We start from the raw sequence: 139458 nt of genomic DNA on the forward strand, positions 1-139458 counted from the left end.
GTACGCTGACCAAACTGACTTTCTTTACGCACTGGAAGAGACAAAGCTTTTTTAGCCCATCAATGCAGCGCACATGTTGACTGTAGGCCAAGCCCACCCGCTTACCTCTAACTTCTGGATTTTTAACGGCCCGAAGCTTTCGGCCTCCTCGTAATCCACGACGTCTCTCTCTTGGACATCCGTCATCTTGGCACTCAGTTCGGTGTCACGGGAACGCGGCCCGCACGAGGCAAAACACGACGAAATCTGAGCGCCGGTAGCTGGAACAAAAACACAGAAAACAGTGTACTACGCCAGCACAACTTGTTTCTAACACACGAGTCGATCACACGCGAATGCGGGCTCCTAGTTAACGATTCGCTTTGCATAATTCGACCAAAGTTGGCGACAAAAGATTACGAAATCGTTCCAGGTAAGGAAACAAAACAAAACCAAACATACGTTCATATGGTAAAGACCGAACGCTATCGATTGAACACTCGGACAAACTTTCGCTTCAGCCGTCTGGTATCAGCTGCTACTTTCCATGTTATTCCGCACTTTGCGCACAGCTTCGACTGTTACGAAAAGGAGGGACTTACCGCCTACCGCTGTTTTATACGTAGAACAGATTCAAGAAGATATCAACGCTCTGCTTGAGAAGGATCTACACATTGCGGCTAATACACGCGGAAAACAAGTCAGAACGCGAGCGCGAAGATCCCGCCATTCACAGATTAGTGCGGCAAACAGAGCGAAAAAAAAATAACAAAAAGTACAGCGTCGCCGCGAGGGTCGCTACCAGATGTATGAATATTATGTTGACTACCTATACCCGAAAAAAAAATTGTTGTTAAAAGTAATGGTATAAAGCAAGAAAAAGAGGCCAGCAGACAAATTTGTTGTTTTCAGTGGTACTTAACTGCCCAGTTGCGGCAAAACCGGGATTATTGAGAGGGGCGCTACTTTCCTATATGATCATAGTTTATGAAAACACAATTAGGGTCACGTCGACTATTTTTATCGGCATGTGGTCGCACGTCTCGGAAGGCAAGAATCTGGAACAAATCGGCTAGAAGCGGCAGCAGCGCCCAGCTAAAGTTGTCCATGCTCTAGCGACAACAGCATAAATGATTGGAAATGTAGCCATAGAATAAAGAACATGTAGCTCCCACTGCGGTGACTCCCATACATCGCGCATGTTGTGGAGCCATAGAGTTTCTCACTATAACACCTAGAGGGTAATCTGGCGCCACCGTCTATGGGAGTTTCTTAAGGGGGCACCGTGCCGTCATGGGAATGACGGTATATGTGTCTGCGAGGCTCGTGTTGGCTGGTGTTGTAAGAGGCTTCGTCTAAAACGTGGATATGGCTATGCAAATAACGCGTTCTCAAAGAAAAATCTTCATAAAATGTTTCCATTCACGCATATTACATCTTTACTCACCCACGATGCATGACCAAGCGAAGAAAAGCAAGAACAGACGACCAACTGTTTCAAAGCGAGCGCGAACCTTGTCGTCTGTCCTCCAACTTTAGCGGCCCGCTGATACTTTTTACGTAACATGTAGTCGTACACACAATAACAAGTTCTAATAGTTAAACAAAACATGTTTACGCGTAATAATAAAGCTAAAACAGCTTTTTACCTGCTGTTTTAGCAGAAAATGAATCATTGCGACAGACGGAACGGTACTTGCCAAGCGCGTCTTCAAGGTGTCCTGTATCTACGAGAACGATGCCAATCCGAATCCACAATATACCGGCATTCCCATGCATGGATGGATGGATGGATGTTATGAGCGTCCCCTTTGGAACGGGGCGGTGGCTTGCGCCACCAAGCTCTTGCTACTATGCTGCTTAATATCCTACCTAGGTTAACCAATGAAAAAACAAAAAACCCCACTATGAACTACCACGTCCAAATTTTCTGATACCCTATTGCGAACTGTGCTTTTGTACGTCTCCGTCTTTTGTCGTTTCCCTACTTTTCTTCCACCAATCCTCCAATCGCCTCTTACTGATGTCTATTGCGGACCTGTTTGCTTTACCACTGCTCCCGCTGAACCCAAGGGCGTCAAGGAGGCCAGTGCCTCATAGAGTTTCTAAATAAACCCTAGAGGGAAATGTGGCGCTAGTGTCTACGGGGGTTCTCATGAGCGTTGCCTCAACCTACATGGGAATGATGGGAAGTACAGGCTTCGGATTGACTTCGGTCTTCAGACTAGTGACGTTTGCTTCTGGCGCAGTAAACAAAGCTATACTCAAATATTATCTCGTAAAATCTAATTCTATTTTTGCAGTATGTTATATAATGTACAAGACGCTATATAAACTTTGTATGACTTTGAGATGGAAGCACGGTTTACTATGGTTTGTCACCAGAACACACCAGGGTATGCATACTTGTGCGATTCTGTTCTCAATTTAACGCCAAAGAATAATTATTTATTCATTTTTGCAACAGCAAAACAACCGTGCATGTACTTATATAAAAATACTCATCAAGTATTTCTAGAAATAAAAATGTTGTATTGTGACAAAGCGTTGCGCCCTTGAGCGGAATGCTACAAGTGTCGTCTGCTACGACGCCTGCTCGCTGCAAACGCGAGACTTTTCTCGCAGACGACAGGCACTTGCTAACTCTCTCTCGCTCTTTCGAAAGGCTGCGTCGGCTGTCACGATTGCTGAACGTCTTCACATACTTTTAAGCACATCTGCTGCAGTGCTACCTAGGACGCTAGTGGCCTCCTACCAATATGCTTCATCATATTTTATATTGGCGTACCGCTTCCGAAGCGTTACAGCGTGGCTTTGCGGGTACACATTGTGCGACACTAGACTAGAGCTAGGAAGCAGCTATCTTTCCTACCACAAGTAAGTTTGTGTTCTCAAAGTCCTAAAACACGCATTTCAATGAGCACATAAACGAGCACATAATGAAGCCCTCAATAAAATTTGATTGTCAAGCCACTAGAAGTACAACTGTATATATCTTGTATCAGTAGCGCCTTCTTTGTCCTATTCTGAAGTTTCATGAAGCACGTAACGCTACAGTGCCAACCTAACGCACTTAACAAACCAAGGTCCAAACGCTCAAAACATGTTCTTTCAACGTTTACGATGCCGCCGCTTTCTCGTCACGGCTTCGACGCCACACTGCGACACAAGCATCGTCCCAGTCGCTGGCCCAGCGCGCTATCACCACTCCGAGCAACATAACAAAGGCAGAGAGCTTTGCGTTGCACTGTCCCACTGCAGGTTATAGCAATTGCGCTTGGAGCGAAACCAAAACTGCCAAAAAATTTCTTGTAGACTAGTTTGCCAGTCAATAGAATGCCAATCCGAAGCCTGTAGTTCCCATCATTCCCATGATGGTTGAACGATCGCAGCGCCAGATTTGCCTCTAGGTATACTAATATGAAACTCTATGCCAGTGCCTAAATCGACCGCTGGATAGACGTCTTCACATTCTAATAAAATATGCTCCGTCGTTTCCCTAGCTTTACCGCAGCAAGCACATGCTTCTTCTTCCTTCTTATATCTCGCTTTATAGGTGCGTGTTCTAAGGCATCCCGATCTCGCTTCGAAAAGTAATGAGCTTCCCTTTGAGTTATCATAAATGGTTTCTTTCCTAATTTCGTTTTTTCCCCTTAAGTAGTTACTCATGGCAGGTTTCTTTTCCATTGCCGCCACCCATGAGATTAATTCAGCCTCTCTGACTTTCCGCTTCACCTTTGTTGCTGTGTTGCCCACCCCACATGCATACCACAGCGCAGCAGCGCCAGATTTCCCTCTAGGTAATGTAGTGAGAAACTCTATGTGTGGAGCTATTCACTGAGTGACTAGACAGGCATTAAACCAAAAGTGACATTACGCCTAGCCGGAACAGCGACTGAAACTAGCCGAAACAAGCCACATAATTTGAAAATATGGTCTGATATGGTCAATATGGTTCTTTATGGATGCTCATGGAAGTTTGTATAGGTGTTCTGTGCTTACGGTTCTTTAGTCTATTCTTCGTACCGTTGGTGCCCCGTGCGTCGTTGCTGCGTAAAATATCGTTACAGTAATATCGGGAAATATTCATTTTACCTCAGTTTGCCTAATTTTCCAGCTGCGGATGCGACTTAGAAAGAGCTGAGAGGTAGCGACAAATCGTACAGAATGAGCTCGGAAGAGCGTGACACTGCGCCGACGAAAGATAAGTTGCGCCTGCTGAACAGCACGCTGCGCGCTCTACGCTCGTCCACTTCGGACGTCGAGAAACTGGCAGCCCTCCTCGTACTGACCAAGGCGGTGGACGCTTCTTCCGTGCAACCCAAGAGCAAGCGAAAGCTACTCGACGCCATCGGCGTGCCCTTCATCGTGAGGATGCTTCAGTCCGACACGGACACCTTCCGCGTACTGGGCGCTGACATGACGTGCGCGTTCGCGATCGAGCCGACCCTGTGTGAACCGCTGCGACCAGCGCTGGACGCACTCGCAGGGTCCTTGGCCGATCTCGGAATCGCGACGGGAGTCGAATGCGCCTCGCGGCTTGTGCTGCACGAACCGGGGTGCCGGGCACTCGTCGACAGCGGCCTGCTGACGGCGCTGGTCGAGCTGTCACCAACAGAGCTGGACCAGCTGGGCTCCCTGCTTACTGCCCTGGCGACCCGCCTGCAGTCAGCCGAAGATCGAGGGTCGGCCAGTGATTGTCTAGACGAGGCCACCTTGCTGTCCTCGGCACGTACTTGCGTCGGTCGGTCCCTGACGGGCAAGCTGGGCGCAAATGCGCGGCGTGGTCTGTTCGCGCTGCTCGCGTCGCTGGCCGAACGTCGGGGGCTGCGGTCGCTGGACGCGCCGACCGTGGCCCTGGCCGCTGTCGAACTGGAGATGCAACTGTGCTCTCAGGGGCTGCCGCCGGACGCCGAACTCGTAGCCAACTGTTGTCTCCTTTTGGAGGTGGCCGTGGATGACGCTGTAGCGAGTGGCAATCTGCCGCCTCGCGCCGCCGATCGTGTTCCAGGTGCGCTGCTCGTTTTTCTGGATGAGGTAAGCCTGCCGCGCGTTTGTGCGCCCCCCCCCCCCCCACATTTTTTTTTTTGCAATAGGTACGGAAAGCCCATATCTGACAGTTAGCGGGTCTATGCAGGCATCAATGCTCCACGTTGGCGACGAATATGGTTAGTAAGCTAGAAAAAACAAAGCGAGGTATAAGACAAAGTAGGACAGGGAACTCTAATATAGCTGTACTCTTGCAAAATGTGCTGCCTTGACTACAGTTGTAGAAGCCATTCAAACAGTGCTTTCCGTGGTACTTAAGGAATCTACGCGAGCTTCTGTGGCATAAGTAATGTAAAGTAATCCGTGTGGCAGTATGTGCCAAGAGAGGCTGTATTTAGTCCACAGTCACTTGTAAGCATGCTTCTGCAACTGGCGCACACTGTTCAAACACTCAGTGCTCTGTTTCATACACGGCAAGCAATGTTACAAAGGCTAGGGAGGTGTAAGAGAGACATAGGCATACTATGCGTAATTTGATGTAGCAGTGTTTCTTGCCGTTATGTCACAAAATGTGATGTAATTGTCACATAAAACATGCTGCATATCTGAACCTATTTACTACCGAATAAGCGGAGTGTCAAGTTTTCTGCAACCAGTGGCCACAGTGTACCGCTTTCGCTCGTAAGCAAAACATAAGTTGCATAGTGGAGGCATAAAGGTGCATATATAATATGTGGGCATGATTTGACACAACCTTATGTCCAGAAATATACAAAGTAGTTATTCTGTAAAAAAGATCCACTGCTGTGAAGGCGGTTGGTCCGTGAAGCTTCATGCTTCTGCCTTACAGGGGTATGAGCCATTGCTCCTGGCCCTGCACTGCTGCTGGGATTGGCCCACTGGGTTTTCTGTCAACATGACGGACGCAAAAAAAATCCCGGGATCCTAGCCACAGACAGCTTCACTGTAAAAGGTCCACAGATTGAAAAATTGGCAGAACCCTTCTCACAGTGACAGTCAACGGTAATAATTTGTTCCGCGAATGCACAGTTGTGGTAGCCAGTAATGGTAAGACTCTTGTTATGATCTTGTTCTGGTGTTTGTGGTTTGGACTCTGGCTTCACTCAGGTTCGCTCGCCTACGCTGTGGGGATGTCTTAAGCATGGTAGCTGGCCTGAGCTATACTGAGGCGCCGCACTAAGCTGGCTAAGCAGGCCCCATTGTCATCCATATATATTGCTGGGAGTTGCCCGTTGGTGAGGAAGTGAGGTTGGGAGGTTGAAGGAAACGAGAAATGGGTTTATTTTACATATTTACACAACCGGCTCCAAATATTTGAGCACACTCAATGTAGGAGCACTTTAAATGTGAGCTCACTAGATGTCAGCACACACACCACAATCAGAGGTGTCCACCTTTAAAACAGTCATTTTCCCTGGGTAACTAGACAAGTGAATCTGATGACTGAGTCTCAGCCAATCATGATGGTTGAACCATTCACAAAATCCCACCCTTCCTGGGCTCTGCCTCTGCTTGATCTCTCTAATGAAATACTTGTACAGATAGTGGGAGCACTTGACTCTCTTATGCGCCTTTATGTTGTTTACCCCACATGGCTCTCACATCTCCTGTAAACCAGCTTCCCTGCCTAGCTGAGCACCACCAGCGGTCTTTGTAGTTGCTGAATAGTACGAGAGATGGTGCGAGTGCTGCACTGCTAGCGCCGCCTATAGGCAGGTTTAGTCGGGGGCACAAAAGGGAGTAGGCACTTTCTCTTTGGCTTGGGGTTGGCTGTGTGCGCGGACGTTGCATGCACCCGCTGGAAATCTTTGCGGTACCATCTTGCGAAAGGCTTCGGAGCGGGATACCGGAACAGACAAACACATTCGTTCAAATGCGCCACCTTTCGCCTGACTGTACATGCGAACGATTAGGTGTTGGTGTCCAGGGTGGGGGCAAACATATTCGCTCGATATCCTGTCACGGTGAGTTGGACTTCTTCGATTCGTCAGCACCCAACGGCATGTTCTATTGGTAATAATTCAGCTAGCAGGCATTTGTGTATGAAAGGTTCAGTAAATACCCTTGTGATTGTTTGCACTACTATGTTGTCGTTTTTTTGTCCCAGGAGCACGTTTGAGACCCCACAAGATCAACTGAAAATTATTTCGTTGACTTTGATAGAGCTTTCATGTCTCTCTCTCGACAGGCATTTCAGTCTCCTTCTTGGGGCCCTGGGCAAGCTGCAGTGTTGCCTGCTTGCCGTCTGCTGTGTCGCTGGTTGGCAGACGACTCCACGACCATGCGACCAGAGGTTGGTAAAGTGCTAGCACCGCTTCTTGACGTGGTCACCTCAAATGAAGCCATGCTACCACTCATCATTCCTGCACTGTGCCACCTCACAGCTGATGACACCCTGCGACCCATTGTGCTGCAATCGCCACTCTTGGCCCGTCTCTTCGACTACCTTAACGAGTGGTGTGCCTTGCCTCAGCAGCTGGAGACCTGCGCAGGCGTATTCTTAAACCTAGCTGTGCTTGGAGCTGAGACGTTGGACTCGTTTCCTTCTTTGTTGGACTTCTGCGTCCAAAAGGCAATGACTGATACCGTGCACTCAGTGACACTGAAAGCAAACCTGGCACTTTTGGGGCTTTTTCTCCTCAGGTCAAAGTTACATCGGTCAATCATGACAGCTGGCACACTGGACATGACAGCTTTTACTGAACATTGCACTTTGCTGTTCAGTTCTTCGCCTTCTCTGCCCGCAAGTGATGTGGAGGAATGGAATGAGCTCAGCTCCTTGGGCAAGCAAATGCTTGCCGATGTTTTGCCCATTTTAAATAAGTCTACATTGCGTTCTGGTGTTTGTCAAAAATAAACTCTAAGCCTCGTTATTATTTGCAGTGTCCTTAATTGGAAATGGTGAAACAAAATGTTTGCACTACAGTCTTGCCTTGCAGTTATCCAAAGATGCCTGTTCAGTGAAGTGGTTTTTATGTACTGCATTAGCAGAGTTTAACACATTAGTGCTACCTACAGCGTCTGGAATTCATGCCTTGGTGTATGTGGTATGTGGACAGTACACGTATGCGGCATACAAAAGAAGTGATGATAAAAACCTTTTTTTAATGTCGGATGGCTCGAAGGCCTATAGACTGCTCCACTGGCCTGCGAGGAAAGTAACACAGCTGCACATATTTTGCATATTTCACACGTGACAAACTTTTGCTTGTTATGGAGACAGTACCGTAACCTGCTACCGTGACTTAATTACTGAAGTGTAGGGGCCAAAAAAGAATTACAGCCTTGTTATAGGTATGACCTTTGGCACTTTTGGCTGCTAGGACACAGAGCTCCTGTGTTCAGTGGCCATAAAAACAAAGTTCAGGACTTGCCAGTGAACTTTCCCTCATCTAGGAGCTTCTGCTCTTTAAAAAAATGGTGGCACACTTCCAGCAGCTACAAACGCTGGTGCCAACAAGAAGTGTTTCTTCAAGCTAGTGTTGATGGTCAGTAGAAAGCTGCGGAATTATTGGTTGAGAGGTTAAAGCGGTGGCCCCTGCGTGAGGTGCTTGTGGTGAGTAGCTGCAATGCATTAGTGCTATTCCTGTCTGCTCAGGGACTGCTTGAGAAGCACAGGCATCTGATGTGCCCCAATTTGCTAGCACATGCTGCACAAGTGACTTGCCGACTATCATTTTGTTATTGTACGGCACTGCATGGTAAATACACAATTTTACAGCTCGTGTTAGTGGCTTCACAACTAGAGCAACAAGGCAGTACATGGGACATAGGCTCAATGGCTGCCTTGCTTTACTAATGGACCAAGGGCATGGCATGTGCAAACTTACCACATGGAGCACCAGGAAACAATGTGAGAGACACAAGGGGAGAGTGGAAATAAAATTTTACTTGAATATTTTGCTTTCAAAGGCAACATCTGAAATTGCAGTAGTTAAAGGGGCTATCATGCCCTGAGCGTTGCTCATTTCCAGGGGAAGACAATGCGCGCAGTGGTTTCTGCTGGACCACTGGCACTTCGGTAGGCATGGACCCTGTTGGCATGGCAAACCAATGGTTTCAGAATGTTTCAGAGCAGACGACGCTATGGTGGCCCCGCACTTCTTGACATCACACAAGTCGTACCAAAATGGTGGTCACTCTTGGTGGAAGGCAGCAATTCCAAACTGAAATTTAGACATGAAATGTTTGCCGAGAGCCCACCTTTTTAATTCTTTGAGAACTTCACCCAGTTTGCGGTATGCCTGTCTATCCATTTTTCCATGCCTGACCGTTTTCCTGCAAACTTCGGTCACTGGGTAGTCCGTGGTCTAAAGGGTAGAGCATCGGGTTGCTGTGTTGAAGCAACCAGGTTTGAAAGCAACTGTTGCAACTAATTGGGGTGCTAGCTATGTGCCACTCTCCAATTAACCTCTTTGACACTAACTTGGGTCACTGCTTCTTATGTCCGCAAGAAGCAGTGGGAACTTGAAAAGAAGGATGACGTCAGTGTTAATGCGATTTGCATTACACATCATCTCATTCATCTACTGTACCCAAGAAGTAAGCTATGAGGTTCTGTTCAGCTCGATAGGTGACGATTCAGCACCACCGGTAGTGCTCGTGTTGACCTCCCTTGAATAAGGGACTAAGGTCAGGGCACAGAGAGAGAGAGAGATGCAAGTGAGAGAAAGGCAGGGAGCTTAACCAGAGTGAAAGCCTCCGGTTTGCTACTCTTCACTAGGGGAAGGAAAAGGGGAAGTAAAGACGGAAAGAAGAGTGGGGAGAAAAAAGGCCCGGCCCCGAAGGTCATGTGCAAATGGAGGATGTACGCGAAAACCCTCTTCGCACACACCCTACAGACCTCCACTGTAGGGCTGTACATATTGTATATAGTGTTGATCCGTTGATATATGGAGTGCTTCGTCGGCTTAATAGGTGGCGGGCAGTCTCAAAGCATTGTCCGGTGGCATCTGTGGCTCCGGTTCACTCTGAAAAGTCAGGGCACAAATTCAGCAGAAAGTGATTGTGATGGACAAATGAGGTTCTGCTCAACAGTACTAAGTGTACGTTGGCCAAGCTGGCCGCTGCCACAAGCAGCGGTGGAAGCTCAAAGAGGAAGACTCCGGCTGCATACACTTCATACAAAAAGTATTTTCCGAAGGCAATAGGGTGGGTCACTACATTGCTTGAATGCTAATCGCATTAATGTTGCCATTCACCATGAGGTGGGTTCTGGTGGAATTTTTTGTGTGTATAACTATAGTAGCATTACTAAACTGATGAACTGAGAATAGTTGGGTGACCATGCCCTGGCTCCTTTGAGTGCACCAGTTCCTAAGCTCACTGCTATTAGACTTGCAGTGGCTGGTATTGGTTTGCTGCAAAGTGTTGGCTCAGGCTAGAAACTGATCATGCTTTGAAGAGATAAGTCATCTAGTGTGCATAAAGGAAATTGCAGAAATAGTAGACACAGCATTTTAAGCATTGCCTCGTCCATTTTCTCCCTGTGCAGTAAGTAATGTCTGTTGATTTCGGGTCAATGATTGCTTGCAACAGTGAGCTTCACTGTGCTTAAACAGGGCTGTAGTAAAGGCAGACATTGCATAAAAAGGAACGAGCATTCAGGCCAGCACACTTTATTCAGCTTTTTAACGCCAAAGGTAGCTTTATATGTACTGCTAAGCTGCTTCAGAGAGATCAAGCTATAAATAATTGGGGCTATATCATGGGTTATTAACAATAGGGGATTCAAGATCAAACGAATTTTTCCAGACCAAATTTCACAGTATTAGAGAATTTGGTGAAAGTATGTTTGGTAAGGTAGCACATTGCAAAAATGAAAAATTAAGGTCCCTGGCCAAGTCGAAATTCTTATCTGGCATTTTGGAAGCCATACATGTCCATTGTATTGTGAACAAGGAAACCATCTGGGTTCTGATACGTCAAACAATAATGACTAGTCAGCGACCTTAATTTTTCGTTTTCTTAATCTTCACAGTCTTAATCATAGTCTTAATCTTAATCTTAATCATAGTCTTAATCATAGTTTTAATCATAGTCCTAATCTTATGCAAGATCTCATGTTGCCCAAGTTCTGCAAAGGATGAGAATAAAGTGGGCTATAGGCACTGAGCAAAGTCAGATATTCCTGCTTTCAGAAGAGGTCTCCAACACAGTGAGAAGCATCGCTTTTTAGGAATGGTGTGGAGACCAACTCAACAATAATTGCAAGCAATGGCAGCAAAACAGAAAGCTTCTTTCTCTGTCCTCGTACGGTTGCACTGTATTTTGTGTCATAGAAACAAAGGTTCAGGCTATGGAGACATATGATGCTATCATAAAAGAGTACAGCAGTGCTCATACTGAAACCAGATAAAGCAGAAAAACACTGGTAGACAAGAGCACAATATGGATTAAGAATTAGCTGCAGCTACAAAGGCTGCGCGTGAGAAGCAGGCCATGTCCACCAAAAGGCAAACAAATGGGGTGATCAGAAGGTCATTGCCAAGGCGTGGGCAAACTTTCTGCAAGACCTACAGGCTGCATGTTCACAGGCATCGCAAAAGTTCCACAAATCGTGTGGCACACCCACAAATGATTCTACGTTACACAAGAACGAAGAAGGGAGACGCACACCAAGAACTTTCCGTTCTTTGTTGACAGCTTGTTTTAGTTTTACCAAGTCTTCTTTCTCCTATATTACGTACATCATTTTCTCTTCTCAGGCGAGTTGCCATGAGAAGTTAGTTACATGACATGAGCTGCATTGACCGCGGGAAAAATCTGTCAATGGCGGATCGCATACATTTAAATTGACCCTGAAGGACGATCAGTACTCAGTACTCAGTACTCAAGCAGCAACGTTTTCTAAACCACAGAAACTGCATTTGCCGGAGGGGAGAACAGCACAGCTTACAGAACAAGAACCAGGAGGATGAAATTTTGATTTGACAACACTGCATGAATATTCCTTTCTATAGTTAACATTTGCGATGCACGGCCCTGTGCGGTGTGGGCTGGTTCAAGCACTGCAGACTCTGTTGCATGATGCTAGCTCCCTCGTTGGTCAAGTTACGAACCTGCGTTCAAGCAAGAAAATTGTTCTTAGATCCTATCCCTTAGTTCCTTATGATTTCCTTGCAAAAAATATGCAGCCCTGATATATGTAGAGTAAGCCCTCGAAACACTGTGACAATTGTGCCGTTGTTCTGTTGCTGCGCACATGGACAGTTTTTGTGATAGGAATATTATGTTGTGTCTTCACCTGAGGCTTTGTTTTGACAATGCATGCATTCCGAACCATCCTGGAGCATTTTCACGCTGTAAAAGAATCTGCTACAATGAGCATGCAAAGACCCCATATGTCGCCCCGATGCTCGAGTTAATTCTGTCAGATTTCTCACTTTTAACACGATTTGCATTATTTTGCAAGATCTATCTGTGTCTGGTCTTTCATGCCAACTTTGGCCACTGTGTAGTTCATGATCTGATGGGTAGAGTATCGTGCAGAGTATCGAACGGCTGTGCTGAACAAACTGCGTTCGAAACCAACTATTGGACAATACTTAATATGACTGGCATTATTAATAAACTTCACCCAGTTTGCAGTATGTATCTTTGTCTGTACCTAATCTAGCTGTTTCTTGCCAACTTGGGTCACTGGGTATATCTACCGCTCTTCAATGTCAAAAAGAAGGAAAGGAAAAATAAATTGAGATTTATCCGATGCTGGGCGGAATCAAACCCCCGGCGCAAATACGGAGGCACTGTTCAACGCGCGTGGGCCTCGCGTTGTCGCCGCTGTAATGCAACCTTGCTGCGAAATTCGAGCAAGAATAAAGCAGCCATAAGAACGAGTTTTGTTTTTAATTTATGTGAAGAAAAAAAATTGAGGTCACTGTACTCTAAAGTGTAACTGTACTGTGGTGGCGCTTTGGGTTTTTACTATCATCATCATTGATTGCGTCTTCTAAATTTTAGACGCGAGTTTCGCGACTTGTGTAGTAAAGCAGCTATATCGTAGTTTCTTTTTCTTGCCCTGCGTTTTCGACTGCAGCGTTCAATGTCCTACTCACCGCACTTCCAGAGTTCCACCTCATCGCTAATCTATTCATGTGGCTCGCCATGTTTACTGCAGTGCATGCCTCGGATTTAGCTTGCGTCACGTATTCGTCGCCGCGCGCGTTCTGATCTTACATCCGGAGCTACACAGCGAAGCTGTGACCGCTTCGCATGGGATGCATCTCGAGTCCGTGCCTTGCGGCGCGGAGATGAATCGGTGGCCAACGAGGAAGACCTGAGGAGCGCCTGGTACCGGGGCATGTCATGAGTGGGACGGTGAGCCGTCCGACGACCGAATTGCTCAGTCTCGGTGCACCAGCCGGCGCAAACACGGAGCAGCAAAAGCTCGCGACGTCCACGCCATGCTCGTTCCCCGGCGAGATGCCTCCGGGGGGCGAAAGCTGCGGCAAGGACGAGCTGAAAACGCAGTTCACGACGCGCGAAGGCACCTACAGGGTGCTCAGTTTGTCGGAGTACTCGCGACCCAACCGCGTCGGCTACAGCAGCAGCCAGTCCAACAGCCCCGTGAAGGTGTCCTTCGTGTCTCTATCCGACGCCGCCGGGACCGAAGACCGCATCTGCTTCAACGTGGGTCGGGAGCTCTACGTTTACATGTACAGGGGCGTCAAGAAGGTACGTACCTGCTTTCAGTTGTTGCATGTAGGTGCCGGCCAAGTGTTGCGTCCAGCCTGCCAACCGCGCCGCGAACGCAGTGCAATGCGAGCACGTTTTATATGTTAAATCCGTGGCAGTTGTTGAGCGTGTGTGTAACGGGTATGATCCTCCCAAACACCGATCACGCTGACTGCTCACAGGGGTGAACGGGGAAAAAAAAAGAAAATCTCATTTATGTAAATTTGTTTGAACTACCTCGCCTGTATCGAAGTGATCGCTTCAGTTTAAATTTGACGTGATGCTGAAAACTGCATCGGCTTCAACGTGTGCCAGTAGCTGTGCATTTACATGTACTGGGACTGTTGTGGAAGTATCTTATCATGTGTTGAGCGGTGGCTATATTTAGTACAAAGTAAACAGGAACAGCAGAGAACTACGAGGGACATTCTGAAAGTAAGTTTTGTCATTTACTTTCACACGGAAACTTTATTGCCCCCAAAAGAAGCATGCCGTGGCATCATCAACTATACACCTTGCACTATTTTTCCACATAGTGACCACTGAAATTGAGACATTTGTCATAACATTCAATCAGTTCGAAGAAACCACTCTGGTAAACCAAACTCTATGCCCTGCGATGCAATGAATTGTCGCACAGTCTGCTCCACCTCAGTATTGTTTTGGAAGTGACGTCCCGAGAGTTCGGCTTTCAATGGAGGGAACAAGCGCCCATTCATACCGGATAACAGCATGGACTTCCGTTGGTGATGACCACATCAGCACACGTCTGTCTGCCATCGTGACTTGTACTCGGATAACCTCGGGCATGCCAATCTTCTGCTACTCTCTCTTCTTTTGACGCTCTGCATATACGTCATTCCTCCTCCGCTTAAGCTCCTTCCGTCACCATCTCTTTAAAAAAAGATGACAGAACTTCCTCGTAGATGATGTGATGAAATTAACCCCTTCCTTATCTTGGACAAGCTGGGTTCGTCTATACATTTCTAATAAAAACGGCCAAGAACGAGCTCGTGAATGGTATTTTGCATTTTCTAGCCAATGCCATGGACAAACCTAGTTTCATCTCGGTGCTTAGCCGTGCTTTTGGTAGATGGCTGCACAACATCCATGGGACAACGCAAGCAAAAGCAAATTTATTCTTTTTGAAGAAGTATAACAAGGTGGCAACTGGTGTCTTTTACTCTTTTAGTGTTGCTGACGTACCTGTACATTGTCGTGTTTTTGTCCTGCCATGTCACTGATGTCTGATTAGAATGCGAGGACCATAGGAAAGAAGCATTTGCCACTGCACACTCCATGTCATTTTCTCCCTTTTGCATAACCAAAATAAACCGATGTGTTCATTTTGTAATTATAATAATATAATTTTATACAAAACCCTAACCTGCCGCGGTGGCTTAGTGGCTATGGTGTTGCGCTGCTAAGCACGAAGTCGCAGGATCAAATCCCGGCCGCAGTGGCCACATTGCAATGGGGTGAAATGCAAAAATGCTTCTGTCCCATGCACCTGGGGCACGGTAAAGATCCCCTGGTGGTCAAAATTTATCCAGAGACCCTCACTACAGCGTTCCTCATAATCAAATCGTGATTTCGGCACATAAAACCCCAGAATTCATTCATTCAAGAAAGATTCATCACCTCCAAAAAAACCTGACACTGATAGGGTTAAAAATAATTTGTCAGTTTTGGGCTGGAATTCAAAATAATAGTGTGGCATGGAAGGGGTTAAAAAAATTTGCAAGCATAGTATTTGTGTCGGCTGGTGCAAGATGGCTGTAGGCTGATGATGACAATTGTGCAAAGAATAAATAAGGCGCACCTAATTCTGGCTGCTCACAGGTTGTTGGCTGTGTACTACCAGCCATCCATCTTGCTTACTATGCATGGTAACTTCTAGGTGCACAGAACATAGTATACCATGTGGTGGCATAAAGGTGCGCAGTACATGTGGCAGCAAAAAGATTAAATGAAAGACAGGAAGGGTTGATGACATGGGCTCCTACCGCTGTTTGCAGTGCCTTTATAAAAACATCGGCCATCCCATCTGTCTTCATCTTTTTGTCCTTTTTTTAATATGCACTATGTGAAGTCAAGATGTACCAACTTACCCAAACTGGCACACTTTTCTGCTGATTAGCCCATGCTCCAAAAGCAAAGCCTATAATTACACGACATCTGATAAACCTATAGCTGTATGTTTTGCCTCTTTATTTCAGTGAAAAAGGCATTGTGCAGAGTACACATAAGTTATTCACATTTTTATAGAATTCTTCCTTATGTAACGTAGTGAGATGCATGTACCTGTCCACATTAGGGTTTGAAATACAACATTTACAAGAAAACTAAATCGTCTTGTGCCCTGGTATTCTGGGATGTCACTCGCAGACCTGTGTAGTGCAAGCTTAACTGCATGCTCTGTCAGGAATAAATGTAAGCCTTTTTGTGGCAACTGCATTACAGTACCTTATAATGGCATTTACATTCCCATTGCAGATTTTGGACGACATTGAAGAGGGTGACAAAGAACAGCTGTACATGACTGGGTTATTGAGTGCAGTATCCCACTGAAAATCCCTAGCTATGTTTGTACAGGAAAACGTGCAGGCAAACATTCTTGTGTTGGCACACTGTATTTCACAGCCTGAGAAACAAAAAGAGTCATTAAGTCAGCATTGCATAATGCAATGTAGCTTGAGTGCACATTACTGGTTACATTTTTATATGCAGATAGATGCCCATCTGGACTGCCACTGCTTATCAGATAGCATCATAATACCCGATAGCCTAGCTTTACACCGGCTGGGGCTAGTGTGAAGAGTATTGCTTTACCACTATGTTGAAAAGCTCGAGTTGGTGAGCTGTTGCTTACTGCTAAAGCTTGCTGGCTTTACTTTCTGTGCTCATTGATGTAGGTGAAGTGAGCTGATGAGACATTTGTGCTTTTGCAGGCAGCAGACCTAAGCAAACCTGTGGACAAGCGGGTGTACAAAGGAACATACCCAACTTGCCATGACTTCCACCCATCGGCAACAGCAGATGGTGGCCTACTGTTGCTTGTGGGCTTCTCTGCAGGCCAAGTGCAACTCATAGACCCGGTGAAGAAGGAGCTGAGCCGGCTTTACAACGATGAGCGGTTTATCGACAAGACGCGAGTGACGTGTCTCAAGTGGCTACCAAACTCAAATAGCCTGTTCTTGGTGTCGCATGCCAGTGGCCAACTGTATGTGTACAAGGAGGATTTGCCATGTGGCTCCACACCACCACACTACCAGCTGTTCAAGCAGGGTGATGGGTTTAGTGTGTTCACGTGCAAGACGAAAAGCACACGCAATCCTCTCTACCGCTGGGTGGTTGGAGATGGTGCGCTGCACGAGTTTGCCTTCTCCCCGTGTGCCCGATACCTTGCCACAGCTAGTCAGGACGGCTTTCTGCGCATATTCTGCTACGACACCATGGATCTCGTGGGTCTCGTGCGCAGCTACTTTGGAGGTCTTCTGTGCGTCTGCTGGAGCCCCGACGGGAAATATGTTGTGGCTGGTGGGGAGGACGACTTGGTGACAGTGTGGTCCTTTCAGGACAAGCGTGTTGTGGCGCGTGGCCAGGGTCATCGATCGTGGGTGCAGGGAGTGGCCTTCGATGCCTGCCTCGAAGGCGGGCATGCCTCGGGTGACTGCCCCGCTGACACCTCGTACCGCTTTGGCTCGGTTGGCCAGGATACGCAGCTCTGCCTCTGGGACCTGACCGAGGACGTACTCAAGCAGCCCCGTGCGCCCCGTGCCTCGCTGCTGCTCACTGGCAGCAACAGCCCCAATGCCGGTGGTGCACCTCCGGCCCCTCAACAGACGCGGCAGCAGCAGCAGCAGCAACAGACGCGCAGCAACAACACTTCCACTGTGGGGTCTCACCAGCGTTTGGTGGGCAGCCCTGCCTGCCCGCGGCTTGACGAGGTGCCAATGCTTGAGCCACACATCTGCAAGAAAGTTGCGCCTGAGCGGCTCACCGCACTTGTTTTCAGGGAGGACTGCCTTGTGACTGCCTGCCAGGAGGGCTATGTGTGCACCTGGGCCCGCCCTGGGAGGGCTTCGACTGTCGTCTGACACTGGCCACTTAGAAGTGTGTCCAATAAACCAGCTGCCTTGGCTTGCCACTGAAGGCTGTTTTTCTTTCCAACATCGGATCTCCCCATTTCTACCAATGTGCACATTGTGGTAGCGATCACACTGCAAGGGAAAGCAGTGTCCGCGACAGATGAGACATCGCAAGTGCTTGTTGTACCAGCACTATAAAGTGAAATTCAAACAGAAAATAACTGATCATAATGCTTGTCATGTGTAATTACATGGAAATGCAACATGTAAACTCTTTCTAAACGGTTTCTGAGCATGAGGCAGTGCCACATGTGCATTTTGGAGTCGGAATTAAGAAGCCACTGTTTCAAATGCAGTTGAGCCTGGAAACAAAGTAACACATTGGAGTATTCGGAATTGTTCACGTTAAGGCCACCCCACATTCAGTGTTTTCCTGGCATTTCTTCACTCGGTGTCGACACTGAGGGTGGCGCTCTCAAGATACACCAGATCTCACTGCCGCCACCGCCCGGCGCGGCTCGATGACCACAGACCAATCAGCGCTAGTCCTCATGCCACTCGTTTGGCTGGACGCTTTCTGGCGGCGCTCATGCGACGACCTCGAGAAACACGTCAGAGAACACCAGTAAAAATGCTGAATGTGGAGTGGTCTTTAGAATTCATGCTCATAGTGCATGTGTGTAGGTTGGATGAACCACCTTCAGCCTTGCATTTGTCCAAGAATGGCGTGTTTGTTAAGCTACATTTAATGAAGGCTATAAATATTCAAGCACTATAGAACTATTGGCCATGAATTTTCAATTTTTCTCACCAAGCTCTCACACCAAGAAAACTTTGTCTAGATCAAATGGTTGTGCCATTCATAGTAGTGCCTGTACTTGCCACAAAGTAATTTGGTGGAGGGTGTCCTAGATTTTGGAGCTTTTGATAGCTATTTTTGTCATAAGTGTAGTTATAACGGTGTGTGGGTAACCACTCAGTCTTGCCCAGCACTACCATTGCATTGCTTGTGCTGTAGGCAATCCAAGCCGCAGAAAATTGGCTAAAGCAGTGTTTACATAAATGCAACATGTGACAAGTTGCATTGCACTTGTAGTGCACTGCATCCATGTAAACAGTGGTAATGCACTACTCAGGCGAATTGCATTGATGCAACAGGAGAGGGTAGTTTGCGACAAGGGTAAGTTTTCTCGTGCGATGCATATGTAAATGCTTGGATATTGCATTGATGGAGAGAAGAAAAATATGGTTGCCACTGGTATCTCTCTTCAATTCAGTGGTGGAGCACAAAACACCGCTAACGAGGTGCGGTTTGTTTCTAACAAGGATAAATTTTTTTTGCGATAGCAATTATACTGATACTACAGGGGTATTTTTTCCATTGCTGTGATGTTCCAGATACGTATAAGTGTGTTTGTGTGTATATTGTAATGGTAACAAAGAATTCTACAAGTGAAAGAAGAGGAAGAGAAGGGCAAACAGTGAGATAGAGCAACAGAGGGTCAAGTGAATGGTTGGTTTTTGAAACGGCCGAGATTTGGGTGTTGTATACTGCTTGGAAACCATTCAAGGCGCCGGACTTCTGTCACTCTATATATATACTATTTAACTAAATAAACAAATAAAATTGTCCAGCGGCCGAATTCAAACAGGACCTCTACCAGAGAAGCCCGATACTCAGTCAATCAAATGAGAGGTGAACATTGAAGATAAATAATTTTGTGGGATACATGGAATTGATTAATCGATTAATCATGCATCAAAATTACCAACCCTAATTCCTAATAGAAATGGCCAACAGTGCGGTTGCAAAATTTTTGCTGGCATTATGAGACAATAGAGCACCTTCTGTGCCACTGCAAATGCTCAATGATGTGCTCTGCAAGCTAGACTTAGATGCTCGAATGATTGATCCTGGGGCCTGGGCCTTGGCATTACTGCACGCACAAGGCCACAAAATTCCTACTGCACTTCTTGAAGGCGACTGAACTATACGAATGCTCGCAACTGTTGGAGAACATTATTCTGCGAGTGTGTTCATAATGACTGCCTCTTTATTATTTTTCTTTTCTCTCAAAGGGAAAACATACAACTACTACAGGGCATTCAATTGTACTACATAGGGAAATTTTCGGACTGCGGAGCAAACATCGCTGTGGTGAATGCCAGGCCCCAAATTAAGGAGTCAAAGCACATTGTTAAACCTCGCTATTGGTGTCAATGCTTCACCCTTCGGGCAAAACTGCCGCTTTTACACATGTGAACACTGCCGAGTAAGTGTCAGAGCGTGATGCGCTAATAAATTTCATATATTATTGCCACATTCATGCAAACATGCCTTTATATAGCACGACATAAGTTAACAGGAAAACGGAGGTTTGAACTGGTCAAACAAAAGGTGTTGCTGGAGCTAACATGCAGGGAGGTCAATGAAGGGTCTACCTGGTAAAGGAGTGAAAAGAAAAATAATAAAGAGGCAGTCATTATGAACACACTCGCAGAGTAATGTTCTCCAACAGTCGCGAGAAAATTACCAGACACATCCTTCATTGACCGCCCTGCATGTTGGCTCCAGCAAGACCTTTCGTTAGCCTAGTTCAAACCGTCGTTTTCCTGTTGACTTCTGTTGTGCTATATAAAGGCAAGTTTACATAAATATGGCAATAGTATATGGAATTTATTAGTGCATCATGCTCTAACACTTACTCAGCAGCAGTGTTAAAATGTGAAAAAGTGGCAGTATTGCTCAAAGGGTGAAGCATTGACACCAATAGCGAGGTTTACCAATGTGCTTTGACTCCTTAATTTTATGGCCTGGCATTCACCACAGCGATGTTTGCTCCGCAGTCCGGAAATTTCCCTATAGAGTCTAACTGAATGCCCTGTAGTGTTTGTTCGTTGTTTGTACATGCCAGTGGTGGCGTAACTAAGTGAATGAGCACAACGAAAGATGAAAAAGTGAACGCGGAGCAGCAGGTGAGACTCAAGCCGCGAATGGCATAGACCAATAGAAGAGCCCCTTTAGTGAAGTGCGCGCAAGAAACTGGTGTCATGCAGACCCGTCCGACCACTATATGTGTACTCGTACCTGGTCTCAGCTAGACTGCTTGTTTCGTACTATCGTCTGCTCGAATCAGCTCTCGCTCGCGCTTGCTTGGTTTGGTCTCCTTTGCACCTGTTTCGATTGTCATGGTTTGCGAGTGTTTTGCACTCTGATTGTATGCACGACGTAAATTGTGTAGTACTTTCTGGAAGCTATGTGTCAGCAACGATTCCACTGGAACTTTTGACAAGTGTATAAAAGCCTACACGCTTGACCCGCAGATCAGATTTTAGACGATTGCCGACTCTATATCGCAAGAATGAAAGCATGTATGGAGCCGCACTCAAATTTCGCATCACGGAGTATCATAATCACTGAATTTTTGTGTCTGCTTGTCAAAACAAAATTTTTTTTTTTACACTACTGTTGCCTTCATTTTAACACATAATTTCACCTTTCAATGGCACTTGCTCAATAGTAGTTCTGAAAGTTGTTTGTTTGTGGTTATAAATTCGAATAATCCACCCATTTCTTGGCCAACCCATCATAGCAGGTACAAGCCACTTGTTTCATGGGCAACAACGCTGCCGCCGCCTCAAACAGTGTTCCAAGTATACATGAGTGCTACATAATGCCACGACAGAGCACACAAGGCAACTCCTGCTGCATAGAAGCAGCCCTTGTAGCTACAAAAGAATCTTGCACGTGGGAAATTCTTAAGGGTGTTCTATTCCATCTGCTGAGGCAAGCTTTCATGACCTTATAATAATTAGACATGTTTGAATAGTTTAGGAGAGACAGCAATGGCAGCACACTAGCAGCTGTCGACTGTTTTAACGAGTGATGCCAAGGTGAGCACTTTGAACTGTCACCTGGAGAAAATAAGCACTCATAGTATTTTGCTATGCACATCGCACAGCAAGATCGACAATAGTTGCTAGTGGCTACTTAAGCCATAGGTGCTTAGTTGAAGCTCAGTCCACGATAGTTCGGACACCCTTTAATAGGTACCTCTGAAGCACATGCACCTTTCAATTGGTTGTAGATCCTTATCATTTCACTGCAAGGAACAGGAACTATTTTAGTGTAAAACATGCAACCAATTCTGAATAGTGAAGGGCAAGCTGACAAGGAACAAGCATAAAATTTTTTTTGTCTTTGTCCAAACCTAATACCCATCAGTCAGAACTGGTATTTGTATTGCTAAACTATGAAGCACTGAACTGCAAGAGGGGCTCCAAAAGTATTTCTAGTGCATGGGGGACAGCAGCTCAAGTCGCCTGTTTAACTGCCCCAGAGCCCCTGGTAGGTGTTAATACATGTTCCACTTAACTATTACACATGCAACAGGTTCCACAGTGCAAGAAGAGTTTGCCTTGTAGTACTTGAAGCTCTGCAAACTAGTTTTGATTGTTCTTGCTTTGTTATGTAGCACTGAACTGCAAATGCCTTGTCACATTTGTCAGCTTAGTAAACACGCATACACACACACCAAGTGCACGAACAGGAAACAAATTAATTTATTCTTGGCACAAAAAAAAAAAAAAAAAAAAAGATGAACTTGATGACTGTGTAAGTATGTACACGTGACAAAAAAAAATTTCCTAAAGCAGACTAAGGCCAGCTCAGTCAACCTCCTCCATGCGTGATGCGTCTTCGTCATCTCCTTCCAGGGGTGGCATCTCTTCCACTGTGGGTCCTGCTGCCGTGTTGTCTCCAGCACCAGCCACTTCGTCCTCGTCGATGCCAAGGCCAAGCTTGATCATGCGGTAGATGCGGTCTGCATGCAGCTGAGGGTCTTCAAGGGCAAAGCCAGAGCAAAGCAGTGCAGTTTCAAAGAGCAGCATGACGAGGTCCTTGACTGCCTTGTCATTACGGTCAGCATCAGCCTTTTGTCGGAGGTTCTCCATGATTGGATGGTCTGGGTTCACCTCCAGGTGCTTCTTGGCCGCCATGTAGCCCATGGTGCTGGAGTCTCGCAGTGCCTGCGCCTTCATGATCCGCTCCATGTTTGCGGTCCAGCCATACTGAGAGGTCACGATGCAGCATGGAGACTTGACTAGACGGTTGGACACGATCACTTTCTCGACCTTCTTGTCCAGGATGTCCTTCATAACCTTGCACAAGTTCTCGAACTTCGCCTTGTTCTCCTCCTGCCGCTTCTTCTCGGCCTCATCCTCGGGCAACTCTAGGCCTTCCTTGGTGACGGAGACCAGAGTCTTGCCATCGTACTCTTTCAGCTGCTGTACACAGTACTCGTCGATGGGTTCAATCATGTAGATGACCTCGAGGCCACGCTCGCGTACACGCTCAACAAAGGCAGAGTTGGCCACCTGGTCCTTGGACTCGCCCGTAATGAAGTAGATGTGCTTCTGGTTCTCCTTCATGCGCGATGTGTAATCCTTGAGAGAGCACATCTCGTCACCAGAGGCAGACGTGTAGTAGCGTAGGAACTCGGCCAGCTTCTTACGGTTCTGAGAGTCCTCGTGGATGCCCAACTGCAGATAGAATAACAAAAGGGGGGGGGGGGGGGGGGTTTAAGAAATGCAGCTGAATACGAGCTGTATTGAGCTGAAGTGAACAATGGCAATGTTATTTTTAAGTAGGAACATCTCAGACCTGCGATGACATGGGGGAATAAGCCGCGCTAAATGAATGTTTGGGTACGTACGATAGACCACGCCAACTGGGCATACAGAGAGAGGCCCTGACGGATCCGAGTGATACCCAGCTTATGTTCTTCCATATGCACCACCACGTACATCACAGCGCCGACACCGGCACCTCGGAAAAGGCCCAACGTCGGCGCTTGTGCGCGGCGCGTAATGTGCAGGAAGGTTACGCGAAGTGAGAAACAAATATATATTTTAAAAAATTGCGAGTGCCTACCTTAAGGTTTTTGCTGAATTGCTCGTAGAACTTCTTGTACATGTCCCGATCCTCGGCGATGCTGTCGAAAAGCTCGAGGCACTTCTTGACGAGGTTCTTCCTGATCACCTTGAGGATCTTGTTCTGCTGGAGCATCTCACGGGAAATGTTGAGCGGCAGGTCCTCGGAGTCAACGACGCCCTTGATGAAGTTGAGGTACTCCGGGATGAGGTCCTCGCAATTGTCCATGATGAAGACCCGGCGCACATACAGCTTGATGTTGTTCTTCTGCTTGCGGTTCTCGAACAAGTCGAACGGTGCGCGCTTGGGAACGAACAGCAGCGCCCGGAACTCAAGCTGGCCTTCAACCGAGAAGTGCTTGACAGCCAGGTGGTCCTCCCAGTCATTGGTCAGAGACTTGTAGAACTCGCCATACTCCTCCTGCGAAATGTCGTCGGGGTTGCGCATCCAGATCGGCTTGGTCTTGTTCAGTTCCTCGTCTTCGGAGTATTTCTCCTTGATCTTTTTCTTCTTTTTCTTGTCCTTGTCGGCAGACTCGTCGTCATCCTCGACGTCCTCGATTTTGGGCTTACCCTCCTCGTCGGGCTTCTCGTCCTCGGTTTTTTCCTCTTTCTCCTTTTCTTCCTCTTCATCGTCGGAGACTTCCTTCTCGCGTTCCTTCTGCACCAACAGACGGATCGGGTAGCCGATGAACTGAGAGTGCTTCTTGACAACATCCTTGATGCGCCTCTCCTCCAGGTACTCCGTCTGATCCTCCTTCAGGTGGAGCACGATTTTAGTGCCGCGTCCGAGAGGCTCGGAGTTGTCGGTGCGAATAGTGAACGAACCGCCGGCCGACGATTCCCACGTGTACTGCTCGTCATCGTTGTGCTTGGACGTGACGGTCACCTTGTCGGCGACGAGGTAGCCAGAGTAGAAACCTACGCCGAACTGGCCGATCATGCTGATGTCGGCGCCGGCCTGCAGCGCCTCCATGAACGCCTTGGTGCCAGACTTGGCAATGGTGCCCAGGTTGTTGATCAGGTCCGCCTTCGTCATGCCGATGCCGGTGTCGATGATCGTCAGGGTGCGGTCGTCGCGATTAGGGATGATCTTGATGTAAAGCTCCTTTTGGGCATCGAGCTTGCTCGGGTCTGTGAGAGACTCGTAGCGGATCTTATCCAGGGCATCGGAAGAGTTGGAGATTAATTCACGCAGGAAGATCTCCTTGTTCGAGTAGAAGGTGTTGATGATCAGGCTCATCAACTGGGCGATCTCCGCCTGAAAGGCGAAGGTCTCCACTTCTCCGGAGTCCTCCATGCGTGTTTCCTCAGGCATCTGCACAGACGAGCAGAGTCGATCAGTCAAGAGCACTGCCGCCTTGGGCGTTCGTCCCTCAAGTCTTCGAAATATGATAAGAAAAAAACAAGGAACGAAAGAAAAATGCGCACACAGCTGCACGTAAGAAACCTGAAGGAAATATCTGCACGAAGTAGCACAAACGGAATGAATAGCACACTTACTTTGACCAGAGTGCGTAACTTCCACCGACCGCTCGGGAACGCTAGCACTGAATGAACACTGAATTGCGCACGCCGTCGGCGCTGGGTTTTAAAGACGCCGGAGAATGTTCTAGACAACGTGTCTTTCTCCTGTACTGCTCCGCGCTTCCGGTACTGATGGCTACGATTTGCAATAAACTTTACAGAGGCGTTTTTGCCCGTTATAGATCTCAAATTCTGCAGGATAATTTACTTGACGATAACGTTTTCTTTAATTTAAGTTCACGAATAAAATATGCTCACTTTCTTTGTAATAACTATTTACCGGAAACAGTATTATGGGAGTAAAAAGGCTAGTCGTCTCGAATTTTCTGGAAGCTTCGAGAAACTCTCGGTGAGAAATAGTTCTTGTTCCGGCGGAAGTCCCTGTTAAGCGGTGACGTCATGGGGATTCGTTCGTTCTTTTGGTTCTTTGTTTAAGTTGATTTTTTTTTCTTTTTCGCCCGGCAAGTTTCGGGAACGTTCTCGTTGGATCGGGATGAAAGTGACGATTAAACGTATGAGTTTCTCCGATCCTTCATAAATATTTCGCGCTAGAATCGCCCACTTACACAGGCGTTCATGTGTGGTGTTCTTGTTGGTTCTCGTGTTAATTTCTCCCGCGTTTTTTTCGTTTCGAGGCGTGCACTAACAGACATTTTGACTGGCAATTGCAAAACTTGCAGCCCACTGGCTGAACAGGACTGCAGTGTTTATCGTCTTCATTGGTACTTGCATTTGTGAGACTGAGCAGCGTTGGCTTACGTTTGAGACGCCGTGTACGCGTTTCATCTACGACGCCCGTCACGGCATGCGGCCTAAGCGGCTTTCGTAGTACGACGAGAGCTTGGTGTGGCAGAATGCTGCTGCTGGAACTGCTATCGTAGGTGTGGTTGGGTACGCTTTTTAAAGCGTTATACTGCAAATAAATGAGACGATAAATAAGACAGACGCGGGCGTTGGCGTCAATCGCCCCCCCTCTTGTTGGCGACGCCGTGCTGTGGGAGGAACCCGTTCGTCCAGCGTTTGTGTGTGGAGTAATGCATTGATCAGCCAAGGAGAGCAGAAAATTTCGGAGAGTATTCTTCGATTTCCCGCCTTCGGCACTCGCTCGGTCGCACTGTTGCCCGAGCGTTGCGTTGGTCTCGTTGATTACTCCATGCCAGGCTAGTTTGTTCGTTTTTTTTTTTTTTTTTAAAGTATGTTACCGGTTAAACGATTACTATTTATGTTGAGGAACAGAAACAAAGGTGCATCGCGGACGCGAAATCGCCGGTTCTCTCCATTGCGTAGCACAAATTTCAGCGCTCCAACACAGACGCCGCTGCGACACGTGCGATGTTCTGCTCGACACGCGTTGCCGGCTTGCAGGTTGGACCAGCGTGGCCTCTTGGCGCTGGATTGCCAATGACGACAATTGTGGCATATGCCGAGTGCCCTTCGACGGATGTTGCCCAGACTGCAAAATGCCGGGTGATGACTGCCCGCTAGGTGAGAATGACCCTGGACGCAAGTCGTCGGCGTACCTCAGTTCTTGTCTGGGCAGTTCTCGTGCTGTATTTATTGTAACAATTCCAGTTTTAATGGGTGTGAATCCTGTGAAGTTTCCTATTCACCCACGTGTCATCAAGCTGCAAAGTAGCTCCGGATTAATGCTACTATTGTGATTGTAAGCTAACTCGAACCGTTAGAAATGAGGTCAGTTATATGTGAAAATGTAGGAGTTGCAGTCATGGTGAATTGGTGTGGATATGTATGAAGTGACACAGATGTCAGTAATGTCACAATGGAGGGATAAATTCTTGCATGCCTCGTAGCGAAAGCTAGCTACTTTTTATGATATGTAGCCACAAAAGTTTGTTTTTTCCATGCATTTTATTGTGCTGTAATCTGGGTCCATGTTGCAGCTTGCAGAATACAAGCACTTTCTAAGCAGGATAGCAGTCAACTTGTACCACAGGAAGCGTAATGGTTAACCTTCTAGAACTGCTTGATAGATAGCCTGCACCAGCAAGATGCTGCTGCAATTCTTTTGTTTATTCTACCAGCCTTGCTGATGCCAGCTTTCACATTTGCATGCACAATCACATGAAGTCAGGTCAACAACTGCACTCTGGCAAAATCCTGAGTTGTTTTAACAGTAAAGATGGAGTACATTGTATTATGAAGTAGTCAAATACTGAACTTGGCAAGTTTTGAGAACATTTACCGAGCCAAAATGAGTTTGAAAATGTGTGACATCACACTGATGTACTGGTGCTGCCGCTTTAGTATGTTCTGTGTTTTTTCTAGCATCGTGCTAAAAGTGCACAGTGTGCTCTTTCCCTCTTCCAGTCCCTGTTCACTAACAGGAATAAAAGGGCTCTGTAAGCGTGATTCGACATTCTTTATTAGCTGACCTGTCTGCATGTGTTCAATGCCGCACGCCATAGCAAGACAGCACCTTCAAATTCAAGAACTGGAAATTTGGGCTTCACTGTCTCCTCTGCTGACCCTCTTACCAGCAAAATGAAAGTAAAGGTTTGAAAGAATACTTCTTCGCTCTAAAGTGATTTGATGTTTCCTTTTAGTGTTTCATTAACCAAGTTAACGAAGATCTAGCAACTGGCCTCACTGAGCGTGTGCTTCTTCCCATCTCTCCTTTGCAGTGTGGGGCCAGTGTTCACACTGTTTCCACATCCACTGCATCATGAAGTGGCTCAACTCCCAACAAGTCCAGCAGCTATGTCCAATGTGCCGTCAGGAGTGGAAATTCAAGGAGTGATGGTGCCGGGAAGTTGGAATACAGTTGAACAGTGGCCACCCTAGCTCTCTCTCTCATTTTCTTTTTATTTAGCTGGCTCAGCTAGATGCAAGGCAGTTCTCACAATACAGCCTGGTATTAAATCAGCATGAAGGTATTGCTGGCAAAACATTGCTCTGTGTGACACGTGAGGTTATTAGTGATTAAGGCAAACAAGAAAAATGATCACAGAAAATGGAGTCTTGAAGTGGTCAAGCAAGCAATGTCACTGTAGCCAATGTTTCAAAAAGTGGACTTGTCTTTTTTGAACAATTGATGAAGGCAAGACCACTAGTCAGAAAGTTTGGCTCTAATAACAACCATTGTTTGAACTACCATTGATTGCACTAGTAACTAAATGAGGACATGCAGAATAAGCAAAATGAGTCCTTCAGAAATCCTTGAGATGGAACTAGATTCACCAAAGGGAATCCAGCTGGATTTAAACTTCCCCGTTTGCCACTCCTACTCTGGCTTGCTGGTTTAACTCGTTTGGCTAATCAGTGCACCTGTCGGGATAAATTTTCCCTCGTGCTGCCACTCACTTGCCTTCTAGCTAGATTAACAAAAGTCAAATTTGGTCAAATTACTGTAAATTACTGTTGTAAAACTGCAGAGAGAGAGACACGGATGAAGAAACAAGCCCCAACTCTCACTGCTAGGCTGTTGTGCACATTCACATGGTTATTTTGTCACATCGTAATTGTCATTCTGGGCTGTGCATTTTCTGTTCACGTCTCTCCCATCAGCAACACTATAAGACGCTGAGGTGTACGTGGTGTTTGTGAAAAAGTAGTTCAAGTTGAGAAATGCACACGAGATTAATTATGACTGTTGTTGCCTGTGTGTACAATCTTTTAAGAATATATTGCAAGGACTGTATGTAATGACTCTGAATAGAGCCGCATGTTTGTATTCTTTGTTCATGTGCATTCTCAAGTTGTTGAGATTTAAAAAATAAAAGTTTTGCTTCTGGTGTGCATGCTTCAAAAAGGTATACTGCAATGGACAACCCTAAGTACCTATGTGTGTGTGGGGGGGGGTCTGACTGCTGTGTGGTAGACACTGAATGACAAAAGTTATGTGGCAATTCCATTTGCAGCTGGTCTTAAGGATGTGAAATTTTAGTAGTAACCTACCTTATTGTGCTCCACTAAAGGCACTCTTCTCTCATTATGCATTGATAATTCAGAACTGTCTTGGAGCTTTTGCGAAAAGACCATTGATGTTTTGCAATATCCTGGAAATAAGCTCCTTGGAAGTTGGAAGTGTTCCGCTTTAAGCAGACATTTGTGTTCAGAATATATTCTTAGCTAAAGTGAGAAAGCATGCTGGCCAATGTTGTGTATTCACAAATCTGCCTTGTATTGTCCCCCCCCCTGATTTTCTTGGTACTGATACCGAAATGGGGCTGTCACAGCCCTGACTTACTGGTGCCTGTTCTTGATAACGTAGTGTAATTGTTCCATTTTAATAAGCATTCATCATGAGCGATCTTTATCTTCCAGCAGTATTTTGAGAACACAAAGTGCTCTAATTGCAAAGCAGCTTATTAAGGCAAGATTTCTCAATTGCACACTCGCACATCACGTGCACATATGTGCTAAGTGCGTGCATGTCTCCTTTCATCCGTCTAGTTTATGTTATTTATTTAACAGCATGGATTAGTAGAAAACCCTTACATGACCATGACAAAGATCAGGAACAAATGGCACAAAGAAAAAGTAACGTTAGTAACTCGGCAAGAATACCCTTTGGTCACATGATCTTGGATTGTAGCGTGAAGTGACACGGACAGAGACTAGAAGCAGACAGGATGAGCGCTAACTGTCAACTAAATTTTTATTGAAACTAACAACATATATATAGGTGAGGAGCGGCATTTGCAATCACCCATTCATCTGTTGTTAGTTTCAATAAAAATTTAGTTGGGAGTTAGCGCTCGTCCTGTCTGCTTCTAGTCTCTGTCCGTGTCACTTCGCGCTACAATCCAAGATCATGTTACCGCACCAACTAGCCCAACTTTCTATCCTTTTGCATTACACCTCTTGGTCATTCACATTTGTTCAATTTGAGTGCATTCATGTGTGAAAATAGTGATTTCAATGAACATTCAATTAGCCTTCCTGCTTGTACACTCTAGACGACTTGCTCGGCTTATAAAAAGTTTTGTTGTGCAAACATAGTCTTGAAGAGCAAGAGAATCAATGTTATTCATAGAGTCATGTGTTCAGAGAGGGCTTGCACCTTTCCAAGGCAGTTGTAGCCTGCAGTCTGTAAGTGTTGCATGGAGAAAACATGATTGCAGTGATGGATGCAGAGTTGGTACTAAAACTGTGCTGTATCATGTAAATACGTTGAATAAACAGTTTTGTATTTATGTGGTTCTTTTACCTTTTTCCAATTGTAGTACAGTAGGCCATTTCATTGGAGTAGTTGTTTCCAAATGTGACTTGGAAGCCATCTATTTTTGTGTCAGTATTATAGTCTGTAGAGAAAAATGGGGAATACAGAAAATATGTTTAAAAATGAGGGCGATTGGTTTTCTGCAGTTTTTATTTCAAAACAAGGCACCTTGCATGTATTTGGTGAGTCAAACAGATTACCAATAAAGTGCACAACGTGTACTCGTGCCGGATGTCTATGCTTGCAAAAGTAGCATTGAGCAGATGTTTAGGGCTCGTCACTTCCAAGCACAGCACCATGAAAGCTTTGAGCGTTGGGCACATCAAAGTTCAAAAGGTGACTGTACATTGTGATTGCATAGTGCTTTTTATGATATGTATCTGTAAGCAAATTTGTATTATTATAAGCTCAGCTCTCTGATGTTCAGTGTGTGTGACAAAATGCTGCATCTTTGCAATTTACATTTTGGTAATTTGCATTGCCCTGTTCAGCAATTCTGGAGATGACCTCAACATATAATTGAGGACCTTGGCCAAAAAAGTCCAAGAGTAGATTTGAAGAATACTATGCAGACGAAAAAAGTAGTGTTCAACTGATGCCTTGCTGTGATATAATCCTAGTCACCGTGTTGGAGGACCAGCTTAATGAGAAGCTGCATCTGTGGGCGTAGTCTTGCTATGGTTCTGTCATGATTCTGGCTCGGACACCAGCAGCGTTTTGGTCTTGTCTCTATGATATTTAAGCAGGATACTCATGGCCGTGAATCTGTGGAAGAATAAGAATGGATTGAAGCACATACATAGGCTTTACTAAGTGATGACCAACAGCTTTCTGCTATGCTTGAAAAGAAAAGTGCGTTCATTCCATTTTACTGGTACATTCGAACATAGATCTGACGAATTGTCAGAAAAAAAATCTAAAATATTTTAAAACAATATCAGCATGTAATGAATGCATAAGCTTATAAAGATGTCTTTTGTGTGTCTAGTGCAATTTCATTGTAACGAAATTTGATTGTACTAAGTTAAGACGCAGAAACTTTGAGGTTAGCAAAGAAGCTTGAGAGAACCATGCAATGGGTAATGTAACGAAAAATTATAGGTGTAACGTTAAGAGATGGGCATATAGGGGTAACCACCTTCTAGTTGAGCCTAACTTTTTATGGTTACTGTCAGAAATGTGGTCATATTTGGTGCTTTTATATTTTGTCACTTTTCTTCATGACTTATTACTTGCTGCGTAAACTGTGATACATAAAACTGTAGCTTAATCATTGGTCTTTCGAATGAAAGTAAAGCAGAAATTTTCACTTGGGAAGTTCAATACTTACTATGTAGGATTTCAAAGAAGCACTTGAAGAAGTGTGAATTATTGAAAAGAATAATTTGCAATTTAACTGAAAGTAGCGAGAGTAAAAGAAAATTTTAAATAAATATTTATCTTGCTCCCAGTATCCAGCTTCTCCAAAGTTACACGACGTTGGAGAAGTTTTGCAAATTTGTTGGCATGAATAGCCAAAGTTATTCCCATGCTATGCTGTGAAGCCATGGCTTTGAAATTGTGGAAACAGATATGCACCTACCGTGCATGGTACTTTTTTTACTCCTGGCAGGAAGCACGTGGCATCATTCTTTCTGCATTTGTACACTGTGGAAAGTAATGGGCAAAGATTAGCAACTCACTGCGGGAAAAAAGTAATATTAGTTGATATTAGTGATATTGATATTAGTTGAATGTAGCCATGCTGAGCATGTGCCGACATGTTGTGTATTGTTATGGTAATGTAGTTGTTAATTTGTAATGAGAAATTAGACAACCTGACAGAAGCCACTGTGCCTTCATTGCTGCTGTGATATGTAGCCAAGCTGACGTACATCTTGTGTTGCTTGGTTTGGGTGGTTCGAGAAGCACTGAAGGCCAGGTTCAAAAGATGTCACCTATCAAAATTTTATTTTTCCATACTCCTCAATGCACCTGAATATTGTCAAATCTGACCAAAGCTAAAGATGTCTTCATTTCATATGGTACGTGGCATTGCTCGTGGGAGAGCTAGTTCCAATGGCAATGTTGAACAGCCAATTTAACAGCTGTCAATCAAGTCGATCCATTTCCCATAAAGTGGTAAGGAAAGAGGTAAGAGGATGAAATAAAGTTGGCCAGGTGATGTAATGCATAGGGCAGATAACTGCTGGTTTAGTAGTGTTGTTGGTGCCAAGGGAAGGGGAGTGCAGTCGAGAACGGCAGAGAACCATATAAGTGGTGTGATAAAATGAGGAAATTTCCAGATATCGGATGGTGTCAGCTGGAACGAGACGGGGGGTCATTGAAGATTGCTGAGAGAGGCGCTAGCTTTGTCCTGCAATGGTCGTAAAGTATAGGCTGATGATAAAATGTTCAATTTCTCTTGTAATGGGGACATTTCATGCATACATTTTTTTGGTATGCACTTCTCGGTAGTATAAGCTGAGCCTAGTGCACCAAACTATAATGTAAATGGTGAATGCAGTATGTAATAACGATTGGACTCCTAATTTGGTCATGCTACCAGGGGTTCAAATTTTGAAGCAGAGCTTAACGTTTGTGCGAACAAGGCAACTTGTGGGAAGCTCAATACAGAAATGGAAAGGGATTGAAGTCTGGACATGTATTTGGTGTGTCAGGGTGAAATGAAGGATGATGGAGTCAAACATATGCACTTCTTGCTAAAAAATCAAGCAATTATCTTCTGGTACAGCTCCCGAGCCCATGGTGCTGCATCGTGATTGCCATTGAGTGCATTTATGTTATCCGTCTGCTACTAATCATATCTGGCAACGTTAAGACTAAAGACTAACTCTAGTCCTGCCAGCCTAGACACTGTACTGGCCGAATTGCAGAAACTAACTGCAGGCCAAACAACACTTGTGCAGGAGCTAAAGGGCCTGAAACTGCAGCTGACCACCACATACAAAACAATCAACAACCTGAATAAGGGCATGACCGACTTAGAGGCCCATTATCAGGCCCTCGTGCCTCTATGCCAAGACATAGAAATACTACAAACAACATCAACTGAAACAACTCGCCTGGTCACAGCGTTAGAGGCCTGTTTTGACGACGACGAAAACCGATCTCGCCGCAATAACAATCTTCTATGGAAATACTGACCGCACTACAAATGAAACTTTTACTAAGTCTGAAGAATTAATAATTCAGATCTGCCATGATCATTTACAAACCGACATCAACCCCACAGATATAGAACGGGCACATCGCTTAGGAAAACACATCAAAGATCAGAATCATCCAATAATAGATAAATTCGCCCATTGGAAAACGAAAGACGCCCTTCTGTCAAAAGGCCGAATGCTCAAAGGAATAAATTATAATGTAGGTGCAGATTTCTCTCGCCTGACTTGAAAAGCATGGAAGACCCTTTTGAATTTCGCCAAATCTAAATCACTTGCATACTCTCTATGCTATAAAACCTTGTACATTGGCCCTAAACGATATATTTTTCATAAATCATCTAACTCTGTAAAAGAAATTGTGTAGCAATCATCCTTTCCTCTACAAAAAAAGAATCAACCAGAACTTGCACTTAGAAATGATCTTTTGTTTTCCGCAGTCTTTACTAACGTACGCAGTTATCTTCTGAAGTGCGAGCTTGTATCTAACATCATATCATCAACAGGCAGCAACTTGCTCATTCTAACAGAAACTTGGCTACACAGTGACTTCACTGATACTGAAGTTTTGGCCGAGCTACCTGATTTCCAAGTTTATCGAACTGACCGCGTAGGCACAAGGGGCGGCGGTGTTCTTGTAGCAGTTCACCGGCAACTTTTGCATTCATTTATTAACATCGCATCAAAAATCGAAATACTATGGCTATTATATCGCGCATCACCACTTACAGTGCTGCTGGGGGTTTGCTACAGGCCTCCCCATGCCACTCCTGAATTATGTGGGGAGCTCAATAACAACTTAATACAACTTACGACAACCTACCCTAATGCCTCCATCCTACTTTTTGGGGACTTTAATTTCCCAAACATAGACTGGAGCAAGGTACCATATTCTTCTATAATAGGTCCCTCAGAGGCAAGGAATTTTATCGACCTTTGTTTGAACTTTAATCTGACACAATTAGTTTTAGAGCCAACGCGTGCCGCACCAGAATCCGCAACCATTCTGGACCTAATCCCGACTAATAATCCCAGTACCCTCTCATCTATTACACACCTTCGAGGAATTAGTGACCATAACGTCAGTCATGCTACTTTACACCAAATAAGACATAAGAAATCTATAAGGCTGTACGAAAAGGGTGACTATGACGCAATTAACCACGAACTTGAGACCTTCCCCACGTTTGAACCCGCGTATCACAATCAGTCAATATTTGATAACTGGTCGATGTTCAAGGATAAGTTAACAAATTTGGCTAACAAATATATTCCTAAAGTTCACATTCGCTCCAGTAACCAAAAACCATGGTTTACTAACACCTTAAAAAAACTAGAAAATAAAAAGAAACGTCTTTACCGGGCTGCTAAAATTAACGGGAACTCGCATCGATTGGAAATCTACTACAAAGCTGAAAACGAATATCTGATTGCTATCCACAGCGCAAAGCGTTCCTTTTATGGCACCAAACTCCCAAATTTGCTGCACACTAACCAAAGACAATTTTGGCAGGTAATAAACCCGCATCCTTTTCACACTATTATGCTTACCAATGACTCACATGAGACGATTACCGATACTGAATGCGCTGACACTTTTAATTCCGCATTTGCAACAGTATTCACGAAAGAAATCAAAACAAATATTTCTTTACCTTTGTACAATATTGAAGGTCACATGCCATGCATCCCATTTCATCCATAATCCAGAAGACTAAGCTATTACTATCTTCATTTGGCATTGATGAAATTAACTCTAAACTTCTAAGAAACACGAGACACATGGCTGCATCATACTTGTCCTTACTGTTCTCACAGTCACTCTCTTCAGGAAACATGCCGGGTGATTGGAAAGCGGGAAAGGTAATTCCAGTCTACAAAACAGGTAACTGGAATTCTCCAATAAATTATCGAGCCATCTCACTAATAAGCATGCCATGCAAAATCATGGAACATGTCATCTACTCTCAAATCATTGCCTCTTGGACAGTAATCACTTTTTTCACCCTTCACAACATGGTTTCTTGTGAAACTCAATTAGCTCTTTTCACACTAACCTTGACACCAATGTACAAACTGACGCAATCTTTTTGGATTTTGCAAAGGCATTTGATAAAGTATACTTGACATAAAAATTGTTACAGCGTAAACACATGCAACCACAAAGTATCAAGGACGGGACACAAGCGCTGACTGTCAACTAAGTTTTATTGACGGCTTGTGTCCCATCCTTGATACTTTGTGGTTGCATGTGTTTGCGCTGTAACAATTTTTATGTCAAGTATGCACCAACTCTCCCAGAAAGAAGTTTTAATGATAAAGTATCCTACCGACATTTGCGACTAAAACTTCTACTGTTGAACTTGGACCCTAACGTTCTAATCTGGATAAAGGAATTTTTGTTTAATCACACACAAATGGTTTTAGACAACAATAATCTGTCAAGTCCCCTCCCAGAAACCTCTGGCATGCCCCAAGGATCTGTTCTTGGTCTCCTGGTATCTTTAATATATATTAATAATTTACCTCAGTGTGTCTCCTCTAATATACGCGTGTTTGCAGATGACTGCGTCATCTGCCGCTCTATCAACAACTCCTCTCACCATACTGCTCTCCAAAATCATCTTAATAGTGTTTTACAATGGTGCAGCAATTCGCTGATGACCCTTAACGCCAACAAATGTAAATTCGTGTCCTTATCCCCCGTTTAAACCCTTTCTTCTTCCCATATACAATTGATAACACACCATTAGAACCAGTACAATCCTACAAATACCTAGGTGTAACCCTATCTCACGATTTGTCTTGGCGCGCACATGTCACTAGCATTATCTCCACAGCTAACAAAACCTTAGGTTTTCTAAAATGAAATCTACGGCACGTTCCACCAGATGTAAAATTACTAGCATATAGGTCACTTGTCAGGCCGAAACTGGACTACGCATCAGCCATCTGGAACCCGCATCAAGCATATCTCACCGACGCATTAGAATCGGTTCAAAATCGTGCTGTTAGATTCATTCATACCTCATACTCATACGACGTCAGTGTTTCATCTCTGTAATCAGAATCCGGCTTGTAAATGCTTTCATGTCGACATTGCATTTCCAGTCTTTCCCTGTACCACAAGTTCTTCTTTTCTTCCCTTAATCAAGAGCCTTGCATCACAGCAGCAGCACACATATCTCATCGCATCAGCCATCCACTTCAAGTAGCGCACCTACATGCATGGACTAACAACCTTCACAGCCTCCTTTTTCTTCCGTACCTCCACAGACTGGAACGGCCTTCCCACCAACATCGCTACTATCACTTCTCCATCTTCGTTCACAGAACTTGTAACCGACCATTTTGTTAAATAATTATTTCTCACAATGTTTTCGCTATTTTATAAAAATCCACCCCGTATGTAATGCCCCTGCAGGGGACTGTTAAGGTAATAAACTCAACTCAACTGAAATTCATGAGGGGGAGGGCTGAGTGGTTCCAGTCGTTCTTGTCCACAAGGGGCTAAATAAGAGGCCTCGAATTAGTGCACTCCTTTATCAAGGCCAGAGTAAGGCAGATCCACGTGCCTTTGGCTATGTCCCATGCGAGTTGATTCGGCAGGCTTCTGGCTTGAAATTTCGGACCCTACGTTTTGGACTGGACAAACTGCCGTGATGCCAGTCGCACCATGTGCCCGACTTATTCATTGCCACAGGGGAAGCACATAATGTTTGTGCCATGGTTGATGCAGATTGTTTGGTACTGAAAAAAAAAAAAAAAACAAGAAACAAATTCGAGGATGCCTATGAGCTCTTATTACGAGTTGTGAATGTGAAAGCATTAACGTGCAATTGAACGCTGCTGAGCTGTCGTATGAGTTTTGTGCTGCAAGTAATGTTTGGCGAGTTTTGCTGCGGGGTATATGTTATCGAGTTTTGTGATTAAATTGGTGAGGGTTATTTTTTTCTTGTACAGTGTCTACATTAGCACATTGGCTGTAGAGTCGATTCATTTGGATGATATTGCTGGGAAATCAAGGCCACTGCACACTGCATGACGACAGACCGAGGAAGCAGCAGCGGTCACTTAGGCAGGCAGGCATGTGCAGCAACTAAACGAGAGCGAGGCCGACGAGAACCCGTCTTGCCCCGCGGTGGCGTGGCACCGTATCTGCATAGAATAAAGAAGTATCTGCTCCGTTGCAACAATGCCCTCTACCCTCGTACAACTCTGGTGTGCTATCGTGTCAGCATGTGTTCCGTTTCGCCCGCTCTGCTCCATTGAGGCTAGGCGAGGCGCACCTGCAACGTAGTTGGTTCTTTATACTGTGATGTGGTGTCGCAGCCAATGGGAAGGTGCCGTTTCGCTGCTACAGACACCACCAGCTTTTTCGCTCAATGGGCAATTTGATGCTTTTGCATAAAAAAAAAAAAAAAAACAGTGCGTACTAGCATGGATATCAACTATCTTTTTACAAAGCACTACTTCCTTTCGATTGTGTTTTGCCACCTTCAACTGACTTCAGTGTATTCATCAGTTGAAGGCCTTTCAGCACCGATCAATGCTGCTTGCCATAGCTCTTGAGGCTTCATTTATAGCTTGTTGGGCACATTTTGTTGTGAACTGCCTCGAGTTCCCATTTTCATTTCAGTGGCACAGGAGCTGGGGCAATGGGTGCGAAATTATGGAGCAAATCAGTGAAACGGGTTTTACATAAGTAGAAGGAAGCAAAGACTGCGCGAACGTGTACGAAAAAGAAAAAAAAAAATGCGGCATCACATTCACGAATGCAGGCACCGGTGGGATTCGAACCCACGATCTCCTGTTTACTAGACAGGCGCTTTAACCAACTAAGCCACGGCGCCGACGGAGCGAGTTGCAAAAATAATCTATTATGTACAATTAGCTTCGTATGATTTCTAAAAATAATTTTTGATGATCCGTAGCTTTTGGCATGTTGTCTCAGCTATTATCTTCGGTTTAGAAACCAAGTTGTGTCTGTGTCGACAAATTTTAGGATCGGCAAAAATCTTTATTTTACGCACCGTGGATGCTGCGACGGAGCGGTCTTACATGTGTCAGCAGCAAGTAGCACGGACCTGCACGGCTGTATGGGTGACTGCGCATACCCACCGTCGTGAATTTTTCCTTCCCAATATATATAAGTGTCGATTGTCTCGCTAGAGATACTCTACTCAATGTAGCACACGCAGAGTGCGCAAGGACGGAGCAGCCAGTCACGCAGCTGGCAGCTACCGCCAAAAGCCTCGCCAATCCGTGCCAAGCCAATCGTTCCGCGTGTGAAAGCAAAACGAAGCATTGGTGGATGCACCTGTGAAAGAGCGTCGTAGAGTTCATCCGACCAGTGTTATCTGATATCCTATTTCTGCCGCTTGTCAGCGTGGGTCAGCTCTGCCAGGAACAAGAGTGGTGCAGCATTAATAGGATTTGATCACCACAGAACTTGAACAAGAGCGTTATGACTGTGCGACGGAGATCTTCCATCAATCGGTAGCAGCTGAGCGACAGCGGCATCTCCGAGGGCGCAGCGTCAAGGGCAAGTGAGTAGCCGCAGTCTTGGGCAGCCCGGGGTCGCATGGCTACTCAGCGTGCCGGACTTTGTCATTTGAGAACGGAGGTCGGCATTCTCCGCGTGCTTGTGCGTACCGTTTTCAATCGGTTGCCTCCGGAGAGCGGCTTGGGCCGAGTGCGCAAGCTGTGTCGCACCCTTCGGCGTCTTCTGCGGTCGCGACGGCCGTCAGATGACTCGCTGGTGGCCCAGGCCGTCGCGGACTGCGAGTTAGCGGCGGCGTACATAATGCAGCGAATGCGAAAAGGCCACCAGCTTGAGACACTTCTGCTACTTCTCGCTTCCACTGCGCGGGCACGTAGCCTTGTCCAGTGGCTAGTCGAGAAGCGACAGGGCGAGCAGGACGGCGTGTCCAAGCTAAAGCGCCTATACCGCCACTTGCTTAAGAAAGGCTGCAAGAAACCAGTCTTGTTGAAACGCACGTGCCTACGCGCACTGCGTTCCGTCCGCGCGGGCCGCAGTAGCGTCGCTAAGGAGGCACGAAAGATGCGCTCTGTGTGTGAGCCGGCGAGCATTGTGTGATGGGAGGGATCTGAAGCTTGTTCCCACCAACCCTCCAAACTGTTGTTGCAGTGTCGTGGCGAAGGTTTATGCCGGGGTACGCTACGGTGATCACCACTGGCTGGATGGCGTTCATCTACTGGGGCTGGCTCAAGATCGCCCGGAACGACCTGTTCGTGCCTGTCGAGGAGAGGCAGCCCGTACCGCACGAAGTGCTGATCAGCTTCCTATCTAGGCAATGGAACAGCTCCGAATCGGCAACGCAGAGCGGCGACAATGAGAATAAAGAGCGGAAGGAAGCGTGTTTCTGTGGTCACTCTTTTTATTGCTCCTGCGTCCTGTCTTCGTCTGGCAGGCTAAGTCCGTGCGCCTGCAGCGCACACTGCACTTGGACGCGGGTCTCGCGCACTTGCGCTGCGCCCGCGCGGCCTGCCAGCAGGTCTCGCTCGAGCTGTATCAGTCGGCCGGTCAGTTCAGTCAGCTCTGACCGATCGCCGCCTTCGGCGAAACTGCACGCACCCCTGGAAAGATAATTACTGCTGGATTTGCTGCACCACGGAAAAACGCCAAATTAAAACTTGATGAACGAAGGACACGACGGCTTTCGTTTAGTCCGTGCTAGTCCTGTATCAACGTTAATTGCCGCAGTAGTCGGCGGGAACTGACCGAACCAGGCCTCTCCAGACAGCGACTTGGCGAAGCAGCTGGAAGCCCTCGCGGAATCCCTGGTCGAAACCGGCCTGCAGTGCGCGCTCTTTTCCCTCGGCCAGGCCGTCGCGAAGCCCGTCCTGATCACGCGCTGCCTGCAACCGCTGCCACTCGACGTCCGCGAGGCGGGCTTCCCAGTCGTCTTCGTCCATTGTGGTCACCGTCGTCGTCGTTTAGCCATTGCCGCTTACAACACTGAGCCCTCTATGCCTGAGCTCGAAAGTACGCGGACTATTAGATCATCCGCAGACTCCGATTCTCCGCATGGAGGTCGCTCCCTGGCTCCCTATTGCACATTCTGAAAACGGCTACCTTACTTTATACTTACTTTCTTAAATTGGATTGGATTGATTCGAAGTGTTGAAATAGTGGTGATGTCGATGGGCATTAGAGCCAATGTTCAGGGCCTACTAATTTGACGATGTTACAGGGAGTAAAACGTCTCACATGTCTTTACAATCATAAAAAGCCAAAATTGTACGCCGCTCCAGCAAAATTAACATAATATTAAAAAGCTGCTGCTTTATTTTCTGGCGACTCGCATGATGGCGGCTAGGAACGGCGCCCCTTTCGAAACAATGGTGGTCATATTACGTTCTTGCTTGGGCGAGGTGGGAGGAGGAAGTCTTTAGTTTCTTGGTACACAACATAAGACAGTCAATAAAATTGGGCTTGCCTTCCTACCGCTGCGTTTCGGCTACGGAGTAGGCGAGAGTAGCATAGATAGCCGCACCTATTCATGCACGCTACTGTAGACCTTGTCGAATTCAAATGGAAGATTCGGAGCGGGTGACCACTAGCGACCATTCCGCGAGCGACCGACTGCGGCGTAGAGCGGCGCCTCCAAATCCGCAATTGGAACATAAGTGCTGCCGCCAGAGCAAGTTTGCACCCGTGCACACCATGCAGCCACCCGCGTTATACTTGCGTGCCGATTCGTCTGCGCCTCCGCCCCCCAGCGGCGGCTTCTCCGTGATGCATAGCGCAGCACGCACGACACTGTAGAGACGTAGCAACAGGCAGCAATACAAGCACCGACCAACAATGGAAGATGTTATTTCCTAAAAGGCAGGGTAGAAGCAAATGTACAAACTTTTACAAAACTTTTCAAAAAGCTTTTACAAATTGCTGACTCCCACGTTGCAGCTTTGCACAAAAGGGGACACTTTAGAAGATAACATCTAGAGGGACAATTGAAACTACAAAGTACGAAAAACCTGTCATGGTTGCTTAATGGCTTTGGTGTTGAGCTGCTAAACACGAGGTCGCGGGATCAAATCCCAGCACCGGCCGCCGCATTTCGATGGGGGCGAAAGGCAAAAACATCCATGTACTTAGATTTAGCTGCACGTTAAAGTAACCCAGGTGGTCAAAAGTAATCCACAGTCCCCCACTGCAGTGTGCCTCATAATCACGTCATGGTTTTGGCACGTAAAACCTCACAATTCTTTTTTTTTTTTTAAGTGTGAAAAGCATAATGATATGCACAAGTGGACGGGGCAAGCGGATATGTCAAGAGGTCACCAGGAGACTAACCTAATGGGACATGCGGTGATGGAACTGTCGTGAACACAGTGCTGAGTGCCGGGATTCTAGAAAGCTACAGGGCACTGTCAAACTCGAACGTGGGTATGAAGGGAAACCACCCTCTCTAGCAGAAAGCGCCGCTGGCACGGCACAGACATGGCTTTGCAGTAGAGGCGTGCGGATAGAGACGGAAGACTCCACAGTCAGAGCTATGCTTCCCGTCACTTGTTGCCACAGTTACGCTTCAGCCACTGTAGTTACGCTTTCGTTGTAGTAGTTGTAGCCCAGTAGACAGTATTGCAATAATCTTCGTTTCCATGACCCTCCTGGAGATGGAGATAACACAACCGACACTAGCAGTTAGCCTTCTGATATCGTCAAGCGTGAGTGGGGTTAGTCAGGGCAAACGCAGAGAGTAATGTTTGTTTCACGTATGTAGTAGTATCGTGACATCATGGCGATAAGGATATGATTCAAGCTATGCTAGTACTTACAGCCCGCTCTCCTCAAACCTCTCTATCCTTACAAATCACACACAGCTGCTCATTGAGGAGCAGCAAACGACATCCTCAATGTAACCGATTGCTTTTGGCCTCATGGCAGGAAGCCAAAACATTATTTTGAAGGCTTGCTTGAAAGCACTGGCTTCAGCGTCACAGTCAGGATCATCTCTACACTATGCGAACTTCAATAGTCACATTCAGAGGTGCTGCTCAAGTACTGTGAGCAAAAGCGCACAGTGCGGTGTAGCTGCATTCATTGCATCCGTTGATATTGGTGTAAACAGAGGCCTAGAAGCGTTTTGGGAAGAAACAAGAAATACATCAGTCAAATGTTCAGGGCTGATTTTGGCAGAGCAGTTTTGATTGCTCCCACGTAGTCAAATCACCTCTGTGCTCTAAATCTGCCAGTGGAAGACTAATATGGTGCTCTCGATCTGGCATTGGAATGGTCTTGCTCCAAAAAGAGCAGAAAATGTTACTCTGGACATACTCTGAATCTGCCATTGGAATTCGCTACAACACATAGCTTCACCACAAACAAGGCTTCACACCTGGAATGCAGGCTGAAATCAAGTTGTACAGCATATGTGTGGCTGTTCAACCAATGTAATGCGTTGAGATAATTCCATGTTACACAGCTCTGCTAGAAAATTTTAATGTTTTTCTTGAGCCGTGGTCTAGAATTTTCCACTCGACTGTACACTGGATTAGTTGCACACATGCTGCGAAAGCAAATTTCCTCGCGGCACTAGGGGTCTCAAAAATTTTGCTCATGATTGTCCTTTAACTGTCGGGTTTTCTTTTTTTTCCAGCTTGTCAACTCCTACCATGTTATTTTTTTTTTCCATATGTTTATTCAGTTCTACAACACTACTTTTGTCCACGTTGTAAAGCATAGATGGACAAGCCACGCCAACTCGCCATCTGCCCCACCGAAACGAATCGACAAGAAACTGAGAAATGTGCTCCACCTGCCATGAGAGATTTATCGACAAATTTTGTGTTTAGCTGACATCATAATGGATGCAGCAACTGGTCTTCAACATATTTTTTGGACACGTTACTTGGAGAGGGGCAAGGATCCAGTGAACTTGCAAAGTGAGAATGCGTGCGAGTAGCAGGAAGTGTGTGGAGATTGGTTTCAGAGTTATCTTGGGGATGGCAGTGTAAGGTTTAATGCAAGGAAACTTTATTTTGTGACGACTAGTCCAAATGATCCCCACTTGCGGAGGTAAATTGTCGATGAGTGCCATCACCCCCTGGATGTTGCAGACGTGGCGCACCAGAGTGTGGCACAGGTCTTTGGTAGATGTGGCCCAGCTCTCCCAGGTGCAAGGCATGGACGAGGCGATATTAATGCATGTGGTAGTGGTGCACGAGGACAGGGTCATTCCCAGTGCGTGTGTACCACGTTAGGATGCTGCCCACAGACCTGACAGATGGAGTGCCCAGGTATATGCTCAATGTGATGAATGACAGTGTTATTAATGCAAGGAAGCAAGCAATTCATCGGCAGGCGTTTATTCAAGCGTTTATTCCTATGTACAAACACACTAGTGGCTCAGTAGGGCCTGCTGGCCTGCTGGTCGACGGCTTGCACACACTGGGCCATGGTGGGCGACGCCCTGCTGATGACGTCCGTCATGTAGAAGTCGCGCAGTGCCAGCAGCTGTGGCCTTAGGGGTTCCTGTAGAGAGAGTTCAGTCTTGCCAGCCTTAACACTGCTATCCTCCTCGGGAACGAGCAGCTCCTGGCGCTCCCCATAACGTGTCAGGTGTGGTGCGACCTCATTCATGCGACCTCGCACCTCGCTCAGGTTGTCATAGGGCAGGGGCACTCCTACCACTTCCGACAAAGCACGAACAACCTGCGGCAGCCAGTCACCCTCCCACTGCATCGTTTGCTGCAATTCGACCCACACTTTCCCTGCTTTAATGCTAAACCAGCATTAGGTCAAAAGGAGACAAGACAAAAGAGATGCAGCACAGTCCTGAACTAATTGAAGCTTTATTCTGATGCACATCTGAACAAATATTGACAATGGTATAGAAGCAAAGTGAAAAAAGATAAACTAAAATCAGAAAGTACAAGACAAGGCACATATTGCATGTGCTGTCTTGTCTTGCACTTTCCGATATTGGTTTTGATCTTTTTCCACTTTGTTCCAATACCGTTTTCAATATTTATTCAGATGCATATCAGAATAAAGATTCAGTCAGTTACAGTGCTATGCTGTGTCACCTTCATCTGATGTCCCGGTCTCCTAAAGCTGATCTTATCATGGAAAGCCAACAACACCAATGCAATGTGTTAGCTATAATCACGACCGTCACAATGTAAACTGACAGTGTGCATCCACTAATACTGTAATTTTTATTACCAGTTGCATTGGCATCAGCCTAGCTGAAAGACTTGTCTGCCACCTAGACTGAAGTTTATTGGTATCAGCACTATATTAGCAGTGGTGTTGTGTCGACCTAATGTGATAGTACATTTATGTGCAATGTTATTAAAACAAATATGCAATTGTGTGGGTGGAACAACAAAAGAAAGAAAGGTGATGTAACTGTGCTGCCACATACAAAACAACTTATACCCCTGCCAAAGGGCACATGTAATATCATTCGCAACAAATGAGATTACGTCTTAATGCCATTTGTTGGTTCTACATGGGCATAGTGAATGACATTCACAGCTAATGGCATTCGCCAAATGAATGAGTTTCTCAATCTCATGCAAGCGCGACTTGTGTAATCTCGACAACAGGGGCTTGGCAAAAATTACGAAATCTACAAGTTAAAACGAAATATAATCAGAGTAAAGGTTGCCATAATTGCTGTTATGAACTTTATAATAATTTCATCACGTACAGCACGACAGTTGGAAGTGGTTTGTGCAGCTATATTCTTGTTCCCAGTCTCCGACTGGACGCTAGCATATCTTGTTGGCCATGTTTACAAACGCTTGTCTGTTTTTTTTTCATTTCTGCGTACTGTTTTCAAAGTGGCTAATGGCATTCGCCAAATGAATGAGTTTCTCAATCTCATGCAAGCGCGACTTGTGTAATCTCGACAACAGGGGCTTGGCAAAAATTACGAAATCTACAAGTTAAAACGAAATATAATCAGAGTAAAGGTTGCCATAATTGCTGTTATGAACTTTATAATAATTTCATCACGTACAGCACGACAGTTGGAAGTGGTTTGTGCAGCTATATTCTTGTTCCCAGTCTCCGACTGGACGCTAGCATATCTTGTTGGCCATGTTTACAAACGCTTGTCTGTTTTTTTTTCATTTCTGCGTACTGTTTTCAAAGTGGCTAATGGCATTCGCCAAATGAATGAGTTTCTCAATCTCATGCAAGCGCGACTTGTGTAATCTCGACAACAGGGGCTTGGCAAAAATTACGAAATCTACAAGTTAAAACGAAATATAATCAGAGTAAAGGTTGCCATAATTGCTGTTATGAACTTTATAATAATTTCATCACGTACAGCACGACAGTTGGAAGTGGTTTGTGCAGCTATATTCTTGTTCCCAGTCTCTGACTGGACGCTAGCATATCTTGTTGGCCATGTTTACAAACGCTTGTCTGTTTTTTTTTCATTTCTGCGTACTGTTTTCAAAGTGGTGCCACGCTAAAGCCTATCCACCAACCATGGAAGCCAACTCTGCAGCTTTGTAGGAGAACGAGAAGCGAAAAGTGCACTGGACTGACGACAATATGCGTGCGCTGCTGAATATGTGGGAAGACCACCTCACCGATTTGCGCAGGGCGAAGCGCAACCTGAAATTATACATCTCGTTTGCCAAGTGCCTGCGTGCGCAAGGTACCGATCAACAATTGCGTAAGTCAGTTTGTATACCCGTGTAGACAGGGAATGCAAGACCGCAATGACATTCGGTACGACTGTCGCTTACTGTGAATGACATTAGACATGCCATGTGACAAGAGGTATTAGTTTACTAGTGCAATAAATACTAAATTTTCCAACACATATAGTATTCATCAGTAAGGATGCACCACTAGTTTTTCTTTACAGACACAGGGTCTGTTTCATTTTAACATGCACTTCACGATAATGGATCAAAATAATAAAACAAGGGCAATATAAAGGCAAAGGAAGGACTAAAAGCACCATAGAAATGAAGCCTTGAAGGGCCAGCAGTGTAGGGACTTGCCTTCAGCAGTTTCATTTCTCCAAAAAAGGCTGTTGGATAACACTGTCACCATGGCTACACTCCGTTTCATGCTTAACAGGCAATGCTGCAGAAGCTATGCAAATAGTGCACAAATACTTCATATATTGCAACTACAACTTGTGGTTGCAAGGCTATGGGAAATAACATAGTTGTTGTGCATTTTGGTGCTTCCGATATGCTACATACTATGTTTTAGTTGCGAGTGCCAGCGGTGCACTGTGGCCGCTGGTCATAAAAATGTCTCTCTACTTGTCCAGTCAAACAAGTTCTCAGAGCTGCGATGTCTTGCATGTAATAATCGTGTTATATTTTGCAACATAAAGGTGTGGGACTTAATGCTGCACTGAATTACATGATGTATACCTATATCTTCCTTGCATGTGAGAGAACTCTATGTATCCTTAGTAGTGCTGCCTTAGTAACGGAATATAGGAATCTCACCTTCCAATCCTCACGAGCCAAGCCGGGAGGGGTGACAGCAGGCAGTGTTTGCTGAGCACGCCCTTCCGTGTTCACATAAGTGGCCTGCTTTTCTGTGTAGGCTGCACCAGGTAGCACTGCATCTGCCAACTCAGCTCCTCGGTCACCGTGATGACCCTAGACCAGAGGAACCGAACAAATTCAGGTCGACAACTCGATAACTCCCACAACCAAGTAGGTGACATAGCTTTCCTAAAAGCAGCCGAATACAAGCGGAACGTTTATTTCATCTATGAACTCGTCCCAAGCAAGCAACGGGACCAAATTAGAGTGCACATGTTCTTTTGTAGTTTAATGCATGTTTACACAAATGGCTCAATTTGTTAAAAACTCCCAAAATAGATGGTTGGAAACTAATTTATCACTATTGCTTACAGCGTCAGCTTGAAATAAGCAATGATGGTGATACAACAATATTAAGACAACAAAGGCTTCAATCCCAAAACGTGTTCAATCTTACGGTTAAAAGCCAACTGCAATGAAATACAAGACCACTTAAAAAGCCTACTTTCAGACAGTGTAGATACACAGCCGCCTCCGTGCAAAATTTTACATTTGAAATACTAGTGAATGCATCACAAAAAGCTGGTAAAGGTGTATGGTTTTAATACCACAACTGGGAGAAAAATTTACCACCATTACCACTTGCTGGAAGTGACTGGCACGATTTACGAGGTTAGGTGAAGACAGTGGCTGTTTGTTGGCTTGGGAGTGACATGCTCAGGCTTACATCATATCCGCTGATTACCAGGTGCACGCATCATCTACTTAGCTGCTAATGAAAATTTAGACATTGGCCATCCCTGCACCTTTGCCAAGATCGCTTTAATGGTAATACATTACTCATATAGAGCCATTTTAGCCAAAGTGCAATTTTGTTGCAGTTGGCCTTTAGAGCAGGCGTTATGTGGACAAGGAAAGAAGCTTGCCTGGTAGACAATAAAGCAGTTGGCGGGCAGGTCTTCTCGCATCACGGCACCCTCATCAGCACCGAACAGATACAACACAGACGGCTTGGCCTGGCGGGCGCTGTCGGGGCCCGGCCGGTACCCCAGGTCCAAGGCTGCTCCTTGGCTGGCCGTCCGCTGTAGCACGTTGAGCACCCGCCACCCAGGCTCGGCACTCTTAGCCTGCCGAGCCACCTGACGTGCCAGTGACAGCACGGCCGCTCCGTCGGAGCGCTGCAGTGGCACGCTGCCGACCAACACCAGGGGGCGCTGGGCCTGTGACAGGGTCTGGCAAGGACAAAAGGCTATGACGCTTAAGTTGAAGTTTATCAGCCGAAGTAAGTAAATGCAAGAAATGTACATAAGGAGCATCTATATCCGCAGCATGAAGCTAGAATAGATCCATACCTCCACAACACTGACAGGTACTATATGTAAGACAAGGCAGGTAATATAACTTCTTTTTCCATGTAGGTGGGAGACACCTTGCATTTTATATTATTTGGAACAATGTTTCAGCGTAACAAGAAAGGCTTTATTTTGATTTACCTGGACAGGGATATTGTTCCACAAAGGGAAACCAACACTAAATAATCATATTTTCCCTTATAAATATTTTACTAGTGGCTACACCTGGTTACCAGCTTCGTAGTCTCTAACTGGGAAGACCTGAAAACTGAATAGTGAAGTGGACAACTATTAATTATACAATTGTACACCATCACTGCTGTTTTGTCGTTGATTAGCAGGTTTGGCAGCATGACCTGATATTTATTAAGGAAGGGCCTAGTAGGGACTGCTTAACTTGCTCAGAAAAAAACAATATCGCTTTAGTAGCAGCTTTAAGCAGACACAGTAGAACCCCACTGATGCAGTTTTCGAGAAACCGCAGAAAGACGACGTAACAGCAGGGAAAATGTAACAGTGGGGAGGTCCCAAATCACCACAGCAATGTCAGAAACAGCTTTGCGTGCATATATAATTAAGGGACACATACTACGTTCCGTAACAGTCGCCCCTTTCTGCTCTTAATATGCTTCACCGCATGAGCTCACTTTAAGGAACCGGCAAAAAATACCACGACACCGTGACAAGCTTATTTGGACCGACGATCACATACTGCTGCCATTTCATACTTCCAAATTTGCCTCTGCATCACTTAATTCATGCGACCACTGCATTCAATTACATCGCAACATGCAGGAACATTACAGAATACATAGGAGTCAATGGGCTTTAAGTCATGACCGCAAAAACGTGACAGAGCAGCAGGGAAAATACAACAGCGACAAACGGATCAATACAGTTCCACTGTGCTGTATGTATGGCCCAGTACAACTGCAAGCAGACAGCTAATAAAAAGAACCACTGAAACTGAATATCACAGACAGGTAAAAGTTATTAGAGCTAGGGGCTGAATTCACAATACCTCCATTTGTAAACAATCTTGTAATCGGCCAGCCAATGTTGATACAAATTTCAATATACAAGTTTTCTGTGTGTATTCTTATGACATGCATTGTGAATGGCAGTGCAGTTTTGCGCATAGGTAATGCAAAATTTCAACAAAATGAATGAAAGCTTCCATCAATAATAATTGGCAATAAGAGATGAAAAGAACCTATACTTTACTACCAGTATTGATTTCCGAGTAATATATGTGATCCCTAGGATTTATCCTCGCGTTGTTCTAGATAGGCAAGATAGCAGCAACACTTGCATTCATCCATGCTAAGGAACCAATATCACCACATTCACAGCACATGTGCAATGGCTTTGCTGGCACCACAACGACAGAAGTTTTGTTTGCACGAACAAGTGAGCAGGTCGAGTCAGAAGTTGAGCTGACCTAGGCTTACCTGACCGTGTTTGCATGCATCTTGCAAGGGGGGGGGAGTAAGCTAGTCAACTACCCCGCACTACGAGCCCAGTACTTGCAAGTCATGAATGGCATGCGCATTTATCTGCGTGACATAGCATTCCGGACAGTAAAGTAGCGAGCGCAGAGTTTTAATGAAAGGATATGCAAGTGAGACAGATTACTATCACTGTTTGGAGGCAAGCTATGCCCCAAGACGTGTAAATATGTTTTTCAGTATATCATAGGCGGGCGTTCAAGGTACCACTAAACTGAACAAAACCTTAGTGTAGTAAACAAACATTCTGCAACAACATGGGTTTATTAGCTATTGCAATTGTGTTGAAAAGACACCAAAATAAAAAGAACAACAAAAAAGGAAAGAAAGGAAAAAAAGAAAGCCCTGCGCAGCACTTTTCACACAATGGCGCATGAAGTGATGTGCCCATAAGCACCTTGAATAACCTTTTCTTCGTCTCTCTCTCCAGATCTTTGACTCGTGCAAGCCACAGCAGCATGCACTGTGACACAATCTCGACTGCTGTACAATGAACAAAAGCTAATCTCTCAACTCTGTAAGCGTAGCAGCGAGTGTGGAAGACTGCAAACGCTCGTACAGCCAGATGGTAGCTGCAAAACCTCACCTCACGTTTTCACCGCAAATAATTGCTACTCCAAACAAGTGCGTCTCTGCTCAACTGGCAGAGTGGAAATACTCCTTCCAACACCACTACCCACATTACCTGTGGCATATGTTTATGCATGGTTAATTCACCACTTGCTTTTTACTTTCAGGTTTTGGGTATTGTCTATTGGTAGTGGATGTAGTTCATGCTTTCTTGCATACAAACCTTCCGTATGAAAACCGAAATATCTATATTGTTTTTGTATGCATCCAGTGCCGCAGTTTCATACTTCAAAATATTTGCTAGATAAAAGTTGCCCGACCCAGATAAAACATTTTCTTAATAGCGTTTGGACAGTGCATGCCTGTATCAACATATATTTGTTGGATTAAAGGAACACTAGCCAGAAACATTAAATAGGTGTAGAATGATAAGGCATTCTTTCAAAACTTTATTTTAGTTAATTCTTCTGTTCCTTTAACCTTGTGCTGAACCCTCATGCCAGTAAGTGACGTCATGAATTTCAAAGCTTGGGTTGTTGTGGTGCAGTAAATGATCCAGCAGCTTGCTAAGCTTAGTCTCCGACTCCTTTAAAATACAATGGTGGTTCATCGTCACCAATAAGCATTTAACCAGGTCCAAGCAGCTGCCATCAAAATCCACAATATCATGGCGTGCTCATGTGGGAACTTCACTAAACTTCACTTTTATGCCTTTTTTGGCTTACCAAGCCACATCTCACAACAGGATTGGCCCTTCTGGTAATGCATAATTTACTGATGCAGCTCAACTTATTTTTCTCTTTAAGCCACTGATTTTTGCATCTAGGCTGTGATCAAACATGCAGCCGTAGATTCTGAATAAGCATCAAAGGCCTAAGGTTCTTTAATGTGCACAGAAGTTCTAAGCACATGTGTGCTTCTGCATTCCAAGTGCCACCATAAGAGCACGGTTGTGAGCGTAGGAATTCACGGTCACCATTATCTCATGCTCGGCAACAAAAAACTGCACCAACTTAACAACCTCCACTGATTGCCGACACACAGAGGGAGGGCGGGGTGGAGAGAGAGAGAGAAGAAATAAAGGCTATGCCTAAAGAAGGTAGCCTAACCTTGTTTCTTAGTTCCTATCAAATCTCCCTGAATGAATTACTTTGGCTGTCAATGGCAATTCTCTAAGACACTCAACTACTGTTAGGATAGTTGGTTGTAAAAGGCTAGTTTGCCCAATGGACCTTTTCCACACCTCTGTAAGCTGGCTGCCCTGGAAAGCTGTGGTGACGCCCAGAAGTTATTGGCCACACACATACTCCATTCCTGTCTGAAACGCAGAGCCCACAGGGTAAAATCTGCTGGGGCTGTCAAGCTACCTCAGGTCTTTATTTCTGCTTTCCTCTCCATGCATTACTCCGAGAAATGTGGTGTTCGGCACACTGAGGCAGCAGTTCTCTGGGACAAGGTTGCAGCTACTGTTCCTTTTCAAGGGGCCCCACCACAAACAGTGGACAAAGCAGCCAGTGATGGTTGGGAGCTCAAAGCAGCCAAGGCAAGACAGCATTCACTTTTGCTTTCTCTATAAATGCACGAAGTGGGCCTGTGGACAAGAGTCCTTGGGGGTATTTGGAGCTGTGAAGGGTAGCCACCTTACAGGGATGTGGAAAAGGTCCATTACACTTGGACAGACTGATCCGGGTTGCAATTGCAGATATGTATTTTACTTATCCAGGTTCATGTCCTTGTTCCTCTAATGAAATCCTAGACAGTGTCTCAATGTCCAGTATTGTTGGTAGCTTTAACTGTTCATACTCAGCTGAGATGCTCCCATGTATACAATGCAAACAAGCTGCATTGTTCTCGTGGGTCTCCTGAGCAGAGCACAGCCCCAGCAGTACTCACTTTGCAGAAAGGATGCGATCCTGATGCTAGGGCCTGCAATGTGGCAGGGCTGTCACCCAGCTGCTCATAATCATAGGTGAAGTCGATGGGTGGGCCAACAGCAGCTATCTGAAGCTCGTTGTGCAGCCAATTTTTGCGGATGCGTGCGTTGAGCGTTGTGGCTTCCCAGCGTGGGTTGGCGCCCAGCAGCAGTACCAGATCCGCTTCATCAACAGCAGCCAGGCCTGCACTGAACAGGTAGTCGGCACGCATGTCCGCTGGTCCTGGGAACCGCTCTTCTGTGCATAGTATTTCTGCGCCCAATGCGTTGAGCAGGTCCTTGAGCGCTAACAGGGCTTCAGCATCTGCCAGGGCACCTGCCACAGCCACAATGCCTCCTGTGCCGTCTGGAGATGCAGCAGCAGCCGCAGACGAAAGGCGGCTGCCCACTGCTGACAGTGCTTCTGGCCAGGTACACGGCTGCAGCACTCCCTGCGCCATGTGTTTCACATTGTTGGTTAAGATGTCAAGGTGAGCTTGCTGGCACAATTGATAGCCAATCTTAAAGTGAAAGCTTTCTTTAGCTACTTACTTGGGTTTTTGTGGTTGGTGGCTATTGACAGTTAATGATAACAAGAATGAGGAGGAGAAGAGTAAAGAGTGAAAGGAAAATACACATGCAGGGTACGAGGAGAGAGAGGTGCTTGATTGGTAGGCGCAGGTGACGGCGTCATGCACATAGGTGTAGTAGAGAGTAGACGAGAGGGTGTGCAAGGCCCCATCCTCCACGCCAGAAATTCTTCAGAAAAACCAGAAAGCTACACCTGACTTCGACTGTCATTTTCTATGGTTTCAGCTAGTTGTTTTTTTCTTCTTTTTCCTACTGCACAGACGAAATACAAATGAGAAAAAAGAGCAATGCCAGCAGTCACTGCTACTTTCGGTTTCAACTGAGGCTTTCATATCAGGGGAAAAGTGAAAGCCTGAGAGCATAGCATGGCCCGAGTGCTCACCTGCTTACACATTGAATTACGCGTAGAAAACTAGGAGCATGTGATGGCAGACAAGCAGTGTGAATGAAACCACCACCTGGAACACCTGACCCACCAGGAACAGCTCATTTTCCACTTCACTTTAGTTCTTCCTTCAAGGACAGGAAGGCTGACACACAACTTACTCACTATATTTTAGATGTGAATGATTAAAAAGCTCAAGCACAAGATAGCTTGACTTGTTTTTGCACTAGAAGACCCAACATAACTACAATTGAATAAAACTAATTTCAGAACTTCAGCCAGCTCAATCTGTTTCGAAATCACTTTGAGGCCACTTAAGCAAGAGAAGGGTAGAAATTTGGCCTTGCTGGTACGACATACTGAAAGTAAAGTGCAAAAGAACAGACACAAGTCGTGTAATCCCTCTATCCATGCATTTTCTTGCACTTTCAGCATTTAAGCAAGGCTGATGAAAAGACATACAAATCAGGAACAGTATAAAACGCACCTACTTGTGATGTTCAGGCTGCTCTATATATTGACGGATGATGCTGTGAGATGGCAATGGCAATACCGATTTTGCTGTGCATTTAGGGCTGTGTTATCCCAGGTGTGGAAGTGTAGAAAATCCTCTTTCTGCCTTGCAAACCAGCCAATCATTCACTTCCATATTAGGCAGAGCACGGAGCTGCGGCATCAGGCAAGTTTTCAGGGTCATGTGGCTTGTCAAACCCACAAGCAGAGTGCAATGTCAAATGTAGGCAGCCACATAACCCACAATGAAAATAATAATAATAAATAAATACAAAGGTTTTCCTCCAGCAAGAAGTAGCATATTATTCAAGGCAATTACGGAGAAAAAAATAACATTAGAAACGCATTGGAGCCTGTAATGTCTACAGTATAATGGATGGAACATATAAACTATTCCTGGAAATAAGTACTAGTTGCTCATTCGGCTATCGAAAAAAGTGGCCGTATGCAAATTGGGCCTGTGATGCAATGAACAGCCATACACAAAAGGTGCCCTACCTTCTGGTCTCGCAGCATTGGTGTTGTGAGGCGCTGGCGGCGAAGGCCATCGCAGGCGAAGCGCGTCTTGTCCGAGATCCATTCCTCGTTGATGTCATCATTACCCCGCGGAAGCACCCGAAGCAAGTCGCCCGTCCGTGTGCTGAGAACAATGTTGCTGCCCAAGCCGTCGAGTATGTCGATGCTCTCCACCTTGCGCGTCTCCCATGGCCGGGCCACAAAAGAGTATGGCTTTGATGTCAGGGCTCCCACGGGACACAGGTCAATCACATTGCCTGACAGCTCTGACATGAACATCTTCTCCACGTAGGTGCCAACCTGGGTAAGAGAACACCTTCAGCCATGGGAGAGTCACATGGTCACATGACTTAAGGCAGTGAACATCCCAGTGTTAGCCATATTACATGTCTCGACAAGAGCTGTCTTTATCAGAGATTTTGCAAGCAGACATGTGTTTGTAAATGTTTACATAAGCCCATTTGTTTTTGTCAAAACATTAACAGAGAAAAATTCACTTGTCGAGATGCGAACACCTGGCAGAGGCACTAGACAGCGGCAGATTCCTCTTAGCATTGAATAATTTTCCTCGCACGGATGCAGCAGTACTGCAGAACTCGTGTGGCATCTTTTTCGTTGCAGGGTGCTTTTTTTGTCACGATGATAGATTGCATTTTTTGACCAGTACTGCTCTAGGAGGGCACATGTAACCGGCAAACAGAGGCCTCAGGAGGGCACCTGAGGTTATAATAAAGCAGGCAGCGCAGGATCTGCAGGGCACTCACAGGGCACAGGGGGGATCAAAGGTGGAAGCAGGGCAGTCCGCTGGTTGAGGCTTCCGTGTCCGGAGCGTGCCCCAACCTAAAGACGAGCCCAGGTTTTAGCTTTGGTGTTACTGTTGCCACTTTGGTGTCCTGGAGGCGCCGCCAATAATGCGAAATAATGACAAGTTGTGACAACTAGTAAATAAAAACTATTAAAATGTATAATCACGCGCAGGAACCAACTTGTGACGCAGCGCTGCGACGCACGTGCGAGAATTATGCAACGCCAACGAGGAATCTACACGAGACAGCTTTATCCATTCAAACGAAAAAGAAAGTAAATGCACCATCTTTCCACGTTGCGTTCGAGGCGCAAAGACATGGATTATGTATTGAAGGCTGTGGTGCCTGTTCCAGCAGAGAGTGGGACTTGAAAAACGAAAGAAACGCCGATTGCGTGTCTTTCGAAGATAGCAGCCACAGACGATGCTGAATATGGGAAGGGATTGGAAGGCACCTGCATGTCGTTGCCACGGCCCGTGGTGCCGAGATCGTCGACGCCTGCCACCTCGCTGGCGAAGCGTATGCAGCGCGTGCACTGGATGCAGCGGGTCATGATGGTCTTGACCAGCGGTCCGACGTCCTTGTCCTCGACGGCGCGCTTGCCCGAATATTGCACGTCGGTGAAGCGGCTCCGGTCACTGCCGAAGGCCATGGACTGGTCCTGCAGGTCGCACTCGCCACCTTGGTCGCAGATAGGGCAGTCCAGCGGGTGGTTCATCAACAAGAACTCCATGACCCCCTCGCGGGCTTTGCGCGTCATGGGCGAGTCGGTGCGGACTCGCCAGCCCTTCATCACAGGCATCGCGCACGCGGCCACGGGCTTAGGGGACTTCTCCACTTCCACGAGGCACATGCGGCAGTTGCCCGCCACGGATAGCCGCTCGTGATAGCAGAAACGCGGGATCTCAACCCCAACCATTGCGGCAGCTTGGAGCACGGTGGTACCAGGGTCGACGAGCACGGGCCGGTCGTCAATGAAGACCTCAATTTTTTCGGGCTTCGCCTGCTGTTTCTGCTGCTGTAGGCATGCGGCAGTGCGTAGGGGAAGCGCAGTCTGTACCAGGGGCTTGAACGAGGCCCTGAGCCCCTGGTTTAGCGGTACACGAAGCATGTTTATACGGGATCGGCTCACCGGCCGACCTGTCTGTGGTGGGGAAACTGATGGAGGTCACATTGACTGTAGCGCCCCCTGTATTATCGCGGTTGGCATGGTCCGCCGATTCTGCGGCAGCAGCCAGCCGGAGCCCCCTTTTTCGCGTACGAATTGTGTAAATGTGACGGATGACCTGACCGAAAACCTATGTTGCTTTCGTGTTGCTCGGCTAGATCGTCAACTCGAAAGCGCCGATCTCATTTCGCCGCGCACCGTAACGTCAGCTCCTTTTGACGGCGCTGCTGCCTCTACTAGCCTCCGTTCCTCCTGACGTGTACTACAACTCGGAGCATGGCGCTCGCCAGCGGTTTTCCTTGCGCTGTGCTCTGCATGGCTTTTCTATGTGAAATTCACTTCGTTAGAGCGCCAAGTCCACCGACACACATCTTATGTGCCGACAAAGACTGCCAAGGTGAGATATCGGTATGCTCTGTGACCTCGGGTTCTAAAATGCCGTGGTTTCTAAAGTGCTGACTGCCAGTTTGTCACACGAAAACATATTGCTGTTTCTGTTGTGCACTTCACTGTATCGGCCCATTCAGCTTATCTAATAGCGAGCCGGTAACCGAAGGAAACAAGCGGCCAGTGTCGTCTGGCGATCTAGAAAGCTTGTGACATAATTTGTGTCACCTAACTGATATCGCTGGGAATGTTCTCTCGTTGCTCCTCTTCGAACAATTGCACCGGCTGCTGATTTTTGGCTCGATGTGGTGGTGCTTAAATAAGGTCGCTTGTGTCAAACCGTCTTTAACTCGCTCGCTGTGTATTGCGTAATTTCTTGCGGTAAATCCGATTGCCCGTTCACGGCTGCATGCACAGCGGTATAAGCGCTGCAAAGCTTGGTAACTGACATAACTAGTCAACCTATCGTTTGCGCCAATTTTGATTTCTCATCGTGTCGACGAACTTGTCTTTCGAAACGCCTTCTTATACATTTTTGGACTTGATGCCTGTTCTTTATTTTGTTGTGGCCGAAATAATGAAACATGTATTGCAGCTTTACCTCAATATGTTTATATAGCATATAGCAGTAATTATGTGCTTCTTGTTGCAGGAAAACTAGGTGAAGGAGTCACGTTACAGGCCTATGCGCCTATCGTAGAGGAGTTCATCAATTTTGGCAAGAATGAGAAGGTCACAGTCTTCGGCAGAACAGAGAAGAGCGACGTTCTGCACGTTCAGGTACCCGCTGCTCTCGCCTCCAGCTACCACCAAAAATTCAGCGTGTCAGTGCCAGTCTTCCGCATGGTCTTTGACTGGGAGTGGCAATTGCATGCCTTTACATGCACTTCATGCGACACACTGAGTGTCCAGACTGCGAGCTGTGCCATGTGCATGGATATAAAGCATGTGCAGTGTGATTTCCATCAATACATGCATGGAAAATCAACGGAGGTTGACTGATGTTCTTGCTTGTCTTGACAGCCAAGCGTTGTCAGAGGGCCTTCGGCATGATAATATCTAGTATTCGGGCCATCCTTCTTGTTTATTTAAAAAGAATTTGACGTAATAGTTCTGTGGAAACCCACAAGGTGGAGAGAAGTAATTAAGAAGTGAAGGTGGTTGTCCCGGGTTTGAGTTCCAGATCAGGACAAATGTTTCTTCAACTGCGATGCTTTTCTTTCAAGGAACCCATATGGGTTTCCCTCGTATCAATTGCTACAATTAGGTGGATGTCTCACTTTCCCTTAATTAATTACTTCTCTCCACCTTGCGGGTTTCCGCAGAACTATTATGTTAAGCTCTTGCCTTTGCTTCGAGTTGTTGACAAATTTGACTTCGCCCTGCCATCTGCTAGCTGTCTGGTTATCTCAAATGGTAGAGTGGCTGCCACGGAAAGGCAGTGGTCCCGGGTTCGAGTCCTGGACCAAGACAAATTTTTCTTCAACTCTGAGGCTTTCTTTCGAGGAACCTGTATCGGTTTCCTTTGTAGCAATTGCTGCATTTGTGGGGATGTCTCATTTTCCCTTAATTTAAAAGGAATGTGTCTTAACTCTAGGCTATTAGTTATACAGTTTGCTTCATTCCTCTGTTGCCATCATTGGTGATCTTGTTCCTCATTCATTATCATTATTCACCCAGTGCAGAGCCGACCTGTGTGCCTTTGTTATTAAACTTTTCTCTCTCTCTTGCCTACTTCAACATATTAGTGTCGGCTCGTCACTCTATATAACATTTTATAGGTTGGGAAAAAGCGTGGCTACGCTCCAGAAAATGTTATCAAGATTGAAAAGATGTTTGTAGCCAAAGAGAAACTTGTTGAAGTTGAGGTAAGCACATTGCATGGCACAGTAAAAATAGATTCTTATTAAGAGCCTTTTGTTTGATTTTTAGGTTCTGTCCATCCAGCCTTTCAAGGCAGTTTCAGAGGAAGCAACACAAGGTAACCTCTACCATTTTGGTTTTTATAGTCAATGCTCCAAAGCCAAATCTAACAGGCACATATTGCTTCATGAACTTGTAGTATACCAGTGCTACATGGGTACTTTTTATTGCGATTGAGCCCTATCAAGATTGAATTTTTCTATTGTGATTGATGATAATTGCTGCTGCACGGTCCAAATGTGGGTCAAGTTGAGTGAGCTTTAGTGCACCAGGTATTGCTAAGTGGTTCGAAAGCACTTGGCAAATTTGCCTAGTATGCAGTAAAATTTGTTGTGCAGATTTTTTAGTGCGAGCTTCAACCACAATGTAGGGATTGCACTTGACAGGATCCAGATAAAGCAAAGTTGTGATCTAAAGTGCCAGTGTGGCAGCACTTCATCTGGATCAGGCTTGATTACAGTTGCAAGTTTCTCTGTGATACTGGTATTAAGTGTATAAGGAAACAGGAAATGATGACCATTGCTTGTGTCGTAGCTGATACAGGTGCCATTTTTACTACCCAATGTTTTTTTACCAAAGCAGGCACGATTGGCACAAGTATTGTAGACAAGGTCTGTGTCAATAGGACCCACAAAAAGGGTTAATCTATACCATTCAAGAAGCTTCCTTGTTGTGGCTTCCCTCATTTATTTTAATTTTATTATGTACCAAATAGAAGCACGTATGGGCATGTTTTATACCTTTTGTGTTTGTGGGGCCTCTGCAAATCTGTATGCAATGCGGTCCTGAACATGCAAACCAAATATTGTTCTCTGGCATGCAGCTGGTAGCCCACAGTCGCATAACACATTGCTCGATCTCCTGCAGCTGTCAAGGGCCACTCTATATTGTCACAGTCTATGACATATACACAAGTCACACGTGGCACTTTCAATTGTGATTAGGCCCGATTGGAACCAATTTTCTCGACAGCACCTGCCGTGGTTACCTAGTGGCTATGGTGTTGGGCTACTAAGCCCGAGCAACAAAATCCCAATAAAGAAAGGCGTCAGGCAGGGAGATACGATCTCTCCGATGCTATTCACAGCGTGTTTACAGGAGATATTCAGAGACCTGGATTGGGAAGAATTGGGGATAAGAGTTAATGCAGAATACCCTAGTAACTTGCGATTCGCTGATGATATTGCCTTGCTTAGTAACTCAGCAGACCAACTGCAATGCATGCTCACTGATCTGGAGAGGCAAAGCCGAAGGGTGGGTTTAAAAATTAATCTGCAGAAAACTAAAGTAATGTTTAACAGTCTCTGAAGGGAGCAGCAGTTTACAATAGGTAGTGAGGCACTGGAAGTGGTAAGGGAATACATCTACTTAGGACAGGTAGTGACTGCGGATCCGGATCATGAGACTGAAATAATCAGAAGAATAAGAATGGGCGGGGGTGCGTTTGGCAGGCATTCTCAGATCATGAACAGCAGGTTGCCATTATCCCTCAAGAGAAAAGTTTATAACAGCTGTGTCTTACCAGTACTCACGTACGGGGCAGAAACCTGGAGGCTTACGAAAAGGGTTCTACTTAAATTGAGGACGACGCAACGAGCTATGGAAAGAAGAATGATAGGTATAACGTTAAGGGATAAGAAAAGAGCAGATTGGGTGAGGGAACAAACGCGAGTTAATGATATCTTAGTTGAAATCAAGAAAAAGAAATGGGCATGGGCAGGACACGTAATGAGGAGGGAAGATAACCGATGGTCATTAAGAGTTATGGAATGGATTCCAAGGGAAGGAAAGCGTAGCAGAGGGCGGCAGAAAGTTAGGTGGGCGGATGAGATTAAGAAGTTTGCAGGGACAACATGGCCACAATTAGTACATGACCGGGGTAGTTGGAGAAGTATGGGAGAGGCCTTTGCCCTGCAGTGGGCATAACCAGGCTGATGATGATAATGATGATGCTAAGCCCGAGGTCACAGGGTTGAATCCCGGCCACGGCAGCCGCATTTTTAGGAGGACAAAATGTGAAAACACCCGTGTACTTAGATTTGGGTGCACGCTAAAGAACCCCAGGTGGTCTAAATTTCCGGAGTCCTCCTCTATGGCGTGCCTCATTATCAGATGATGGTTTTGGCACGTCATCATCATCAGCCTATCTTATGCCCACTGCAGGATGAAGGCCTTTCCCTGCGATCTCCAATTACCCCTGTCCTGCGCCAACCGATTCCAACCAGCACCCATGAATTTCCTAATTTCATTGCTCAACCTAGTCTTCTGCCATCCTGGACTGTGTTTTCCTTCTCTTGGTACCCATTCTGTAACCCTAATGGTCCAACGGTTAACGAACCTGTGCATTACATGACCTACCCAGCTCCAGTTTTTTCCCTTAATGTCAATTTGAATATCGGCTATACCTGTTTGCTCTCTGATCCAAACCGCTCTCTTTCTGTCTCTTAATGTTATGCCTAGCATTCTTCGTTCCATCGCTCTTTGTGTGGTTCTTATCTTGGTCTCAAGCCTCTTTGTCAATATCCAAGTCTCTGCCCCATATGTGAGCACTGGTAATATGCACTGATTGTACACCTTCCTTTGCAATGATAATGGTAAGCTTCCAGTCAGGAGCTGACAATGTCTGCCGTATGTGATCCAACCCATTTTTATTCTTCTATGAATTTCCTTCTCATGATCAGGGGTCCCTGTGATTAGTTGACCTAGGTAAACATACTCCTTCAAAGACTAGAGGCTGACTGGCGATCCTGAACTCTTGTTCCCTTGCCCGGCTATTCAGCATTATCTTTGTCTTCTGCATGTTAATCTTTGACCCCAATCTTACACTCTCTCTGTTAAGGCACTCAATCATTTGTTGTAACTCCTCTGCAGTGTTGCTGAATAGAACAATGTCATCGGCAAACCGAAGTAAAACCCCATAATTTAATTTTAATTTCGTGACAGGGATTGGGTCTCTTCGCAGCTTGTGCTAGTGAGCTAATCTTGATTGGGAAATTTGATGCCAGTAGAGCTCAATCACAATCAAAAGTGACCTTGTGGCACCTGTAATAGACCGCATGACAGACGATATGCACCAGCCATTGGGCAGTTGTTCATGTCCATGAGTTAATCCTGAGCGAAAGCTTCCACGTGTATGCATGCCCCTCTAACCTTTTAGTAAATGTGGTAGTGGCGTTTGTTAAGACATCTTCCCCATCGTATCACCTGTCGGGGCCACCCTTGTCAGGCGCTAACCTTGGAGGATTACCATAAGTGCACTGCTGAAAGGAGGAATAGACATTGCAAGTTGCTGTAGGCATTTGAGAGGAAGTGTGTTGACGGGCAGTGGATAAAGTAACCATTGTGCTCCACATATATGTCATTAGGTTCTTCTCAACAATGTCTTTAAGAATTGAATGAATATTGCAAAGTATTGCACTCTCCTCAGTGCACTCTCTGGTTTGAAGAAGAGATGTTGCAGGGCCTCCTTAAGTGCTTTATAACCTGTCTCACAGGTTTTCGCTACTGCTGTAAATACTTTTGCTTGCAGCCACAGAATTGCCCACAGAGCCTGTGCCCACAGAGGCAACGCCAAGCCCAGCAGTTGTGAAGAAATGCAAGATATACGGCACTGTTATGAGTGGTTCTATATGCGATGACGAGGAAGCCATTGAACTGAATGACGAGATCGATGCCAAGACCCAGCTGAAGAACACTGTCGATGATCTAGCAACATCTTCACTTGACAGCTGGTCGTCCTCATTTATGACAGATGTAAAGGTCGATTTGTCACATGAAGCAGACAGTAATAAAGCTTCAGAAGAGCCTGTGACAGCCAGTGCAACACAGCTACCGGCTTTGAACCACACACAAGTAAACGATGCAGATCCTGAGAAAGAAAAGGCAACCTCTAGTGAGCAGCCATTGAGCATGTCGTTGGAGACGGTGAAAGATGCACCTGATGAAGTATCTGTTGAGGAAGAAGGTGAAGGTGAGCAAGATGGTGCAGAAGAAAAGCCAATCCCTGGTGAAGTTGATGAGGAAGCAGATGAATCACTTTCTGAGGAGAACCACACAATAGAGAATGACACGGCACCTACTGGAGCAGTTTTGTCCTTGGCACCCTCTGAAATGGCCCTCAGTGCAACTTCTTCAGATACGGCTGTGTTGTCTGACCTGGCTACACCATCACTGCCTGTTCAGCAGCCTGACTCTGCTACCACTGAGCAACTTCTGTCCTCAGCAGCACTTCAACAGTCATCCATGCCAGCCAGTGAATTTTCACTACTTTCAGAAACAGATCTGAGTGCAAGCTTAGTTGACAAATCTGCAGTAGTAGACAGCTCGGATGTGCCTTCAGGTGATCCTAAGCAGTCTAGCCTGCTAACATCTTCGCAGGACATTTATTCATCACAGTTGCACGAGCAGCCTTCTTCATTGGCAACTGCAACTTCACTACCTGTGGAAACGGGGCTTGGCACGAGTTCCATTGAAGAACCTGCTGCGACTCCGAGCTCAATTGCTCCACTGTTCGACCAGCTGCACACAAAACCAGCTACGTCTGAAGACGTTGTTACCTCTTCATCACTTCTGTCAGAGCAGTTTGCTCCCGTTACTGCTCCATCATCCACACCTCAGGAGGCAGAGCCTCTTGAAAGCTCTACTCAAAAACTAGGTTCATCAGATGCAACTGTGCCATTGGGAGAACTGCATCTGACGGAGCAGACTTCCTCTGTTGACAGTCCCTCAATAATATTGTCTTCCGAATCCAATGAAACCTCTATTTTTGCACTTCCAGCTCTGCAATCAATAGAGACAGGTCAGAGTTCAAGCTCTGTTGCTGAACCTGCACCATCAGAATTGCCCTTGCCGTCACAGGAACAACAGATGCAGGATTCTTCATCCACTGAGCCCCTTTTATCGCAGCTGTCAGCACCGCCTGAACACGTTAGTGTTGGAACAACAGCACTGTCTCCTTCAAATGAGGACTCGGAGGGGAGCTCATTCGTTGAACCTGTGGAGTCCATCCTGGCTACAGTGTCACTGGAGCAGCATCATGCAGACCTGACTACCCCTGAAAACCTTCTTGCGACAACTCCGTTGACTCCAGAGTCCGAGCAGTCTTCCGCAGAAAGTGCGGCTTTCCTGATGTCTTCAGCCTCGCCCCCGTCAGAACCTAGCATTGAGGTGGAGCTGGGATCCTCTGTGACTTCACAAGTGGAGAGCGTGCCTCCGGAACCCACAGCTGAGGCTCTGGTGTCTCCCTCCTTGCTGCCAGCAGATGGGCTGGCCACATCACCAGTGCCAGCCAAGACTGAGTCGAGCCAAGAGCAGCCGACTGGTGGTGCCATGGACTGGGGCGTGATCGAGGAGTACATCTGGCAGATGCTAGCTCTGGTGAGTCACTCACAATACAAGGCACCCGCAGTGGCAGCTACTTAGGGGCTACGGTGGTCTGCTGCTGAGCACAAGATCGCAGCTTCAATTCTTGGGTGCAGTAGCCACTTTACGATGGTAGTGGAACGCAAAAGCGCATGAGCACTGTGCTTAGGGTGCATTTTAGAGAACCCGTGGTTGTCAAAATTAATCTCGAGTCCTCCACAATGGTGTCACTCTTAATACACTGTGCAGTTTTGGGATGCTAAACCACACAATCTAAAATATACCAGGGCACAAGTAGCGAAAGGTGGAAATGCATTACATATTATTGAGCTGGAGCAATGGGAATTCTGGCGCTGATAAATGTAGCTTCAGCGCAGCTGCATGACATCACAGGTGTTGTAGGTGATTAGTAGCACCTTGAGTCCCTCATATACTGTGATTGTGGATTCTGTTGCATGCCAGCATTATATTACAGTTGATATGGCTGCTGTCCTGTTGTCATGGTGGTTACAGCAAATTATGCTTGAATTTCATGCAACAAGATGCTGCCTGTAATTTGCACCCACACCCTATTTCTATGCTTTTATTTATTTATTTATTTATTTATTATTTGTTTGTTTGTTTTGCAATGAGACATCATGTGGTTATTGATGCCAATGGGGAGTTTACATCCTCAAGTGTTTCTTGTTACTTTATTTGAACATGTTTTAAGTGAACCATAGAATGATGCTACTTTGTGGTGCCACCTAGCATTGCAACTGTTTCCACTGCTGACTGAGGTTTCTGCTCTGATGCAATGCTGCTTGAAATAGCTAGACAGGCTGAGAAACAGTGTATAAATAAAAGGTGACATGGGAGGAAACAGTGACTGCCTTTGGAAATGGGACACAAATAGTTGATGGAGAGAAAATTCAATGAAATCTTGCCAATGTTTCAACTTTCTTGTGTGCCAAACTGTTGCTGTGTCTGTGAGATTTGTTTGTTCACATTAGGTAAGCAGCAAATGTGTTCATGCTTGCACAATAGATTGTCTTCTTGTTTGATCATTAGAGGGTGCACAGCCATGCTAGAGCAGTTTTGAAACGTGCCTGTTTGCCCACTGAATTGCCATAAGCCATTGATTGATTGATTGATTGATTCATGCATTCATTCATTCATTCATTCATAATGTACTGCAGCCACATTGGACAAAGTAGGTGAGATTTTATGCACTTGTTATGCAAGTTGCAATCAAACTGGGAAGTACACTAAAAATATTGCAGCAATACATTGAAGAAGCACGAGTATTGCTTGAAATACTAGTAGGCAATTCATATTTTACTGTAAAAAGCAATCTGAGCACCTTCAAATGTGCTAAAAATGTGAAGAAACAAGCACAGCCAGATGTGCACTTGTACAAAATGAACATGTACATAGCAGCAACACCAAAACGCAGCAGGAAATAAGCAACTCTGCAACTAACAGCAGCCACCAACAATGTTTCAGTACATATGCTCTCACAAAATGCAAAATGAAAACTGCAGAGACAAACTATTGTTAGGAATGTGTAATATGAGGCATGTTCGAAGTGTGCTGTAGTTTAACACTCCGTATTTGCAGGCTCTGTGCACAACCTTATGATTTGTGCTTGTTGATGTCTGGTGTTTCAGTTCCCCGAGCCTTTGCGGGAAGCTCTGGCCAGGCCTGTATTGCCGTCTTCATCGCCACTGCTGCTGGCCTGCTGTGCCCTGCTGGTTACTAGCCTGGCAATCAGCCTGCGTGCTGCTTGGCTGGTGAGCCTTGTTGCAACTTTTTTAAAGTGATGGCTTTCTTTAGCTACTTTCCTGGGTTCTTGGGGTTGGCAGACTGAGATCTAACATGGTAAACAGTAACAAGAGGGATCAAAGGGAGAGTAATGACGGAAGGGCGAAGTGCAGATATGATGGAGGCATATGATTGGTTGGCAAAAGTGATGTCAACACATGGGAAGAGGAGAGAGGCAAAGATGGCTAGCGTCAAACCACATCCTCCCCACATAATAAATGTAGCAGAATAAGCAAAACAATATGACTAACTTGCACAGTCATCCTTGGTGGCTTCTGCTGGAATTGTATTAGCTTGTGTTGTTTTTGTTTAGACCAGAAAAGTTTGTAATATGTGAACTTGACAGTGATAGCCAAACAAGACAAACAGGTGACACAGACAGGCTCATACTTCCAAATAACTTATTGTTGCAGTATTTTAAAGTGCTAGGGATACAGCTGGGTGTGTGAGTTGGCCAAGGCATTTGTTATCCCAAAATGCCGTAGACTTCTAACAAAAGACCATGTATTGTGCCTCCCAGCAAGAACTCAGTCCTCTGGAATGAGTGAGAAGACTGAGAGGACCCCAGGGGCTCAATTGCTTGTTAGTTACAACCATATGACATTAAGCCAGAGAAAAAGCATAGGGGGAATTATTTTTCAGGTTTTAATAAAATGTAGAAATGGTAAGAAAAAGGGAAGTGGACAACCACCACTGTAGCTTAACTTGTAAAGTGCCGCACATGTATTGTAAAAGATGGGGATTCAGCTCCCACCTTCGGTGAGTTATCTTTTTGTCCTTTTCGTTCTTTTCCACTTTTCGTCTTTTTCTAATTGTTTCTGCATTTCATTTAAAGATAAATAATTTTGCTTGTGCCTTCTCTGGCTTATTTGTATGTTTTGTTTATATAGTTATTTGGAAGGTTGTTTCCGAGTGTAATTTGTAGTATCCCATTGCTCTGTGCATGTGCTCAGGGTGTAAGAAGTACTGTCTGTGTACTTCTCCAGACAAGCTAGGTTGGAAGGCGTGTATATTCTAAATCAGTGCGGCATTGGTTTAGTTGGTGAACATCAGAATTGAACATGTTACCATCCATAGAAGAGTCATAACAAAAAACATGACACTCTGTTGTCTGTCTTCTTCTGTGTTATGTCTGTTCACTGCCCAATGGGTTCAATTTTAGCTTGGGAGTGTGTGTATATGTGTGTAGTCTTGGATGTCTTCATCCACTTTGCTTGCACATCTTTCTGGTCTAAACACGCATCAGCTGTAGCAAAAAAAGTATTCTCTTGTTGCTGATTGGGGGTAGAGGAAGAGAGAAGCCTGCTGGGTGCCTAGTAACTAGTACTTCATGTGAGACTGGCACATTGACACCAGTTCGAAGTGCTGGAATGAGAAGAGGCAGAAGCCATATGACAGAGCGTCATTCCTCATTGACAGCATCTTGTGCACTTTATGGCCATGCCACTGGATTCAACATTTGAGAACATGCAAACATTGGCATGTGTCTGCTTCACAAGTTGGTTCACTAATAGTCGGGGCAAGGTAAAATAGTGCAAGGGTAGGTGAAAGATAAGTGAGCATAGTGTGTGGTTGTCTGAACTTATTTACCCCCATGCTTCATTGTTGTTTGGCCTTTCTTTACTTAAACACAACATAATCCTCAAATGTATTTCTTAAATGTATCTTTAAATGTCTTAAATAGTGTGTTTAAATAATTTTAACACCAGGGAAGAAACTCGAGTGAAGGCATGTGCGGTACCGAGCACCTTTATTTGGTCACATGCCCTGAGAACACCAGGCCAACGAAAAGCTTCCTCATTCCATCATGGCAGCAAACGTAGCTGCTCCTTTGGTACATGCCCCCAGGCGCACTCTGCAGAAGCAAATACTCCAAGGAAGAAGCTGACGCCACACTAGAATGTGCCACGTCAGTCTGGGATCCGTGTCACTAACTTTTAGTGCACTCTCTAGAAATAGTCCAGAATAATTCTGTTTCATACTCTGTTAATTATAACCAAACCGTGAGCACAACAAAACATGCGCATAACATAACTTTCCCAAGTCCGTAAGCCCTATGCATTGGCCCAGGGTTTAGGCCGCACGTGTTGTGGTTACTGCTGTGGGAAGCATTAAGATGCAGCATTTAATCAGATTATTGGTACTTGTATTTTTTTTAAGCTTTAATGCTGTTGATGCTGCTGAGATGTTTATAACTTTGGTCTTTATTTTTTTTTCAGCATCATCGAAAAGCATCATTGCTCGCAGGTAAGGATCCTATGTTTGATGCAATTCTGTGGAGGTGCTGCATGTTGTTGACAAGGTTGTCCAAGTACTTTCGGCAGCATGTCGACCTGATCACATGGTGGTGGTTTTAAGCAAAAAAACAACAAAAGACGAGTAATGAAGAAAGGCACATCAAAAGAGGACAAGTGCTGACTTATACCTGAATGTTCATTCTTTTTACACCACATTTATATATATGTGCACACCACAGTATCGCAGCATTAAAGAAATCTGCTTTTGCTCCATTATAGAACCACACTGCATTCATGGGTTTCACTGTCTTCTGTACACTGTCCTGTTTCACTGTCTTGTGTACACAAGTGCTCATTTGCCATAGCCAAGCGGCTCTGATATTCTGCTGGAGAGATCAAGGATGACAGTTCTAGTACTGGCCCCTATTTGGATCTCATCGTTGAGTGCGGGAGTTGGCTGACCCTGAGGGGGACTTAAATAAATGAAGGTTTATTTACATTATGTACAGGAATAGAACAAAGCAAAATAACAGTAAAGACGAAACTTGCCAAGGTTGAAGACTGGGCGTGTTGGTATAGCATATTATAACTGCCATATATTCTAATATGCTATACCAACCCGCCCAGTCTTCAACCTTGGCAAGGTGCGTGTTTCTCTTATGTGTGTGTCGTCCAAATGGTGCGCAATCGAGCCTCTAACAGTAAAGAGTCATTGTTAAAAATCGGGTGCTGGTCCCACGGCAAGAACAATGTCTCTCTCTTCCTGATGGTTCTCTGGCTCATAACCCCTTCAGTCTGTCAGGGTCACGTAATTTTCAGCCAATCGTCGAGCATGTGCAAGTGTCATATTCATCCATAGTATGGCCCGTGCAAGCCCCATCATATTCGGCCAATATTTTTATGGGCTCTATTCTCCAATGGCGGCCTCCGTTCGGCATTGCCTCCTTGCCTAGTAGGCGCTCAATTGGAGCGGACTAGTTGTCCTGAACAACATTCCAGTTCTGCGAGGGTCAGCGACCTCGAACCGTGCTGGCTTCCAGTTGCTATTTCGTGAAACATCATGCAGGAGGAGACAAAAGCTCCACACGCGGCATACAAGGGCGGGATAGCCAACCTGTCTGATGGGTCTGATAGCATGGTCGACGTGTGCCTGCGTGCCATAATTGGAATGCGACGGCGAGTGGTTGCGTTCGGAGAACTTCAGGGTGTCTACCAACCGGGAAAACCGGGAATTCTCAGGGATATTGAATAGTCTGGAGATACTCAGGGAATTTTTGCTTTTATCAGGAAAATTTGCTGCAATTTTATCGAAAGGGGACGAAGGTCGCGATAACGTTAGCTGGCTCGAGTAAAACAGAGAGGAATCGTAACGAATCGTCGTTGACGCCGTGTCGACGGCTGGAGGAGTTGCCATTGTACAGTCAACGACCGACTTCCGGACGTCCGAAGGCTTGGCGGCACCACCACGTATACCATAGGGTCAATGTATAAGAACGTCTGGAATTGCGGACGCAAGAGCCTTTCGCTGTCCGATTGTCCGGAATTTTTGCCGTGACCGCAGGTCCGAAGCGGCATTAGTAAAAGCCACCACTTTCGATTTTGAGTATCTGGCCGCCTCGAACCTGCGCTCTCACACAGATACGCTGGCAGCCGTAGCCATCACCGCAGCAACGCCAGGCGTAGCTGCTTCGGCGTTCGCTATTAAGTTTCTTGCCATTTGATGTCGTGTTTTTATTGAAAGGATTCGCCGCTGTCGGCAATGGCACCGACTCCGCCTTTCTGGTCCTGGCGACTGGCTTTGGAGCTCGGAAAGCACGGCGCGTTGCATAGTGCCGTGTCCCGAAAGTCAGCTTTGCCTCAATACAGAATTGTTACGCGGTGAAGCATAACAAGCGTAGGAAGGGGCTGTTGTCACGGGACACAGTACGTATTCCTTAATTATACATGCGTGCACCCGCCTTCTCCTGTCGCAGTACGAGCACCGATGTGCCTAATAAGGGTTCTGACAGTCCTTCAGAGCTTTTTCGGATGTGTCTGTGGTGATTTTGAGCCCTCAAGATCAGTAAAAGACATGCATTCATTTTTTTGTCATCCTCCCTTTTTCGAAATGCCCGGTTTTTCGGATGTTTTTGCGGCCCCTAGGGAGTGCCAAAAGTCGTATGTTGACTGTACAACTAACCAAGAGGATGCTTCAAATAGTCCGTGGGGCAAACGCGCGGCGAAAGGACAACGAGAACAGGAAGGACCTACACATTGAGGAATGAACGGGAAAGGAAACGTACTGCCACTTCTTTGAAGGAGCTTGAGCTAAAAAAAATAACATGATGGCTGACGTTGAGATGCAGGTGCCCATCATCCAAACCAAAATAAAATCTTTAAATCAGTGAAGTGCAACACTGAGGCATTGTGCGGGGGCTGAGAGTATGTCAGGACAGTTGAGGTTGACTTAATTACCAGCTGTTGAGAGAAAACTTATTTGTGACAAAGTTCGGGCCTCATACCAATGAGCTTGCTATCAGATGATAGAAATAGTTCATATTCGAAAATATTTCATTCAGTATGCATCTCCTTTTTATTCGTATTGGAGAATGCTCAACTCGATTTGCAGTGGGTTTTACCATTCTTTTCGAAGGTATTTTATTCACTGTGCAGTTTACTAACCCCTTCCTTCTGTTTTCCTTTTTGAATAAAGTAAGCGCTTAAAGACTATTCAAACTGGATTAAGTCTTTTTTTTTTAACATGCTTACTAGAGAGTGATAGCATTGGGCAACATGGTGTGAGCCCGTCTTGACATAAAACAGAGTTCTGTTTCACTCAGGGAATTTTGCAAAGGCACTCAGGTAAAACCTGGAAAGCTTGGGGAATTTGGAAATGTCAGCTTCGTAGACACCGTGAACTTGACCGATGCTAGTTAATTGTCCGTATCTCACATTCCACTGGCTACATCTGGAAGCATTACTGTCAGTGCAACACAGGGCTCTGTTAAAGGTTCTTGTGTGTGCTGAACTTCCAATGTCTTATGACCTTATGTCATATTAGTGGTTCTCGATTCCTTGTCTTGTAGCCAGTATTATGGCTTTCATATGTAGAAAAAGAAGGAATGTCAATTTCCACAATTTTATTTCGGCGAGACTGTGTGTGTGTATGTGTGTACATGAGAGCTGCTAAGAGAGGAGCCATAAAGCCCACCAAAGCTGATCCATAAGGCCCAGAAGCTGACCCATCGACAATGACAATGGAAGAATGATTATGCTGATAATGATGGGATGAAAATGGTAGGATGGTTCACACAACACATCATAATGGTGGGACAACAGTGTTCTCATGATGCAAATCTGGGATGAAATCTTGGCTTGGAAAAGTGGGGATTTCCACACATTTCTTCCATGATGATGTGCTCATTAGAATACCTTTATCACACATTATGTGCAAGTCACAATGGTAGTCAACAAAACTCGCAGCCATAGAGCTTTCTACAAAAATTACTTGAGGGACTGTGCTCATTCAGCTGCCATGGGAATGATGGGTGGTACTGCATGGATTTGTCTAGATTTCATGCATGTGTTTTGAGGCATTCTTATGGCATTAGTTATTGTGCTTTACCTTTCTAAATTGACAAGCAATCATATTTTTCTAAACATGGAAAAGCAATAAGTGTTGGTGCACATGCGTAATCATCAGAATTGTTGCATTCATAGTGCAATGTCTTGTTAAAATGGCCAAGTGGCACAATTGCAAAGTTGTTTGAAGCCAGAAGGACTGATGTGCAAATAAGTGAGTATAACCCACTCCATGCTGACTGAACTGCCATATACTTGCAGATTTCTTAGACACTACCACCACCAGAGTTCACTCTGGCAATTTTTGGGGGAAGCTCATGGCTACAGTTAAGAGTGTGGAATAAACAAGCTTATCAACTCTGGTCCATACAGGCAACATGTCCATACTGGAGCAGCGGCTTTTCACCCTGGAGACCGAGCGGCAGGTACTGTCGGAGCAGCTGGTACAGGCCAAGGCACAAGCGGATCGGGGAGGTCGTACTCTGTCCCAACACGAACATGAGCTCGACACGCTCCGCGAGGAAGTCCAGGTGAGGCAGCCGGTCCTGCGTCACTTGCATATCACAGCTTGGGTAGTGTGGTGCAGAGCAGAGCACTGGTAAACTGATGCAAGTAAATGTTTCATAGTTTTATCATTGCTAGCCACTCTGAATTCATTTTGTTACAACAAACTTTACCTTTATTACTCATTAAAGCATGCATGCAGCTTGCTTTGCTTGTCTGCAGACAAGCAGCGACATTGCAGTGGATTGAAACCATGGCCTTCGAGGTTATGGCGTGGCATGCTGTTGCAACAGCAGTACTCGTCTATCTCAGAAGTCATGTGAAATGTGATACACACTCTGATTTTATCACTGTGTTATGAAGTTCGACATGGAATAATTCACGTACAGTGAAACCTCGTTAAACCGTAGTCGGCCGGAGCTCAGAAAAAGTACGTACTAAACGGTACTACTGTTTAACCGAAACAGCATGAGATCGCCCACTTACCTGTCGAAAACGGAACTCAGAGAGAGTGGGATGAAAGGGGAAAAAAACATGCAGTATTTATTCACTTCGCGCGACATAAATGTTATTTTCGTTTGATGCCGCGGCGGCCTAGCACGACGACAGCAGCCTCAAACTTACTGAAGCTGCGTGCCAGCTTCTCAGCCAGCCCCCTCCTCTCGGCAAACACTCGCACGGCAGTCCTCGTTGGCGTTACGTATTCTCCGTGCACGCGCGCAGTAGTGCTGCATAAGTCCCGGGGCACCTTTTTCATTGTCAGGTGCCGGAGTTCGGAAACTTTTCGTTTGGAATAGTTACGTTATCGTGCCCCTGTTCTCGTTGCGACGATTGCATTCATGAGGCTGACGTAGCGCGCAGCTTATGCCACTGTCGGGCGTGAATCGCCCGTGCTGTCGCTTTCCGTGTCGTCCTCATCACTGTCGCTAGTCGACACTTCGGCAACAACAGAGGCAACGATGGCGAAAAGTCGAACCTCGTAGCCGACATCTCTTCGCGGTCGCAGCAGCGCTGCCGAGCAACTTCGCATTCCAAATGCCCCACACTGTAGTCAACAGCAGATCCATGTCGCGGGCCAACGCCGACTTCTTCGTGTCACGTTCGATAGCACGGACGATGTCTAATTTTTCTTCTATGCTGAGCACCCGGCGTCTTTTTTATCCGAGCTTCGGCATGACATGAGTCCTCGCTTGCACGACGCCACAACACTCCATACGCTCTCTGGCACGGCGTCGAAATGATGTTGATGTTGATGCGGCTTCACGTGCAAACGCACAGGGCGCTTGGAGGCCGTTGTACCGATCTCTGAGGCTCGTTGTTCTGCTGGGCCGCCCGATGGAGACGACGCACCGCCGTGTTTGCGCGACGAAAAGTGGAAACGCTACGTTTTAACCGATGCGTACGCAATAAGCTGGTACGGTTTATGCGGATACAAAATACATTATGTTCAACGGCCGCTGAGTCGGGGAATTGACTTTGCTACTTTTAAACCGAAACTACTGTTTAAGCGGGTACGGTTTAATGAGGTTTTACTGTATAGTGATTGCATATCACCTCCTGACCTGTTTTACTACCAATTAAAAGTCATGGGGCTAACACACAGCCATTCTTATATTTGTGTTTCTCTCCTGTTCTATTGGTTTCCATTACATTGATGGACTTACGTTGGTTGTGTTGACTCTTGCGCCAGAGATTCACTGCCTGCTCACTATGGGAGATTGATGCTTCCAACTCATTGTAGGGCTATGCAGTGCATATATATGTGGGTGAGCTGCATTATACTGTTGAGAAGGTGCCCAGAGTGCATCTCTGGTTAAGTAGTCATGTGACCTCTGCTTCCCTTGTGGCTCTTGCAGAACCAAGAAGAGGAGTTAGAGCAGCTTCGCATTCGCGTGTCTGAACAGACACAGAAGCTGGAGGCCAGCCAAGTTGCCCTGGCTGTGGCTCAGAAGACGGTGAGTTCACGTACACGCTGCCCTCCCTTTTCTTTCACTGGTAAAGGTTAGGGGCCCTATGCAGTAGTGGAATATATCTTGCTTTAAACGGGCATGGGATACTCGTGGGCAACTTTCTGTGTCATTTGAGGTGTGCCCTGCCAGTGGCTAGGGTGGAGGCAAGCTTTGGTTCTAACCAAGCTCAGTTGCCTGGTAAACACGCTCCCCATGACGGCGTACACTGAAACGTTATTTATTGGCAAAAACAATAAGAACTAAACACTTCGAGGAGCATTGCCTGCTCCATAAATGATTGCAAGGAAGGGCCTCATCTTGTGGTCGGGCAGCGAGCTCACTTGCGGGAAGGTCAGGTAATCCAGGTCACACTAGGTTAATTGAGGCCAGGGAACACATCTATCTCCCTCAGGTATACTCTTTTATATCTTAATTGCTATCCTTCTGCAAGAGAGCCATTCAACTTGTTGAGGCATGAATACCCATTTCTTTTCACGTATCTCTCGTGGAAGTGCACATCACAGTGATGACAGGAGGTAGATAAAGAGACAAACAATTACAAAAAGCAGAGAGGTTGACCAAGGCCACACCCGGTGTGCGACCCTACACTTGAGGAAGGAAAAATAGGGAAGTAGATAAGAAAAATGGAAAGATACAAGAAAGAGGTAGTTACTTTTGTAAGCGCGCTCGCAGTGTAATGTTTGCTGACAGTAACAGGCATCTGTACAGTTTATACCTTGTTCATTCAAGAGCATTCTTGATCCCAGTTGTTCTGCAGACCAATGTTGAGTGCAGTATGCCCATGTCGTGTTGCACTGCAACCAACAATGGAAAAGAAAGTTGGATGTAATGTTAACATTGAGACAGTGACGGTGCAGCACAAATTAGAGAAATAAGTCAAGTTCATGATATGTTATGCGAAATTAAAAGGTAGAATTGGAGTTCAAAAAATCATGTATCGAGTGGAGGGAATGACTGGTGGTCAACTTAATAATGTGTGCCTAGAGAATGAAAATGCACTGGAGGGTGGCACTGAAATATATGATAAAGTAGAATTACGTTAATTCGATCCTGACGAGACCGATGAAACTTGTCGAATTATGTGGCGAGTTGAATTATACAAATGTCAGAAAAAAGTTGATAACATTCTGTTAAAGGGGCACTAAATTTAAATAGTAAGTCAAGCTAAAGTGATAGAGTAATGCTTGAGAATCTCTAAAGCGTCAATGTTATTGCTGTCAGAGCCTCAGTGATTGATAAATTGAAGTAAATGCAGGACACGGTTAGAGACTCCCCCAGGACATTCAAGCACTTGTCTGATGACGAAGGCACTCCTCGTTTAAATTCTGTCACTAGTACTCTACCACTTGTTATAAAAACATCTTTGTATTGCATTATAAGACGGAAACAAATGCTACTTGTCCACTCTATTTCATTTCTAGAATAAACACATTGGCATTACCCTTGACAATACAACACAGGTGGTCGAAAGGTTTTGTTTTAGCTCAACTGCACTTTCATGCTTCAGTAGTTTCGCTATCACTTAGTACTGTGCTGGTATGGCTGTCTCGCGAAATTTGCACATACTGCAAGTAGCAGAGAATTCTACTTCCATGGGATCTTGAGCATGCCCGAACGGTCCAAACCACTTGACCAAGAGCAGCTGCAGTGGTGAATCCGCCACTCTGTCTTGGCTCGGTTTCTCCACAGCTGCGTATTTGAATTTTGGGCAAAAAATCGTACCACCGTCTGTTTGACGCAGTTTTATTCACCGAAAGCAACAAAGGGCGGTGATAGCATATGCAACAGTCAGGTGGCGGGAGATTTGAATTACGATAAAGGTATACAATCCCTTCAGGTGCAATTTTCTCATAAACTAAATCTTTTCTTGGCACGAAAGAAGCGTTATGAAGTTCATGGAATGGTATTTAAACAGTCCACATCAGCTTATTTGCGTTTAATGTCGCAAATTCACTTGGCAGTTTTTGCCTTTAACATTAGCTTCACCGCAATACTAACAATATGCGGTGAAGCATACCGAGCGGGGAACGGTGGCGTTGTTTATACATAACGTGTTCTATAATTTATACATGCACCATCTCCAGTCACAGTACGAGCACCGAGGCACCCAATAAGTTTACTGGTAGTCTTTCAGATTTTTCTATAGACCTCCATTCTTCTGTTGGCTTTATAGATCCCCTCAACTTTTTGTGTGTTTTTTTATCGTACTGCCTTCCTTTTTGCTGTCTTTCCCAAAACAGCGATGGATTCGCTGTTTCACTCTCCTGTTCTCGGTGCATGGCACATGCATGCTTGTATCAAAATAAGGAACGCGTACTAGGCCCAGTTGACAGTCTCCTATACGGGACACGCATGGTGGGCAAAATATGGGCCGAAATTGCCACAGCAATTTCAGAAACAGCTGCGAATGGCTGCCAGTATGCTTATTAGGCATTTTGTTCTTGTACTATTGGTACGCTTCGCAGCATCAACTTGTATGTTCACCGCATAAAACGGCTGTATTGCAGCGAAGCAAACCAGTCAAGTTCGAAATAATTTGGCGAAGGCCAATATTGAGGTCGAAATAATTCAAGTTTACGCCTATATACATGTATGGGCACTGGCCAAGACCTTCATGCAGGATCGAATTAACCGAAAAATCGAATCTATGGACCTCTATTATAAAATCTTCTGGCATATGTTGAGCTCAGCTTATGCAGGGCTGAGGTATGTGCTATGCCTAATTAACTTCACTGCAGGCCCTTCCTGTAGAAGAGGTAATTAGGCTAATGTTGATCATTGTGTTGCAGCTTTGCTTGCCTGCTCTGAGAATTGAAGGAAGCTGTTCAATGAATCATAGAAAACTGTATAACATAGAAAAAATTATGCATGGATATTCGGACAGATAGCCTAAGTGGCTAGTAACCGGTCTAGTACAAACAATGAGAATCAATAATGGAAAAACTGTTACTAGCAATAAATACAATTACTATATGTTACTGATCATACCTCACAGTCATACCTCATTGCAGTGGACTTTGATTAATTTCACGAGACCTACATACAAAATTGATTTAATTATCCTGCTAGTCAAATTAAACAAGATGCAGTAAGAATGCCAGAAAACACCGCTGATTCATTTGGTGTTATTTTCCCGATTCTCGCACATCCCTGAATCAAATGCACGTACACTTTCTATGCATACAGATTAGAAAATTAATGTAAAAATGACATTAAAGCTTGTAAGCAAAGTAGAAATTGTAATGTGCACCCAATTTTGCAGCAAGAGGAATAGTCTAAACATGTGTCGCACAATGGCGGCCAGTTTCTTAAAGTCAGTTTTGCCGCAATATATCTGTGATATATGGTAAAGCATACAAACGCCGCGAAGGTGCTTTAGGTAATGGGCCCAGTTGCACAGGGCTGGTAATTTTTGGCCCAATTTTCCTTAAAAAAAAGTCGCATGTTAGAATCGGATAAACACTGTAATCAGACCTTATGAGCTACAATTATTGCTTGAAGGTTGAAAAGTTATTGCTTGAAGGGCAGGTTGAAAATAGGCATTTTCGACAGGAGCTGGTGTGTGTTTAATACATTCGCTGTCCCCTAGGCTCTGCCAGGACAGACGATGCCACTAAGGGGGTCGCTATTGCAGTCACCATTAGTGATCAGGCGCTTGCTTGTAGACTGGTCAAGTTCGAGTTATCTGGTGAAAGCCAATTTTAGGATCACCCGCCATGGTGGCTTAGCTGCTGTGGTGTTGCGCTGGTAAGCACGAGGTTGTGGGATCAAATCGCGGCATCGGCATTTTAGTGGGGGCGAAATGCAAAAACTCCCGTGTTCCGTGCATTGGGGGCCTGTTAAAGATCCCCAGGTGGTAAAAATTTCCAGTCCCCCACTACGGAGTGCCTCATAATCATGTCATGGTTTTGGTACATAAAACCCCAGAATTAATTTTTTTTAAAATTTTAGGATCAACATAACGAAACTTTGGTCCCCTAGAAATGCACTGCCGCCGGCTGGTACCCTCGTCCTGCATCGAATTGACCGAAATTTAGTTAATGGGAGTCGAATTAACGGAAGTCTGCTGTATAATAATGTCGCATCTGGCATGAAAATATCTTAGTCATATTGAATATTCGCTATAAGCATATATTTATCACTAACAGATATTTGCAATAGATTTAATTTGTGGTATCCCTAAATTTGTTGTATGCATGTTCAATACATCAAGGTTTGACTATTTGTGCAGTGCAACAAACCCCATAATAATCAGCAAAAAGGAAATAACTGAAATAAAGGAAGTGCACAAGGTTTATAGTGAAGAAAAGTGTAGCAGGAAGTGATCAAGATGACCCTTGGTTAAAGAGGAGGTGGAGTTGACATATTGTATCGAAGTGTTCTGCAATTTTTTGACAGTTGACAGCTGTATGGTCAGCTTGTGACCCTCCTCATCATATGCGTGTGTGTGTGTGTGCAGTTGCTGGAGAGGGAGGCTGAAGCCAGTGAGCGGAGCGCTGCGTTGGCCTCCTTGGAGCAGCAGCTGACTGAGGCATGCACGGAGCGTGACCGTTGGCGAGAGCAGGCCACCGAGAGCCAGGCTCAGGAGCGGTCGCTGCAGCAGAGCCTCTCTGATGCTACGGACACCAGCGACCGGCTCTGGAGCGAGCTGGAAGCACTCAAGCGCAAGTCAGTCGCTATGTCGTCCTTGCATGGTTCATGAATGGATGGAGGAAATTAGCTTTAGAATAGTAAGCTGTTGAGCTAGTTGGTTCAACATATCTTCCAAAAGCAAGCACAGAAATGGTTCAGAAAAAGGAGACAAGACAGGAAAGCCCTTTACTGTCTTGTCTCTTTTCTCTGAACCACTTCTGGATGGATGACTTACTCTAGTTAAAGGCCAACTGCAGTGCAATTTTATTTTAGCTAAGTTGGTTATAAATAAGTAGTACAGTAAACTTAAGTTAATTTTACTCTGGTTAATTAGAATTCTCAGTTAATTCGATCCTGACCGTAATCCCGGCTGGTGCCCATACATTTCTATAGGCCTCTGTTATTTTGATTTAAAAATTAGCCTTCGCTGAATAATTCAAGCTTGACTGGCCAGCTTCGTAGTAATTCAGCCGTGTTGTGCTGTGAAACATACAACAGTTCTTGCGGTAAAGCATACCGAGAATGGAAAGGGGCCAGTGTCACGGGCCATGGTACATGTTCCTTAATTATACAAGCGTGCACGCATCGTCTCTGGTCAAGGTGTGAACACCAAGACGCCTAATAAGCATACTGGCAGCTATTAAGTTTCTGGCATTTCTGTGGTGATTTGAGCCCTCGTTTGATTTGAGCCCTCATTTGAGTCCGCGTGTCTTGTATATAAGACTGTTAACGGGGCCTTGTACGTGTTCCTCATCTTTATACTAGCGCGCACACGCTATGCATCGAGAAGAGGAGAGAAAATTCTGTTTCAGGGAAGCTAGCGAATAGGAAGGTGGTAACATAAAAGAAACTCCGGACGTCAAGGGGATGTTTAAAGCCAACAGCGGTGCCTTTCCTCGTTTGGAGGTCACTTATTGAATATACTGACACCACACATTTACCGACTTCTAATGCTGCAAGTAATACGTTGCTGGAGAAAGGACGTTATCTCCACTGCAATGTCTTAAAAAAAAGTACACCAAAAATTACGATACTCCCTAAGGCAAAATTTGAGCGCAGCTCTATTCGTATTTCATTTCACTATATATTGGCTGGCATGGACAATTTGTCTCATGCGGCGCCTTGCAAACGTAGCGAAGTGTGGAGCGACTGCCTCACTAATCGGGAGATCGCGAGAGGCACCGTGTGAGTGATGTGTGGGCACGCTTCACAGAAGCCGCCACGGACAGACCTCCCGGACGATGTGCACTTGCCTTCTCGTAGCCGTCGTCACTGCATTATGCATTTCTTCTCACGCTTTTACCACACCTTCCTCCTCACGTCTTTCATTCCCGCTGCGCTCCACATTGGCACTTTCATCCATCACTGCACTCATTCGCTTGGTTACACCCACGGCGATGCTCGCCACAGGAAGGGGTACTTAAGAGCTCCGTTCTAAAAATTTTTCAAAAGCTTTTTTAAAAGCATGTTTCAGTACAGTGGAACTGTCTGTCTTGTTTTTGACTTGCAAACATCATTGTTTATTTACTTAAGTTATTTATTTATTTGAAGATACCTTACAGGCCCTATTCAGGGCATTGAGTAAGGGAGGCATCAAGGAAAAAACACAAGAGAATAAAAGAAATTAAATGCATGTTAGAACAAGTGTGGATAAACAAGACAAAATATAGGTGACATTAAAAGATAAACGGCACAATTAGCAAATAAGGCATTGATATAAAACACTTGAGCAAAACCCGCGTACCAGTGTTTTAGGACAAGCATAGAACAAACAGAACAAAGTTTTATTTGGAAGACCCACCGTGGTTGCTCAGTGGCTATGGTGTTGGGCTGCTGAGCACGAGGTCGTGGGATCGAATCCCGGCCACGGCAGCTGCATTTCGATGGAGGCGAAATGCGAAAACACCCGTGTACTTAGATTTAGGTGCACATTAAAGATCCCTAGGTGGTCGAAATTTCTGGAGTCCTCCACTACGGCATGCCTCATAATCAGAAAGTGGTTTTGGCACGTTAAACCCCATAATTTAACTTTTTTTTTATTTGGAAGGGTATCGGGCACAGCTTATAAGTAAAATATTTGAACAAAAAAAATATGGTTACAAGATCACAAATAGTAAAACAACATGAGATAAAAGCCCGATAGCTGATAATTGCATATTGAAGTAAGACAACCGCATAATCGTCATCTCTTTATGAATAGGCAAGAGGCCCTGTGTGAGGAGGTGAGCGCCAGCAACGAGGAGGCAGCCAAAATGGCCGAGCAGCTACAGCAGAAGGACACACGCATCCAGGTGACAAATCTCTTGTGCCCTCACCACTCCTGTTCTGTTCATGTCCTTCTGTGTATGCCTTTATTAGCATCGCTCGCTAGGCACTGCTCATTTATTTATTTAATTATTTACATTAAGACCTCATCACAATCAGATTGGCGATAACAAATTAATCTAAGTTCCTTTCGAATTTTGCTTATACCCCCATGCCTTTAAAGATTTTATTTTAACAAAGTGAGAAAGGAGCTATAAATGTACATAACAAACTTGGTGATCATTTCGCGGCAGAAAACCATCACAAACTTCTTTGCTGCAAAGCCTTTTTAGGTCTGCAGCTGTGTTACACATACAGCGCCTATAAAATTTACCTGCTTGCATTTGTGCAAGAAGAATGAGATAACAAGTGTGATATTTTAATTTTTTACGCTGTCCCTCGCCAGTGTGCAATACACTTTTGCATCAGCTTTGGCTTACCCGGTGGTAACAAGCCCCCCTTCCCCCCCCCTACATCGACCGATGTTGCCCATTAGTGAAAAGCAATTATAATGAAGTAATTGTGCCTTCTCTTTTAACTAGGTTATAACGAGGTTTTAGTGCACTTCAAGTACTTCCAGTGCATGTGGACATTACAGGAAGTAGCGGAAATGCACAAACTTGTGCAGTTCATGAATGAAGAAGAAAAGGAAGCATGTTTAACAAAATGCGTGATGAACAGTCATTCTAACATTTTTTCTCGTCGGGGTTAGCAACATCGGAAGTAAGAAGGCAGTTCAATTTGGCACTGGTTCTTAGTATGAGAGACTCATTGTTATTGCAATACAAAATATTAAGTGCTAATCAAAGCAAGATGAGGCATATTTATGGTGAGAAAGAAAGGTCCCCTTTTAGTTCAGGGTTGAAATGGTAAAATTTATAGAACAAGCTTAAACGGGAGCATTTATTTATGGTTTAGGAAAGATTGGGCAACACAAGTGCATTTTTTATCATTGAGACACTTACATTGTGAGAATAATTTCATAAAATAAAAGGAGCAGCAGGATTTTGGATGGGTTCTAGGGCAGGGATAGGTGTTGATTGACTGGGATTCCAGTTGTAAGATGTGTATTGAAGCTTGAGTCAAATGGATCTTTCGAATAAATTTAGTTTCAGTGAAGATGGGCTATAATAGACCACCTTATTACTCGTTGAGTAGAGTGCGTTGCTGGGTGTGTTAATACATCATGTTGGTAGAAACACGAAACCACTGTAATAAGACAAAGACATAGATGCAGAAAGGGACAAGGCAAACGCAACTTTCTATGTAGGCACTTGCCAAGATGTTCATGGAATGCCACACAAACTGTTATACAAGCTACCTTGGCATTTGTTCATGTCTTCTCTTGCCGAGTGTGAGTTTATGGGTTACATTCTAGGTAGACACAGCAGCATTCTGATGAAGGTAGGTGTACTTGATGATGATGAAGGTAGATGTACGAAAGCACACTGTACTTATATAGTACTTATAGTACTAGACTTACATGGATATTAAAGAACCTGAAGTCGTCAGAGCTTATCTCAAGCCCTCTGCTACTTTATCTATCATAGTATCTATCATGTTTCTTTAGTATATTAAACTCGATCAGTTGATCAATTTCTTGTACAGCAATGAATGCCTGAGGCGCATTCACTCTGCCATATGTGCGATGCATTTACTGCAAAATGGTTAAAGGGCTACTGCCATGACATGGCAAACCTTAGAGAAAATAATGGCGAGCCTCGGAGTTCACCAAATAATTTACTGTAATAACTTTTTTACAAGCCAGTTTCAGTTTTGTTCCTCGTGAGGTATGTCATAACATCACGACACAGGAGGTGGTTACGTGGGACCACTTTCTGTGTCAGATTTTCAGCATGCAAGGCGACTGAGCAATCCAAAAGTGAGTGCCAAATTGTCACAATATTCTGCTCCCACGTGACCACCTTTGGTGTCATGATGTCAGGACATGTGCACCGCCTGGAAAACAAAACTGAAACTGGTTGCAGAAAAGTTGTTATAATAAATTATTTAAGGTGCTCTGAAGCTTACCAATATATTTTTCTAGGGTTTCAAAGTTGATACCTTAATTTAAAACAAAAACAAGTAAGAAGCCTATAATGTGATGTCAGTACTCCTTCAACAAAATGTTAATATCCGGGCAATACTTCGCCTAAAATCTAGCATAACTTGATAATGGATTCACTGCTAAAGGGTTAACAGAATGTGAGTGTCGAGACTACACATAGCCCCAAAATTTTTTTAAGCCTGTCTTTCACAGATGACTCAGACAGGAACGTTTCTGCGTCTTTAGATGCTCGAATCATCCCTGGCACAACTGGAGGTCCTCCAGAAGCACCGGACTGCCTCACAAGGTGAGGCCGAGGCTGAGACTGAAGCTGACGAGGAAGGAGCGAGGAAGGCTCAGCTGCAGGAGCTGCTGGACGCTGCGCAGGTGCGCCACGTTTGCTAGTGTCCGCACCCGTCTTCCATAATTACAAAAGAAGGAAAAAAAGAAAGACGTCCTCGATTGTAACACGCACCCGTTTGCCGTGACCTGAAAAAAAGAGTCCTTTACAGTACCACGCACCTCGTTCTTTCATACAGAAATACAACTTTCTCTCATTTGGCGAATCAAAGATTTACTCCCAATGCACTAAAGTTGCGATAAATAAAAGAAGTCGCAGTTTCGTCCGAAAGGCAAAGCATCAATTGCAATAGCAAATTAGCAGACAACTACTGTATACGAAAAGTAAGGATAGTAGTTTTATCAGCCGTATAAACTTTTAAACATTTGCTTACTAACTAAATTAACAAGCATGGTGTTATGTGCGCACAGGCAAAGATGAACACGTCTCACTCAATGACCAGGAAAACTCTTTATCAAAATGCTGGAGTCAGGAAGCGCAGTAGCAGGAGCGAGTGAATTGACCTTTCTGCGGCCTCTTCCTTCAACACGAACTAAGTGACAAGAACACAGCGCGGTGCGCCTAGGTGTGTCGTCTCTGCCTCCATCGCAGATCGCTTTCAATATAGGGGCACCACGGCCACGCCGTACGTAGCAGCGGCCAGAGTAGAAAGCTTCTCCTGTTTGCGCCAGTCCCACACGCAAGTTTCGAGAACTCCAAATGCCCGTGATGCGGCCCTACTTCCATCCGTCTCTGCTCACGTGATCTCTTTCCTTTTAATTGCGGCGTTGTGATGAAGTGGTGCATCTTCTTAGTCGGCACTTCCATGCTGATAGAGCAAATGCAGAAAACAGGAAGACCAGGAAGATGGACGGTGAACTAACCTAAGCACACATACTATAGCACATGGAGGAGGCTGCGGCAGCTAGGCTCGAAGCGCATACGAAGTGGCCATTTTGAAATGCCGATGGCGATGTGGTCATGCAGATTTAGGGCCGTACTCGATTCTGAAGTATTTTTTAGACCCATTGTATTAGACACATTGTATTGTACCCATTGTTTTAGACCAAATGTATTTTTTAGGCCCACATATTTTTAGACCCATTTTATTGGAAAAAAAAGTGCGCGTTAGATTCGAGTAAATATGGTAGTTCTTTGGAAGTCTGCTAGTGGGAGGAAGTGTTACAACAAGGAGAAAATGCCATCCACCTCACAGTGGCACCTATTTCTGAGAGACATGTATCTGTAGCTCCGTGCTACTTTCCATGGATGACACTTTCTTCCTTTAGTTCTTGGTTAATTATTTTCAAGGTTGGTGTGGAGGCATGTAAACAACAGCAAGTGGAATGATTTTTCGGCAGTTGCATCCATGAGTTTGTGCTGCTTGCTTGACAGCATGTTTTACTATATTTATATACATTTAGACTCCTATTTACATCTGTGTTCTGGAGTCAAAGCGCATTCTGGAACTCTGTTACATTATTTTATTTGAAAAAAATAAATGCAATATGCTGGAAAATATGAGTTAGCAATCAGTGGGCCTTGTCCCAGCAACATGGAAACTTGATGTGCCCCCTCGAGCAATATCAAAGGGCACAAGGGAACAAAGGAATTACTTTAAAGCCATCTTAGTGGCCAAATATGTGTGCCTCGCATAAAAGTGCTCTGTGCGACTGTGTGTCGAATGGGAAATCTACTTTATATCAACGAACGTGTCAGATTTGGATCCACATATCACAAGTTATCCCTGTAGAAGCAAATTTGGTGTTCCCTCCCATATTGCTGATGGCTGTACTTACCTGGAAAGTGCAGTGACTGGAAATGTGGCCTTTTCAAATTTTCTCCAAGACAGAGAAAAGAAAGACTTCTTTAATTTCTCAAATGAGAAATTATTTGAAGCTTTCAATATGCGAAATTAGACATTTCGAATGATCCAAAATTTGTAAGGCGGTAGCACTTGGAAGGTGAAAGGTCACAAAGATACGTTGAGTGTTGAGACAGATGCTGGAGCACCTATCTTTTTTGTGTGTGTGTCATTGACCTCAGCTGCTGAGTTGGGCGTGTCTTCATCTGCAGGCACGCCATGAGCGAGACCAGGTAGAAGAGCAGCGACGGCAGCTACAGGTAGAGCTCGACGAGCTTCAGGAGCAGCTGCATAAGCAACAAGGTATGATAGCCTTCAAAAGTTTGTGAAATATATTGAATGTGTCATGAAACAGATACGAGATGCCCAAAGAGTATCTTAAGATGTCTGCAATTTGCTTCGTTATATCAAAATCTCGTATTGAAATTCGATCTTTTATGCTAATAAGTACTGGCACCAATCTACTTTTCTTACACGGAAAGGGGCCGCCGAATTTTCCGAATTTTTAGGCAGTCGAACAAAGCAAATATGAATGCGAAATAAATTCGTTTTGATGAATTTGAAAATCGGCGACGAATGATACGATTTCATACCACGTCAATGATATCTTCACAGAGGCGGTACAAATTAAGCGAAGCCAGCCATGCTTTCGCGTGCACTCTGCCCCCGCGGCTGATAGCTTCGCCTGCACTGAGATGACGCTATCATGAAAAGCGCCGCCAGCAGGGAACGAATTCTTTGTCTGCCTCTCGCTCCAACGAGTCACCAAAACTCAAGATTACACAACCTCCAATACTAAACACATGAGGAGACAGCTTTACGTATGCACTCAACTGCACTTACATCCATGTGCAGCCATGTGCAGCCACTCGCAGCCACGACCAAGACACGTTCTAGAAATTGCGACGCATGTCAGCTTACCCTCCCCCCCTACCCCACCCTTTGCATGTACTTGATTGTGTTACCACGAGCGAGCTCCCCTCCCCTTCTTTCCCTTTGCTCATGTGGGAAGGTGGCGCTCAAGAAGCCACCATCTTTCATGTCTCACCCTCGCACACTTTCACTCGCACATAAAGTACAAAGTGCACGGGCCACGATAGAATCTTATTGCAATTTACACGGGACATGATGCGGCTCCACTTCAGTGGTCTTGTCGCGCTGGGTGTGCTTTGAGAGGCGTGTTTGGAAGCAGCCACTTATAATTCAACCATTTGCCCATTTGAATCCGCAGAAGTTTCAATTTATTGTGTCGGCATTCCTCTGCGGTGGAAGTGAAATTTCGTTATATTGAAATCGCATACAAACACACTTCGTTATGCATGTATTGGGGACGATGAGCAAAACGAGAACAAGGTGAACGCAGGAGCCAACGCTTCGACAAGTGGACTTGTCTTCTTCGTTGTGTTATGTATATATACTTCGTTATATTGAAGTTAATTATATCGAGGTTTAACTGTATATAAGATACATGTATCTTCGATACCACCTAGCCCTGTTTACCACACGTGGTAATACAGTTCCTTTTACCTTATTTATTCTTAAATTTCAATTAAACATGACAGTTTATTTCCCCACATGCTTCTTCTGGCTGCATTGTTGGTTACACTTTGTACGGTTGTGACCAACATAATATTAGAGCCCCTTGGGTCCCTTCTTTCTTGTTGCTTAATTGATGATGTCGCTATTTTGCAAATATTGCCTAAATAACAAATATATAATGTTGGCAGTGCCACTGATTTAAAGTGACACTTTTTTTTCTGCCTAGCAGGCCGCCACTGAAGGAGCAGTCACTACGGTGAACTGCACTCATTCAAAGCATCACTAAACTTGCCCTCGTAACTGGCATTAAGTGAATGTTTAGCAGCACAATCAGACAAAGGACAAGATGAGAATGTGACACACATGGTCGCTATGCAACTGCCACCTTCTCGTCTTGTTTTTTGTCTTTAAATGATTACCATGATCTAGAACCAAGTAGCCTTCCAATAAGCCGTGCTGTATAGGCCTTCCACTTACATTTCCATCCGTTGCAATCGAGCTTTCTGTACTCGGACATTGATAAACTTCCTGTTTGCACATTTTGTCATCTGCACTGGTAAAAGCCAAATTTTCTTGCCACCTTGCTTTGTGCAGTGCGTGTAGAGTCCCTGGAGAAAGAGCTGGAGAAGAGCGCCGCAGCGAAGGCTGAGGCCGAGCGACGCAGCATAGAGGCCCAGACCAAGCTGGACGTGCTCTCCAACTACTTCAAGGACCGCGAGCTGCAGCTGCAGAAGTGAGCCACTGCATTATCACTAAGAGGAAATTCTAGCTTGAGAGTGCCTGTCTAAATACATGACAACATAAAAATAGTTTTTCCTGGCAACCACTTCAGCAATTTTGATTAGGCTTGTTGCAAGAAGTGGAAATCTAGTAACTGTAGAAATTAGATTTTCAATTTAGCCATAAATCATTTTGAAAACTTCTAGACAATTCCAAAAAAAACAAAATCAAGTTTACAACAACTCGGCTGCCAGGGTAGCCCAGTTTCAATGGGGGTGAAATGCAAGAACGCTCATGTACTTAAGTTTAGGTGCACATTAAAGAACCTCAGGTGATCAAAATTATTCGGAAGTCCCCCCATCACGGTGTCCCTCACAATCATACCCTGCTTTTGGTAAAGAAAATCTCAGAATTATTTTTTAACTATGTAACTCAAGCAGTAAAGCACAGTACAGTAAAACCTCGTTAAACCGTACCCGCTTAAACAGTAGTTTCGTTTTAAAAGCAGTAAAATCAAATCCCTGACTCAGCGGCCATTGAACATAATGTGTTTTGTATCCGCATAAACCGTACCAGCTTATTGCGTACGCATCGGTTAAAACATAGCGTTTCCACTTTTCATCGCGCAAACACGGCCGTGCGTCGTCTCCATAGAGCGGCCTGGCAGAACAAGCCTCAGAGGTCGGAACAACGGCCTCCAAGCGCCCTGCGCATTTGCGCGTGAAGCCACATCAACATCAACATCATTTCGGCGCCGTGCCAGAGAGATGCCAGAGAGCGTTGTGGCGTCGTACAAGCAAGGACTCGCGTCATGCCGAAGCTCGGATAAAAAATTAGACACTGTCCGTGCTATCGAATGTGTCATGGAGAAGCCGGCGCTGGCACGCTACAGGGATCTGCTGTTGACTACGGTGTGTGGCATTTGGAATGCGAAGAAGTTGCTCGGCAACGCTGCTGCGACCGCGAAGAGATGTCGGCTATGAGGTTCGACTTTTCGCCATCGTTGCCTCTGTTGTTGCCGAAGTGTCGACTAGCGACAGTGATGAGGACGGCACGGAAAGCGACAGCACGGGCGATTCAGCCCGACATTGGCAGAAGCTGCGCATTCGTCAGCCTCATGAATGCAATCGTCGCTACGAGACAACAGCACCCGGCAATGAAAAAGGCGCCCCAGGACTTCTGAAGCACTACTGCACGCGTGCACGGAAAATACGTAACGCCAACAAGGAATCTGCAATGCCAGTGTTTGCCTAAATGAGGGGGCTGGCTGAAAAGCTGGCACGCAGCCTCAGTAAGTTTGAGGTCGCTGTCTTTGTGCTAGGCCTCCGCGGCATCAAATGAAAATAACACTTTTGTCGCGCAAAGTGAATAAATACTGCATGCTTTTTTGCCTTTCATTTCACTCTCTCTGAGTTCCGTTTCCGACAAGTAAGTGGGCGATCTCAGGCTAATTCGGTTAAACAGTACGACTGTTTAGTACGTACTTTTTCCGAGCTCCGGCCAACTACGGTTTAACGAGGTTTCACTGTATCATGATTCTGTAAACTGCACCTAATACACTTGAATCTCATTATGACAAAGTTGAAGGAGGAGTTGACATTACTTTGTTATATCCATTACTGCACTAATGCCCTATTGAATACACTAAGTGAATACACTAATCTTTCGAAGTGAATACACTAATCTTTCACACCTCCGTGTGTAGTAGCACAGCGTGGCATGGATCGCGCAGCAAAGCAGAGAAAGAGGTCAGTAGAGCGACGTGTGGCGTTAAGGAAGAGACCAATGTTGCTCGGTGTCATTTTCATTGTGGGGACGTAGGGGTTTTGAACTGCCATGGCAAACGAGTGCCGAACCCTGCGGAAAGCGATGTACTCAGTATGCAAGTCAGGTGTTCTTTGATTTCAGACACGAATTGTGTTCGTTATATCCATTGCAGGACAGTTTCACTTCGTTAAAACAATGTTTATAACATACGGATCTCTATGGGGATTTTAAATGGAATTTCATTTACTTTGTTATATCCAGTATTTCGTTTCTGGATGCAAAGTTATGGATTTGTAAACTTAGTGCATCTGCTTGTTTTAAAACTTGCTGGTTGACAGTCGGCTTGTCTATGCTATGTAGCTGATTTCTGTACCTGCCCGACTACCTTGCCTTGCAGGGAAGTGGGGACGCAGGAGGTGGAGCGACGACATAGGGAGACAGAAGCCAGTACAGCCATTCAGCAGCTTACACAGCTGGAGCAGCAATGCCAGTCTTACAGGTCAGTGAGTCAGGGAGATCGCAATATTTGGGGCTGCATTATACAAAGGTTTCCCAGCACAACATACATGGACAAATAACAATGAACATTCATAGTGCTGATACAAAAACCTCTAACAGTCATCACGTGGCATCATGTGCCCTTTTCTTCCACAGTTGGAACAAAAGGGCACAAACATTCAATAAAAGATGATACCACCGGCGTAACTGTATCAGAAAGAGTGCGTTTTTCACAGTCTATTGAATATGCCGAATCCCTGACTTTGGGACATTCGTCTGTATACAGTCGACTTCCGTCAATTCGACCCTCATGTGATCGGCAAAATTGATCGGATTATCCAGTGGGTCGAATTAAGCAAGATAACAAAAAAACGCCCAAACACACCACGGATTCATTTGGAAGTAGTACAGTTAAATCTCTATATAGTGAACTTCAATATAACAAAATTCTCAATAGAATGAAGTATTTAACTTTTCATAATGCTTTGTCGAAAGAACACCATGTAACTAGAAATTCAATATAACGAAGTGTGATTGTATGCGATTCCATTATAAAGAAATCTTGCTTCTGTAGCAAAGGAATGCCAACACAATAAATAGAAACATCCACGAACGCAAATGGTCAAATGATTGAATTACAAGTGGCTGCTTGCAAACGCACCTCTCAAATTGCATCGCACGCGGTGTGACAAGAGCTACCGCTGAAGTGAAGCCGCATCTCATTCTGTATAAAATCCAAATACAATAAGATCCTATCGTGCCCCATGCACTTTATGCTTTAGGTGCGAGTGAAAGTGTGTGAGGGTGAGAAAGAAATATAGTGCCTTCATGCACGAGTGCTGCCTCCACGCGCGAGCAAAGGAAAACAGGGAAAGGGGAGTGAGCTCGTGGCAATGCGATCAAGCGTACGGCGAGGGGCAGGGAAGGGGGAGGGAGGTGTGTGAGCTGGCAGGCGTCGCTATTGAATTGCTGCCATGTGTCTCGACCATGGCTGCGCATGGCTGTAAATATGGCTAAGCACATATACACAGCTGCACACTCTACTTTAGAGGTAAATCTGCCAAAGAGACGGCGTGGCATCTATAAGCTGTCTTCCCGCGTGTTTAGTATTGAAGGTTGCATAATCTCGACTTTCGGTGACCCGTTGGAGCGAGTCAGACGAAGCAGTCATTCCCCGCTGGTGGCACTTTTCATGATAGCGTCATTCCAGTGCAGGCGAAGCTATCAGCCGCAGGGGCAGAGTGCAAGCGGAAGCATGGCTGGCGTCGCTTAATTTGTACTGCCTATGTGAAGATATCATTGACATGGTATGAAACGGCATCATTCGTCGCCGATTTTCAAATTCATTAAAACGAATTGATTTCTCATTCAAATTTGTTTTGTTCGACTGCCCGATAATTCGGGAAATTCTGTGGCCCCTTCTTGTATAAGAAAAATTGATCAGTGACTGTACTTAATTGCGTAAAAGGTCGAATTTCAATACACGAAATTTCTATATAATGAAGCAAATTGCCGATTTCACCTACTTTATTATGTCGAAGTTCAACTGTACTTGCTCTAGTTTGACATGCCTCTGAATCACACGCATGCTCGTTTTCCATGTGTCCAAAATAGAAAACTAACATAGAAATGACTTAAAGGGCCCCTGAAACGGTTCGGACAAATTTTGTAGACGCGTAAAGTACAGCTACAGTTAATCATTCGCTCCACAATTTGTGTGAAACATCTCTGAAACATCTCAGAACTACGAATGATTACAAGTTACCCTCCTCCATAGCCATGTATTTTCTCCTGAATGATCACTGAGTGATCGGGGCTAAGCTCTGCTTTCACTGGTTCTGCATCATGATGGCAAGTTATGTTGACTACTTCCGGCTGTCTAGGAGCAAGTGCGCAAAGCCTCTCTAACCTCACCGCCAGCCGCTTGGCAGTCAACCCCAAGCAATAGCTATTGAAGCACCGAGCAGCAAAGCGTTGCAACCATTCTGTCGCAGCGCCGAGTAAGTTCGGTATTTCGGTAACCACAGGCGAGATGGGTGTTTCGATGGATGGGTGGAGGCATCAACTCATGCTGGTGAAGGAGCTTTAACGTAGACGTATGTGAGTGGCCTAATCGGTCTGCATGGTCCAGCCACGTGGTGGCACAGAGCTTAACCAGCCAATCAAAAATTTAATATTGCTTTAACCAAGTGTAAAACATTTTAAACATTTAGAAAAACAATATGTTCACGATTACGCTCCTGAGGAAAATTTACACCGGCAGCAAAAAATGCACCTCGTTACAGCTACTGTGTTTCGTTGAGCTCTTTCCACCAGGTGGCTGTACTGTGCAGACCATTCACATTTGTGCCTCTGCTCATCCCATAAAACAGCACGGTCAAACGACCAAGCTCAGACCACTTGCACTTGCGTTTACCTGAATACTCGACATGCGAAACACTATTGTGGTAGTAATCCACCGGCGTAAAGTGACGGCCGTAAACGATCAAATCCCGACACCAATCGTATAGCGACAGTCTGATGCGCTGCAGCCATTCCGCTCGTCTGCTGCCTTACAGAGGGACACGATGTCACAGCTTGACATATTGCCCGTCACTACATTTGTAGCCCACAACACAACAAAGGCAAATCATGGTGCTTGCAAAAATAAAGATTGAGATCAGCACTGACCGTGGAGCTCTCGTCAACATGCAGACGACACTTGGTTTTTGCCAGACGTACTTAAGTGTAGTGTGAAATTGTCCTTGTGCATTCTCTTTCTGTTACTTTCTTTTTATAGAAACAAATTGACTAACATTCCAACTATTACGAACAACATTTGTTCACCATAAAGTTAGAAAATTATCGATGATGTGCCCTGGGCAGCATACCAGATAGCTCGCCCTACTGGCGCCATTAGGGCAACTTGCATCAAATGGTCAGGCGCAGCTGAAAATTCAGCCGAGTCACGTGCTGCGATCGGTAGTGATGTACATTCTTAAAACCTTATAATAAATTACAGGCTTTACGCAGAGCACTTAGATGCATCAATGATCAGAAGGTCCTACCCTAACGGCTCAGTACGTTTGTACAAAATCATCAAAATCTTTTCAGGGTCCCTTTAAAGCTCCTAGTCAAAGTAGAAATGTAATGCGTATGCCATTTTTCAGAATGGCGGCCAGTTTTCTAAAGTCAGCTTTAAAAGTCAGTCACAGCTAAAGTCAGTCACAGCTAAAGTCGGTCACAGACCTGTTGTGCGGAAAAGCGTACAAACGCCGCCAAGGCGCTTTTGGTTTCATACCTGATTGCACCGCGCAGGCAATTTTCGGCCAGATTTCATTAGAAAACAAAAGGCACCCGTTATAATCTGGTAAATACCCATACAGACATTGTTAGCTACTGTTATTGCCTGAAAATCCTGCTATGGCAGGCTGAAGATAGGCATTCTCAACCAGCGATTACGTGCATTCAGTGCATTCACTATCCCCAAAGCTCCGCAGAGACAGACGCTGCCACTGAAGGGGTCATTATTGGGATCACCATGAACATTTGGGCCCATGGAAATGCATGTGCGCTGGCCTGCACCTTCGGTCGGGATAGCATTAACTGAAAAATCGAATTAACTGGAGTCAAATTAACGAAAGTCTACTGTATAATCCACTGCTATCTGTTGAAGGAATTATAAACTGAAACTAAAACTGAAATAATCATCTGCATACCAGCAGATTTCTTAACTCAAGCTTTCACAATGGACTTAACGAAGTTTTTCACATTGTGCCAAAAATATTAGTGGCTCTTTGCAGGACTCTATGCATATACAGTCTTTTTTTTAACGTGGATTATGCCATTTAGGGAGACAAAAATTGATTTGAGGTTTGTGTTTAGCAGTACATATTTAGGTACATGCTCAGATTCTTGTTTGTCTGTGTCTGTGGTGCTGGGAAACATTTACAATTGTAAGAGTAGGGGGGGGGGGGGGGGGCTGTGCAGGTTTCATTGTCTGTGAAGCTGGCAGAATGCTTTAGTGTGACATAGACATAACACTAGCGTAAACATAAACTGGAATGCATACCACATTTCTGCACTGGAAATCCAGGGAGTCTGATGTGTTTGAGTTTTGGTAATGCACAACTTTTGCTTACAGGCACAGCTTCTTGGCAGTGTGCTTGACATTGCAGTGAAGCTGCACCTGAAGGCATGATTTGTGCATTGCCTCTCCCAATGCACTGCACATTATTGTGAGGCTGCACTGCAGCTTGTTGAAGGGAAGCTGTGAAAGTAGTACAGAAAACAAGATTGTCTGCTGGGATGTGCCTTCTGCATATAATTGTGGAGAGTTTCTTAACATATTGTAATGATGTGTTCGTACACAGACAGACTAAGCAAAGGAGCGGTGAAAGAGATGGAAGACGAGGTCTTTGCTTTTGGTCTGGCAGCCTCGTCCCATCCATTGCCATAGTGCCAAGCCTTCTAAATAAATGCCTCATGCCTTGTAACATTTCTGGTGGAGGTGCTGGGTTTTAGTGTTTGTGGTTACTTGTATGTGTTATAAGTATGGGTTCTTTTTCTTTCCAAGGATTCTTATTGGATATGGAAGTTGTATGAAGCGACAGATTATGTCTTCGAAAATGTGTTAAGCAGAAGGAGCATTGGTAGTGTTGTGAGATAGAACCAGAGCATGTGGAACTCTTGTTCCAATGAGCCATCATGTTACACTTCTCTACTAATGTAAATAAGTTGGAATTGATATATATACCACGAAGGTACCTTTATTTCACCCATTTCCCTCCTCTTCTTTCTTTTTCTTTTTTGAAAGCAATGAGTTTTGCAGAACAATAACATGTTGGATTATAGTCTTGATGCCTAGTCAGATTGATTATCTGTCCTAATTGTGGACAAAAAGAAGGGGAACTGAAGGACTTGATTTTTGTTATTCACAATTGTATGATTACAACAAATAAGACAAGGAAAGCATCAGGGAAATCATTGATTTTTATAATTGAATTGTAGAAGTGATAAAGTTAGGGAAAATTAAACTAAATAAACAACTTTGCCACCGATAAGAGCCATACCTACATCCTCCTATATTTACTTCATTATATAGCTACGTTCTTTATGTCGAAGTTTGACTGCTTGTTGTTAAGGACCTCGCTGGTACATGTGTCTTCACACTAAGTTCGGTTCTTTGTTGTTTATTTTGTATTGCTGGTAATGCCCTCCGGGTAAATGTGGTAACCTGAATGAGTGAATGAATGAAGGGATAACTGACTCACCCCTCCCAGGTCTCAGCTGTCGTCTCTGCGCCAAGAGATGGAGCTCTCCGAGCGCAACTACAAGAACCAGGTCAGGATGACACCCAACATTGCCCATTCTCTTCTTGCGAAATTCCCACTAAAATGACATTTTAAATCTGCTAGAATATGCTGTTTCTGTGAATCTGCCAGAACTGACAAGAAATGTTTCAACGTGAAATAACATCAGGGGCAGCATTCTCGCACAATTGTTTTCGGGAATAGGATCTCTGTTGCAAGATTTCGTGGCTCAGGCTCAGACGCATCAGTGTTTAACTTGGCTATGTACGCTGACGCCGAGACACCCAAAATCTTGCAACAGCAATCGTATCTCCAAAGATGATTGCTCGAGAACACTGTCCTAGCATTAGCCAGCAGGTGTTTTTAGGGAGCACGAGTACTAGCAATCATTTGTGATCATAATACATCAAATAATAGCTGCATCTGAGACACATTCACTTGCATCTGTGCCAAAGCTCAGTGTTTTGTGCTCATCTATCTGTAATGTCTCTTTTATCACAGGCACAGCAAGTCAGCACTTCCATTTATTTTTTTTCTCACGTAGATATAAAGGGCACCTCATACAAAACCTATGAAAAAAATCAGCTAGATGTATCATTTTGTCACTAAATGAGCATAGAATTCGCCGAGCAGGAACTGAAAAGAGATTACTGCTTGTGAAAGCTCCAGGCACCTCTTGGCTGAGTCAGAACAGTTTGACTCGGCTTTGGACACCAGCTAGCAAGAAGGCTTGGTTTTTCCTCACATGTGGAGCTGAACCAGCTTGTTAGCTAAACCACTTTTATTACAGCTATTCACCTAGTCTGCTCAAATAATCATTCATGGCGCCAAGTGTTAAGGATATCATTGTATTATTCATTGTTATCATTGTAATATTATTGTAGTGAACTATTTCATCGCTAGCAGAACTGCTGTGGTCCAATGGTGAGAACATCGGTTTGTATATGATAGTTCACGAGCTCAAATCTTTTTCGGAGATGAGGATCTGCTCAGTGGCAGTTTTGGCGACATGCAAGCTGACAGAAATCCTCCACTGTGTTTATGACCTCTAATGACAGTGTTTATAATCACTAATGATTGGGTTTATGATCTTTAATGATCTCAAAATGGACTTAGCCAATAGTATAAAAAACTGAACTCAAACGACTACCAGACAAGTTGCCTTATGTTGTAAAACGTTGTCACAGTACAGTTTATATTAAAGGCTTCCAGAGGTCTTTATTTCTCTTACCATAGTATATATCTATGCCAGCAAGTTTTTTCTGTTTAAGTTCATGGGGCACGTTGCAAGCTGTGTTGATGATTTGCTAAACTTGCACTCTGCTTTCCGCACCAGGTGGCAGACCAGGAGAAGCGGGCACACGAGAACTGGGTGAGTTTGAGCATGTGTGTGCAAGGTGTTCAAGAGAAGCGGTTGTGTTAAAATGAAGTGGAGGCTCATTGAGTCAACCACCATTCATTTGACAACTTGGATAACTCAGCAAACATACTCATAATTCAGCGGCTTCATGTGTAGTGAAGGCCAAAAATTTTGTGCCACACAGTTGCCACTGCTTTTTTTTTCAGCTGGCTGCTCGGGCCGCGGAGCGCAAGCTTGAAGAGGCCAACCGGGATAGGACAGCCCTGCGCCAGAGGCAAGTCTTGCATTGGGCTATGGCAACTTCCACGCTTTCTTTTTTTTTTTTTTTTTTTTTTTGCTTTCTGTTCACACAAAACTGTTGTGGTGCTACAACTTCCAAAGATGCATCACTATGCACAGTAGCAACTCACGCATTGATGTACACTACGTAGTTTATTCATTTATACCTTGGTAGGAGGGGCAAATTTAGTGTCACTTTAAGCGGGTGTCACTTTGGCGGCATTCTGTTATATGGAAAGTAAAATGTCATTTGGAATTAATGGCAGTGTTTACTAGTAAATCTATAGGGAACATTATACTATGTATTTGTTAGTTTAGGAAATATTTTCAAAATAAGACTGCTTTATATTTAAGGACAATATCTAACGCCAATTTTACTGTAATAAAGTAATTCATTACCAATGTATTGATGTGCTCAATCACCACAAGCCAAGACAAATCAGCATTCTAAGGTAGACAGAGCATGAATAGCAGTTTTGATTGCTCATGGCATGGGAATGCCTGTAACATTCAAAATCACAAAAAAGTGGTCCCACAATAGTAGTGCCAACTTGCATTGAGTAATTTTTGTAATTTATTTTTTAAGCACTTTTATTGAGGCTACACAGTTGAATGCAGCAAACTGAGTTCAGCGAAGGCATGTGCAAAAGTCACAACAAAAAAATGTTGATTTTGGTGCAACAAAACAGTGCTGTCAGCAACAGATGACAGTGGTGCCAGTGACAGAAACAGTGACAGAGCGGGTCACTCTGCTATTTAACCAAAATCAACATGTTTTTGTGCTGTCACCATAGGTAATGTGCACTTCGTATTTATTGTGAACAGAGCAGCTAAGTAATGCCTTCAAACATTCATATTCGAGCAGAAATGAGCCTGCCATTCAGCCGAAAGAGTTGTCTAAACCCAGTGCTTCTATTTATACGATGCTTGGCACATGTCCCCTCCACTCGTGTGTGTGTGTCTCATACTGTACATTCATAGGTAGGCAGAATAAGTGGATGTCGCTGGTATTCACTCACCTATATTTTTTCGGCTTATCTACTCACTCTCACTTATGCTCGTACCTGCTAACACTCGCTCACATCATGTCCTCTGAAATTTGCTGTCTGTCACTGACTTTTGTTGATGTTAACCGCCCGCTCTTCTACTCTGTTCACTCAAACTCATTGGCACTCATTCCCGTTCACATCCATGTCCGATCATACTTTTCGTCACTCACTCACGCTCGTGTACAAGCAATTGTACTTGTGATTGAGTACCCGTGTGTATATTGCAGGTTAACCCTGCTGGAGCGGGAGATGCAGCAGCAGCCACCACCACTACCGCCGGGCGATCTGTTCCCGCCTAGGCTTCCGCTCCTAACCAAGGATGAGGCGCCGCTGCTGGACGGCCCCCCGCACCTGCCTCCCCTGGACATGATGCCACCTCCGCCGTTCCCACCATTCCCACCACCACCACCCCCGGAGCTGCTCAAGCACATGCGTGCGACGGGCGGCAGCCCACACTTCTTTGACCTGGTGCCGCCCCCGCCGCCGTTCGTGCCGCGACCAGGCCGCTCCAGCCAGGCCTCTGTTAGCTCCTGTGAGTGAAAGGCGTAGTGTATGCCTGCGCCATTTGTGATGAGACATAGATGTACCACAATTCACCACATGCTGTTGGGCGCGCCAAGGTGTACCATTTTAGCAGTGCACCATATTTTATGCAATCATTTATGCTTTTCACATTGTGTGCCACATAGATTGTCTTGAAGAGATTCTGCAATAACTTTCTACGACTGCCAGTTCCTACTGCAGATCTGCATCCTTGCACGTTGCCAAGATAAGTGCAAGATGGAGTTATAAAAATAGGTACATGCAAACTGAAATTAGGGATCCTGAAATACCTTTTATCAAAGGCATGGAATGCATTAAAAAAAGAATGCTTTTGAATAGCCTTTGTATGCTGCTGCAGCTGCCACGCATGAATGCAGCTAGAAGAAATGCAAGCAGCACTATTGTTCGCTCTTTTATGAGCTACATAATTGTCAGCCTTGCCTTATTGATACATGACATCAGCGAATTAAGTTTTGTGTCATGGTATCACAATAATGTCAGTGATGCCAGGTCCGGTATTTCGAGACTTACTTATTTATCAAATTAAAATATCTCACCAGTGTTTCCCAGTCTTTATGCTTGCCTAGTATCATCCTTCTAACTTTGAGAATGTGTGGTATTGTGAGGAGAGAGTGGCGGCGTAGTTGGACTGAGAGCTACAGGTGAGGCAAGGCGAGGAGCAGTGGTAGGAGTACGCGCGGGTGGTGCGCAGTGTATGTTGCATGTGGCGTGTGCAGATGGACTACATGGGGGAAGAGTTGCAGAGTGAGGTAGTAAAGGGAATGCTTGCAACGAACATGTCGGCCAGTCGTCGTTCGTAGCAGTATATTTTGTACAATACAATGTGAGTACTACTTGGAACAATTGGAAAGATGTTTGAACTATTAAGCAGATAATGTCGTATGCAGCATTCTGGAAAGCTGTGTCATTCTAGATTCGTGACAGTGGCCCAAGTTAGAGAAATGACCACACTTCTAGGCTGAAGCAAAGCATTTTTAACACGGCTGTTTCATTTGTCTTGTTCCGCATCGCCTGTTTACAAAGTTCGTGTTCTGACTCCTTTCATTGCCACATCATCACTATCAGCGACGAGGCAATAAAGAGAGTCATTAAGTCATTGAGGTTCGGTGGTACTACCCTGAAGAAAGGTGCAAACTTTTTCTCCTAGATAACTTTGCATGTCTTTCAGACAGGTTTTGTTTTACTGCCAAGCAAGGCTTTGGCATCACATGTACTCCGTGAGTGGATTACTGTGAACACACAATCATGCGGGACAAAGTAAATGTGGACACAAAGCCACAGATGTCTTGCTCTGTGGTGCAGGTTGGTGCAGTAGTGAGGTGAATCTTGGCTTGTTTTGTTCGTGGGGCGCTTTACTCTTTTGTTGAGAACCTCAACCGCAATCTGATAATCTTTTTTCGTTATTGCAGATTTGCTTGCATGTTTAATTCACTGATGATGCTACATTTCTCTTTTGGCACTGTCGTTATTGTGATTCCTGCAGTAGACATCAGCAGACAAGATATTTTGATAAATTGTACAGGAAAACCCTTGTCTTGCAAATATTCTGTCTGCATGAGCTTATTCAGTTTTGTCCATTCGTTTACAAAAGCATGTGAAGTTCGTGAACAGCATGAATTATGTTGGCAAGCGCAGGTTCTTTTGTGACAGCATTTTGTCACCTGACTGCCAGCTTAACAAATGTAAATGCTGGTTACAAGCAAACATTTAAAATATCAAAGTGTGCTCGAAGATGAAATCTCGCACACCTGATCAGGGGCAACTAAAAAATTTTTTTGTACCTGAGCATCATTTGTGGCTTATGTATATATTAAATAAGCTGGAGTTTGACCAAGACCTAGCCTAAGGCATTGAAGGTGTATTCAAAGTGTGTTAACTGATTTCCTGCACTTTCATTGCAGCTGCCTCGGACAGCAGAGGTCGGCCACTCAAATCTAGTCCCCAACCGTTGTCAGCAGACAGTCGACGAAATGGCACTGGCGGTCGCAACACACCGCTATGATACCCCTGACCTTAGGAGAGGATTGTAAATGGGTAGTGGCTTCAATCATCTGCTACCCCCCAGCCCCAAGGAGTTTTCGAAGGACTCGCTAGGAGAGCCGGCCCCCGAACCCCTCTCCGTGTTACCAGTAATTCTGAGGCTGACCCAACTGAGCATCATCGTACCGTGCCCCGCAACTACTGCTGAGGGCTTGCAGTGCAGAGCAAAGACACTGCGGTTTTCATCCTGGCACCTGCGTCTACTGGGCGATCGCAGAGACGTGTGTAAATAAAAATGATGGATCCTGTCTGCATTGTCTTTGTCTCCCCATGCTGTGCAGCTGTTCACGGCCTGGGTCTTGTGCGCCGCAGGCACAATGAATAAGCAAAAGCGAGAGAGCGAAGGAAAGCCCAGCAAGGGCTTGCACAAACTCGAGCGCTACGGTTGCCTTTGCAAAAGCGACTGCGAAGCTCGCGCGCGCGATTTTTATTTATTATTTATATATTTTTTTTCGGTTCTGCAGAACGCAACGCCGGAATCGCGCAAAACCTTGTGTGGTGGGCGAGGAGGGTGCGCGCTCTGCCAGCGAGCCGCAGGTGACGTCACAGTGATGTTACGGCTGTTACGCGAGCGCTATGTATCTCTCCGCCATTGAAAGGTCACGTGCGCCCTCCGGACCTATCGCGTCAGTTGTTGGTAGTCGCACACTCGCTGGCGGGTGTCGAGTACGTATACACTGCTCCCTTGAAAAGTTTGCCCTTCGCCCGATGGCGCGTGAACCGTTAATAAAATAATGCCTAATCGGACTGACAAAGACAAGGTGGGTTGAAGTGACGACTGCCGAGCCGGGTGTGCCGTGTCATGCGAAGCAGCGTCGCCAAGCCGCTCGGCATTTGACGTGCATTTTCCGCTGCCTGTGTGTGTGTGTGTGTGTTAGGCTTAATCGCGGCTCGCCCATCCTGGCCTCGCAGGTGCCTGCGAAAAACAGCTCCGGTGTGACGGCCAAGAATGGCAGCGGCAAAGACGCGGTCGACGGCGCCGACGAGGTGAGCTGGACGGCCGTGCGCGGCCGCCGCATGCCTGTCGGCAGCCACTCGCCTGCGCAACATGGCGTCTCCGCGGCTAAAAAATGACGGGGGGGTCTCGTCGCTGCGCCGTCGAACTCTGGGCTCAGCCGACTGCGGCACACGCGCGCGGACCGCGGGTGCGCAGCGCGACATGCCCGCGAGTCGTGCGTGCCGCCGGCTGGGCCTCGATTGCAACGGCGCAGGCCGCGCGTTCTTTCTCGCTGTCGCCGACCATGTGCCGTTTGACAGACCGACCCAGCCGGCAGGCAGACAGGCAGTCGACCTGTCGCAGCAGGTAGCGCAAATCGATGCAGAGTTCGCTCGAGACTCGCTTTGTGCGAACTTGTCGCGACGGATGGTGACCGTGCACGACGACCCGGCCGGTACGGTAGCATGGATGAGACGTGGCATACAGTGTTGTCTGTCAAAAGTGCGGGCACCACGAAGTTTCTTTTAAGGTATTCGGGCAGGTCGTACGCACGCGCGCCTGCCTGTTGGCGACAGCGCTTTGTCATTGTGTGCGAGCTGACGGAGAACGTGGTGGTGCAGGTGAGCCAGGCCTGCAACAACACCAGCGGTGCCGTACACGCCAACAGCAACGGCGCAGGTGGTACAGCGGGCACGGCAGCGGCGCGGGCTGGAGGACCCAAGTCGGCTCCTCCGCCCGCAAACCTGGTGGCAAAGTGCAAGCTGGCTGGCGCCGTGGTGCCCACAGCCCCGGGCAGCGGTATGCGCAAGGAGAAGCGCCAGAACTCGTCGCGCTTCAACGTGAGCCACAACCGCGAGCTCCAGAAGCTGCCCGCGCTCAAGGACGCACCGCTGGGTGAGCGCGAGGACCTGCTTATTCAGGTGAGATCAGCGACCACCTGTTTCCTAGTCTGATCTCTAAGGAGCTCCCACGGTATGAAGAAATGGTTATGCCGTGATGCGGTTGAAAGTGCAACGTACGTGCCGACAAGCAATTTTTGTTGAGAATCTTGTAGCAGTAAGTGAACACATTAATAGCGCACGAGGTATTCCAGTAATTCTTTGTATAGCTAGATGCAGACGTAAGATAGACGCAAGCTGCAAACTGAAAGCACAAGGGGTACAGTATGAACACTGCAGAGATTTGCCTGGCCATACAACGAGCATGATTTTCTCACGAGAAAATCTTTTGCATGTGCAAACATTTACACAAAGCTCAACTTCAAAAAGCTTTGCAAGTAGTGTTGCTAAGTTTGTGCCTTTGTCACGTTTCATTATCTTGCATGCCATTATTATGAATTATATAAGTGTTGAATGGTACATCTGCAGTGCTGGTCTCCTGGTTGCAACTGAGTTGTCAGAAAAACGCAGTTTTCTGTGCACGCATTTTTCACTGCATCATGAAAAGGGTGTTCATTGATAAGTAGGACACTATATATAGGTTGCTATGTGGCTTACCACTCGATCAGCAATCTGGCTGTAAATGCGATGGCTTGGCTTGCACTTGTGGCATCTGATTATGGGACAGGAAGAAGCTACAAGATGTCAGGCGCTGTATCATTCCAGAATCTTCTTTCATTTCTGTTGGACAACAATTCTAGTGAGAATAAACAGATGACAAAGCCCTGGCCATCAGCATGAATGTTTCACGAAATGTCTGCAGTTAGCAGTTACCGCAAATGATCCCCAAGTGTCTTAGAAGCGCTGCCATTATGAAATTGTTGAAACTACCTGTACCTTGCACTGGCTGATAGGCCAGGCTGTATTTTGCTGTGTACAGTGTAGAGCTAATGGTATGCAGGACAGGTGGGAAGCACTATGGCTGTGTTCTCAGCTATAATAAATGCCCTTGATTGCATTGAACTGTTTACTTATTCACAATAACTTGTACAGTTTGTGATACCCTGTCAGGCTGGCAAATGGCTTGTAGTGCTAAAATGCATCATTGCTTTTTGTGGCACTACCGGAAATGGCATGTGTACTTTCAGCACAAATGGGTGCAGCATAACGCTGCTTCATAAGATTTATATCCTCACTAATAGGGATATAAACAGCCCTGTTCCTGCACCTACACGGTGTAGCGTACCTGTGGGCAGTAGCACTACATTCCTTCAGATCTTTTTTTCATGCAGAAAATCCGACAGTGCTGTGTGCTGTTTGACTTCGTGACCGACCCCCTGTCAGACCTCAAGTGGAAGGAGGTGAAACGTGCAGCTTTGCACGAGATGGTTGAGTACATCACCTCTCAGCGTGGTGTGCTGACGGAGCCGATCTATCCCGAGATGATCCACATGTTCGGCGTCAACGTGTTCCGCACGTTGCCACCCTCGTCCAATCCTAACGGTGCAGAATTCGACCCCGAGGAGGACGAGCCAACGCTCGAGGCGGCGTGGCCGCACCTCCAGCTTGTCTATGAGCTGTTTCTGCGGTTTCTCGAGAGCCCAGACTTCCAGCCTGCGCTGGCCAAGCGGCATTTGGACCAGCGGTTTGTGCTGCAGCTGTTGGATCTGTTTGACTCAGAGGACCCCCGCGAGCGTGACTTCCTGAAGACGACGCTGCATCGAATATACGGCAAGTTCCTAGGGCTGCGGGCATATGTGCGCAAGCAGGTGAACCACATGTTCTACCGTTTCATTTACGAGACAGAGCACCATAACGGTGTTGCTGAGCTACTCGAGATCCTCGGCTCCATAATCAATGGCTTCGCGCTGCCCCTCAAGGAGGAGCACAAGTTGTTCCTGCTGCGTGTGCTAATGCCGCTGCATAAGGTCAAGTCGCTGAGTGTGTACCACCCGCAGCTGGCCTACTGCGTTGTCCAGTTCCTCGAGAAAGAGCCGAGCCTGACAGAGCCGGTGATCCTGGCCCTGCTCAAGTTCTGGCCAAAGGTGCACTCGCCCAAGGAGGTGATGTTCCTCAACGAGCTCGAGGAAATCCTGGACGTCATTGAGCCAGCTGAGTTTGCCAAGGTGATGGTGCCGCTCTTCCGGCAGCTGGCACGCTGCGTTTCCTCGCCCCACTTCCAGGTGGCCGAGCGAGCCCTCTACTACTGGAACAATGAGTACATCATGAGCCTGGTCAGCGACAATGCGGCGACGTTGTTACCCATAGTGTTCCCGGCGCTGTACAAAAACTCCAAAGCTCACTGGAACAAGACCATCTATGGCCTTGTGTACAATGCCCTCAAACTGCTCATGGAGATGAACCAGAAGCTGTTCGACGACTGCGTCCAAAACTACCGCCAGGAGCGCCACAAGTGAGTCTCTATCAGAGTTCAAAGTTTGTCTAGCTTTATTTTTCTTTTTTGTTTAAAAACCAACTGTACGAAAGTTCAGACAGTGGAAGAAACCTATTTTGAGATAATCTAGTTATAGAGTAGCCTGTGTGAAGTGCTTTATGTTCAAAGTGTAAGCTGACGTATCACAAAAAACTTGTGAAAATAATGCTTTCGATGCTGAAACTGAAAAAGAAAAAAGCAGAAAATATTGCCCTTACTGTTTGTCGTACCCAAATGATGCAGTGCATTGAGAACCATCACGGCTGCTCACCACGACCCCTAAAATTAGGGGGCATCTACAGCACACCAAAAATTTTTGAAGCGATGTGCTTGGATATGTGTCATATCTGCTAACTAGTGCATGCATCATCTGCTTTGGTGCTTTGGTATCTGTTGATGAAAGAGCTCAGACAATTACCTGCCCCACAGCTTTGCCAAGATCACTCGACGCAAATTAAAGCCAAAGTGAAATTTTGTTGCAGTTGACTTTTAACATGACAAACTGTGGATGATGAGATGAATAATAATTGTAGGACAGGTGCGTTACACAGCGCACCAGTGCCCTATTAGTGTCTCATTCTGTCTTGTTCATTTGAGTGTCTCATAAATGTGGGCAGGGTTGGTGTTACGGGCCTTGCCATTCTTGCATACTGTGTGCTTGCAGTGAGAAAATGCGCCTGCGGGAGCGGGAGGACGCCTGGAACCGGATAGAGAGTCTAGCCGAGAAAAATCCTCAGGTATGCAGTTGCAGAGGAGCAGTGTTGTAAGCGATGACTCAAGCGCACTGTGGTTGTGCAGTTCCACATAGTGAAGCCCGAGCTAGGTACCACAAGCCCGGCCCTTGAAAGCCCACCGGAAGACGACGACATGCTCTACGACAGGCTGGAAAGCCAGGCCAAGGAGGTGAGTAGGGTGAAGACCTTTTGGGGTGCTAATGCTGGATTAGTTCCAGCGTAACTAGGGTTTCCAACTCTGCCGAATTTAGCGACACAGTCCAAACTTTTGAGTAAAAGTCCAGAGTCCCAACTTGACCCAGTCGGGACAGCCAAATGTCTAGACTTCTGGTCTTTTTATAGTTCATAACAATCAATAAGCCACATTTCATTTTTAAATGCCTGCCAGGTAGCTTGGTTACACATTCTTCTGTTCCGTTATGAAGGCGATCTCGTTTTTTGTTGTGGCTCTAATTGTTGTAGGCTCTGACCATTCACAGTACCAGTCTTGTATTTTTGCACCCATAACCCACAGCAAAAATGTAACAGTAAAGCCAGGGTTCAGATTATATGCGAATTTCGCCTTGGGGAGCCACACTTTAAGGCCAAGTTCTCAGCTGTTTAATGTTTGTTATCTTCCAAGTAACCCTACATCCTAGTAACCCCCATCTCCCCTACAGTAACCCCCATGCCCCCTACATACTAGTTGCCTCTACAGATCGCCATTGTGCGTTTAGTAGTTGGAAAACAGTGCACGTGGCGCCGACCAACGTTACTAGACTAGCTTCAGTTGTAAAACTCTCCGCCCACGCGCTTCCAGCCGCTGTCGCCACTTCTGTGACAGCCGCCAGATGGCAGCGCCGTTCCACTGCAGACGCCTCGCCGCAGCCTTGATCAACGTGACTAGACTGGCCTTGAGCTCGTGCGGACGGGCAGTTTGCACGTGTTTCGCGCTCGCTGGTGTTCCCCCTTGTCCAAATTAGTGATACCATGAGAAACCGGTATCCACCTACAGCAATAAGATTTATTGGGCCAGTTGGTTCATACTGAAAGAAGGGTAAATTGCACGAAAGGAAGAAACGCATACGGCGAAGCGCAGAAGCTGCGTGTTGTGTTTTTCTTCCAGTAGCCTTAATGTTTCGTGCAGTTTAGGCCCAGGAGCCTGAAGATCTGTCCAAAGTGCATGACTGTAGGATGATCTTCACCCCCACCGAAGCTTGTCACCACGCCAAAGAAACACTACAAAAAGAAAGATGAGGTCAGTCTTTGAACACACAAGCCAAAAAAAAAAATATCGTCGGCTCTTCCACTCCGTGAAGATGGTTACCCAGTGAAGCTGAAACGTGCGACCCCTGTGTTTATCACTGGGTTAATCCCTAGGGTGCATTAAAGTATTTCTCAATTATGAGGTTACACACAATCGGCTGTGATGGAGAGAACGACATCACTCATGGTATGCCCGCAGGCCGCCGTTGTCACTTGCGTTCGATGTCTCGAGTTTGCTCGGCGGCGTGGTTCACAGCCTTCGCCCGCCATTTGCCGCTCGTGATTCTTCGAAATTAAATTTCTTCAAAATTAAATCTGTCCGTTACGTAAGACAATGAGTGACTCATACTCCCTTAAGCAATGGCTCATAGCCCCGTAAACATGGCCTCCCCATTACGACAACAGAAGAGAGGTGAAATTCTAAGCTGGAATGATGAACGTCAATGCAGCCAGCTGCGGAAGACGTCGACGACGAACGCGGGAGCAATGGCACGAGCGCGTACCGTGGATTTCGCAGAGAGTTCCCGGTCGGCACGAGGAATCGCTCTGTTCCACGCCGAGCGAAGCGTCGCGTTGCTGGGAGCACAGAAAAACTAGCGTGCTGAACTGTCGACATCGTTCCGATACCGAAATACTAAAGCGCCAAATAGACGACACAAGAAGAGACACGGACGAGCGCTTACTAACAACTGATGCTTTATTGACAGAAACACACAATATATATACACAAATCTGGTGGCGCAACTCACACGTTTTCGAAAATCACATGGTAACCAGGCAAAAGGCGATAAAACGATTGTAAAGGTGACGTTCGTGACAATGACACATGGTGTATAGGGCCAAATGAGCATAAATGATAATGGTTACGCGATACACAAAACACCGCCGTAAGGGAGCACCCCATTAAAAACTATAAAAGATAGATTTTTCGCCAAACGCAGGCGGCGCAGCAACATGCTCAGTTCTGACTAAGGGCTTCTAAAAAGGACATTTCACTTTTATACAGAATTTTTTATAAAGATGATTATAAAACTTCCACACTACGAAGCAAATCGCTATTTGAGCTTGTGGCCTGTGTATCACGTGATCATATGTACGTCACCTATGCCCACTGTGCTCCCTCGGTCTGCATGGAGTGCTTCACGATGTGGCTCAGTCGCATTTGCTCCGGCACAGTTTCCCATGCGAGGGCCTCTGTTCTTAATCTGGTCCTTTGTCGTGCAAATGCTAGCTGTGAAGTGATCCGATTCACGTCATTCATGTGAAACCAGCTTTATCAACATTGCCATACCTGCCAACTCTTCTGAATTTTCCGTAATATGTACGAATTTCGAGCAGTCTTACAATTGTAAGATTCTTGCTTGAAATTTTACAGAAAACATTTTATTTGCGGAAAAAAAAAACATGAAAATGTAGTAAAACTACACCCTGGTGCCTTGCGCCGCCATAAGAGAGTCTACTGGGGGGTCACGAATCCATATCCAAAGCTTGTTAGTGCTGATAGCGCGTCCACAAACCTGTTGCCATGCTGTTGCCTTTGTTCGCACGGGCGTGAGGGTTTGGACTTTAGTCAGCTTCAGTCACTGCAGCGTTGGCCTCACCTTTTGTGTGACTAGCCCTAAAACAGCGAGTATTTTCGATCGCTGTGGATGGCAATAGCAATAGGGATATGCAGCTTTACCCTATTTTTGCGACATATTTCGTTAAAGAAACGAGTAGAGTCAAAAGCCGCCTTCATTGCCTTGGGTCAATCCAAGGGGAAGTGACGAGTCACAAGATTGCAAATCTGGTTCTGGACGAGATGAAGTCCCGGAATTCGCTTGTTGGAAACCTGTGGACTATGTGTTCGGACAATGCCAGTTTCGTGATCGGCAAGAAAAACAGTGTTTTTCTGTATGGAGAGAGGCTCAATCAGGTTTGATAGGGGTTGGTTGCCCGTGTCATCTCATCAACTTGGCCACCCAAAAAGGAGCTTCATGTCTTCCTGTAAAAGTTGGTGAGGCTTTGGTTGAAGTTTTTTTTACAGCTCGAAATAGAAAGATCGACTCAAAGAGTTCCAAAAGATGCATGACGCCGAGGTCGGAAAGATGAAGCATTCGTCGACACGTTGGCTGTCGTTGGGAAAGTGTTTGAAGAGGCTGCTCGACCAGTGGAAACCACTACTCAGCCTTTGCTTATCTGAAACAAAGCAGTGTAACAAGCAGAGCTTGTTTCTGGAGTCATACTTAATTCCAAGGACTTCCTCACAAACCCCCAAGAACCCTGCACTGACCCCAAAGTCTGCTACACATCTTCACAAGACTGCTGTAGGTCTTGGGGGGGAAAAAGCACAGACGGCGACGAACTCTCGCTAAAGAGGAAAGGAGCTCATTCTGGACCTCAAGTAAAAGAACTGAAACTTCATACCAAGGATTCTGGGGAAGCCAGCCACGTGACTCGTGAGGAGTGCCTGTTTTATTTTTTGTCATCGGAGCTAAACAGTGCATGCTGTCTTTTTCTCCAAAATGTTATACCACTTTTTGAGAAGGCAAACTGCCTTCTTCAGGCGCAGGCTCCTCAGATTCATGTACTGAGGGGCCTCTTGAACCGCCTTTTTGAGGATCTCCTGACTAGATTTGTGCGCCCAGGTGTTGTCAAGGCATGCCATTCATTGCTGGAAGTTGACTATGGAGCCGCCGAGAACCAGAAAAGTGATGAAGACATGGTCATTGGCAGCACAACCTACTCTGTGGTTGAGACTCAGCTGCATTGAGAGAGAGCAGTTCTCTGCTGTACATCTGTGCTTAACGGCAGCATGTGATTACATTCGCCACAAATTCCCTCTAGGAGACGTCAATCTCAAAATGGCTGAAGTTGCTCAAGTACGAGCTCTTGAAACTGCTTCATTCAACAGCGTATGTCATTTTATTATGGCATTCCCTGCTGTCCTACCCCAGCAGAGTGGCAAATCAAAAGAAGAAGCAATCGATGCACTTGAAGTCGAGTTTGCCAACTTGCAAGCATATGAGGTTCCAGCCGACATATTCAATAAGCCAAGGTGCGACGTCCAGTGGTCGCAATTAGGAAGCGTTCGAAGTGTCGATGGATCACTCAGGTTCCACAGAATTTCATTGGTTATGCTAGGTATTCTCTCTATTCCCCACATCAATGCTGAATCTGAGAGAATATTCAGCACTGTGAACAAATATCGGAACGGAGTTTTGCTCATTTATATGCGAGAAAACACTCTAGAAAGTCTGCTGATGGTCAAGGGGCACCAGAGTGGTACTTGCTTTGAGCAAACCTACATGGATAAGTTTCTGAAGCAAACGAAGTCGGCAACAGCAAAAGCATTGCAAAAATAAATGGTGCCCCAGTTCAGTTTTCGCTCTTTGCTCCCCAAGACACGAATTTAACCCCCCAGCCCCCCGCCGTGATAATTTTACGAATTTCCAAATCTTCAGGTTGGTAGGTATGGCATTGCTGAAGAGGGAGGTGGGAGAGCTGCTGGCCAAAGATACGTGTGGACGAGAAATGCATTCGCTAATGGAGAGTTTTTATAAGAATTTTGCATTGGATCAAGTTATTTCTGCTGTTTATGTGTGTGGATGTGTTTTAAAATGCGAAAACATTGTCTCACGAGGCAGAAATCTGGTGTTGTAGGCATGACCACACGATAGTCCAAAAAGGCTATGAATCTTTGGTGTTATTTAATGCCGAGGTAATTAAGATAGAGTTAATTAAGGCACTTGAACCCACAACCTTTGTTGGGAGTTTTGTGAAGGCTTAAGGAGGAGATTGTGATCTAGCGGTGAAAGTGTGCAGAAATTTCGGCTAGGGGTAATGCCATTGTCAGTTAAAAAGAAAACAATTCTAAACAGATATCTGGATATTGTATTTAAGTGCCCAACTATAGTCTTTTATGCCAAGATGCCCATTCCATCATTCAAACACCTGAACTTTTTTGCCACTGGTGGCTGTGGTCCCATGAGGCTCCTTTGTGATTTCATTACCCTCCACCATAAGGGCGCATTTTCAAAGGCTTCTGGTTGTTGCAGCCTCCTGGGCTCTCAAGACTCAGTGCAGATAGCCCAATTTCACTATGTTCAGAGCGCAAGTGCAGTGGCGATATATGAGCCCCGTCTACTTTCCCGCTGTGGTAAGTTCGAAGCAAAATTGAGGGGAATATTATTATAGGTTCTTCCGGTGAATTTCAGGGAAATGTTCTGAAGTGCGTATTTTCAACTACATTCCTCTTGTGGAATCTTTTTATTCTTGCCTCTGTGCCTTTTGATCTCGTAATTCAGATACAACACGCTTCTTACCATACTTGCTCCTCACCCTGACTGCCACTGCCAGCATGCTTTGTGGCAGCATTGGCATAGTGACACTTGTCATACATCCCTGCTCTTCTGAATTTTCCCTAAAGTTTACAAGTTCATGGCCATTCTGCAATTTTACAAATGTTAAGATTTTAACGAAGAAGTTTTGCTCTTCAGTCTCTGACTATACTCTTAGAAGTCAGGAAAAGGACATTAGAAGGAAAATTGCTGCTAGAAATTTTACTCGAACTTCCTGAAGCACGCGAAATTGGCAAAATGGCAGAATCTCTGTAAATGACAGTGTTGCCTAAAAACAGTGTGTTGAGTAAAAACATTGTGTTGCTATTTGGTATCGGCTGTTTCAAGTTTGCCGCTGCTTGTGTGCTGCATCTTTTATTGGCAAGGAACAAGCACTGCGAGGTTTCTGGAATTGTATTTCAATAGTCCATGTCGAGTTAGTATCTATCTTTAGTGCCCTGTTAAGCCTTTCAGGCACTATGTACACACTTGTAGTGCATCAACATGAAACTAATGATATTTAAAATGGGTCAATACATCTTGAAACACTTCTTATTAGAACTGTGCTACAAGTTTGAATATGTGCAAAATGTTTTAGTAAAACTAGTGGCAAGGTAGACAGTTGGGTGTTCTTGCTTAGTGGCAGTATGTCATTGTATGTGGCAGGTTGACTTATTTCATTGTTTTTCAATATATTGTGCCAGTCATAATTTTTTAGTGACTGGATAGGCACAAGGCGCTATTCAAGCCAGCTAGAGATCACTATAGAGACTTTTCACATGGAGTCTGCATTCTGTAAACTTGAGAAAACTTGCCAAATAATTAAAATTCTTAATCTATTCTACAGCTGTTCACTTTACATGATTCTGAAGACACGAAATACAGTGAAAGTAAGTTTTCCAGGGTATCTACCAACCGGGAAAACCGGTAATTCTCAGGGATTTTGAATAGTCTGGAAATACTCAGGGAAAACTCCGGGAATTTTTGCTTCTATCAGGGAAAATTTACTGTAACTTTATCGAAAGGGAACGAAGGTCGCGATAATACTGGCTAGAGTAACAGAGCGGAATCGTAACGAATCGTCTTTGACGCTGTGGCGGTGCCTGGAGGAGTTGCCATTGTACAGTCAATGACCAACTTTCCGGACGTCCGATAATTCGGACGGCTTCGCGGCACCACCACATATCCTGCAGGGTCAGTGTATAAGAACGTCTGAAATACCTTTTGCCGTTCATTTGTCTGGACTTTTTGTTGTGACCGCAGGTCCGGAGCGACATTAATCAAAGACACCACCTTCGATTTTGAGCATCTCACTGCCTTGAACCGGTGCTCTCACGCAGATCCGCTGGCAGCTGTAGCCACCACCGTAGCGACGCCAGCCGTTGTTGCTTCGACGTTTGCTGTTAAGCCTCTTGCTTTTCGGTGCTGTGTTTTTCATTGAAAGACTTTGCTGCTGTCATCAATGGCACCGACTCTGCCTTTCTGGTCCTCGCAATTGGGTTCGAAGCTTGGAAACCATGGAACGTTGCATAAGGCCGGTTCGCGAAAGTCAGCTTCGCCTCAGTACAGAAATGTTACGCAGTGAGGCATTACAAGCGTGGGAAGGGGGCAACACGGTACGTATTACTTCATCATACACGCGTGCACCCGCCATCTCCTGTCACTGTAGGAGCACCGATATACAGTAAAACCTCGTTAAACCGTACCCGCTTAAACAGTAGTTTCGGTTTAAAAGTAGTAAAGTCAATTCCCCGACTCAGCGGCCATTGAACATAATGTATTTTGTATCCGCATAAACCGTACCAGCTTATTGCGCACGCATCGGTTAAAACGTAGCGTTTCCACTTTTCGTCGCGCAAACACGGCGGTGCGTCGTCTCCATCGGGCGGCCCAGCAGAACAACGAGCCTCGGAGATCGGTACAACGGCCTCCAAGCGCCCTGTGCGTTTGCACGTGAAGCCGCATCAACATCAACATCATTTCGACGCCGTGCCAGAGAGCGTATGGAGTGTTGTGGCGTCGTGCAAGCGAGGACTCATGTCATGCCGAAGCTCGGATAAAAAAGACGCCGGGTGCTCAGCATAGAAGAAAAATTAGACATCGTCCGTGCTATCGAACGTGACACGAAGAAGTCGGCGTTGGCCCGCGACATGGATCTGCTGTTGACTACAGTGTGGGGCATTTGGAATGCGAAGTTGCTCGGCAGCGCTGCTGCGACCGCGAAGAGATGTCGGCTACGAGGTTCGACTTTTCGCCATCGTTGCCTCTGTTGTTGCCGAAGTGTCGACTAGCGACAGTGATGAGGACGACACGGAAAGCGACAGCACGGGCGATTCACGCCCGACAGTGGCATAAGCTGCGCGCTACGTCAGCCTCATGAATGCAATCGTCGCAACGAGAACAGGGGCGCGATAACGTAACTATTCCAAACCAAAAGTTTTCCGAACTCCGGCACCCGGCAATGAAAAAGGCGCCCTGGGACTTATGCAGCACTACTGCGCGCGTGCACGGAGAATACGTAACGCCAACGAGAGAGAGAGAGAAGGAGATTCTTAACGCCAACGAGGAATCTGCCGTGCGAGTGTTTGTCGAGAGGAGGGGGCTGGCTGAGAAGCTGGCACGCAGCTTCAGTAAGTTTGAGGCCGCTGTCATCGTGCTAGGCCGCCGCGGCATCAAACGAAAATAACATTTTTGTCGCGCGAAGTGAATAAATACTGCATGTTTTTTTTTACCCTTTCATCACACTCTCTCTGAGCTCCGTTTTCAACAGGTGAGTGGGCGATCTCATGCTATTTCGGTTAAACAGTACTACCGTTTAGTACGTAGTTTTTCCGAGCTCCGGCCGACTACGGTTTAACGAGGTTTCACTGTACCTAATAAGTGTACTGGCAGTCCTTCAGAGCTTTTTCGGGTATGTCTGTGGTGATTTTGAGCCCTCAAGGTCTCAGTAAAAGAGAAGCATTCATTTTTTTGTCATCCTCCCATTTTCGAAATGTCTGGTTTTTTCGGGCGTTTTCGTGGTCCATAGGGAGTGTGAAAAATCGGACGTTGCCTTTACAACTAACCAAGAAGATGCTTCAGTCCGTGGGGCAAATGTGCAACGGAAGGAAGACGTGAACAGAAAGGACGTACACATTCAAAGTGTTGGCCGACGCTGAGATGCAGGTGTCCCTCATCCAAACCAAAATAATATCTTTAAATTACCAGCTGTTCAGAGAGAATCTCATTTATGACAAAGTTCGGGCCTCATACCAATGAGCTTGCTATCACTTGATGGAAATAGCTCATATTCGAAAATATTTGCTTCGGTATACATCTCCTTTCTATTCGTATTTGAGAATGTTCAACTTGATTTGCAGTGGGCTTTACCATTATTTTCGACGATATCTTATTCGCTGTGGAGTTCACTATAACCCCTTCCGTTGTGGGAGATACGGGGGTTCTCCTCCGTACTCTTGGGACAAAGGAACGACAACACAGTAGTGCAAACAATCACAAGGGCATTTATTGCACCTTTCATAGATCAATGCCTGCTAGCCGAGTTGCTATCCCCAAAACATGCCGATGGGCGCGCGACAAATCTAGAAGTCCGACTTACCGCGACCGCATTGCGGGCGAATATGTTCGCCCCATGCTGGATCCTAACGCCTGGTCGTTCGCGAGTTCGGTCACGCCAACGGAGGCGCGCTCGAAGGCCGCCACGCGAGGCGGTCTCGCAGAAGCATGGGTCGCCGCGCACGCGTGGGACGTCCATGCCGTGCGCCCGACCTGCCGGGAAAGAGCAGCGCCTTGTCCCTCGGCGCCCGAGTAACCCCGCCGCGGTGCGACGGTCGTGCCATCTCTCGCACCGCGCTTGTACCACTCCGAGCGCCGCGGGCGCCAGGCCACGCGAGCCGTGCGGGAAAACAGCATATCAGGGGATGCGTGAGAGTCGCGCATCCCCACACCGTCTATTCTCTTTTTTGAAAAAAATAAGCGCTACTCCTTACTATCAAATTGGATTAAGTAATTTTTTATTTTTTAATGTGCTTAATAGAGAGTGACAGCATTGGGTGACATGGTGTCAGCCCGTCTTGACACAAAAAAAAAGGTTTTTTCACTCAGGAAATTTTGCAAAGGCACTCGGGGAAACCTGGAAAACTTGGGGAATTTGGAAATGTCAACTTGGTAGACACCCTCTTTTCAGTCAGCAGAATCAGCACCTGAAGGGTTAAGATTTTTGGTAAGCAGACATGATTTTACCACTCCTTGGCTTCGATTAAACAGTTGCATGTACCATGTAAAGAAAGCTATTAAACAGTTAATTTGCACATTTTAAGTAATTTGAGAAATTATAATTGAAATTTTTCATGGTGCTCATCTGCACCTAGCCAAAAATGGTATGGGCATAAATATTTCTTCCTTTTTTCTCTCTTTCTTTCTAAGAAAGTGGTAGAAAATATGGAGCGCCAACCAATTGTTGAAAGAGGAAAATAGATATCTCGGCACCACTACGGGAGCGTTGTTCATGATGAAGGGAATGAAGTGAAGGTTGGTTATACGGTCAAACCCACTTATAACGGTACCAGTTTTAACAATATATCGGTTATAGCAATGAGAAGCTGCTGCACCATCATTTTTTGTATGTTTTCCATAGTGAAATAACCCTCTTGCTACAATGCACCGATGCCGCATTATCGGTTGTAACGAATTCAGGCTGCTGGGGGTGTCCATGCCGAAAGGTAGTGAAATGCGAAATCCTTGAAAAGAAAACAAAACGAGAAATTTGAGCCGCTGCATGATGGGCCACTGTGCGCTCATTTTCCAGCCTTCTCCACGCGACTCTCTCCTGTCGCCCTTCACCCCTCCGAACACGAATGGGCTATACCCATAGGTTTACGCCTCCTGACCCTCCGAAACACTAATGGACCGCGCCAACTCCGCCGCAAGCAGATTGCTCGCATGTTGCTCGCTAGCTCCCCATTCAGCACGGTACTGCGAACAGCTTAATTGCTCGCATTCGTCTTTTATTGTCTCGACGTCGTCTCTGGCAAAGCGGTTTCTCAGCTTCGCTTGACTCGCCGATGATATGGAAAATGGCTGATCCACTCGCTGATCATCAGCAACGCTTGACGTTGCTGGTGAAAAGAAAGCGCATGGCTATAAATTTGGAGACTAAGTGCGTCTAACCAATGAGACGATCATTGTGAATGTGCTTGCATCAGATAGTGATGGCGGTGATGCCAGCGATGACGCGGTAGGGCAGGCTGCATCAACGTTGTCCTCACAGGTGGTCCCAACAGATGTTTTCGTGAGGAACTTTCTGGTGCACTATGTGGAGCACTTGGATGCCTTGGAGAAGGATGTCGGCAAGCTTCGCGTAAAGCATGCACGTCTGAGGGACACGGGCTTTTCTCGTGCAACCCAGTTATAACAATTACCGGTTATCACGATGAAATTTTCGTGGCACTTGAATGTTCTTATAAGTGGATTCGACTGTATACGCCTTATGGTGTGACGTAAGCATCGGGTGTACATTGAGAGCAGATTGCCTGAGTTGCAATTGAGCGTGTGTGACATTGTCTGGATATGGAGGGATTCCAGGTAAAGCCTTGTCGTCTTGTTGTTTTCTTTTCCAATTATCTTCTCGCTGTCCCAGTCAATGTCATGGCTCGTGGACACTCTGTGTTCAACTAGTGCGTTTGTTGCCACGTGCTTGCTGTTGACATCATAGTTGTGCTGTTTCAATTTTTTTCTGAAATTGCCCGTTTCATCGACGTACACGTCGATGAAAGCGCAAGGAATCATGTGCACGACACCCGGGAACTTCTCTTTTGCAAGCTTGTCTAAGAAAGTGTGCCACATAAGAAAAAACAGCCGACGATATGTTTGGCTGTTTTGATTCTCAAAATGTCTGGAGAAGCTCGTGTATATAAGTGCAGAAGAATGCCATGAAAATTAGTTAGGGCATGGAATTTTAAAAGTGGGAAGTACAGCAGTCATTTCTGCTTTTGTGTGCTAGCCTTTTGTGCTATGTGCCAAATGAATTGGTGTTGGTACTTTTTGCTCTGGTAATCAACCCTTTACAGCTAAATAAATGCAGCTAGAGCTTATATGAATGGGAGGCCCGGGCCTGGGGCCGCCTAGATGGCCACTGGGAGCTGCTGCTCCTGTGCGGCTTCCTTGGCTCGCTGGACGGCCCAAAGTTGGTCTTGGAGTTCTGAGCTGAGCAGCACGGCCGACCACCGCGCCCGTAGATTTTCTGGGGAGACTGCCATTTTCCCAATCGCCGGATTCCAAATAAAGTTATCACATCACATCACAGAGCTTATATGAAGAAAAAGCACTTTTGGGTGGGAAAGGAGGAGACAACAGTGTCTTGTCCCATGCAAAAGGGCTGTTTCTTTGCATAAGTATGTACCAACAGGCCCAAGTTACCATACTGTTGAGCAGTGTGGTAACTCGGTAACCTGTATGAACCGATTATAGTGGTTTTCTCTCTACTGCCCCTTTTAATGCTCTGGCAATGATGAGGTTGCCGATTGCAATTGCTTTGTCATGGCGTAGACCTCAATGCTGTTTTACTGCAGCCAGTGGCGGCAGCTCCCATTGGTGAAGGGGAATGCAAGTAGCAGTATGTTGTGCAATCCAGGTGACTACAACCTTGGCCAGCAAGAAGGAGAAGCCCCTGCTGCGGCGCAAGTCGGAGCTCCCGTTGGACTCGCTCACGCTCAAGGCCCTGAGCGACCACAAGAGGGCCGACCAGCTGCTGGCACCACCTGATGCCCCACTCTGATGACTGCGCCCATCACCGGCTTATTTATTTGCCTTTATTTTTGTACGCCCTCCAGCAAAGAAAAGGCGCCTCGCTGGCCAAGGCCACACTTAGGAGGGAGGCTCAGAGGACCAGATGCTGACTAGCAGACGACGGAGGAGCTTCTCTCCATCCCCAAACTCTAGGCACGATCGCGCATTTCCAATAGAGTCGTTGAAACCTGACCCGTGCTGTTCGCTCAACAGGCCCTTGTGGTCTGTGCCTCTCACGGTGGCAACACAGCAGCGTGTGGTGTCTGGTACCGTCACGACCGTCAAGTCTCCTTAGGGGCAATCCACAAGCGCGAGCACTGCTGCATGCGCGACCTAGTCTTGGTTGCAGTGCTTAGGCTTAACTAAGATCTTCCTGTTTCTCTCCATTTCCTGTTGGGTGTGGTTGTGCAGCACTGAACTTTAAATGAGTTTTCGTGTGCGCTCATTTCTGCGACGGAATAGTCGGGTTAGTGCCTGTCGCATGTGCCTGACGTCGGGCCTTGCGTAACACAGTAGACATGCACCGAGTTGTTCACTGCTTGGCACCACACCCCCTGTTGTGTTGCTGCTTGAAAAGACAGCGCCATCGGAGCGACAGGACATGGGACAACAAGTTGCCCACAGCTGTTTTGAACGTCGCATGACGTTAGGGCAGCACAGGCATAATGCCTAGCTCTTGTGAGTTGAATAAAGAATGTCGATAATCTCGCAAGTTGTGATGCTAAGTTTACTGTGTTGTGTTTATGCCTATTTGATTTGAACTTGATTGAATTATCCGGCTGGTTGAATTAAACAAACTGCTCATTATTTGCAGGGGTGGGACTGCTGCGCCAATTGCACCATTTTGATACAAATGCAAATTCTGGCCCCAAACTGCACCAAACACAAAAAATCGACCAAAATTGCACCACGCTACACCAGAACGGCTTCGGCATGTGTACTCTGGCAGTGGTTGCGAACAGCGAGTGGATTCGTTCTCCAAAAAAGAGTAGTTCACATTCTGCACACCGAGTGACTGCGCCTCCCGTACCGTTTCTACACACTGGACTTCCCAGCGCTTCCGGCAAGTGGCTGGTGTACGCGCGGCCACTTCTGGCAGTTGTCGCTTACAGCGGACTGGCAAAGATTCAGCGGGCGGGCGTCTTGGTTCCCAGGGCCTGTATAACATAAAACCATTCCAGTCTTTTTTATGCCCATGTGAGAAAGGCCTGACCCATTTTGACCTATCACAAAGGGCTAATGGTGTATTTGGAGTAAAAAGTAGCAGTTTCGCTCAAAAGGTGAAGCACCAATTGTTATAGCAAATTATTAGACAGCTATACGAAGGATAGTAGTTTTATTGGCCATATAAACTTGCAAACATTCTCTTAATAAATTAACGAGCAATGCGTCTCTTGCGCACAAGCAAACGTGAACACGCCTCACTAGATGACTGTGGAAACTCGCTGTCCAAACGCTGTAGTGAGGAAGCACAGCAGCAGCAGCGAGTGAATTGACTTCCATGCTACCTCTTGCTTCAACGCGAGCTAAGCAGTGAAAACAGTGCACACGAAGCTGTCGGCAGTCGCACTCTGTCCTCGCCTGCATTGCCATGCCATACGCAGCAGCAGCCTGAGTAGAATGTCCCTCCCCAGCTTTCCTCCCTTGCAAGCCCAAAATTGAGCCACTGCCGCCGGCTTGCCCTTGCACACTTTCACTCGCATGTACTGCATACGGCGGGAGGCGACGACATTATCACCCCTGCACTTCATAAATGATGGCAATGGCAGAAATGCACCTGCAGTGTCCGTATAATGGTTATCGTAATAAAAGCAGATTGGAATAGTTTTGCATTATACCAGCGCAGGGTTGACTGCGGCTCTCTGGGTCTGCAGTGACATACGGTGACCCAGAAGTTAAGTTACCACATCCATTGGACCGCATAATTTGAGAACATTTTCCGCTATAATCATGAGCATCGGCGTAGGAACATATAACTTGATCATAGTGCCACCGATGTTAGCAGCTTTACAGATAAGCCTGCTCCGTGCCGCCGCTCGACTCGCTCTTTCATGTTCTAGTACACTACAGCTACAAAGCGTGCTTCGTGTTGTTTATTCCGTGTTGCTTCGTGGTTTTGAAATGCACTGCCATATTCTATTATTCCACCAGAATTCAGATTGGCCTGCTCCAAATTGCTCCAAAATGAAATTTTGTCTGCTCCAAACTGCTCGAAAACAATTTTACTTGGTCTAAAAATTGCTTCAAAATGACTTTGGGCAGTCCTACCCCTATATTTGCCCAATCCTAACAGTGTCCAAAGTAGAAAACTAACATGGAACTGACATTAGAGCTCCTAAACAGAGTATAAATTTATTATGCCCCTGATTTTCTAGCAAGAAAAATTTGCTAATGTCCAGTAGTGACCAGTTTTATAAGGTCAGCTTTGCTGCACAGCTTCTTGATAGCTTCCCCACAATACAGCCCTGTTGTGCGGTAAAGCATACAAACGCAGTTTTGGTTTTGCATCTGATTGCACAGTGCAGACAATTTTTGGTCCAATTCTCATGGGCAAAAAAATCCGCATATTACAATTGGGTAAATACCATAATCAGACAATTGTGAGCTACTGGTAATGCTTTAAAATGTTCCTAAAGCAGGCTGGAAGTAGTAATTTTCAACGAGAAATGACATGTTCGCTGCATTCACTGTGACCTAATTAGGACCACCATAGGAGTCGCATTAGTGCATGCTCACTGGTCAAGTTCGAATTATTCAGTGAAGGCCAATATCAGGATCAAAATAACAGTTCAGGCCCATAAAGAGCTGGGACCTTCGGTCGGGATCGAATTAATGGAAGTGTGTTGAATTCACTTGTGTATGGTTCACACTTTCCTTGAAGGGGCAGATATTTTTCAGGGTGCAAACTTTGCTCAAGGTAGGGTTATGGCTACTCACTCCAGTCTCGAACAGTGCTCGGACTGCTGTGCAGAAGAACTTGACCACTAGCGGCCAACTATGAACACTCACATATTCAGTCGTGCTCATTGTTGTGCTCATTGAGCTTGTTGGTTGTCCTCCATGCTGTTCATTACTGCTTTAGACCATAGCACCTTGAATCTTTTGACAACGGTCTCAAATGGAACTGCACATCACACATTCAAAATCCTTAATGCGCACTTTTTGCTGCGATGCTCTCGGAATGTGCCTGAAGGCACTATGCAGCACAGCTGCACAGCTGATAGCATTGGAGCATTAACTACATTAACAATATTTTGCAGGTTTTAGTGCGTTCCCAGCGATGAGTGCTATTGTGTATTGATAGTAATCTCAAATTTTGCAGCATAGAAGACTCCTCAAATGGTTTCACACCAAGGGCCATCTGAAAATTGGCTCTTGAAATAACTGCAGCGCATGGAAAACTAGCACTGAGGTGAAACCACTCTAATGAAAGAAAAGCATCAGGTAATGAACTGCAGAAAATGCAAAGCACAAGGCATTTTGCAGAGCAGATTGTTGCGTGCTGCTGTAAATGCTCCAAACGGTACTGCATTGAACATATGCATCTGCTTTGCACATTGGCCGAAACTGCCATTTTGTGACCTGGGGTGCCCTAGTATGTCTCTCATGTAATGCTAACACTTTTTTATGCTTCAGGGTCGCTAAATATAAAGTTCTCGAGACTTCGTTATGGCATGCACGGACCTGTTTTAGAAACATTCAGCAAGTTGGCTGATTCTTAAAGCGGCCCCGAAACACTTTTTGAACGTGGTAAAGAAACCTTTCCAATTGGTTAATAAGGCTCCTGTGAAGATGCGAGCCAAATATTATTGCACTGCACGCAGCAGGGAATGTCGTACGGCATTATCGAAAAAAGCTGGCCCACCAATGTGTGGGGAGATACGGGGTTCTCTCCTCCGCACTCTTGGGACAAAGGAACGACAACACAGTAGTGCAAACAGTCACAAGGGCATTTATTGCACCTTTCATAGATCCATGCCTGCTAGCCGAGTTCATATCCCCAAAACATGCCGATAGGCGCGCGACAAATCTAGAAGTCCGACTCACCGCGTCCTCGCGAGCGAATATGTTCGCTCCATGCTGGATCCCAACGCCTGGTCGTTCGCGTGTATAGTCACGCGAATCGTGGCGCGTTCCAAGGCGGCCACGCGAGGCGGTCTCGCAGATGCATCGGTCGCCGCGCGCTCGCGGGAGACGTCCTCCGCCGCGCCCGACCCGCCGGGAAAGAGCAAGCGCCTGTCCCTCGGCGCCCGAGTAACCCCGCCGCGACGGTGGCGCCATCTCTCACACCGCGCTTGTACCACTCCGAGCGCCTCGGGCGCCAGGCCACGCGAGCCGTGCGGGAAAAACAGCATATCAGGGGATGCGCTATGCGGGAAAACATCAGGGGAGGCGCGAGGGTCGCGCATCCCCACATCCCCCCAACCTTAAATCACTTCTTATTCCGGCGAAACATTTCACACAGTCTAACATCAACACGTGCTTCGCGAACAAGGTGGTACATGCAACAGTGGCCGCGCCGGGGAAATGTCCACACGCTGTCCGTAACATGCGAGCCGACTGTCCTTGGGGTACACTGCTGGCGTCCGCCGGTCACCGCAGCAGCTTTGCGACTCGACGGCACGATCCCAGGCCAGGACTCCGGAGACGACGACGCGGTAGTCGGTACGAGCAAGTGTCGCTCGCGCCGACGCGCCCTGCTGGCAAGAGCCGCCGTAGCTGTCGGTGACCGCTGGCTCCTTTGTCCGCCGCCGAGGGTTGTGAGCTGGATGCAGGAGGCCGCCGAAGTCGCTGCGCCAAACTGGCCACAGCATCACCATCGCCCGGGGTGACTCGATCGCAGTCCGGGGCAGCAGCGCAGACGATGTGCAGGTGACAGCAAGCCAGGGGTGACTCCAATCACGCTGCGTAAACTCAACACACTCGGCAAACACTACAGTAGTGCAAGGGAGAGGAATTCTGCATGCGCATCGCCCACGTGGTACGATGTTCAACTCGGCTAGCAAAAGATCGGGCAGCTACTCAGATGCTAAGTTCACGTGAACGAAGCTCGCTTTCTTGAGTCGAACGAGTAATTTCAATTCGTGCGAGGCTAACTAGAATGAGGGAAGCAACTTGCAACACCTCAACGCCACGGTCCACCAGGTTGTGTCCCTCCACGTGCGACAGGCAGCTTCGTAAAGCCTTAGGCCTAAAGCGTCGCTACCCTGACAACAACCGGCATCCAAAAACAACACTCAAAATGAGCGCAAAACAGGCAGCCGCGAGGAGACGTTAGCTCTGTGAGGTGGTCCTACTCCGCTCGGTGCACACAGCATCCGAGTCGACGGCGCCCACCGTCCCAGACGGTGTCGGAGCGCCCGGTGCCAGGCCGCAATACCAGTCAGCCCGTCGTGGCACCCGTGGCCCGCGGCCACCCGGCTCCCAGAGCCGCGACTTCATCCGAGTCAAAGAGATAGAAGAAGCTATTTACATAAGAAATTCGGACCACCCACGAGGCTTCCGTACTCACTCGCTTCAGGCTTGCCACTGCTCCGCGGGCACTCAGCCTCGCTCTCCCAGGATGCAGACCACGTGGCTCTCGTACTGACGAATGTCATTAAAAAAAACACTTGCGAAAAGGCTTAGCATGTTGACAAGTCCAAACACACTACCGCCACCGTCGCCTCTCTCAAGAAAGCACGCCGCCGACGCTAGCGATCCAAAATCCACGCTAGGCCTACGCTTCGGTTCAAACAAAGGTCTTGAACGAAGCAACACTTAAAATTATCGTCCGATGCCCCAAGAGGTCCACGTTGGGCAGCCAGATGTGGGGAGATACGGGGTTCTCTCCTCCGCACTCTTGGGACAAAGGAACGACAACACAGTAGTGCAAACAGTCACAAGGGCATTTATTGCACCTTTCATAGATCCATGCCTGCTAGCCGAGTTCATATCCCCAAAACATGCCGATAGGCGCGCGACAAATCTAGAAGTCCGACTCACCGCGTCCTCGCGAGCGAATATGTTCGCTCCATGCTGGATCCCAACGCCTGGTCGTTCGCGTGTATAGTCACGCGAATCGTGGCGCGTTCCAAGGCGGCCACGCGAGGCGGTCTCGCAGATGCATCGGTCGCCGCGCGCTCGCGGGAGACGTCCTCCGCCGCGCCCGACCCGCCGGGAAAGAGCAAGCGCCTGTCCCTCGGCGCCCGAGTAACCCCGCCGCGACGGTGGCGCCATCTCTCACACCGCGCTTGTACCACTCCGAGCGCCTCGGGCGCCAGGCCACGCGAGCCGTGCGGGAAAAACAGCATATCAGGGGATGCGCTATGCGGGAAAACATCAGGGGAGGCGCGAGGGTCGCGCATCCCCACAAATGCTATTCGCCAATTTCGTGATCGTTAGACCATTCTCAGTAATACATAATTGCTCATTTCAAGTTGAGTAAATGAAGAATATATATGTCTCTGATCTCAAAAAGAGAGAAAAAAATTTGGAGGACGCTAAAGCTTCGCCTATAAGAGTGGAACGCGATAGCATTCAAAGATCCCCGACTGCTTCTCGCGTTTCCCGGCAGCTGGAGCATATGTAACCGTAATGTTTGTTGGGAAGCGCTGGCCACGAACGCTATGCACGAAGGCGGGCTTTCTGGTAGAAATTCAACCTCTTGCGTGGGCTGCGATGCGATGGAGGCGAGCGCCAGCTGGAGCGCCAACTCTGTGGCCCCTGAAACATCCGCGCCCCAGCAAGCGCAAATGGTGGACACCGCAGCTGGTTTGTGAATGGTAAAAACACTGGAAAAGGGGTTTCTTTGAGTTTTTGCGTAACAGAATTCTGTTTTCTCGTATAGTAAAATTACAATCCGAGAGCTGTCATCCCAAGCAACAAAAAGACCGTGGCAAAATGTCGGCCCGACGTCTCCGGCCGACTGCAAAACGGTTGGCCCGACCTCGGCAACCGAGGGCGGCCCAGCTTTGGGGATTGACATTGGCCTAACGTCGGCCGATCGTCGGCAATCGATGTAGGCCCGACCACTGTGGCCGACTTGGCCGACGGCGTCCCATACGAGGGCCTACCAAGGCTTTAGGTACGTAGTCAGTCGGCCAGCCGTAGGGCCATTCTATTTGGCCAACGCAGCCGAGCGCATGCCACACGCGGGCCAGCCATGGCCCTGACGACAATAATGGTCGGCATTGCACCGGCCCGGTGCTGAAAGCCGACGTTGCTTTTGACGCCCCGAATAATCGTAGCTTTTGCATCATGCATTTACAACAGCATGCGCATCATGCATCATGCTTGTGTGGTGGCCGGCATAGAAGTACCACACGAAAGCGAACGCTTTTTTGTACTTTTCATGCCACATAAAGGCCAGGCAAAAGATTCTGATACAGGTCTTTATTTCTTGTAATTGTATATGTACACCGACACGTTCACAAGTTTCAAACACTAGTTCATATTTGGTGGGCTTGAAGCAGGGTCACGGCGCCTTCTTTCATTCCGGCCTCCATCCCTGTCAGCTGCTCCAACCAACCAGCGTTTTGCGACTCCAGCCACTGATGCTAGTGAAGCGTCAGGGAACGTGCTCCTCACAGATGCTGCAAAAAAGCGGCACATATAAGAAAGCTGCCCCCGCTTTATAGTTCAGTTGGCGAGTCGCATTCCATTTGAAGAAGTGAAACAATCAAAAAGATCATAAGTCAGATATCCACGAAACATTAAAGAAACGACAACAAAGCAATATTAGGGACGTGCAAATCAGTATCGAAGCTGTCAGGAAGAGTGGCTGGACGACACAAATCGTGTAAGTACCGGATAGTTGGTAATTTATATGTCGTTAGCAATAGGGGGAACTGAACACGGAACCATAGCAAAACACGCATACACAGTGGCTACTGTGTCTATAGGTAGCGCGGCTATTTACACCACGATAGGTCTTGTTGCTTCCCGTGAGCACTGTATGAAACAGCCGAGTTGAAACGCCGAGACAAAGAACGCGCCGGAGCGCGCCAAGCGGCACAAGGAGGTGAATAGGTAAATGTCTGGAGAGGCAAGAGGGGAAGCTTATGGCATGATACATATACTTGCTGACATGATGGCAACGATGATAGGTCTATGTTTCGCAGAAAATAGTTAGCATACATGGGTTAAAGCAGAAACAGCATATACAGCATATATTATATGGTGAAGCAAAACAAACTCCTCAAAAGCAGTGGCAAAATATGGACGCCGCAAGTAGAACTCACTTATTACGGCATTATTTTATTAAAGAAAATGCTAATACTGGACGCAGCAAGATGCAATAAGCAGCAGGTTGTTTGAATGAAGAAAAAAAAACTAAGCATGCAGTTGGTACCGATGTTCGCAACGTGCACTAGAAAGCTGATTGTTATGCCATATTTCTTACTTATATTCGTGATGGCCATGAGCTTCACGAAGGCGTGCTTCCTCCCCTGCGACCCTTTCCAGCTGAACTGCAGTGCAGCTTCATTTGGAAGTATGCCCTGCAGAATAGTGCTCACGGCACGACCGGTGTCCGTTCCTCCGTTTCTGGAAAAAAAGTTCACCTGCACGAACCAGCGCACGTAGAGTTAAACCAGACATCCAAATACGTGGTTATCGTGGTCTATAAAAAATAATGGCCAGGATAAGAAACGCTCTCGTTTTAAATGTTTTAACCACATAAAACAAATATATCTAGAAACAACGTTCTATGACAGAATGGCATATGGCTGCGGTATTGTATGAATGACAAAATGAAAATCAACCAAATATTAAACATGAATACATAGTTTCTCTAAAAAGAAAACACAGCATGTCATTCACCATCTGTTCCATGCGGGAATCTGAAGCTAAATATTCCTCTAAGATACGCTTTAGAGCCGCCCAAGGAAACATGAGGACAGGAAGGATAGGTTTACCGACTTTGGTCGGAATATCAGTGAAAAAAAAAAAAAAAACCATCCAGGCAGCGCGATAAATGAATACAACACATAGTTGCACAAACAAAATAGCACGCAGACTGCCACGAGACAAATGTATAGGTATACATAACGTCGAGACCGCGGTGACAAAGTATTACACGTAAACTACGAAAATGCAACAAAAGAAAAATTGAGGAAGAACTTACATATGGGCTATCCGCAGGGTTTCACATACGTGTCTTCTTGTCTGATGTTCCTAGATCTACTCTAGTCCACATGCGGTGAAGCGCGCCACACACAATCCATTCTTACCTGCAATGCACCAGACGTATATCATACAGGTATTTACAGTTATATTTTTTCATCTGTGGGAAGGAACGAAAGCAACTTCTAATTAATTATGACTTTTCCGCAATAATAACCAGACAAGCGTCTTACCCAATTTCTTCCCGAATGGTGATAACAGTTCCGAGCGTAGCAGGTCATTCGCACACGTACTGTGCTTCAATTTAAGCAGTGTCGTTCCAGCGTTTCCTAGAGAAAAATTAACGAGAATACAAGACGAAAAAATAATATTAGAAATATATACATGAAAGTACGTCTCACATTTCTCTGTCCCAGCTCTCGAACGCTTGATCCGTTCTCATGTAAAGCCTCTTTTTTTTTTCTTCCTGTCAGAAAAAATAAGCCCGAAAGACAAGGAGTTTATCATACGTTGCAAAACCATTTACACAATACAAAGCGACCTTTGTTCACTTGAAAAAGACAGTCATGCATTACACAACGTGAAATTAAAATGCCACTTACGAGTACGCATATCTTGAACGGCGAGATACGGCGGCTCCACTGCATGTAAAGGGCTTGCGCTGTTCTTGTCCTTGTCACTTTTGTGTAGCTTGCGTTTATATGCGCAGTCCATGATAACAGAAATGCACCAACTAGTCTACCATGAGACGCGGAACGAGCTGGCATCCAGAGCTAGCATTTGGCGGCAACTCACGCACCCGCGCCATTTGGCGGGAACTCGCCTGCGCCCCTGCAAGCAAGCGGCGTTGGCCTGACGAAGAAAAAATAGACAGCAAGGAAAGTCCCGTTTCGCTTTCTCGCCCCGTCCTCGCTGGTGGGAGCTGATGCTGACAGAGAGAATCGCCCGTCCCTGCTTTCCAAGAACCTCTTCATTCCTTCTGGGAGAGGGAGAGGCGACAGCCCAAGACGACCTCGGTTCCCCACACTTTTCCTTTTTTTTCGTTTTTCAGGCGCTTCCTGTGAGCGCGTTGCCGTTTCCTTTTGGTGTGTGTGCTGTGCACGTGCGTGCGTGCGTGTGTGTAATGAAAATCTGCGTTCTATATTTTGCAGGGATTGGTAGCGCTATACGAATATGTATATACCTTATGTGAACAATAATTTTGACCTCTTCAACGTGTCGAACAGTACTTTGGGTGCTATGTACGTTAGCATGTAGGTTCTGTTTTCTTGTTTGGGAGTATTGTACAAATATCGTATAATCTTGATTGGTTTCCTTTTGTACTTGCTCAGTATTGTATACCTGTTATTACCGGGTGCAATTGTCTTTGTTTTAAAAGTGTCGCTGTAAAGGCTCTGCCAAGCGAAAGGGGGCTGCGGCTTTGTCAATCTGTATCTGACAGCTTTTTCTGCGCCTCTGCTGTCTGTACCTTTACAAGACAGAAATAAATAATTTGAATTTTAATAAGTATTTATCGTCAAAGCATCACGTCTATATGTGCACGAAGTTCGATAGGTGCATGCATGCATACACAGTCAATACGCTTTCCAGAGAGCTTTGCACGAAAATGGTAGATATGCTTCACAGGAGACGGCGCTTGAAAAAACACTCATGATATACCATGAATTTATTAATTCTTAACTGCTTGATTATTGAACGTCATTAGTTAATTGAGCGAAAATTGGAAGAATTTGATCTAACTCTAGTTCTTCCCAATCAAATCCACGTCGACAGCAGAAATGCTCTATTTTATGATTTACATTGATTGGCATGCAGCCTTAATTATTCTTAGACGAATCGACAATAGCTAGAAAAATTGCAGATTTTGACATCTCTTCACAATTCGCCTTCGTATAATCGCTTCTTTCACCCTCCCCAGTGAAAACATTCAACTGAAATGTTTCCTAGAACTGTACAGTCCACGAGTCGCCTGCGCTTAGTTCGTTTGACGATTTTTTCTGTGCTGCGACAGGGCCGTTTACAATTAACGCGCCGTTCGCGAACAATTTTGCTTGACTCTTTCTGCAGTTCAGATGACTATTACGAGAACTGTCTAATGCAATATCCACTTCATTAAATTTTGTTCCCCGTTAAATAGTTATTTTCTCGATAGTTTAACTACAAAAGAAGAAAGCAATAATGAACGACACAATAGTGTTGCAAACATATCCGTTTTTGAAGTATTGAAATCTTGTGCTTTTTGGTAAAGCAAATGTAATACTTACGCGATATGTCTTCTTCTTGCGACTTGCACACTGGTCTCCACGTACTCTTGCTCTCATAATAGTGGTCGTTGCATGCGCACCCGCATATATGGCGAAAATAAATTTGATTCTGATTTCATTATTCACTCTAATTACTAGAGTTCTATCAGTCCGGAACAAAACACAGAACCATCCTTTAGCCGGAAGGTGATCTAACTGCCAGATGAACTGTCACTGACGTCTGTATGTGATGGTTGCTGTTTTTCCCCGTGTGATGAACCGCCGTCATCGCTTTTGTATAGCTGGTATATATTCCGTCATTATATATATTCGTCCTTCAACATTTGTTACGCAAAAGCAACAACAACAAAAAATTGCTGCCTCTCACTTCTTCAAAGGACTGCGCAGCCTGTCGGAACGCACTGGCGCGTGTGAACGCATGGCCTGAAGGTTCAATTTCAAAGTGTTGTTCAATTGCTGCCTGAACCACTCGTGAAGACCTTTCGTGCCCCGTTACTTTATTATGCTAGCTTTTCTTGTGACCGATGACAAGACATTAAATTTGGCGGCCTCTGCAAGACTAAGCTGCATCAACACAGCTTCTTAAATATACGAATTGGCTCAGCGGCTGTCGGACAGTGTGCATGGTCCCTTGTGGCACGTCACTAAAAAACCAATTAAACGCTTAGCGTATATGCACAAAATGATGCGACCACTAATATAACATGAGAGGGGACTTTCGGTCTCACAAAAAAAACGATATATATATATATATATATATATATATATATATATATATATATATATATATATATATATATATATATATATATATTACACGAAGTGCGCATGCGCACAAGCATGATGCATGCGCATCATGCATCATGCTTGTGTGGTGGCCGGCATAGAAGTACCACACGAAAGCGAACGCTTTTTTGTACTTTTCATGCCACATAAATGCCAGGCAAAAGATTCTGATACAGGTCTTTATTTCTTGTAATTGTATATGTACACCGACACGTTCACAAGTTTCAAACACTAGTTCATATTTGGTGGGCTTGAAGCAGGGTCACGGCGCCTTCTTGATACCTGATAATATTTTTTTCACTGGCCTCTTTCTATAAGAAGGACGAACATTCTAGGCAGCGAAAAAAGTATGAGACATATTTCATCCTGGGGTAAATCTTTTATTCATAATATTCATTCCCAGAAAATATGATACAATGAAACGTTGATGCTTAAAAGCAAAACTTAAAGTTAAAGCGTTTTCAGATCACTGAGAAAGCGTAAGTCTTTATACGAGTTTGGTTTAAATGCGCAACGCAGTAAACAAATCCTTTAATGTAGTTTGCACCCATGATATTTCTTTGCTTGTTCTTGGCTTTAAGTTGGTTGCACTAAAATTGGCCATATGCCGCCGGATATGTTACATATTGCATACCATTAAGGCATATGCACATCACTAGTGCCTTTTCTAGGGATGTGTCATCGCTCATCTCAGCGTTTTCCTGCTGACGGCCGCATATGAGGAGCCTTGTTTCCCCCCAGACACTGCATGACCTTATACGGTCGCTTAGCGCTATCTGAAAAAAAAAATTCTTTATACGCAAAGTATAATACTTTAGAGATGAAAATATGTTTCCTTTAGGCTAAATGTGTTTAAACTAGTACCTCTTGCTTTTTCACTGCTTTAACATTGATTGCACTTCTGAGATTTCTCCTACTGACTGCTCTTAAAATGTTGCGGTCCGGAAGTTTTTAGAATTTGGGGATATGGGAAAAATGGTCAAATCACCGCATTAATGAGAGCATGCATTGCAAGCCTGCTTCTGAAGCGACGAATGAAGGCTCAGAAAATTTCAGTATTTTTGATAAGATCAGAAGGAACATTTTCAATTTTGTTCATTTTTATCAATTCTACTTCCAAACATTTATTTGCTTTCAAATGGGACCTGAAAAACAAAATAACGATGTGCAAAACGCAATTAGGTGAGTCACATAGCTGCAACTGATATTATTCTATTATACTCTTGATAAAAATAAAGTTTAAAAGTTCGAACACAAGTGGCAACGCTTTTGATAGAAGCTTTCATTATAGAAGCAAAAATGAGCTATAAAAACGCAGTTACGCTTAATTCTAAACCCAATGGAGATGGAAATTCTGACAAGAATGGCATTCTACGTGAACTTATCACACGTGAACTCTCACTGTGGACATAGACATGTTTGCAGCTGGAAATCAAGAGCTGCAACGGGAAGAGTACATTCGTGTTCATCGAACACAGTCACACTTCCTCTTTTTAAAGCTAAAAATGTAAAATATGCAGAGCTACACAAGATAGATATCCTAATGCAGAGTGCAATTGAGGTTAGAAATTAAGTAGCGCGTGTGGTTGCAACCTCGCATGCAGCGCTTCGGAGATGCAGGTTACTGTCAGTCGACAAATAGCTCACAAAATTATGAATTTTCACATTATAGGCCGCAGTATACTATGAGCGGCATACGCGGCAACTACACGGCATACACGGCACACCACATCGATGCGTCACTAACAGAGTTCTAAACCATGAGAAGAAGCGCATGCAAAATGCAGTGACAACTCCAAGCTCGCCACCCTTGCCCGAGGCGAAATGGCAGCGGGCACAGAGAGAACGGTGAGTTGGCGAAGATAAATTAAAAACAATAGAAATGGTGTGAATTTGGTACTTCAGCGCAATTAGCTGAACAATTCAGAAAAATCCAACAGCCCGGTGTTAAAACTTGTTAAACAAGCACGATGATGACTGCTATCTATTTCGATCAACGCTACTGCTCGCTTTTCAATAAATTCACCATTACGGCAAATTTTGCACCACACATCATACAAGCACATACCGGAAATCATGACCAATTGGCAGTCAGCCGCTATTTAACAAAAGCGAACCATGAGTATTGTTCTTACCTGTGTATTTAAATCGTCCATGAATAGCAGGTGAGGGACCGCTACATATATCCATTATCCATATGGCGCTGGAGCCGTCAGACCGCGGTGGATTCTCTCTCGTAAACTCTCGTAAACTCGGCACAGTGCACAATGTCTGCAGACACCACCGGCGTTGTACGCCATGAAGGTCTGTAGAAGTGAGCGTGGCGATACTATGGCGATACACACCAACTCTGACAATTAGACCGGAAGCTCTGCGCTGCAATGAACGAACGTCGCTCGTGGCAGTCCGCCGGAAAATCCACACGAAAAATGGCCGGGTGCAGTGTGCAGTCTTCAAAACACCACGGTCTCCTTCAGCCCCCCCCCCCCCCCCCCCCCCCCCCCCCCAAGAAAAGTTTCGCATTCACCGCAGGGCAGTGAGAAGACACACAGCGTTGTTTTCCCTCGCCCACGCTCCGCGCAGATCCCGTGATATAAAACGGATCCGCTATTCGGATTTTTTATATGGGTGATGGAAAGTTCCCACGCGAGCGCTCTGCGGGATGTTAAGCGTGTAATTTGCGTTTCTCACGCGTACGCGGCTCGCTCACGCTCGCACAAGACAGAACCATGGCAGGCAGTCTTGTCCTCATGCTTACACAAAGGAATGTCACGCTTATTTTCGGTCACGGGTGCCTGAAACGTTATCCGCGCCTCACTTACATGCGCGTCACGCTTAAACTCACAGTTTAGCGTGAGATTAAGCGTGGATTTTTTTTTTTTTAAAGTGTATACTGAGGTATTTGTGTTCTTTTACTCGAGGTATTTCCTGGCCCTGTATTGATACTGTCTGTTCACTGTTTTCATTGAGTACTGTTTACCATAAAAGCTGATTTCCTAACACTAAATTTCAAATGTTAAATTCTCTCCTTCATGTGCACATATATTCTCCAGGCGTTGCATAACACTCCGCTTGTTAGCTAGCAACACAATGTCGTCCGCATAAAACGAACCTGGAAGCTACTGCTCTACTATTTTAACCGCCTGTTTGTATGAGAGATAAAACCCAAAATTGCTTCCCTCTAGCGCCCTTTTCATACTTACCATGTACATCACAAACAGCAGTCCCTAGTTCATATCAACTTGCTTCTCGCTCCTCATCCCTCCCCATTCAACGCAAACTGTATTTTCTAGGTAGGTCTCTGTCAAAAGCTATATAAAGTCGTTGCCTATGCCTTCCAGAATATCCCACAAAATTTTGTGGTCTACGTTGTCATACGCTCCGGTAATATCTAAAAAAGCCACATAAAACAGTCTCCTCTCTTTGGATATTTCAATACACTGAATAAGAACAAATAAGTTATCATCCAGACGCCTATTCTGAACCCGCTCTGAAGTTCTCCCATACCATTCTCTGCCCATGCTTGCACTTGTAATTTAATTACCTGTATTGCTAACATGTATATTGCCGATATAATGGTCAACGGTCTATATGGGTGAATTCAATTCTTTTCTCCGTTATCTTTATACATTAAATTCATTCTACTTTGTCTCCGGCTGTCTGGTATTCGCCTATCTTGTAAGCCTTTTTCTACTGCTTCCCACAGATCTTCCTTACTTTTTGATCCTAGTTCGCTAATCAGCCTAACGGGAACCTCGCCTAACCCTATGGCTGTGCGCTTTAGAATTTTCTCTGGTTCTCGTTAACGCTCTTCTTCTTTAAAACTACTTCATCATTCCCTTGGAATGATTCGGTCGTTATTTTTCGGATGTAATTTAACGTCGCATCCCCTTCCATTTTTTTTTTTATCTTAGTCTAGGACATGCTGTTGTGTTCCAGACTTTCTTCTTAATAAGTTTGTGTGTTTTCAAAATATTCTAGGCGCGGCCTTCTTTTTCTCACGTATTTCCGACAACCAACGTTCACTTTCACCTTTGAACTTTGCTTGAACCAGTATTATAACAATAGATTTTTTTTTTCTTCCGGTATACTTCTAATTTTCTGTCTACTTCAACCTGTGGCAACTGCACTTTCTATGCCTGCTTATGTTCTCGTAATGCTTTCTGTCGTTCATCGATCGCTTCGGGTATCACGCTGTTCCACCAGCTTTTTTGACTTCCTTTTTGTTTTCCAACAAACGTGTTGCTTCTCCTTCCTAATTTCTCTCGTCATTACATTTAGAAGCTCATTGTATTCCCACTTTTTGCTTGGCCATTTGCCGTGTTCTTTCTCGACTCCCGCGGCTATATTTGTTATTTGTTAAGCGTTCAAATTTGGACTGGCCATTCTTCGCTCCGTGCTCTCCTTCACAACTACATATCCCATTTTCAAAATGGTGCGTTTATGGCCAGTCCTTGTGTTACTACAGTCTTACTCGCCAATGGCTCAACTTATCTCAACTGATCTGAACTTATCATAAATATCTTCCGTCATCAGACAGTAACCAATAGTCGATTGCCTATTTCCAACTTCCCATCTGATCTGACCATCAGATTTACGGCCCGTAATTACGATAACGAGGTTACGTTGCTCACAAAGGTCCAGCAATAACTTCCTGTTGTTGTCGGTATAAACGTCTAGATCCTGTATGTGGGCATTCATGTCACCTAACAGGGTAATTTCGGCATTATTTCCGAAAACGCCTAATATCAGCACTTAGGCATTCCGCTAAGCCTTGGTTCTTCTCTCTGCAATGTTTTCTCGTTCATAAATACGTTAAGCCCAGCCAAGTTTTATTTCCACTCATTGTGCCTGAAAACCAAAGAATGCCCTTGACACTTTGAATATGCTTTTTCCCATTTGAACACTCCAGCCCCCCTCCCTTTCCTTTCGATTTACTTCTGTTGCAACCTTCCCAAACATAATTCTCAATGACTGGTGCATTTTTTAAGTCTCTAAGGTGCGTTTTTTATAACCGCATACACCCCGATTTGTTCTCTATTTAACTGCTCCTCAATTTAAAAGCGCTGTTCCTTTCTTCTGGCGCCCTGCATGTTTATGCAGCCTATTGCATGGCGAGCTCGCTTTTTTTTTTTCCGCCTTTCTCTGTGGTACTAATCTGAGGTACCGCCACCTACCGGCCGTGGCCACTCAGACAGACCTCAAATGGCAGCTAGAAAAGGGCTTTGTCTTTCAGTTTCCGCGTAACAGAATTATGTTTTCCCGCATACTCGATTTGCAATCCGAAGTTATCATGTCTGAAGCTTGTGCTTAAGTTGTATTTTACGCATTTTCTGACAATTTACCCTCAAAGATTCATTTAGTTCCATAAGGCTCGTGCGCTTGGCGGGGGCCACGTATGCTGCACTTCCGTATACATGCGTGCCCGCGTTACGTACGTCGCTTGTGGTGTTAGTGGTGGTTGGTTTCTGAGTAACGTCGTCTAACGTCTGCAATCGTTTCGTTGTACATCAACTTTCACAGGGTGCAATGGAGGAGGGCTTTTTTTTTTTTTTTTTTTTGCTAAGAATACTGCAGGGAACCTGCTGAGAAATATGCGCACAAAGCCACAAACGTGCGAAACCCGCGCACAGCGTAGGCAGAATGTAGCTGTGATACCTTACGTTCACACACTATCCCACAATTTGGAAAAGGTGGCTCAGCGTTACGAGTGTTCGCTGCTCCCCATAAGCTGTAAAAGCTTTGTAGAATGACCGACCCGGAAGCAAGCCAGTAACGTGACTGCGGCATAAAGCACAGGCCGCCTTTTATTGAATACGCATAAGGGGTAGTCTATGAAATTCTTTTAAGGTGCGGAATAGTGTACATTGGCCATACTGGGAGATGTGTTAATGATAGGTTAAGGAAGCACGCAAACAATGTAAAAAAATCCGCGTGAAGGAAAAGATTTCGAAGGTTTTCTGGCAAGTCATTGTCTGACTTGCAGGGACTGTTCGCCCGACCTTGTAAACACTTTCGTTATTAAGAAGAGTAAAACTCGGGTTATACGGGAAATCGCAGAATCTGAACCGATTTCTAGAAGTGAACTTGAACTTTATTTCCATCATCGATGGAGGAGAGGAAAAAAAAGCTGTGTAAGCATGGGGATGTGTCAACATGGCATCCATCACGCTGTCAGAGAAATAGTTGGCATATTTACGAATGCGCAGATGATTACACCGGGCTCGGGCAGCATGTATATATTCGTGATTCATTCACAATAAGTGTTTTTGGAAGTTCAGCACCCATCCTTGTCCTCTCGTCTCCATCCGTGTCTTCTTGCGCTACCGCCTTTTCAAATTCTTAGGATATATCACGCACTTTCCACTGTGTGTTTTGCGGGGCAAGGAGTAGTATACGCGCGCCGGCGCGTTTCGGCGGCAGGAAGCCCACTCCTCTCCCCAGCCCCGCTGTAACATGATCGCCGCCTGCACGGCATGAATGGTCCCCGCCTGCTCTCGCGCGACGTGTTGGTGGGGGGAGTGAGGGGGCTGTGTTCGTCTTTACATTCGGGGTCGCGGAAACCAGGCGGTTCGCTTGCCGCCGAACTCACAACTTTCTTTACCAGTGATCCAAGAAGAAGCTGAAAAAGAAAGAAAAAAAAAGGCCAGAACAAGTTTCGTCCCCTCAGGCTCCGGAGAAAAGCATTCCGTCCGCAAGCAGCAGCGCGAGTTCGAAAAGAAAGGAGACTTCACAGTCTCGAGCAGCGCCGCGCCGTCCGTCACGAATCACCCGAAGAAGATGGCACATGCTCAGTCCGAAGGATTAGACTGAATTGCGCGCAGCCAGTGGAGCGAATGATAAATCATGAATCTGAACATAAAGCACTATTCCATTAAGAGGTCGGTGTGCTGTAGATATACATATGAGCCGAAATCATACGTGTTAGATTTTTATGAAGGAACGTATTTTTTGTTGCACCGAAGAGAAACGCGCTTACTGCGAGGATACAGTTGTCTGTTATGTATGAGTGCCTAACAGAGCGCTTGCCAGCCCAACTGGAAAACCGGAAAGCGGCGTGCCGAGTGTCAAATCGGCAGCCCGCACCATGAGGGAAAACCTTGCATTGCTATTTGAAAATCGCCCACGCGGAAACTATGCGAGAAAACCTGGGCGAGCGCGAAGTGCTGCTGCAATAGCGTGCAACAGAGAAAGTCTTGCTGGGACGCACTCGTAAAAAGGGATCCTCGAGCCTTTGGCAAACCATTTCTTGAAAGAAGAAACAAAAATTTAGAGAATGGGTAGTGGGACTCGGTGCCGTAGCAGATGAATTGCGCCGTCGTAGCAGCCAAATCATTTCTACTAAAAGGAAGAAAAGATTGGCTGAGAAGATTTCGAGATTGTGTTGCTGTAGGTGCAACACCGAAGTTATACTATTGATGCATTTACGTTTCACAGTCCCGTAGCAAAGCAGGAACAGAAAACCCCTGGCGCTCCCCAGTCATCTCCTGCAAAATGAAGACATCAGCACTTTTATTAGGGGAAGTTAATTCTTAGTATGTCGCATAACGTTTGCTTGGGCTATTTGGCTCATGGGAAATATCATGGCGTGAAAGACGAGGACACAGGGCTCATTCTGTTTCTAGTCCTCTTTTTTTCTTGCGCCACTGTTTTTTTGTTTCCAGCGGTTTCCACATAATATGCATTTTCCTAACCGTAGTTCTATTCTTGGTTCAATACAATTCGCGTTCGCCTTTTGGCAAATGCTCAGCGCGCGTTCAGTGTTATCACCTCGTCGCGCATGTTCTTCCGAAATTTTAAATTGTGAATTCATATCTGACCAATTCATTTTGAGTAAACAATATATCTGCGCCAGCTGTAGTAAATAGATGTTTAACTAGTTTTCTGACACTTTCCTTACGTCAAATATCCAAAAGAGGAGGATACGAATAGTCTTGCCGTGATAAATGAAATATAAAAAATTCACTGTGGAGCAAGGCCTGCATTAGTTTTTCTGCTTGGGAATGAAAGCATCACCGCTCGGTACTGCCTGCTGAGCGGAATTCAAGGACTCCTAGCTCCACAGTCTGTAATAATTCGCATAAGTTAACTTCAGGCTGAACATACGTATGTTCTGGTGCACTTGTCGTTCACACGAGTGAAAGCGCTATTAGTTGATGCATAAAGGAGCTTGAGGGAGGCAAAGAAAGATGCCAAGCATCGTAAAACGCGTCTCTCTTTAGTGGTGGCTGAATGCAGTGGGTGGGGAAGGCGCCTCTGTGTTGCAGCTCTTGGCGCGGAGGCGGAGAGTCCTGGTGGAAGAGGGTTGTGACGTTTCTGGAGAGGAGACGCTTGTGGGAGGGAGTAGGAGGAAAACTAGCAGTGCAGCGAACGTGGCAGCGCGCCGAGGGCAGCGCTAACAGAGCGTTGCGATGTCTGGTCGCACTAACCGCTTCAGCGCTCCGCCCCAGAGATTCGTCGGCGCTCTATGATGGCATCTCGGAGGCTATGTTTAGGGCGGTAGGTACAAGTTTAATTTAGTGACGTTTGCTTTGTTAAACCCCAAATATTTCTAGAAGTTTAGTGTTTAAATTACAGTAAAAAAGAATTAGCGAAAATTCATAATATATACCACAGCCCACGTGAAATTCCGCATGTTTACAGAATTAATCCTTGCAAGCATCCCGAGAATTTCCCTTAAAGAAGCATGGCAGGTTAATTCACATATTTACGCGTACGACGAGTTTCATATTGCTTCAGAAAACGGTCCCACACACATATATCGCTGTTTCTGAACGCATTGCGCTATAATGCAGCTGTGTATATATGTAATAGTCACGAAAAGTATAAATTCTGTAAGCATAACAATGTATTACCTTCACCTATAACAAATTTCCCTAGTGAGAATTTTATAAGTATAGACCGACAGACAGGAATTGATATAAAAATTAAATTATGCTACTCATCGGCCTCGGGCGTTGGTCCGACGCGTTGCCATCGTACCGAGCCGGCGACCAACTGGCGGGTCGGGAGTCAGTCTGACAGAGAGGTTGGCAAGACGCCCTCTGCCGACTGCCCGCCGGTAAAGGCGGCGGCCGTTGTCATACCGACGTCTCGCCAACCTTCGCTGGCCAATATAGTCGTTTGACGATCATTTCCCGACGATCGGCCAAGCAGCGGAAGTTGGCCAAGGTTGCTTGGGATGTTTGTAGGTTGTGTGTAAGCCACAGTTTACGATTTTTCCTCTTAATTTAGCTTGACAAAGTCAATTAGTTCAGCAAATCGCAAATCCCTTGCGTCACGTGGAGAGCCTGGGTAGTTCGAAAATGGTTTCGCCAAAACAGCATCCAATGCCGACACTGGATTTTCTGTGACGCATGCTTGTTAATGCTGTCGAGTTAAAAATTGCTTCATCTTTGTGCTGCATGTAACAGCGTCTGCTGCGCGTGGCCTCCAACGTGGCTGTGGCGCACTGCACAGCATAGTCTACCGCAGCCGCCACGGGGTGCCGCGATGAGCCCTTTCCCCTCTGTAATACTCAACTTTTGACCGGGGCTTTGTCCT

The 139458-nt window shown here is 45.7% G+C and overlaps 9 protein-coding genes, 2 long non-coding RNA genes and 1 other non-coding gene across 18 annotated transcripts in view; 6 read left to right on the forward strand and 6 right to left on the reverse strand.

Annotated features, from left to right (window-relative positions):
- The window catches only part of spn-A (RAD51 recombinase homolog spn-A), a 10726-nt gene extending 6117 nt beyond the window's left edge, over positions 1-4609 (reverse strand). Inside the window, exons 1-2 of one of the 2 annotated variants that reach the window (XM_055078234.1) lie at positions 4535-4609; positions 106-260 (exon numbers count right to left, since the gene is read on the reverse strand). In XM_055078234.1, the coding sequence (XP_054934209.1) occupies positions 106-186 (81 nt within the window). In that variant the 5' untranslated portion in view covers positions 187-260; positions 4535-4609. Of the gene's footprint in view, positions 1-105; positions 261-581; positions 1080-4534 lie in introns of those variants that run through there. The other variant, XM_050192829.3, reaches the window with a different exon arrangement.
- On the forward strand, positions 3838-7862 carry Neurochondrin (neurochondrin). The gene is made up of 2 exons (XM_050192823.3): positions 3838-5016; positions 7178-7862. The coding sequence occupies exons 1-2, from the start codon at positions 4147-4149 to the stop codon at positions 7844-7846; spliced, it is 1539 nt and encodes a 512-aa protein (XP_050048780.1). The 5' UTR covers positions 3838-4146; the 3' UTR covers positions 7847-7862.
- A 5084-nt stretch (positions 7863-12946) lies between these two features.
- On the forward strand, positions 12947-17838 carry LOC126545104 (WD repeat-containing protein 20). The gene is made up of 2 exons (XM_050192827.3): positions 12947-13665; positions 16617-17838. Exons 1-2 carry the CDS (start codon positions 13297-13299, stop codon positions 17763-17765), a joined length of 1518 nt encoding a protein of 505 aa, XP_050048784.1. The 5' UTR covers positions 12947-13296; the 3' UTR covers positions 17766-17838.
- A 4463-nt stretch (positions 17839-22301) lies between these two features.
- On the reverse strand, positions 22302-25283 carry LOC126545098 (heat shock protein HSP 90-alpha-like). Its single transcript, XM_050192817.3, has 3 exons — positions 25191-25283; positions 23689-25005; positions 22302-23297 (listed from the first exon to the last, which is right to left on the reverse strand). Exons 2-3 carry the CDS (start codon positions 25003-25005, stop codon positions 22425-22427), a joined length of 2190 nt encoding a protein of 729 aa, XP_050048774.1. The 5' UTR covers positions 25191-25283; the 3' UTR covers positions 22302-22424.
- Positions 25284-25612: 329 nt separating this feature from the next.
- Positions 25613-30370, forward strand: lmgA (anaphase promoting complex subunit lemming A). The gene is made up of 3 exons (XM_050192844.3): positions 25613-25726; positions 26580-26699; positions 27857-30370. Exons 1-3 carry the CDS (start codon positions 25708-25710, stop codon positions 27970-27972), a joined length of 255 nt encoding a protein of 84 aa, XP_050048801.1. The 5' UTR covers positions 25613-25707; the 3' UTR covers positions 27973-30370.
- Positions 30371-38342: 7972 nt separating this feature from the next.
- TRNAT-AGU (transfer RNA threonine (anticodon AGU)) lies at positions 38343-38416 on the reverse strand. Its single transcript has one exon. It is a non-coding gene; the product is annotated as a tRNA-Thr (tRNA).
- Positions 38417-38852: 436 nt separating this feature from the next.
- LOC126545119 (uncharacterized) lies at positions 38853-39946 on the forward strand. The gene is made up of 2 exons (XR_007602291.2): positions 38853-39112; positions 39715-39946. It is a non-coding gene; the product is annotated as an uncharacterized lncRNA (long non-coding RNA).
- LOC126545116 (uncharacterized) lies at positions 39947-40681 on the reverse strand. Its single transcript, XM_050192842.3, has 2 exons — positions 40309-40681; positions 39947-40163 (listed from the first exon to the last, which is right to left on the reverse strand). The coding sequence occupies exons 1-2, from the start codon at positions 40500-40502 to the stop codon at positions 39965-39967; spliced, it is 393 nt and encodes a 130-aa protein (XP_050048799.1). The 5' UTR covers positions 40503-40681; the 3' UTR covers positions 39947-39964.
- Positions 40682-43885: 3204 nt separating this feature from the next.
- On the reverse strand, positions 43886-56404 carry ND-75 (NADH dehydrogenase (ubiquinone) 75 kDa subunit). Of its 2 annotated transcripts, none has more exons than XM_050192815.3 (6): positions 55674-56404; positions 54396-54713; positions 52390-52860; positions 47993-48298; positions 47025-47180; positions 43886-44247 (listed from the first exon to the last, which is right to left on the reverse strand). In XM_050192815.3, exons 1-6 carry the CDS (start codon positions 56328-56330, stop codon positions 43942-43944), a joined length of 2214 nt encoding a protein of 737 aa, XP_050048772.1. In that variant the 5' UTR covers positions 56331-56404; the 3' UTR covers positions 43886-43941. The 2 variants fall into 2 exon arrangements, with proteins under 2 accessions (XP_050048772.1, XP_054934207.1); XM_055078232.2 differs by having other exon boundaries at positions 43886-44283.
- A 69-nt stretch (positions 56405-56473) lies between these two features.
- LOC126545092 (uncharacterized) lies at positions 56474-100675 on the forward strand. The gene is made up of 20 exons (XM_050192796.3): positions 56474-56784; positions 57427-57554; positions 58556-58642; positions 58707-58755; positions 62227-64073; positions 65708-65830; positions 68081-68108; positions 72032-72189; positions 74020-74118; positions 78593-78801; positions 80966-81056; positions 83363-83503; positions 85533-85623; positions 87454-87592; positions 89744-89845; positions 95106-95166; positions 96472-96507; positions 96702-96769; positions 98051-98355; positions 100289-100675. Exons 1-20 carry the CDS (start codon positions 56664-56666, stop codon positions 100387-100389), a joined length of 3984 nt encoding a protein of 1327 aa, XP_050048753.1. The 5' UTR covers positions 56474-56663; the 3' UTR covers positions 100390-100675.
- Positions 100676-101031: 356 nt separating this feature from the next.
- Positions 101032-118468, forward strand: wrd (Protein phosphatase regulatory B subunit well-rounded). 3 transcript variants are annotated; one of them, XM_050192818.3, is made up of 7 exons: positions 101035-101188; positions 101340-101414; positions 101985-102284; positions 103535-104655; positions 105341-105413; positions 105457-105579; positions 117606-118468. In XM_050192818.3, the coding sequence occupies exons 1-7, from the start codon at positions 101162-101164 to the stop codon at positions 117747-117749; spliced, it is 1863 nt and encodes a 620-aa protein (XP_050048775.1). In that variant the 5' UTR covers positions 101035-101161; the 3' UTR covers positions 117750-118468. The 3 variants fall into 3 exon arrangements, with proteins under 3 accessions (XP_072141177.1, XP_050048775.1, XP_050048776.1); XM_050192819.3 differs by having other exon boundaries at positions 101036-101188; positions 105475-105579; XM_072285076.1 differs by lacking the exon at positions 101340-101414 and having other exon boundaries at positions 101032-101188.
- A 6651-nt stretch (positions 118469-125119) lies between these two features.
- Positions 125120-128328, reverse strand: LOC126545120 (uncharacterized). Of its 3 annotated transcripts, XR_008608333.1 has the most exons (5): positions 127468-128328; positions 127099-127331; positions 126867-127025; positions 126144-126303; positions 125120-125334 (listed from the first exon to the last, which is right to left on the reverse strand). It is a non-coding gene; the product is annotated as an uncharacterized lncRNA (long non-coding RNA). The 3 variants fall into 3 exon arrangements; XR_007602293.2 differs by having other exon boundaries at positions 126867-126972; positions 127099-128328; XR_007602292.2 differs by having other exon boundaries at positions 127099-128328.
- Between the last annotated feature and the right edge of the window lie 11130 nt (positions 128329-139458).

The sequence above is a fragment of the Dermacentor andersoni genome, chromosome 10, assembly GCF_023375885.2.
Source record: "Dermacentor andersoni chromosome 10, qqDerAnde1_hic_scaffold, whole genome shotgun sequence".
NCBI classification, from domain to species: Eukaryota; Metazoa; Arthropoda; class Arachnida; order Ixodida; family Ixodidae; genus Dermacentor; species Dermacentor andersoni.

Bases quoted from the DNA above. Each gene is read 5' to 3' on its own strand.
- Neurochondrin (XM_050192823.3), top strand. From the start codon at position 4,147: ATGAGCTCGGAAGAGCGTGACACTGCGCCGACGAAAGATAAGTTGCGC. The intron at 5,017-7,177 runs GTAAGCCTGCCG...CTCTCTCGACAG, and splicing joins TGCTCGTTTTTCTGGATGAG to GCATTTCAGTCTCCTTCTTG.
- LOC126545116 (XM_050192842.3), bottom strand. From the start codon at position 40,502: ATGGACGAAGACGACTGGGAAGCCCGCCTCGCGGACGTCGAGTGGCAG. The intron at 40,164-40,308 runs GTCAGTTCCCGC...TTATCTTTCCAG, and splicing joins GTCTGGAGAGGCCTGGTTCG to GGGTGCGTGCAGTTTCGCCG.
- wrd (XM_050192818.3), top strand. From the start codon at position 101,162: ATGCCTAATCGGACTGACAAAGACAAG. The intron at 102,285-103,534 runs GTGAGATCAGCG...TTTTTCATGCAG, and splicing joins GCGAGGACCTGCTTATTCAG to AAAATCCGACAGTGCTGTGT. The intron at 105,414-105,456 runs GTATGCAGTTGC...CGATGACTCAAG, and splicing joins TAGCCGAGAAAAATCCTCAG to CGCACTGTGGTTGTGCAGTT.
- ND-75 (XM_055078232.2), bottom strand. From the start codon at position 56,330: ATGCTTCGTGTACCGCTAAACCAGGGGCTCAGGGCCTCGTTCAAGCCC. The intron at 48,299-52,389 runs GTGAGTACTGCT...TGTCCTTGCCAG, and splicing joins GATCGCATCCTTTCTGCAAA to ACCCTGTCACAGGCCCAGCG. The intron at 47,181-47,992 runs GCAAGCTTCTTT...CCTCTGGTCTAG, and splicing joins ACTGCTTTATTGTCTACCAG to GGTCATCACGGTGACCGAGG.
- LOC126545092 (XM_050192796.3), top strand. From the start codon at position 56,664: ATGGCGCTCGCCAGCGGTTTTCCTTGCGCTGTGCTCTGCATGGCTTTT. The intron at 81,057-83,362 runs GTGACAAATCTC...CTGCGTCTTTAG, and splicing joins AGAAGGACACACGCATCCAG to ATGCTCGAATCATCCCTGGC. The intron at 87,593-89,743 runs GTGAGCCACTGC...CTTGCCTTGCAG, and splicing joins CGCGAGCTGCAGCTGCAGAA to GGAAGTGGGGACGCAGGAGG.
- LOC126545098 (XM_050192817.3), bottom strand. From the start codon at position 25,005: ATGCCTGAGGAAACACGCATGGAGGACTCCGGAGAAGTGGAGACCTTC. The intron at 23,298-23,688 runs GTAGGCACTCGC...TTCTATCTGCAG, and splicing joins AATTCAGCAAAAACCTTAAG to TTGGGCATCCACGAGGACTC.
- lmgA (XM_050192844.3), top strand. The intron at 26,700-27,856 runs GTGAGAATGACC...TCTCCTTTGCAG, and splicing joins GGGTGATGACTGCCCGCTAG to TGTGGGGCCAGTGTTCACAC.
- LOC126545104 (XM_050192827.3), top strand. From the start codon at position 13,297: ATGAGTGGGACGGTGAGCCGTCCGACGACCGAATTGCTCAGTCTCGGT. The intron at 13,666-16,616 runs GTACGTACCTGC...GTGCTTTTGCAG, and splicing joins TGTACAGGGGCGTCAAGAAG to GCAGCAGACCTAAGCAAACC.